General features: G+C 48.6%; 1 protein-coding gene across 1 annotated transcript; it reads left to right on the top strand.

Annotated features, from left to right (window-relative positions):
- Window positions 1-25793: 25793 nt before the first annotated feature.
- LOC144146604 (testis-specific serine/threonine-protein kinase 6-like) lies at window positions 25794-88669 on the top strand. The gene is made up of 10 exons (XM_077678541.1): window positions 25794-25909; window positions 35461-35680; window positions 38568-38742; window positions 42387-42392; window positions 43191-43414; window positions 75183-75313; window positions 75886-76007; window positions 80100-80179; window positions 83059-83169; window positions 88446-88669. The coding sequence occupies exons 1-10, from the start codon at window positions 25794-25796 to the stop codon at window positions 88458-88460; spliced, it is 1200 nt and encodes a 399-aa protein (XP_077534667.1). The 3' UTR covers window positions 88461-88669.
- Window positions 88670-140565: the final 51896 nt, after the last annotated feature.

Genomic DNA, 140565 nt, shown 5'->3' with positions numbered 1-140565 from the left:
TTCGTCGCAAGGTTTGCAAGTTTACTTTGTTATTACTTTTGTGTTTTCTAAGTCGCTTTATTTTGCGTATTTGGTGAATTATGTCGCGGTTTATCCAGGGATTTCTGCGGTGTGCTATCTTGGCGTGGTTTGGAATAAAGTCATCAAGACAGAAATGACAGACTGATTTAAATTTGTCCCAAAGGATATTAACATCGGTATGAGTGAAACCATCCAATGCCAATTCAAGGTAGTCGAGAACAGACTCATCGTTTGCTCTGGAGTAATTTTTAACCAATTTTCGTTTTTCTGAAACACGGGGGTGAGAATTACCCAAATGACATGAAAAATATACTAGCTTGTGGTCAGAGATGCCTTCTTCGACACTAACCTGAACATGAGATAATGACCGGCTGTGAAATACAAGATCGAGTGTAGTGGACCAAGTTCCCTGAACGCGCGTTGGAACGTTTACCGCTTGGCAAAGGTCGGAGGCGAGCATTATATCGAAGATAATTTCGTCAGATGGAGAGGGAGATGATAACTTATACCAGTCAATATGTGGAATGTATGCATGCCTTGTATGTCAAACCTCGGCTTTACTATACCCTTCTTTTTTCCCTTGCGCTGCTTTTATTAGTTATTCTTTACTTTTTGCTTGCAGTGTTAATGTGTATCAGAATATTGTATCTGTACTCCACTCCTGCTTGGGCCTCAAAAAGGCCTGCAGTATTTTGTAAATAAATAAAATCCTAGATTCTAGCGACGGGAGTAAAATTTCTTGAGGTGACCGGTTTTCCAATGCTGACAGCCGCGACGCGATTTGGTTGATGGGACCGAGCATATTTTCAGCAGTTTCAGAGATTAGCTTGTTGAGGACTTGGGTGGACTCTGTTATGAGGCTCACTACTTGTGGCAGCACCTTTTCTTCTATGAATCACCACCGGCAACGATTATGCAATTTTTAGAAAGCCTGACTGTGTGATCCTGAAGCTTCGTCAGAAAGTCCGGGTCAGCGGACGGTGAACGATAAACTGCAATAAGGTTAAACGCACATCCGTAGCAATATACTTTGAGGCACAAGCTTTCGTGGTCAGGTATCTGTTCAAGCAAAGTGACAGACAGGTTTCTGTCTACAATAACGGCTACGCCACCACCACGAGAGGCTCTGTCTCTTCTATAAACCTTGTAGATAGGAGGAACTACATCGTCATCACTAATGCCTTCCCTAAGCCACGTTTCGGTTAGTACAACTACATGGGAGTTATGGCACAACAAAATGCTTTCTAATTCAACACATTCGTTCAAAACGCTTGTGGCGTTTATATTTAAAAGGCGCAATTGCTGTGGTGTAAAGCACGGAACCCGTCATGCGCTTTCCTTGGTGCTTTCAGTTGGAAGGATTTCAAGGGTTTCGACGTCATGCACTTTTCGGGTGGGAGAAACTTTTACCCTCTCGTTATTATCTTCATCCCATACAAACGTGTCGTCGTCAATGTGTAGTTTATCATGGATGAGGTAGACGTTCTTCCCATTGGCTTTATCAGTTTTTGCGCTTTCCCAAAGCAACTTACGCCTTCGAAGTGTGCGCTGAAAGTAGTCATTTGAAATAAAGATGTTAGTTCCTTTAAGTTTTTTGGCATTTTTCAGAATTGTCTGTTTTTCAATAAAGTCCTGCAGGTATAGAATTGTAGGGCGGTTTACACCACCACGGCCAAGCCTATGAATTCTGCCAACCGATTTACACGAGGCTTTTAGTTTCTTTTCAAACACCTCATTCACCACTTTTTCTTTAAGTATGCTTTCGTTTTCATCAGCAGCCTCAGGTATACCATACACAATCAGATTTGAACGACGGCTACGATCCTCGAGATCAACTAGTTTCCCGGACTGCTGATTAATAGACGAGCGAATCAAACCCAAAGATGTGCCAAGGCCGTCAATTTTGCATGTTGCTTGCGTCATTTCATTCATACGCCTGTCAACGTCGGAGACTGTGGCGCTTATTTCAGCTAATGCGGCGTTTGTAGCACCTAGTTCCAATTTCAATTCATCAATTGCCTTAAGAATTACAGCTTGACCATCGAAAATAGTTCTTAGCGTAACCTCGGGGCCAGGGTTTGACTCGATGTCTCCGCATAAGAGAAGTTTGAGAACTAACATACACTCGTACATAATACATAAACACGTGCGTGGGCATGGCAAGATGACAAGACAACTGTTACTAGATTTCACAGAGCAGTATGAATGACTGACCTGGATTACAAAGGGGACACGTGTATTTAGCATTGTTGGTGCGTTATTTTCGCCATGCCCATTGATTCCGAAGCGTTGAAGCGGGTGCTTTATAGGTCCTCTTGAAGATGACGTCGGTGATCGGAGTGCCACGGCGGGCACCAGGGGATACGGCAGGCAAGGGAAAATTGCAGAGCAGCCGGATGAGGGCTGGGATGACGGGGCTTGGTCCGGACAGAAAGGCAGCAACGATTGTCCCGAAGACGAGATCGTGCCAGCAAGCCGCAGAGCCTGGATTACAAAGGGGACACGTGTATTTAGCATTGTTGGTGCGTTCTTTTCGCCAAGCCCACTGATTCCGAAGCGTTGAAGCGGGTGCTTTATAAGTCCTCTTGAAGGATTACCCAGTTGGAGACCTCCATTGGAAAAGCCCACAAAAAGCCACGCCAAGATGGCTACCAGCAGTCTCAGATGATGAAGTACGCTAGCGACTCCCCACCGTCATCATAATCCACTCCTTATTAATGGCGGTGAAATTAAATGAAATAAATATCTATCAATAGAACTGCCGGGCATTCCGAAGTAAAAAAGCCCAATCAGAATACTACATGCAGGCATCGCCTTCAGAAATGCTCGTTTTTCAGGAAACGGATACGCCACAACCTACCTTGCGTGGCTATGAAACATACTCGAGTGATCGCAATCACAGAACGGTGGTGTTAGTTAATAAAACTTGACGGCCCAAGAGCATTTGATCGCCTCATCCATCGCCCATACCTTCATAGAAATCATTCCAGTGAAGCCTGGCCAGCGGAGTCTATTCATCCTTAACATATACAGCCCACCGAACCAGCCCCTTACGGAGATCAACCCACTTCTGCCACAGGCAATCAAGAATCAGGCCCAAACCCCTTAGTGTTCCTTGGGGATTTCAACGCACCTTATCACTCCTGGGGCTACCCAAAGGCAACTAAGAAGGGAACGGCGTTGCTGCAAGCAACACAAAATTTCGAGCTTGTGCTTTGCAACGACCTAACCTATCCTACAAGACTGGGAACAAGCGTGTCAAGGGACACCATTCCAGATCTTACATTTGTACGACATGTAACCCAATTTGATTGGCAACGGCTACCGGACAATCTTGGGAGCGACCACTATATCGTCACCCTGACACTGGCTCACGGCACCCTACGCCGCGGCCTAAGACAAGCCAAGCTCACAGACTGGCCCGCGATTCGGCAAGATTGGACTGATTTACCACCTTTAGAAGAAAATCTTGAACTGTGGACGGCAAAGATAGAGGAACTGGTACAACGCCACACCAAAACTGTAACTTTGACTACTCAAACACTGGTTATTGATACCCACCTCGACCATCTATGGGCAGCACGAAGAGGCCTAATCAAACGCTGGAAAACCAAAAAAGGCAACCAAAAACTAAAACTAAAAATAGCTCGAATTACTAAAGAGGCAGCAGCGTATGCCTTAACACTGCAAATTCAAAATTGGAGAACATTTTGTAGTGAATTAAGTGTCACGTTGAGCACTAAAAGAGCGTGGAAAATACGACGACATCTACTGGGCTCAAAACCATCCAAGACCACGACGCAACAGCAAATCCAATGCCTGGTGCATAACCACCCATACCCACCGGACCAATTATTGCAAACTATACAAAACAAACTATTCGGCACAGAACAGCGGCAACAAAATCACCCTCCGTACCAAGGCGAACCGAGCGCAAGCATGGACACCCCTTTTACAATGCAAGAGCTACAGGGGGAACTTGCGCGTCTGACCCGTAACACCACGCCAGGCAAGGACAGAATTACCAATAAACTACTACGAAACCTGAACGAAGACACGCAGGAGTTCATCTTGGCACTTTTTAACAAACATTGGCTAGCCGGCACCCTGCCAGCACAGTGGAGGCACGCCGACATAACGCTAATTTCTAAACCTCACCAACGAATCAGCATTGAAATCCTTCGACCGATCTCGCTTACATGACGCCTTGGAAAGCTCTTCGAACACCTGGTGAACCGTTGACTGACAGAACGTCTTTACGATAATGACCTCTTCCCTCACACAGTGTTCGGATTCCGCGCCCATCTGTCTACCCAGAACGTATTGATACAGCTGAAAGAACAAATTATAGACAACCTCAGCAAAACCACACCCAGTACCATCCTGGCTTTAGACGTTCAAGGCGCCTTCGACAACTTCACCCACGAAGCGATCCTCCAAAGACTCCGAGACACCAACTGCGGAGAAGCGACGTACAACTTCGTACGAGCGTTCCTGTCAGGCCTACCGATAGAATTCGACTGGGTCCAATACAAACTGGCACATTCTCATGACCGTCGAAAGGCACGCCTCAAGGCTCCGTTATTTCTCCCTTCCTATTTAATATTGCCCTGCTTCAACTGCCTCCCCAGCTTTCAGAGATCCCCGAACTACATCACGCCTTTTACGCCGATGATCTTCCAATCTGGACGAACACGGGATTGATTCATTAGCTTTATTCATTATTTTTGCAGAGCAACATACGCAAAAACAGTGTTGGACCCAATAGCCAGAGGCTAGTTGGAGAATAGCAATAGTTGGGATCAGCTGGAGAATAGCAGGACAGACTTCGACATGCAATAGACTGCGTGACAGAGTACTTGAAAAGACGGGGCCTTGCGTGCGCCCCTACCAAGTCAGGTTTAGCGGTCCTTCGGACACCCACACGAGGTAGACCACCCAACCCAACGCCCGACCCAACCGTCAGCATCGCATCCAGCACGGTACTTCAAGTCACATCACTTCGCATTTTGGAAGTACCATTTCATGCAGATGGCTCAGGTACCGATTTACTACCACAACTAAACACCACGGTCATGCAGTTGATGCACTTGATCCGACGGATCTGCACCCAGCAGAGCGGTTTTAAAAAAAGGACACCTGGTGCATCGTTAAGGCACTGCTCACAAGCCGCATCGCCTATGACACCCCATACATCCAACTACGCCACAAGGAACACTGTAAAATAGATGCCCTAATTCGAAAATCGTATAAGCTGGCCCTGGGACGTCCCACTTTTATGCCTACAGACAACCTTCTCAAGCGTGGACTCCATAACACCTTGAGCGAAATTCTGGAAGCCCAACGAGCAAGCCAACTAAATCGACAGGCTCTACCTCCAACGGGCCGCGTGGTTCTGGAGAAACTGGGCTACCCGATCCCTGCACCATCTAATGCGCCTACCCGTATCCCATCAAACATACGAACCAACATCAAAGTAGCGCCCATTCCAAGACACATGCATCCGGAATACAACAAAAGGAGAAGACAGGCGAGAACAAGATAATTAAGCAATAAATTCACCAACAACCAGAATGTCTATTGTACAGACGTCGCAAGAAATCCCGACCGCCAGGCCCACGTTGCAGTGGTCGTGGGTTCCGAAGGGACATCAATCTCAGCTGCAACAGTCCGAACAACCGACACCGATGTCGCAGAAGAGACAGCCATCGCCCTAGCGGCCACCTCCAGCAAAAATTAAATTATTACAGTTATCACTGACTCACAACTGGAGTGCCGGTATTACCTATTAGGACGAATATCTCCGCATGCGCTCACACTTCTAAAACACGCCAAAGCTGTACCGACCATCCACATTGTTTGGACGCCTGGTAATGTCTCCCCCCCCCCCCGGGAATGAGGCGGCTCACGCCGCTGCCCGCGACATTTTACACCGGGCATTCCCAAGGGAAGCCGACGATGCACCTCCAATCGCCTCGGCCAGCCACTCAGTCCCAAGAACATACACGGACATCTTATATCATTATCGCCGGGAGCGCCTCCTTTACCCTCTTCCTCACCGATCACTCAATACACAAGACTCGAATCTGGCGCCGAATCCAAACACAGACTTACTACAACAAGCATTTCACCAACTGTTTTTCCCTACAACTGCACAACATGCAATACACCAAACACTACCTATCACCTCGTATGGGAGTGCGTCAAACATCCCAACCCAATTCCATCACCTACAATGGAGCAGTGGGAGCACAGGGTGACCAGGTTCCAGCTCGAGGATCAGGAGTACCTGACCGCCCTTGTGCCCCGGCCGAGGGCTGCTCGGGGGGCCTGAAGGCGGCCCGGACTGAGGCCACCACCCACTCTCCTTTCCTCCTGCTCTTTCCTTTAGAAAAATAAATGTAATTCCTCCTCGAATGCCACCAGGACATGCCACCAGGACATGCCACCAGTCCTGGTGGCATGTCCCTACTTCCATTTCCAACCTTCGTCCCATTTCACTTACATCCACTCTTTGCAAACTGATGGAGCGCATGATCCTTACTCGCCTCACCTACCTGCTCGAGACAGCGAACGACGCCATTTACGACCCTGCGCAAACCGGGTTCCGGCCCGGTCTGACCACTCATGACAGCCTGCTCTTATTACGACCTATGATAGAGAAAAAATGGAGAAAGAATGTTAACACAGCTCCAGGAGTCCTTGTTACTATTGACCTCAAGAAAGCATTCGACACAGTTTCCCACGCCTACATCATTTCGATTATGGGAGAACTTAACATCGGTCACAGACTCACCAATTTTGTCAAGAACTTTCTCTGCAACCGAACGTTTGAAATACATACGGATAAAGAGCATCCCCACATCTTCCACAACCACCGAGGTGTACCGCAGGGCGCTATTTTATCTCCGACTCTATTCAACCTCGTCATGTCAAAAATTGCCAGGGAACTCCAACAAATTCCCAATATTCAAAGTACTACATATGCCGACAACATTACGATTTGGATTGACCCCCGTAAGACAGACCTGACCCAACAGCAAGTGCAGGTACATATTCAAACTGCACTGGACACTCTCGCCGACGCCCTCCAACACACTGGGATGCAACCTTCACCTGACAAAAGCACATACGTGGTGTTTGGTGGCACACAGCAACAGAAGGACGCCTATGCTTTTCAGTTTGTACGATCGCTCCTTAAGCCGTCCCCCGAAAAGTGGGTTAAAGTTGTTGGCATCCCTGTCCCTGAGGATAGCGGCTGCAGTGTGTGGCTTGAACAAATCAAGAAAACATGGCACAAACAGCTTTACATAATCGAACGCATAAGCAACCTGTCAGGAGGAGCTACAATGGAGACACTCAAACTGTTGATCCAGGCTGTCCTCACGAGCAAAGTGACATATGGGGCAGTATGCTTCGACTTCACTAAGGCTCAGTTGCAGCAGCTGGAGGTACTACATCGGGAGAGCCTTCGAGTCATCACTGGCTTTCCCAAACATGCCAAACTCGAGGAGCTCTACAAGCACGCTCAACTCCCCCCTCTCACAGAAATCATCCGAACCCGCCAGGAAGGCCAAGACATCCGACGAGCATCCACTCTCGCCGGCCGTGCGCTACTCGCGCTACTGCCACAATGCGCGGCACCACAACATCCCATCCCTCTGCCGCTTCCACCATGGGACGACTTCATCATCGTTAACCCAAAGCCACTCCCAGTCACCGGTTCTACGCTTCGCCACTCCAGCAAACACAGACGCACATCTGAAATGACCGAGCGGTTTCCACATAGCGCTGTTTATGCCGACGCCACTTGGGACCCCACCACGAATACTGCCGGAGTAGCGGCCATTCACTCGAAATTTCAAGCCGCCTGTCAACAAGAATATCCAACAGCGCCATCGTCTACCCACCTCCACCTCGAAGCGATATTACTGGCTGTCCGACAACTTCCAATTTCTCACTGGCCTACCAACCAGCCTCATGCAACTATCTTCACAGCCAGCCAGGAGGCATTCCGCGCATTGCGCCGGGTGTCTTATCAGAATTCTATATGTGCGTCCATCAAGATGCTTGCCCGAAGGCTACATTGTACAACAGGACTACAAATTCGGGTAGACTGGGTACCAGGGCGCTGCGTTAACTCCACCAAGGAGGCCGCGCGCGCCCTGGCGAGCGATGTTCTTTCCACCCGCTCCCACCCAGTTTTGCCTCATCACGACCCCAACTTGGACCCCTTTGAAGCCAGTGCCACCTACCAGCGATGTGCTAGAGCTCGACTCCGTAGCCACATCCCTGCCAATGACTACCCGTTACCTACAGGACTGCCACGTGGCCTTCAGGTTCTGATCCACAAGGCTCGTGCTAGGGTGGCGCTTACAGAGGACATCCTTTTCAAGTGGCGTCCAAAAGGGCGGCCACCCGTTCTGCCAGGCGCTACCGCAAGCAATTCACCTCCGCCGGCCATGACACCACCCACGTGCGTCACGTGCTCTTTAGGAGCCACACCGACCATTAAACATCTCCTTTGGACGTGTCCGGGTCTGCACGCGGAGCGCACGTCTTGCAAACACAGCAGCGTTACGTGTTTGACGGACTGGCTCTACCCACCCGCAGCCACAGCCAAGCAGGTGTTTGCCTCCTTGTGGGACTTCGCTCTCGCTACTGGCGTTCATCTGAGAATGTAGTTTTCCCGAACTGACACTGACACCACCCTTCCCACCCGCCCCCACATAGGCCGAGTCGCCATCCTTGTGTCAATAAAGTTTCATTCAATCATTCATTCATTCCTCCTCCTCCTCCAGTAGCTCTGAACACGTAAAAATGGGAAAAGAAAATATTGTTTAATTGATCTGTACAGGCCTTCTTAGTAATCGTAATCCGTCATCTTAGTAATCGTGAGTAATTCTTAGTAATCTTGGCTCTTCTCGCACGTATGCCCGAGGTCGCCTGATAAAAAAGTTTCTAACATCCACAGGAGCATGCATTTTCACAAAAAAAAACAGCCTACATACCACAACTTAGGACACAAAACATGCTCATATCTTGACTTTGCTATTGGCAGTGAGCGCGACCACGGGCGGCGCTGCGAAGTGCGCCTCCGTGACGTCGGCTTAGGGATTCTCGCATTTGTCGTCTGCTTCACTCGGGCTCGCCCTCCCTGATGTTTCTTTGCACTCGGTTGACGTCTGATGCTTGTCCGCGCCAGCTTTGGCTTGTGCTTAACTTTTGATCACAATGATGGACATAAAATCGCATACACTAGCTCAAGGCGTGAGTTAAAGTGCATTTTTGGATACCGCTGCGGAAGAAATATTGCCGGCGTCGCGCAATTCCTTGCGAAGCCGGTCCTCTGCGGAGCGCGAAGAGTCGGAGCTAGGGGTCAGCTTGTGTATTAAGCGATCTTCCGAACAAAGGGAACAGCCAGCTGCTAATAACCGAAAACAGCGAAATTGCAAGACCAAAACAAATACCAGCCCTTCAGTGCTTTGGCAGAAGGCATTACGATTCCCGGTAATCGTATGTAAGGTAAGAGTTTTTGCAACCTTGCCGAACGCTCAAAAGTATGGTATCACATCACTTTACGTTGTCATGGCATGAAAGTATGCCGACATGCACTATGGGAATGCAAGAACTGTAGGTTGAGTTCCGAATAACCCACTGTGTTTCGGCGCGTGCTGGTTTTATACCAGGCCTCTAACCAGTATGGAGGTTTATTGAGCAAAATGAGTCACGTCTACGGTAACCATACAGTAACACTATGTTTGTTCAGACCTGGAGGGATATTTCAGTACATTCCGCACAGCCATCCTCTAAGAAAAAAGGGTAGAAAAAGGGAGGAAATTGAGGGTTTTCTTCCCCGGAAAGCGAGGTTCTCCCTTTAGCTAATTACACGTAACGCCCTGTGTACGGCCTCTACGAAACACCGAAACGGGGGAGGAAATATTCTCCCCTGTCGTCTGCAATCTGCTGTCGGCGCCGACGCCGAAAACGAAATCGTTCATCGTTGCACTGTGGCTTTCGCCGATCGGGCGCATACGACGACTATGAGCAACACCTCCACTGCGGTGTGCTGCTTGCTTGTTTTCTCGCTGTATTTCTTTTTTATTATTACCATGTGCTCGCCACGCTAGCGCACGGCTCGTCAGCCGTGTGTTTGAAGCACATTCTGTGGGCACCGCTGCATGCTTGCTGTGGGCGACTCGCCTGCGCCCTGTTCAACGTTACCACTGCATTTGTGGACGTTTTATACTGATGCCCAAGGGTAAAAGAGGTCAGCGATGATGGCAAACTGCCCCTTTTTTCGTCAACGAGCACGGACCGCAGCATATTGACGCATCAGTTGCCAACAACAACAAAAGGCTCCAATTCGGTAACATCTTGGCTGAATGGTTGCCAGACCAGCGGTGCGCTCTACGCTAAAAGAGCGAAGGCGAGGCAATGAGTGTCATTACCCAAACATACCTGCCGTACTGTTTCGTGAAACGTTTTTTCTTCTTTGAGCTATTTTACTGCTTCTTACAAAACCTCAAATTAATAAAAGTTTACAATTGCACGGGTTACATTTGACGAAATAACAAATCCCACCTAAGGCATACGCACTGCCGCGGGTTATTGAAACAAGCAACGATCTCACTGTTCCAACATGCATTCTCGGCGATCAGTGTTATAAATACTTTGTCGGCGTTTCAATGTTTAGTTAGTTTAGTTGTGGCTTTAATGCCGGTCTTCGACACAACACAGAAACACAAAATAAACTTATTCACATGAGCAACTCGAGCGACAAGCCTCCAACCTATATGAAGGTTGATGTCTCTCTAAAATTCCCTAAGCGTAGTCAAGGGTTCTATCCTTGACAGCCACTCAGGAGTGCATGCCTTGCGCTTCTGGACTTCTATGTACTGGGATATAGACTCACAAAAGAGCTCCAGGCCATCAATAGAGAAAGCGAGTGTGGAATAATTGTTTTGTGTAATCATATGCACAGTCGAACAAAGAGGCAGGCGCGCACGGCCCCGCAACTCCCGCTACTTTACCGAGACCGCTCGTAATATCTGTTATGGTGTACTTGTCTAGCAGTTGATAAACACAGATTAGCGTAGGAGTTTGCCAGAAAGTCAATGGGGAGGGAGGGGGGGGATGGAATGCAAGGAGCACTTTAAAAAAAATGAAAGACATCCCCCTCGCGAGGGGCATGATCAAATGCACAGCATTTCCGAGGGGGTGCGCCGGCAAGTCGTATCTCTCGATCGCGGGACCCGTGTCGCCATCTTTCGGAGGCGCGGGACAACTTGTGGCGCTTTCGAAACAAACCAGAAATGAGTGAAGGATATAAGGCGCGTTCGGTGCATCGAAATCTGTGTCGGTTTCGTGGCTCAGTCGGCAGTGCGCCGGGCACCTTGCGTTCCGCCCGCGGCGTCATAGGTTCGAAACCGGGCGCCGGAAACTGTTATTTCTTTTATAGTGTAGTGGCCTGGCTGCGGGCTACGACGAGGCGCGCCTGCGGACTACGACAAGGCACGCCAACGCCTCGTGACATTGTGAGTTACTAAAATGCTATGCGTTTAAAAACATTGCCGCGTAGTGCGGGCGTCCACATCACCGTGGAGCCAGGCCATGCGCGAGCGCCATATGCTATGCAAAGCCACCAACATAGTGAGGTCCAAGGGCGCCCCCTCCTCATTTTCCACCGCTAGATAGCGTATGCCATGGGGGCTCAGCGGGAAATCTTTATGAAGGGTCCTCTGGAGACATCCCACAAAAATACCGCAGCCCAACAATGCAGAAAAACGTGCTCTATCGTTTCTGGTTGTTTACAAATTGAACACTGAGTTCCCCATGGCACAGATATCCCTCTATCCTGCATCTTGTGATCATGCGGACATGTGAAAAGTGTACTATATGTTGTGGTGTATGTGTGTATGTTGTGGGTTGCGTGTATTGTGCGTTGGCAGTGCCTTTATTGAAGTGTATGTCGCTGTGTTGTGCTATGTTTCTTCCCAGTATGTGCCCGCCCACATGCGGCCTCCGTGATGTTGGCTATAATAACATACGTTATTCATAAAGGAAACCAAGGAAACACCTTGATGTAAGTGCCCACTGATGGTGATGCTTAGTAGCTGCCCCTCCCCCACCCCTACGGTTTCTTTGCGTCATCTATCGGTCATTTTAAAACGTTTACGATTGTTTTACTTCGAGCACGCTAGAGGGCGAGCATTGTCGAGGATGCGACAGCGACGGATAGAGAGAGAGAGAGTACGTTTTTCCTGTTGCCTGCATTGCCTTTGCGCTGAGATTTACGACTGCAGATGATCCGCGTTTTGATGCATCGGTTGTAGCAAGGTAAGGCGACTAACAACAACTGGTTGTTCTCAAACGGCTGCATTGGATGCTTGTGATCTCGTGTGCGGTGAACGACGGGGTTACGAGCCTTTCGGAAATAAAGGCGGCATTTTGAAAGTAATCGGTATGACTTCTACTGTGTTTACGGCGGCGTTCGCTCTGAACGCGTAGGCGTGGCGCGCAGCGAGACGAATGCAAGAAGTCGCGCATATACGATTGGCGACATCGCTTGCTAACCGCAGTTGTGGTGCTCGGTAGGTAATTTCTTGGTTATTTTAGCGCATTTTAAGCGCGCACAACCACAGTAACCTACGTATTTGTACCTCCTCGATCCTCAAACCGATCAGCTCGCTAGGCCTTTCTCGCATGACAAGCCTTGCTTGGGTGACGCTGCCAGGGGAGGAACGCTCCTCCATTAGCTCACGAAAGGGGGAAATCTTCCTCCACTCCTAGGGGTAGAAACGTGCTCCTCCCTCTTAAAGGGAGAATCTTTCTAGCTCTTAGGGAACAATATATGATACATTCGTGTTTCACCCTTAAGGGAGAAACTACCACACCCGTTTTTCTTAGAGTGCATATCTTCCCAGTATTCAGATTTGCGTTATAGGAAAACTGCACTCAAGAGGAGGATAAGCAGGAGGAGAGGAAGGAGGAGAAAACTTTATTTAACAGTAAAATCGAGCTGATTAGTGGTCGGGACTTCTTTCTCCGTGGGTACGGGTCCTCATTCCAGGACAAATAAGTAACTAATTTTTTTCCAATTCATACATCGCCATCCCGGGTTTGTTCTTTACGCCTGAAAGAGTTGAAGAGAGCTCCTTGGAAATATTGATCGGCTTCGATTCTTGGAATATATGCACGTATACTATTTATTGCGTTTGTTAGCGAGTATGTCAAGCCTTATACACCGTAACCATGTCATAATTGTTTGGATTCAGAGTCAGTTCGTTATCATAACAATGTTTACGATAGAAATTCGGAGCATAAAAGCCGACTTCGAGTACCTGGAAAACGCTGCCTGGGGCGCGATCGCGGTGGCGTAGCAAAAACCTTCTCATTGTATTTGTATGTGAATAAACAACGCGTCTGCGGGTATAAACGTTCTTGCAAGTAGCCATAACGGAAGCCAATTTGTGAAGGGAATGTATGCCATGCATACAGCCTGAAGAAAGTCCCTTCACGATCTTTGTGAGCCTCCCAAGCATCCCCAAGCCTACTAATAAGAAGTTTGTGACGGTTACTTTATATTAGAAAAAATGCGTTGGGCACAGAAAAAAAACATTTATCTGATAGAAGTCAACAACAACGAAAAAATAGAAGACAGCTACTTTCTTTCCTGCTGTGCGATGCGCGTGTACGTGGCACTAGACTGTTGATTCGTCATAAGAGCATCTCAAAAATACTGTAGGGAAGCCAACACATTCTGAATACGTATCTGTGCGGTGAACCTCGCGAATAAGCTAGAAAGGACGGGTTGACTAGGAGGTTCTGACCGATGCTCTGAAGAAAGTTGTTTTTTCTCTCCTCGTGTGTTGCAAACTTGTGGGGGGATACAGCTTGAAACTATTCAGATGTGTCAGAAGGTTGCGAAAATGACTGAATTACTAAAAATACGCTTTTTAATGCACTAAAGCATCAAAGCAGGCGATTCTAAGCACAGGCACTGCTGCCCCTCACAAGCGCAGTGTAGCAGACGACAGAAGCGCGAGTCCCTAGCCGACGTCAGAGCCAGGGGCGCCACTCAAACATCTCACCGCCAATTGGTTCCGCAGTTTTCTTTTCTTGCCTTGAGTAAAGCGCGTATGGTAGTGAACATTTCCCCACCTCCCTTACATGTATAGGTAAAGGCCCAAGCAGTCCATCTTCCCATAAGAGGACCAATGAAGCAAGAGCAAACTGGAATACAATTACAGAGACATCGAACTACACTGCACATCCATAAGACATCTCAACGTTGAAAAGGCAACCTAACTCCTCACGGCGCACATCCTCTATGCCGCCGAAAAGTCCATTCCCCACGCCTCTGGTGCCCCGCGCAACCAGCGGAGGCCGTGGTGGAATGAGGATTGTAGGCGGGCGCGAGAGGCCCAGAACAAGGCGTGGGGTATCCTTCGTCGGTACCCCACGTCGGGTAACCTCCTCTTGTTCAAGCGGGCCAAGGCGTTAGGAAAACGTGTGCGCCGTGAGGCAAAACGAGAGAGTTGGCGTACATTCATAACATCAATAAACTCCTACACAGACACACGGAAAGTATGGACACATATACGCAAACTCAAAGGACAACAAACACACAGCCTGCCTCTGGTCAGCACAACAGGGGACACACTCCAAGACCAGGCTGACACCCTCGCACAACACTTCCAACACGTGTCCAGTTCAGCACACTACACAAACACTTTCATGAAACGCAAACAAATGTCCGAAAAGAAGCCTATACTAGATCACAATAGGTCAACATCTTATAACTCTGAGTTTTCACTGCATGAGCTGAGGGCTGCTTTGAGCACGTGTAAACCCTCAGCTCCAGGCCCAGACAACATCATATACACAATGATACAACACCTGCGCACAGACACTCTTCAAACACTCTTACAACTATATAACAAGATATGGCTTTCGGGGCACATTCCAAACTCTTGGAAGGAGGCTATAGTTGTAGCCTTCCTGAAGGAGGGAAAGGACCCGTCATCCCCCTCAAGTTACCGTCCTATTGCCCTGACGAGCTGCCTGTGCAAGCTCTTCGAGAAGATGATAAATCGCAGGCTCGTGTACTTCCTTGAGTACAACGGTCTTCTCGAGAGCTGCTAGGCAGGCTTCAGGGTCGGGCGATCGACGAACGATCAACTGTTAGCTCTTGACTCGTACATCAAGATCAACCGCAAGACAGATCAACCACTTCGTATAACTGAGTTTTCGCTTTATGAGCTGATAGTTGCTTTGAGGAGATGTAATCCCTCAGCTCCAGGCCCAGACATCACATATACAATGATACAGCACTTACACGCAGACACTCTTGTAACACTCCTTCACCTTTACAACACGATATGGCTTTCTCAGCACATTCCAGGTCTTGGAGGGCGGCTATAGTTGTACATTCTTGAAAAAGGTGAAAACCCCTTCCTCTCCCGCCAGCTGCCTGTGTAACATTCTCGAGGAGGTGATTAACAGGAGACTGGTGTACGTTTTGGAGTACAGCGGTCTTCTTGAGGGCTGCCAGGTAGGCTTCAGGGCGGGGATATCCACAAATGATCAACTTGTGGCATTAGAGTCATAGATCAAGGACGCCTTCTTTCACAAACAGTTTTGTGTAATGGCGTTTTTCGAACTCAGAAAGGCATATGACACCGCTTGGCGTTATGGGATAATCACATGGCCGTCACGCCACTTCGTCCCGAGTAGCTGCCGTAAAATAAGCACGATGGCATGATCGGGTGTTGTAAAAACCATCACGTCTACGTGTAACTGGGTTCATTCAGGCTCGGCGCCGTAACTTAAAGCTAGGCCGGGTAATATTTATGTCACCGAGTTTACCCTCGATGATCGATGTTTGGATTTTTACGGCGCAAGGCCGACTGGTGGCAAAGAGCGCCAAAGGATAGTTAGTTCATTCGAGTGATAAGGCTATAAAAACATTAACGCGCTTGGCGCCTCCTCCGTGTCCTTATTAAGCCCTCCTGCCATTCTCAACCCATCTCTCGTATCGTGCTCAACACTGGGGCTTCATCTACAGAACTCGTTAATTATGTCCGACTCCTCCACTTCCCTGCCAGTTTAGATAACCCACCGCCCGCTCTTCCAATTCACACATTTTCACCACCTCCTCTGGCTACTCCCTTTACGTTGACCGAACTACTCAATGCTCTGGACAGCCTACGACGAGATACCGCACCGGGTGAGGATGATATGCAATATAACCTCCTCCGAAACTTCCCAGATGACGGTATTCAAGACATTTTCCGCGTTTTCAATAGCATATAGGAAACTGGCCGAATTGCAGAAACTTGGAAACATTCAAAAATTGTCCTCCTTCCTAAACTTCGTAGGCCCCATACGCCCACCAACTTACGGCCTATTTCGCTTACCTCGTGTGTCGGGAAGCTACTCGAGCGTACGGCTCTCACTCGTCTTGAGTGGCATCTCACACATCACGCTCCCTCGCCTGCCACCCAGACTGGCTTCCGAGCCCACCTCTCCACCCAAGACACCCAACTCCGCCTCAAAGAGGATGTGTACGAAATTTCGAGCTCACCCCAACTGCGGGCTATTGTAGCCCTAGACTTAGAAAAGGCCTTCGATCGCGTTGCTTATGCCCCCATCCTCGACACATGGGAATCAACGGGGTGCGGCCGCTGCATGTACAATAACATTCGAGATTTCCTTCCGAACCGCACTGCCGCTTATTCGATTCCCGGTGCACAGGCTACCCCTTTTTATCTCACATCAGGGACCCCTCAGGGCTCTATACTCTCCACCACTCTTTTTAACCTTGCCCTGTCATCACTGCCCCCGCGAGTAGCCAGGATCCCCGGCCTCAACCATTCCATCTACGCGGATGAGATTACCATTTGGGTGAACTCCTGTAGTCCGGCACACATCGAGGAAACCTTACAATTGGCCTGCGACACCATTCTCGGCCATGCATCTTCCATCGGGCTTAACATACCGGCATCTAAATCTGGCCTTTTAGTGGTGTCTAACCGACGAGGCCCTGACCCGGATCGCTCTTTAATACAGCTGTCGATTGGAGCAGCCTCCATACCACAAGTGGATTCACTAGAAATTTTGGGCCTCGCCCTCACACGCAATGGATCTGCTGTTACTCAACTACAAATACTCCACTCCCAGATTCCTCAGGTGTCTCATCTCCGGAAGCGCGTTTCTAACCGCACACAAGATCTCAAAGAGCCTCACCTTCGCCGCATTGTGGACTCTTTCGCGACATCTCGCGTCCTGTACACTGTGCCCTACCTCAGCCTCTCACTTGCCCAGACAAACCGCCTTGAAGGAGGCCTCCATGCCCTGAACCGTTTAGCACTGGGGATACCTCATTAGGCCGCCGCACAAGGCGTCTTAGCCGTAGGCATCCACAATACCCTCGAGGAACGGATTGCATCTCACCTCCAGCCCCAGCTCGAGCGCTTAAAGCTCTCGGCTTAAGTCCGGACGATTCTCACCCTTTTAAACTACCCAACAGACAGCCTTCCCCCAATCCCTCCAGAACCTCCTCCCTGGTCTTTCTTCCCAAACCTAGTAATTGAGCGTATTCCTTGCCACATGCACCCTGATCACAACTTGGCCCCCAGGCAACAACGCACAAAAGCGTTGAATAGGGGCATTAATTGGATTAAACAGAATGGTGCGGCAATCTACTTCACGGACGCCAGTTTTGACTCCACTTCTACAGATGGTGCTATCGCCCTCCATAGCCCTACCCGATCCATAGACACCATTGCCCACTTCAAAAACGCCCCAAATTCTGCAACCCTCGAAGAATTTTCGATAACCGCCGTCGTCGAATACGCTGCGAAAATCGACCCCCCCTGCCACCCCAATTTTCGTTTTTAGTGACTCGCAGGAGGCGCTACGAAATATTTCTCGATACACCACACACCCTCATACCTCTGTCACCCTCAACTGCGCCCTTTGCGTCCATCCTCCCCACAAGATAACGCTTGTTTGGTCCCCGGCAACGCCAACTTGGACGGCAATGCTCAAGCACACGAGCTTACACGAGTACTCTCCCCGGGTCCGTCCATGTGGCCAAATATGTACCACCCTGGCACTCAAAAGATTTCACTACATCAGGCACGCCGACAGCATCTCTGCGCGCTACGCACAAGCAGGCAGTGTTTCCCGGTCCCCCACCTCACCCTCTCCCGTGAAGCCGCATCTGTGGTCCGGAAAGCACAAACCTCATCTTTTATCACCCCCTCCCGTATCCTCCCGTATCCACAGACATGGCATCCTCTAGCGTCCCACTTGACCTACAGCCAACTGCCCTTCCTACCCATCAGTACGACCCTTTACTGGGGGTGCCATCCACCAGACATATTACCACACCTGCGTTCCCGCATCGCTTCCTGTGTAGACTGGTTGAACCCGAGTCCTGGCGTAGATGTCAAATCGACGCAAGATTTTTTGGCGGCCCTTTGCCTTTGTGTTAGTGCGGACTTCTGGGAGTTCTACGGAACAGCCGTCTCCTAATGAAGAGACTGCTGTGGCATGACGCCCGGACTGGGGCTGTTTAAATAAAGTTTTCTCTCTTTCTCTCTCTCTCAGTAAAAGTAAACAATAAAATCAAAACAAAAGTCAATGATGATGTATGGTGTAAAGGGCCAGGTTTTCATGACGCATGATAAGAAATGAGATGTAAAATTTGACACCAGTAAGAAACTCAAAAACGCGCTTGATGGAAAAAAATGGGCTCGTCTTTTAAAAGTACGATGGGTGTCGCGTGAAGTATTGTCTGTATTGTGGTGGGAAGTGTTTCCGTCGTATTTAGTGAAGTTCCTGGTATTGAATCCACTACAAGGGTCTTGCTAAACGGCCCAGTGCAACGGCGGATGTAGTACAAGTACCGCTAAACGGGTGCAGTATAAAGGCGGTCCAGATCCACTACCCCTGTGGGTCTAGTACACCGGGTCCAATACAATGGCGGGTACAGTACAAGGGTTCTGCTAAACGGGTCCAGCACAACGGTGGGTCTAGTACAACGGGCCCTCCTACACGGCGGGTGCAGTTCAACGGGTCCCGTATAACGGGCCGTAGAAACGGGTCGTGAAAAATGGGCCCAGACAAACTGCGTCCTCTTGTAACCCTAGCAACAGCACCCGTTCTAGAAATATTTTTTTCGATATCGTAGGTTTTCTACAAGCAGCAGATAGTGTAAACGTCCTAGTGATGCGGGGCTGGGGGAAGACCTGACTGCCTTTTCGACAGTGTTGTACACGTTCCTCTAAAATAGGAACGAAAGCTCGTTCCTCGTTCCTTCCCAATTTTGAAACGAGTTCCCGTTACAAGTTCCTTTATTGCGAAAGGAACGCGTTCCAGTTCCACTTCGAAAATTGGAACGTGTCGTAACATTAACGTTACAATTAGGTTTTTTAAATTAAAATATAGTATGGGATAATCCTGGGGCGAAATTAAGTTAGAGATTTAAAACTCACATCGAACTACGTATATTATACGAATATTAACACCGCCGGCAGCAGATTATCTGGAGATAAAAATATTCAAGAGAAAATCTCTTGGGTGAATTTTTTCAGGGAGCACCGGACAAACTCCAAACGGCTCTAGGACTTTTTGGTGCAGGATGTTTCGCTGCGGAAATTTTGGTGTACGGACATTTCGGTGCGCAAGCGTTTCGGGAACCAAATTATCCAGTGCTTGCCTGTTTGCGACAGGCGTTATATTTTTATCACCGCTTAATGTGGGTTACGGAGAACAATATGGAGCAGTGAATTATTTTTGATTGATGCCCTGTTTGATCTTTGCCAGTTATTTTTAGAAATTCTACATTTATATATTTTTGTTTAATACCTATACCTGCGGACACCTGTTATGCAGCCGATTGAATTCTTTAGCACACGTTTATTTTTGCATTTACGACAGGTCGTTATATTCGCTCTTTTTTAGCTAAGACATTTAACCGGTGTTTACGATAGCCCGATCCCTTTTTTGTATTTTGTTTAATTATACACCTTGAAATTACATAAATTACATGCACACTCTCAATAGCCAATAGGTAACAAACATTAGCTAGCCCCCCCAGAATGCAGAAAACCTTAGGAAGGGTATTACATAGGCTGGGCTGCCTTGCTAAAATGAATTTGCGAACACTGCTCTGGGATATTGTAGTGGAGGAAGAACGGGCCTTTTTGAAAAGAGCCGCAGCTTCTGATGTCCTAAATGTTGATTAAGCGCGTACGGGTTGTGCATACAAATTCCACCCATCCTGTTCGGGAAAACCAACCTTCGTTTTATGTTGACATGCCTACATTCACCACATTTAATTCTTTGTCCTAGCGCCCCCCCCCCTCCTGCCCGCCTTCACGCTCGAATCTCGACCAGATTTCTTTGTCACACATATTATTTTCGGTTTCCCCTGAAAATCCTACAGGCGTGGCGGAGTTCGCGGTCTCCGAAGACTCACCGCAGTGATACAGGAAAATGCTTTACATTCACCAGGAGCTCACGAAATCTCTATAATGTGAAACAAAAAGCCACCCAAAAAGCCGCTGCGAACACAATGGCCACTATCGTTTGCTGGCTACGCCCTTCCGCGCGTTGTGGTCATACCGACGGCGCCCCCTCTCTAGGAATCGCTCGTTCTTCGACTTCAGTCGCCCCATTGTGAATTAACTCTTCAAGTCACGCATATCATGGACAACCCAGACATGCATCGCTTTCTCCCATTATAAGGTGCAAAAAAATTGAATAGGCTGGTGTGGCGAGAGCGGCAACAGTCGTCTTCAAGTTTTCGAAGTCCAGTTGACGCAATGGTGAACCACAAGTGACACTCCTCTTTCTCTACCAAGGGGGCTGGTAGCCGGCGGGGCTCAGCCTTCCCCTCCCTAAGTAACGCCACCGTAAGTGCGATCGTTGGTTGGTTAGTTTTCAGTATAACAACACCGAATGCAACGAATACGAGGTTCATTGAGAAAATAATAAAAACGGAATGCACACGCGCTTAATCTCCCTCGCTTTTCTTTTCTTTTTTTTTTCGCGGATGTTTTGTTGTGGGGGGGGGGAGGAATGACTAAAAGCAGTAGCGTCTTGCACCGTTGGGTGAAGTGAACGCAGAGCGCTTTGGCAACACTTAAAGTAGCATGGTTAAAATAAAATAAAATAAAATGTTAAAATAAAAAAAAACGGCTAAATGGATGCAAATCAACAACGTTAATTTTTACCATCTACTACAGAAGATGGGTTTCGCGTAGCAATGCTCCGCCAGGGTTTAGCGTTCGTTTCCACGCACGGCGGCGCAAGCACAAGTCTCGAACGTAAAATGATATCAGTTCACGGAATTACAATATTAAAGCTAAATTGCTCAAAGAATGCCTGGGACATCCCGTGACTCAAAATGTCTGGGCCAAGACGTCATGCACAAAAATGTCCGTGCACAGAAATGTCCGCCCCGAAATGTTCTGCACCTAAATGTCAGACACCGAAATCTCCGGATCCCGTATTAGACAATCTTTCCCCGCCAGGGACCAATTCTATCTGCCAGACGCGCGTCCTGGCCTCTTTATGCAAACAATGAAAGGTGAAAGGCACTCTCCCGGCTACGCTATTCACCCGTTGAACGCCGCGTAAGTTAAACCAGCATGAAAGCAAGCACAAGCTGCGGCCTGATGCGTGGTTATTATTCTCCCTTTGACCTTCGAGGAAGCACTTACAGCTGAAGGGCGGGAAAATTGACCAGCTTATAGGAAGAGAAACGCAGGAGGGACTTGTGGATTTTTGTACGCGAGCCTTGGCATCAAAAACAGCCAAATCCTAGCGATGTAACGGCAGGAACGCCGTTTCTGCCGTTCTTTCAAAAACCTAACGAGTTACCGTTACAGTTCCACCGACCCTTAATGGATCGGTGGCGTTCCTCCGTTCCTCCAAAAAGGAACTAGTTCCAGGAACGCCGTTCCTTGTGACGCCGTTACGTACAACACTGCTTTTCGATTAGCTAAAATTGCATTGATACCTGCCTGCCACAGCAGAAAAGGTAATTTTAGGATGGCTTTAAAACACTCATTTGAAATAATATCGAAATAACTCGCCGTGTCTTTACAGCCAAGTTTTAATGCACATTTGAATTGTATATAAGTCTCTACCTCCGCGCCCCTTCTTTCTTATTAAGCCAGGTTTGCTCCGAACTATTTCTATATGGGATGTCTCGAACCAGAAGGGGCTAAAACAAGGAGCACGTGCTTAGGATCACGGACGCGGCTAGTTAAAAATGGGTCATTGCAGTTGTTCAATCAGTTGAAGGTGAATTCTAGCGCATAAAGAAACGAAGAACGACAAGAACCGTAACAATCGGGTTGCAGTGTTAGTGGTAGCTGTGGTTTTAGATTAGCACTCATTTTGATGTATACACATTAAAAAAATCCCCGTTCTTCTTTCCTAAATTATTTAGGATGCACTGTCCTATAACAGTATTAGTAATGGGAAGGATTGAGATATCTATAGTAAATTGAGGGAAAAAAAGCTTGCTAAGGAAAGCGAGAGTGGGAATAAACATTTATAGGTGAGCGTAAGTGAAACCATAAACACGGCTCGGGTAACTGACACATTGGACAAACCTGCGAAATTTAAACGTCTACCCCTGTAATTAAAAAAAAGCTATTTCAGGTGTCAAGAAGGAATTCTTTCCAACAAAAAAAACACACATGGCATATTTTTAAAAATTGCCGACATGCCGGGTCCCTTTTTTCGGCATCTAAACGAGCCAGGGAGTTCAATTTTTTAGTGTTATTTGTCTATCACTTTGAATTTTTTGTTCCAATTTTAATTCATGCGGCAAAAATTATTCAATTTGGAAAAAGCACTGCACTGCAGATAACTAGGGCATTTTTCTCTAATTAAAAAAACCATATTAGATTTCTTTTTTTTTAAACTTTCACAAACCCAAGCAAAGGTCGTCCTTAAAACATGCTGCAGGGTTTGTCTGGTTTTGTAGCTGCAAAGCACGTGCATATGGCCTGGTTAGCTGTATTGCGTTGACACGCTGGAGTGTTTTGCAACAAGCTTCGGACATCTACGTAAGACGAGAAATGGCCGATACAGACTTGTCCGCTCAAGAGAAACAACGATTATACCAGGCATTATACGCAGTCATGACACGTTTGGTTCCGTGAAATGTTCGGCAAAAGAAGGGACGTCTGTAGAAAAAATGTACCTCTTCGTTTTGTGCTTGTTCTATGGTTCAAGGCAGCGAAAAGAGCACAAATTATTCGTGCAATAATTCTGCTCGGAATAGTAATAAAAATTAAGGACTTTTTCTTTTTTGCCGCGGGAATACACTTGCCTGGATATATTGGCGTGTTTGATGCTCCGTATCTATGCTTGTGCTATGAGGCTTACCGTATGTTGAAGAATGGCAGAAAAGTTTTATTCATCTGGGAATAATTAATGAACGTCGAAATGTTGACCCAGAGACGTTTTCGTCGTCCATCTTACTTCAGAATAGCGGCTAGCGGGGGCAGCGGTCGAACATGCATTCTTTCCAGCGGCTTATTCACTGAATCACTCATGCGGATAACACATGTCAAGTGTTTACACTTTTCATGTGCGTGACCTTTTTAATCAAATTAAAAAAAAAATACAACAAGAACTCTCGTGTGGGGCCTTTGCCGTTAGACATTTCAGCAGTTCTGCAGCGCCAGTACCTCGAAAGAAAAGAATAATCGACGTTTCATATCGTCTCCAGAGAGCCGCCAGTGTGCCATTTCTTTCGCTCAGACTTGCACCCTGCACGTATGAACACAGCAACATACCATTGCAACATTTGTGCGCATACGCCGCACCTTTCACCATCTTGAAACCACGTATGGAGCATTTATAGTCTTATGATTGCTATGAAAGGGAAACGTGCTAGAGAGCTTCCGAAATTGATCTTGAAGTCCAAATAAGGCTGACTGCCCATTATCACCAAAAGGTGGTCGAAGTGCTTCCTCTTGATCCGGTAACCGTTATTTATCTTTATCGGTCTAGTTCCAATTTACCCTCAGCGGGATCAAAAAATGACGGTTTGGGTTCGGGTTCAGTTCCGGCAAGAACACCGATTCGGTTACACTTGGGAAAGATGAGTCTAGGTCAGTTGGGGTACGTGGGAGTAGAACGAAGCGGTGTTGTGGCTTGGGAAAGCATTTGATGTATGCGGAATTTTGTACACCAGAATATTTTAGGGTTAACACTCACTGGTGTATTTGCCGTGCACCGCCTTCACTGCAGTGGTGATCGACGCCGTAACCGGAGAGACAGTCTCTGCAACGAGCGTTAAAACATGTGAGGCGCAGATCGCTGAAGAGATGGCCATAGCCTTGGCCATCGCGGACCCCAATACCAAGACAGTCCTCTGTGACTTAAAGGAAGCTGTGAGGAACTTTGCCAAGGGCAGGCTGTGTCGTGGAGAGTGCGGGTGCTCACCGCGTTGGATTTTACGGACAGAAAAGTAACAGTGAAGTGGTTCCCCGCCCACGTGGGGACAGATGTGTCTGAACTTGCGGACAACCACAGAGACACGGCGAACTCTGTTGCACGAGAATTATCTGGCCGCGCAGCAGAAACGAGCCTGTCTGAAGAGCTGTGGGCGGAAAGTATTATCGGATGAACAGGCGAGTAATGGCACCGCCGCACCCTGATCTTACCTGGGAGCAGGCAGCACTATTTACACAGCTGCAGACGGGCTCGTTACTGACTCCGGTCATAATGAAGCTCATATGCCCAGAACAGTATCCGGACGACACGTGTAAGGTGTGCCGAAGGGCTCGGGCCACTATCATCCACATCCTGTGGGATTGTGCAGCAAGACCAGCAGAAGCGGAAACAGAGACTGTGATCCCGCCGTGGTTTCAAGACGCGGCGCGGAGCTATAAGAAGGGAGACTAACTCCCGGCCGTCCAGCAGATCCTGGAGGCCCTCGAAAGACAGCGACCGAGCGAAAGCTGCGAGGCGTCAGCCACCCCTCATGGTAACGGCAACTAGCCTGGGGGGCGAGTAGCGAGGACGCTGACGAGTAAAGGGTCCAGACAGGACCGACGTTAGGCTGCGTCTAGGTATCCCGGCAACGGGGTGCCTACTGCAGGTGATTTATCAAAGTCTTTGTCATGTTATGTCATTTCGTAAAATGAAATCGAACCAGCATGGCAGTATATCGAGTTGAATCTCATTTTGTTCCCTTGTTTTATCTGTGAAGGTTTCTTTCTAGTACACTCGGCATGCTAGACAAGACATTCTCGTGGTGGATTTGCCGCTTCGCTAGTGTTGGTAAATCCTTTTCATTGATTGGTGTGCAATTAAAAGTGCAGTAGAAATACAGGTGCACTAGTGCAACGTGACTTGCGTTGATTTTTAACTGCGTAAATTTATTGTACCGCGTACTGGTACATAACTGCTGCCGCCAGAGAGAGCCGCAATTCTTAGGTTGAGGCCCCCGTATTGAGCTAGGACCACTCCAAGGGGAGATGGACAGTTCACAGCTGTGTTCCTTGCAGCCATCGACTGCCTAATAAGGGGGTCCGGTAACAGCTACAACTTATTTTTTGTTCTTTTCTGTTTGCTTCACCTTTTTCTTGGCTTAACGCCTTCAAAGCGTGGTAGAAGTTACATGTTAACGCTAATAACCTTGGAGGTGAGTGTTCTCCGTAGGTAGTGGGTGTGTATCAGCTAAAAAAGGCCGAAGAAGAAAAAGCTTCGTTGTAGTGGCCGCCGGTGCTATGGGTTCGACCGACGATGAGGATCCTGATGAGGCTGAAAAGTCCAAGCAGTCGTTGGAAGCTCACGGCTACGAAGTGGGCAAGACACTCGGCGCAGGCTCCTACTCGACCGTCAAGTGAGTAGGATATTCCGATGTTCATCAACGTGTAAGCGCCCGCATCCGGATGTGTGAGAGTTGACATTTCCTTCACAAAGAGGAGGCAGTCGCATTTAAGTGTAGGTGAACGCAGTGTTTCGGAGTTCTTACTTCAATGACGCGAGTGATACCCCTTACCTGAGAGGCACTTATTATCAATCGAACGGTATCTAGAATTTATTTTTCGTCATTCCCGGTTGTAGTCTTTCCTGTGGTCACGCGTTTGAGCTTATGTTAAGCCAGACACTTTGTTACGCGGGTAAAAAAATTGTGCTCGCATCGCTGTAAACGTCGTCCAAAGACGATAGACTTCTGCCGCGCCTTCCACGTAACTGCCTCTCCTGTCTTATCCCCCCTCCCACGATGTTCCCTTCCTCTTTCAGTCCACCCATTGGAGGTTTTAAAAGTTCAAATTTGCCGGGTTCGCACTTCTGGCGCGCAATCTGCCGGGACTTGGCACATAGTGCTCGAACCACGACCGTGAGGCTCAACCGCCAGCCTTTCATATTGTGGTTAAAACATCGTTTTAAAGCAAAGATTTTTATCTCTACCTACTAATGGTTCTTGCGTGGCTGGCGGGACAAGGAACTCCCAAAGCGGCTAAGGATGGGAAGGGCGCTTTTCAATCACGAAGCAGAGTGTAGATGGTGCCGCAATAGCGCGCTTTTACCCAGCGTTCCCCGCACGCAGGTAACTGCTCTCACAAGTGGGAGGGTCGGCGGGGTGGCTTTGTCGGCTGCTTTAGCGACAGTTATTTTGGGACTGTTTTGGCGCTGCTTCGCGTCCATTGAGCGCTTTCTTCGTGCGGCTTGATTAACTTTTTTGACAGCTCCTGCTGGGGAACCCGGACCCGACGGAATTAAGTGAGCGTACGGCAAATATACGTTAAGGATTGGTTTGCGGGGGGGGGGGGACAAAATGTAGAGACCACATACAGGCATCTTGCTGCTAGAGAAACGCTACATTTTGCGCACTGCTTGCCCCGAATGAGAATCCGTTTTCTAAATTCGCGAATACCAATTCGGCTGCGTTTTAAGAGGTATTACAAAATGCGAAAGGACCAACTGGATCTGATAAATATCGGCTGTAAAAGTTCCCTCAGCTTTCTCGCAATTCTCAAACTTACTAAGCTAACTAGTTTATATCGGTATAAATGGCAATCACTAAGCTCACTTGCCAAATTGTTTCGGTGTCTGTGCTTGTGCCGCGTGGTGGTGTAGCCCCGAGTTAGCACATCACGATGGTTAGGTTCCGCGGTCTCATCCTTGGAAAGACTCTCTCCCTTTTTTTTCCGCCGAGGCACGGCCGGGCTACAGCGCGCGGCGTCCGCCGCTCTAGCCCGGCCGTGCCCGACGCTGCGGCGTTCGGGACGTCGCTCCTGCGATTTCCAGGTAACGGCTGGCAGAATCTCTCGTTTCAGTCTTTGTAGAGCCACGTGTGTGAATTCAAGTAACGCCACTTGGGCAATTGTGGGTGTCGTTTAGAGGGTTGTTTTTCAACCACCTCCTCAGCGTTAATTGAAGCCAATTTTTAACGGGTTTTTTATTTGCCCTTGAGAAAATTGAGCACGCTTCTCCTTGTAAAGGAGCCATGCTGACAAACAAGTTTGTGCTATTCGAAAGATTAGGTGTTTCATAGTACCCCAAGCACTTTCCCGGAAGTAAACGATGCTTTATTTACTGAAAAATAAGGCAATTTAAGCCAAAATTTCAATTCTCCTGCTCAATTTTACACTTCGTAACGTGAACAATGGCGTCATATGAGCCGGTACATGAAACTGATACTTAGAATGCAGACTCCATATAGCACTCATATGTGGAAATCAAACAGGAACCGGAACTCCTGCCGAAACCGAGACGGCGGCAGTTTTAAAAATACTAGTGAAACATGGCTTTCCTTCATGTAGTAAAACCTAGTACAGCCGCAGCCCTAGTCATGGAATCGCCTGATCGGGACACCAAAGCTCTCGCCGAGGAGCTCGGGCTTGCATTTAACAACCTCACACCACTTGAACGCTCAATGCTTCTCAGTGCACGAGCGGCAGGAGTTGTGGGATACACGGATGGACCGGAAAGCGACCATTACGCGATACTCACATGCAACAGACGAACGCCGAGCCGTCGGCAGCGCTGCCTCGTCAGCCCCGTCGCGACGGACGAATAGAGACTGGTACACACTAAACTTTTTTACACCCTTTTAGCCAAAAAGGGTGTAGCATAGGTGGAAAAAGGGTGTTGGGAGGCCTTTACACCCTTTTTCTTGAGTCTCAACACCCTTTTCCTAGCTCTACGCCCTTTTTGTTTGAAAAAAAGGGTGTTGATCAACTTCAACACCCTTGGTTTTTCTTAGGGTGTTGAAAGGGTGTGGAAAAGGTGTTCAGCTGTTCATTGAATAAGGCCATGTTCGGATGCTAATAGCACTGTAAAGAAGAAGACATCCCCTCATATGCTCCTCTACTCGCAAGAAATTTCCCAACGCAAAAAAAAAATTGCTCTTATGCAATGATCACTTGTTTTCTTATTCGGTGCACCACATGCCCCAAATTTAGCTTTGGCACGTGAAACACCAATTTGAACCTTCAAAATTAAGACGACCGTAGTCGTGTGGCGAAAAGGATGTTTACCAACTGCAACACGCTTGGCTTTCTGTAGGTTGTTGAAACGGTGTGAAATAGGTGTTCAGTTGCAATAAAAGAACAACGGAGCTGGGGGTCGACCTAGTTTCTTCCGGTGTTGCTAAGTTTTGTTATGTTTGCTAAGCTTTACAATGTTCTTGCTCAGCCAGGATGACCACTCAGGGATGAGGCCAAATTTAACCGGATTTCACAAGGCTGTTCCAGTGTGCCCCTCTTCCTCCCCCCTCCACATTTCCAGGAGATCCAAGAGGGAAACAAGGTAGGTCGGCCCCCAGCGTTGGACCACTATTGCAAGCTGCGCGAATTTTTTTACCTTTTAGAATCCAAGAAAGACTTGTACCTTTGAAATGGTACAGTAAGAGGTGCGCATACGCATACGCCCCTTTAGCTCACACTCTAACAAGCTCGAAAGCCGACTTCACTGTTATAATACCCTATCTGCGGTGGTGACCCTTTACAGGTGCCCCAGTTCTTTTTCTTTGTATTTTTTGCTAATGCCTCCGAAACTACCTCCTGAAGCTTAAAGAGCTTCACTGGTAATAAATTATGCCAATTCATATAGCTGTAAACATCGTGAGGTACAACCCCTCCCCCCGCCCGCTTGTAGAGAATGTTCAGTCCACCCGTGTAAACAGGTACAAACTGCCTCCAAAATTGGAGGTCTCTCCACCTTTTTTCTTCGTTGGCGGTCTTTTCTTACACCCTTTTTTTCTTTACGCCCTTTTTCTTAGTTTCGAACACCCTCATTTGTAGCTTTACACCCTTCTGGGAAAAAGGGTGTTGAAATAATGAACACCCTTTTTGAAGGGTGCTGAGGTGGTAGGGAAGATTTGTATGGTATTTAATAAAATTCTATAAGTTACGGATCAGAAAAACTACCGAGTAATTAAAAAGTTTTTGCAACTCCACGGGTTGATTTGTATATTCTCGTAGTAAAATCCATACTTCCAAAATTAGCGCTAAAATATCAGTTTTTTGCGACAAGCCCACCGACTACATCTGGGGGCTTTCTTCTGCTGGGTATAAAAGCAAGAACAACACATGTATTGCTAAGTAAGTATGCACTCCCCGTACCGCTTGCATCCCGTGTTCCAACTGTAACTTGTACGTATTGGCTGTTTGTGTTGAATGCTGCGCGCTCCACCGTTTGACATTGCCTCTGCGCATGCCATCACCTCAAAAAAAAAGACTCAACACCCTTTTTTTAGGGTCTTGAGCATCCTCAACACCCTTTTTTAAAGGTGTTGAGCTCAACACCCTTTTTTCATCCATACACCCTTTTCTTGCCAAAACACCTTTTAAGGGTGTTAGCCATGGGACAAGATTTTTACACCCTTTTCGGCCAAAAAGGGTGTAAAAAAGTTTAGTGTGTACGTATGTGCCGTTTTTTATTACTGTTAATAATAGTTCAATTTGAGTAGCAGTATCGCTTATGCCAGTTTGCCGGTGTCGTCTATGAAAAGCCGTTCGCGCGAGCTCTCTGCTCCGACCAGAAAGGTACGAGCGTCAATGCGCGGTGTGTACGGTATTTTTTCATCCGAGCTCAGAGCGCTTTGACGAAGTCGGCGATGAGCGACGGCGTGTCCCAGGAGTGAGCTAACGTAAAGGTCTCTGCTGTAATCACTTCGTCAGAAATGAAGCGAGCACACTCGTTCTTCGTTTAGCTCCCTTTTACCTCCGTTTGCAAAGCTCACAAAATGTAGGCACTTGCTTCGCCGAGGTTCGTCGTTGGGCAGCGCATGAAAGGCGATATCTTCATTGGCAGGTATGTCGCACTCCCTCGACGATTTTCCCGTACTGCATGGGCATTTCAGGACAGAGCAACGAGACTTCATTCTAAAGTACTCGAACAAACTGAAGTTTTCAGTGGTTGTAAACTGAAAACGAGCTCGTAACGACAGCAGCAAGCCAACACGAACACAAGTCCGAAACTTCTGCGACGATTGTCCCTATCTCGTCGCTGCGTGCTGTTTCGTATACTCCCCTCATTTCTATGTTTACTGTTGCTGATTGGCAATATGACGCCAACTTCCTGTCAAGAGATTAAGATACCAAGCAAGGTCGCGGCTGTGCGTGCTATAACGGTTCCTTGGCCCGAACCCGAGCCTCGAACCCAAAATTTTGTCTGCGCGACGGCGAGATGTTGAGCTCGGCCGGCGGTGGTTCCGTACGCATTGGCGTACATGTTCGCATATTCGTTCTGAACTTCAACCATTTACTCCACCGTTCTTAGTGTTATAAAAGGAATGTGCAGTATGCTTCACAGGAATATAGATCACTATGAAAACTGGTAAGCCCTGCCTAACTTGCATTTGCTTTTGCCGGCCTCCGCCAATCGCACAACATTCTAGTATGACATCATAGGTTCTGTTGGGGGAAATGAGCTAGGGGGTCGCATGGGCATTCCGTTTTTTCTAATTATGTAGCTTATTTGTGCGAAGTGTGCGTTAAAAGTGGTGCCTGTATGGTTCTAACAAGGTAATCTTTCGAATAAACCAAACTTGTGTTTTCTCTTAATGGCTCATTTAAATAAAAGTACTCTGCAAACATAAGTTATGTGTGGATGGTCTTCCTCAACTATCCATAATATGTTTTTGCGGAACGATGTTGAAAAAGTCTGTACATATTTCTAGGTTTAAGGATTTAATATGGTTTGCCTGAAAAAAAAAATTGGCTCCAATCTACGCTGTGAAGGTGGTTGGAAAGCAAAGCTTTAAACGACACCCACAACAATTCCCCAAGCGACGTCACTTGAATTCACACACGTGGCTCTACAAAGAGTGAAACCAGAGATTCTGCCAGCCGTTACCTGGAATTTGCGGGGGCGGCACCCCGAACGCAGCAGCGTCGGCCACGGCCGAGGTAAAGCGGCGGACGCCGCCGTTGCATCCTGGCCGTGCGTCGGCGGAAAGAAAGCGGAGAGGAGCGCCTTTCGAAGGGTGAAAGAGCGGAAGCTAGCCATCCTGATGTGGTTGCTCGGGGCTACACCACCACGCGGCACAAGCACAGACACCGAAACAATTTGGCATGCCAGCTTAGTGATTGCCATTTATACCGGTTTAAACTATATTAGTAAGTTTGATAATTGCGAGAAAGCTGAGGGAACTTTTATAATCGCTATTTATCACACCCAGTTGCTCCGTTCAGATTTTGTAATACCTGTTAAAACACAACCGAACTGGTATTCAACAATTTAAAAAACGGAGTCCCATTCGTGTCAAGCAGTGCGCAATAGGTAGCGTTTTTCTAGCGGCCAGATGCCTGTATGTGGTCTCTACATTTTGTTTCCCCGCCCTGCAAACCAACCATTAACGTTTCTTTGCTGCACGCTCACTTAATTCCGTCGGGTCGGGGTTACCCAGCAGGTGCTGTCGAAAACGTTAATCAAGCCGTGCGAAGAAAACACGCAATGGGCGGGAAGCAGTGCCAAAACAGGCTTAAAAACAACGGTGGGTAAATTAGCCGACAAAGCCGTCCCGCCGACCCGCCCGCCGGCGCAAGCAGTCACCTGCGTGCGGGGAACGCTGGGTAATAGCTCCCTGTCACCGCGCCACCTGCACTGTGCTCCGTTAACGAAAATCGCCCTTCCCATCTCCAGCCGCGTTGGGAGGTTGTCCCGCACACCACGAAAGAACCGTTGGCAGGTAAAGGTAGAAAGCTTTGCTTTAAAAAGTCTTGCTCAAAAATGCTCCCTACTAAGGCCAGGAATGCTAAATCGAGGAACAGACAGATGGACGGACGGACGGACAGACGGGATACAGGGTTAAAAGCGTCGGTGAACAATAGGATGTTCAAACTATTGGGAAGACCAAAAAACGCTTTCCGCAGGGTTCCGGAATCCAATCTGGGCCCCTCGTCTTGTGAAACCGGCGTCTATCCGATTGACCAATCATCGCATTCCGGGCGCACAGCATTTCCTTTGGGTTTTTAGCGCGGGCGCTGGCTTCGGCACTGACAGGGGGTTCTACAGCGCGTGCTACGCGCTCAACTTTGGGGGAGATGTGAAAGCCTGCGGACAAAACGATCCTGGCCTGCCCTTCATGGAGAACTATCAGCGGGGAGTTGGGAAATAAATGTAAGGTGCAACAGCCGGGTCTCTGATGAGGAGAGAGGGGCCGACAGCCCCGGTGTTTCTGCAGCTGTGCATTACTAGTGCAAACTGCGTCATTTTTTTTCTGCTCTGGACCCTTCCACATAATTACCAGTGTTCGGCTTTCCCGTTTCTCGGCAGCCATTCTATTACCCTGGTGTTGCATGGGTGGCCAGCTCTCTGCAGTACTTGCCCAACCCAACATTAATTGACCCTTTCTATTCAGCTATGACGTGTACCCCTAGGGTTTGCCCTCTGATCTAAGACGTTCCCGATTTATAATTTGAGTCGCCCATTACCTTGATAAGGTTCGTCGAACCAACCTAGGCTGCATTTAATGTACTTCTAATATGCCTGCGTTTGTAACTCGTACGTTGCCCGGGAATACGCACTGTTTGAGCGCCTTTCTTTACACCGAGAGGGGTAGCCCACTGTCGAACTCTGCCGAGTACTGGCTGAATTTTGTGTTCTATATGTGCTTTTTCTATATGTTGTGTCCTATATGTGCTTTTTCTAAAGCTGAATTCTATATGTGCTTTTTTCGTCCTGATTTGGTCGCCGCGACTTGTCTGAGATTTGCTCACTCTTATCCTGTCAATAATTATCGTTGTTTAAGGGGCGCATTACGCGTGTCTGTTTAAAATTACCTTTGACTCATTCGTATTTATTTTTAACTAAACGATTAAGCTTACTCTTTGCAGGTCCGCAAGCATTCTTTGCCGGTCTTCTCCCTAATTAGTGACATCGCCCTGTCCTGGGGGATATCATGCATCTAAAATCCAACGAAATTCACCATTTACTCAAACCATGGCCGCCGCAGATTTAGAAATCAAGCTTTCTGAATGGTCTCTTCAAACATCCTGTCAAAACTTCCGCTGAGATTGCGCTTCCCATGCTGTGCACATGTAAATACATAGAGACGTACATATACATGTGTATGTGCGTGCTCGCGCGTGCATACGCCTGTTTCCAACGAATGTATCCCAGCGCGTTGAATGGATTCCGCGTTGTCTCAAGTGATTAAAGGGACACTGAAGTGATTTGTAAACAGTGCGGGATTACTAGCGCAAATTGTAGTCCGGAGTTCACTGCAGGCCATGTTTCGACCGCTCTGAGCGCAGTTACGCGAATTTATTTAGTAGAAAAATCAATTCCAAAATGCTGTTGTTCTCTCTGCATCCTCGCCCATTTTCTATGGTGTTTTCGTGTGACGTAAGGAGGCGATGACTTGGTTTTACTGCGCTATTGCACGGCTCGCCAACCTTCCGGCAGATTCAGTCGGCCCAGCGTTTAGTCCGCCGGCCGCCGACTGGTCATCGCAATTCGTTCGCTCAGTTGAAACTAAATCACAACACGCTTGTGAATGAAAGAATGTGCCTTTCTTTACTTTATTATTTTGTACACTGTATCTAGCTTCATGTCCAGGTCGCTTCCACACAAGCGCTGCACAAGCGCACATGCGACGCTTCGCTGACTGGTACGCTAGTAGGAGAATCTAAGCAACTTGAAGGCGAGAGAAGAGTCAGCGAAGTCAATAAAGGTACTAAGGAATTAATATCAACTAGAAATTTTACCGCACAGCGTAAAACTAGGGAGCAAAAAGCACTTTTTCCCTCTGGGTGAACAAGCACAGCGGCCAGCAGCATGCCCACACATCAGCCAACGCTTTTCCGTCTAAGAAATGCAATTCCTAAGCCTGAGATAGTGTGACAATTTGGGGCACGCTTACTGCACGAGCGCTGTACAACAAATAGTCGCCTAAACTACTTGAAATGCTAAAACTAAATAAAAGTGTAAACTGATATACCTTGTATTCAGTAGAGGCAGCGCGTGCCCATGGCCGAGGAGTCTGGAGCGCTAGGTATGTTATTTTGAAAGTCGCAAGCTCGAATCCCTGTGGGGTATTTTTTTGTGTACATTGATTTTTTTGCTTCCGGTCGATGTTTTCTATGCTGAGGTCACTATTTTTGGGCCATAACGTTCACTGCTCCACGAGCGAGTTCGCAGAACGAGCGCAGACTGACACCGACGCGCTAGCGAGTTCTCATTGGCGTGCTGTTACCATAAGCACCGACGGCTTGCGGGCAGTGGGCGGAGGCCAGAATTAGGAGACCCTTGGCCCGGTGCGAACACACTTTTTACAATACAGGCAGGAGTGAGGCAAGCTCCAAATATGGGAGAAAAGCGCTGGCATTTGAGCGTCTGCGGTGACGCGGAGGAAGTTCATCCACTGCGCAGGCCTCAGCTAGTGATTGCTACGATTCCAAGCCGTCCTGGAAGGCTTATCTTATGCATTTTACAGCCGAAAACATGGCAGCAGATGACGATTATTGAGATATCGGGAATGCCCGTCCAACGATAACGTCGGATGTCAAGCATCTTGTTGTACAGAACCGAAACCGAAATTTGTTTGAAGGCTAATCCTAGACATCGTCCAATCATGGTGCACCTCCTCCCGTCGTCACAGCCTTTAGTTGGTGCGGCCGCCGCAGACCGCGCATGGTAGTTTTTCTTCTTTCGGGCTTTATAAAATAATTACCGACTTATCAACCGGATAAACGGTGAAATATATGTTAATTTGATCCTGTCTCAGCGGAAGCAACAACGGGCACTTGACAAATTCACTTCAGTGTCCCTTTAATGGCTACTGTAGGGGGGGCGGCGGGGTAAGCGTGGCTCAGTGTGGATTTTGAGGATAATTATATGCTCCAGAGAACGCTGACTTCTAATTATGAGCTCATCGCATTGTGGGAGTGTATTAAAATTGAAAGCGCAAAGGCTTACCTGATACCTTTTATTGTGCAGGCTTGTGGTCAAGGACGGCGCTACGTATGCGTGCAAAATAATATCGAAAGAGAAGTCGTGCGAAATTTATCGGGTGAAGTTTCTTCCACGAGAGCTCAAGATTCTCGGTGCCACGAAGCATCCGCACATCACCCGAGTTTTCAAAATAATTGAAGAACCGGTGAAAGTGTTCATCATCATGGAAATGGCTTGCGGTGGGGACCTCTTGGAAAAGATACTGGTACGCGGAATTCATTAGGCTAAGAGCTCTATCAGGGGCAGACGCGCTTCTGCTGATTCAATTATTTCTTAGCACTGCCGCTTCGTGATTGTGCACAGCTGACGAATGTGCGCGGGGGTCCAGAAATTTGTAGTATTTCAGAAAAAAGAACTACTTATAGAAGGCAAAAACCCCAATGAACATTTACTCAAAATTTAAAGCAAATGCTTTCCGTGCCTCGCGCATGGCGACGTTGCCCCGAAACGCCCTGCAAGAACGCAGCTTTTTCTGACGATGATGATGATTGAGTAAAGTGAAAGACGGTTAAAACTGGAAGCTTGATCCGGTCGAAATCCGATGTCTCCGAAGTCTAAAGTGAAAGTACAAAATCCAACCGTTAGCATCAAAACGCGCTGCAGGAAAGCCAACTTCCACAATGTGTTTCCACAAACGCACATCAAGCGCCTCAATAAAGAGACACGTTCCGTGGTCGGGATCTAACCTGGGTCGCTGTCGTTATGAAGACGACGTATATCTAATTACTCCATTGCAACACGGTCGAAGCAGTTTAGATTTGGCACTTTGACTTTGACTCACGTTGCATGCGAAAAATATCCTCGGCTTAACGATCTGTCTCGTAGTAAAGGCGCGTCGAGTATTTTCACTCGACAAATCAGTTTGGTCTAGCAGAGAAAGGAGACGAATTGTGGCGACGGGGTGTGAGAAGCACATTTAAGAAGTGAGTTTGTTCAAAGAATGTGCAAATGTTGCCTCAAAAACCACACAGAATGCTACTAGGGCGACAGTAACCAAGTAGGAGCACTAGGGTTAATTTTTAAACTCAACTACCTATAGTAAAACAATAAATAAGACGTGACATTTAGAGGAGTTGACACAATAATAAAGAAAACAAATATGTATTTAGGCTTGATATGCAAGTTTTGCTACCTTTTGGCATTTTCTTTGTAATGCACTACATCCATTTAAATGGTTTAACGTTTCATTTCCTGGCGTTCGTGCAGGAACCAAGAAACATTACGAAGAAATATTTCTCAAAGCCTGATTGAGGGATACGAAAGTTTTCCGCATATCGGTTGGCGAAACTTTCCTGCCGCAAAATAAAAATAATTTTACGGCGCACCATTACTACGTGTGAAAGTTTAAACCAGATGGAAACTTCGATCACAGTACATGCGAGTTGTTTGGCGGTTTGTGGTATCGAGAAATCCGTACAACTGAACACGTACATGCTGGCGACGGTTCGCGCGTGCGCAGTAGGAACAAATTATGAGAGCCCGTGTCCTACCTCGCTATGGAATTAGTTTTTCGGCATGTGAGCATGTTGATTTGGCCTACCGAGGCATACGGCGCCGGTGTCTGTTATTGTTGTCAAACTTCGTCACAGCAGACGATGAAACAGCGCACGACCAAGTGAGATGACGGTAGCAGAAAAGGGCGGCAACGCGGCACTGACAAAAGATTACTCCCACCTCCCATCGCGGGAACCCCTGTGTAGATGCGACGCATAGGGGGTTCCGTTGTTGTTTCCGTTAGGTTGATTCCCCATCGCGTGAAACGTGCCGTGAACCCCCTGCCGCGGCTATGACGCAACACAATCCAACACAATCCACTTTAATCCAATCCAAATCCAAGCCAAGCCAAGCCAATCCAATCGAACCCAATGTCTCTCGCGAGAGAGTGTTCGCTATCGGAGAGGAGAGGGGTGGGCGGCGAGAGCGCAGCTCGCGCGGCGAGGAGAATGGGGGAGGGGGGTGGACGGACAACAACAACGCCGTATGGAGGAACAAGGCGAGTGAATGAGACGCAGTCGCATCTAATATGCTCACACGTCAAACCACGCCTCGTCCATACCAGTGTAGTACATAAACTCTCGGCACTTGTTCCTACTGCGCCTACTCGAACATTCCGCTAAAAGCGCAGCATATACTAAGAGCCACGCGCGCCGTTGTTTGTACTGCAGGGTATATTTATTGTACATAGTGAAGCGTCTGCCTTTGCCGGCCATCGTATCTAAGCCGCAGGTAGCTTTACCCGCCAGTCTCAAGGATCTCCTCCACTCGAGTCTCCAGCGGAGGAGATCCTTGGAAGCGATTTCCACAGGCATAAGCCTGCGAGATCATTCCCTCAGCTGAGTGGAGGGAGCAAATTGGTTGGAGGAGTGACTAAGAATAGGGCCCTTACAGGCCTGTGAATGTATAATGTACACAAAGCAAAATAATAATATTGCCGTAAGGTGTACGTTTTGATTTGTTTACGCATCTTTGGTACGGGCATCCGGGTGCACCCAGCCATTTTTCTTTTTGGCGAAGCGCGCGCTCCCTTCAGGTTTCTTAAACCGCACGCGTTATTTTTTTTATAGGAAAAAAGCGTTGCCCTGCCGTGACTATTCTGTAGTGTTCCTGGTTATCTGGAAGTGTTCTTGATCCAAATCGATGTTACTGGAAGCGAGAGAACAATTAAATTTGTGGTGTGCAAACTCCACTGTATTCCATGCGTCAACGCTCCTCTGTGCGCGCCACTCGCTGGCTGCTGCTCTGCGTATGGTGTGGCGAACTGGTAGTTAGGTTTTGCGGTTTCCAAGTTCGCTGCAATGAACCTTGTTTACTGCAAGAGCACTGAATCGTTCTTGGCTACGCGACAATACTCTTGTTTCTAAACGCTCGTGTGCCGAAGAGCAGCTTCAGCGCTTTTTTGTTGTTCTATTTTTCCGCGTTTCATAGCTCCCATATTTAACATGTACTGCATTCGTCACAAGGTGGAACGGCTTAGTGAAACTACTGAGTATTTTAGTGGTCGTTTCAACAAACACTGACCCGCAACCTTATTGCTCTGGGTGATTGCTGCGTAATATTCACGTTGCATAATTATTCGACTTTGTAACTTCCAGAGAGTCAAGCGTCTTGACGAAAAAACATCTCACCAATTCTTCATGCAACTCGCCAGCGCCCTCGGTTACCTGCATAAGCATGACATCGCTCACAGAGATCTCAAGTGCGAGAACGTTCTGCTGACTACAGTGGACGTTGTCAAGCTGACAGATTTCAGCTTCGCTCGCTACTGCTGTGAGTACTTATGCCCAGTCAGGTCATGCTTTACTCGAGCACAGCTTCATTACTCCGCACTGCGAGTAGCGGTAGAGTTAAGGAAAGCGATTTGGCCTCTAAGAGACTTATCACTGACTAGAATTACGTTATCTGAATTTGTGGTGGGAATATACTGGTCGCTGACTCTTCAATGTGCTCTGTGGATATGTGCTGTGTATCTTTTAGAAACAAACTGAATGTGCAGCGTTATTGTTCTAATAAAGCAAATGTTCCCAGTACAGGGCAGGGTCAGCTTCTTGACGATGAGCGGCGACGCTGGGAACCCTGAGATTCATCAAAGAAGCTGTGGGTAACGATCGCGATGTGTTACAGTTGAAGGGTGAAATTCACGCGGTGGCTCACTGGCTAAGGCGTTGCGCTGCTGAGCATGAGGTCGCGGGTTCGATTCCCAGTCGCGGCGGCCGCTTTTCTGATGGAGGCGAAAAGCAAAAACGCCCGTGCGTACGAGATTTCGGAGCACGTTCAAGATCCCCAGGTGGTCAAAATTATTTCGTAGCCTTCCACTACGGCGCGCCTCATCGCCTGCGTTGCGTTGGCGTGTTAAACCTTACAATCATTCAAGGGTAAAATCCAAGAATGTATGTCTTTATGATGATTTTCTAAGAGAAATGGAACTCCTGTGTTTGCTGACCATTTTGAAAAAAAATTAGTGGACTAGTGTATAATATACTCAGCTTTTAAAGGGAATTGTCGTACTTGGGCAACATAAAGGCAAACATTTTGGTGTTTGGTTATGTCCCTCGACTGAACTGTGCGGCATGAAGTTGAAAGAATGCTTGAACAAGAAAGACATACAGGCAATGCTACTCCAAACTACCAAGACTGTTGGTACATGTCATACATTTCAATGTAGCTGAGCACAACGAAAACGTTAAGCATATTTTAGGCACAACCTACGTGCGCAACTGAGACTAGCAGCGTTCTTTTGCTAGAAAATTTCACATGAAATAGTGCAAATATAAACTTAAAAGAGAAGCGTCAAAGAGCCATGAGGTAAGAGCAAACGCCAAAATACAACACCATACAATGAGGTGTTTTACTTGAAACAGAAACAAAGGTTCCCAAAAGATACAGGCCGAGCAGTGCGAACGCAAAAAAGCTTAACTGAGCAATCCTTAACAGCCTGCATTATGCAAGGTGCGAGAAGAGGGCAGGGAACGTTAGGTGTGAGGGGTAAGCACACGAGAAGGTGCTAATTAGCAAGGATAGCAGAACACAATCGTATTTCGACAAAACTTGCAGCGAAGAAATCAGAAACGCGGCCATTTTTACGATGTTGTACGGCGTGTCAGCCGCGCGAGAAGAAAACCAATCGGGTACTAATATTAGCGGTCAGAACACGGCCAATTACGAACCTATGGCAAACGTGTGATTTTGTGGCCCTTTTGTCTTTCGTATCAAGCAACACGTGAACAAAAATATACCCAAGCGGCAAATAAGTGCATTTTCGTAATATTCATCGCAATATTCATACAGTAATAATATTGGCAAGAGCTGCAACGCCTAAAAATGGCCGTGCAACATTACTAGACAAAGTCATATAGCATGCAGAGCAGACTAGCATACTCCAGCAAGCTAGCCAATGTATTTCCACATAACAGTGTCGGAAGACCCTTCCATAAAAGCAACTAGACGAAGCTCGTTTGACCTGGAGCCCGAAATGGTAGCCTCAACGACACACATGCACAACATATGACCTCCAAAGCACATCAGGATTACACCGAACACGTAATTCGTCTTAAAGCATCATTTCCGAAGTCCGTATTGTCAGCGAAATAGAAACAGCCGTTTCCGAGGGAGTGTGTGACCCAACTGTGAAAGCACCATGACCCGCACCATGACGCGAAATGGTAAATAAACCGTAAAGGCCGGCTGCGGACGATTGTGTGAGGGGCGTCTCCAGGGGTGCACCAATTGTGATTGGCCATGTTAGAGGGACCAGACATTGAATTAAAGTTGTGCTGGCCATAGTGGAACACGAACTGCATCCTATTGTAGGCCATAGCAGAGTTTCGCAAGCCCACACCCATACTGGATGTTGTGGTGCAGTAGCTATATGCAAAGCTTCTGCTCACTGAATATACACTCCAGCTGATACAGCCACCCACATTACACGAACCGTGAGCTGATGTTCCTCTCTGAGGTGCGCCTATATTCGAGTCCTAAAGCTTGGAACATAGTGTTTTCATTCGGATAGAATGGCAACGGTACCAGGTCAAATTCTGCGAGCTGCTGCTGTTCAGCTTGCACGGTTCAGGAGAGGACCGAGCGGAACAGCGTGCGTGAGTGGGCGTTCCTGCCTCGACTCTAATTTTATGTTGAGTGTGACGATGGAGATACAAAGATATTCGCGTGTTCTTCATACTCAGTATCATGTCACCACAAGACCGTGAGACGGAGAGCAAATGCGTAGCATGCCACCACCTGAGGATAAGCACATTAGTATATAGATACACATACAAATGCACATACGCTTGCAGAAGCCTGTGGACTCGTTTTCGTTTGCCCAAGCAGTGCGTTTATGGTGTTAAATACTCAGCTTAGAACTGCAGTCTTTCGCTGTTTAACTACAGAACACTTGTAAGCGGCTTCTCATCGGAGTATTTCACCATAGACTGTGGAGCCAGACGAACCCTTAGAAACATTAGTACGTGCCTACCTCTAAAAAAACCACGGTATTTACCGTCCTGATATGGCGAGCTTCTGAGGCGAAAATGTCTAAAAGACGGTTGCCGTTTCTTGCATACTTCTTAGTGCTGCTTTTCTTGATGTTGATGTGCTGCCGTTGGTGGCTGCTTACTTCGCATGCTAGCATGCTGTGGCTGCTACTTCGTCTGGGTATTTGGCTTAATTGTTTCAAAGGTATATAAAATAATTTACATAACACCTGCACACATTACTGGTTATTTTAGCTCATGCACCCGCCGCGGTGGCTCAGTGGCTAAGGCGTTGCGCTGCTGAGCACGAGGTCGCGGGTTCGATTCCCGGCCGCGGCGGCCGCTTTTCTGATGGAGGTGAAAAGCAAAAACGCCCGTGTGTACGAGATTTCGGCGCACGGTAAAGATCCCCAGGTGGTCAAAATTAATCCGGAGCCCTCCACTACGGCGCGCCTCATCACCTACGTTGCGTCGGCGCGTTAAACCCCACAATCAATCAATCAATTTTAGCTCATGCTCTTTGTACGCGTATTCTTTATGGGAGATTTTGGTCTTGCTAATGGTATTATGCGGTCAAAAAAATTAGTTTCCAAACACCAGTTGGTGTGCAGACTTCTATACCAATGGTTCATATTTGATTTCAATTCACAAATGTTTAAAAAAACATGCAATACAAAATTTTATAATTTTCACGTACGTTTCAAAACAAAATGAGCGATAGATAGGGATTTATTTATGAGCAGACCTGCCGAATCTGTAAAAAAATTGATGTTGTTTATGCTTTGGTTAAGCCTAGTTCATACCGAAAGCTTCACTGCGCTGGCTGGGCCCATTACCGATGTGTGGTCGAGTTGCGGTTTCGACATGATATGCAGACGTTTGCAGCGAATACACTGTTTCGCCTCGCGTGTTGTTTAAGCCTCGCCGCTGCACGAACGACCACAGCTGGATGTTCGTCTTCCTGCATCGCACACGTTTCTGCGCAGCACGTGGCCTCCTGGCGTTCCTTAGTTAAGCGCGCTAATTGCTGAGGTAGCAGCCTCCTCTCGGGTACCGTGCACGTCTACTTTCCCTCCTTGCCTTCTCCGTAACCGGTCATCTGTCCCCGCGATCGTATCGCTTCTCCGCGCCGGGCGCTCAGGCAGGTGACGAAAGTGGTCCCGCGCACGTCTCCGTTCCCTCCTCACCTATCTCATGCCACCTATTTCTCGTCGCCATCAGTCTGCTGCTCCCCGCCGGGCGCTTGCGGAAGGGGGTGTGTTTTGATCTCTACCTCTCAAGGTCAAAACTGGTCACCCCGCGAATACTGGCCGAGGTAGCGTGCTGTAGCTTTCGCTACAATAATAAACCAGGGGAATCTTCAGGAACCACACATTTTATTAGGGGTCAAATCTGAGCATTCAAGTCGCGCGGGTAAACAGGAGGCCCCTTGCTGAGCCATGCTCGAAGATATTAGGCAGAACAGAATGGTGGTACACGTGCTACGGTAGATTCTACTGGGCGAAATAAAGATAACCCAAAATTCTACTTTGCGGATATTACGTGATTTCGTAAAGTGAGAATAAGCCTTGTCGAGACATTGATTTTACCGCGATTCATTAGTCATTTGTGTGGAGAAAGATTTTCTTTCCTCCATGGGCGGAGAGTATTCATCCTCGGAACACGTATCTTTGGTGAAGTGGTAGTCCAAAATGGTATAAAGTACTTTTCAAATCCTGAGAATGCAGCAGTACACTTGCTTTTCCGCAGCTGATAGGAACAAGCAGAAGGAGCTCAGCGAGACATACTGTGGGAGCACTGCGTATGCGGCACCCGAAGTGCTTCAAGGCGTTCGCTACAAACCTCTACATGCGGACGTCTGGGGCCTCGGTGTCATCCTGTACGTCATGGTCACCGGACTATTGCCGTACGAAGCCAACACGGTACTCCACCAAGTCCGGTTGCAGATGAACCGACAGGTTCGGTTCCCGAGGGTGCGTATCTAGGATGCACTGGAGCCTGCATGCTTCTTTCCACGCTGTAGTTTTAACTTATAGATGCAAACGGGAACACAAAGGGGTGTCGCAGTAATACCCGAAGACCGCCATCGGGAAGACAATTTATATATTTATGGTGGACATTAAAATGGCCTTGCTGCGCTAGCTTCTGTACGCTGGAATACTTCTTTGTCTAACGTACTGTGTGCATGTGCATCCAACTTACCGCAAAAATATCCGTGTGTTCGAGGTTTCGGAGCACGTTAAAGATCCCCAGGTGATAAAAATTGATCTCGAGCCCTAAATTACAGCGCGCCTCCACCTGTGCAGCGTCGGCACGTTAAACCTCATAATCGTGCAACTTATTGGCACGTAGCTACGGAACCGTGGCCTTGGTGACCATCATCCCGTGGTCACCAAGCCATGATCATTATGCCGGCAAAAAACTGCGACGCAAGCAAGTTTTTGTTGCGCAGCAGAAATAGACACTATAGCCAGTGGCACACACAAGTCAAAACTCTACATAAACAGAAATAAACAAGCTATCAGAAAAACCTCGAATTATGGAGTAGCTGCAGTCCGTACACAATTTTGTAATGACTAACCATGAAATGTTCCCGTCTGTTGTCAAGAGGAGTTGTTAGTTTCACTGAATGAGAAAATGCTTGCCGCTTGAACACGTAAGATAACTCATCACTGAAGGTGCAAAGATTAAACGTAAAGACAGCTAATGCTGCGCCGTAGAATGCACTCAAATGTTTCCCACTGCATAACTGTTGTCTGCTAACGGCGTAAGGCGTGATATACTCATTTCTCCATATCCCCATTGCCATATATCACACTCGACGTTGAAATTTCGACGTCGTTGTACAGTGTGCGGAAACTGAATATTTTCAAGACTTTTCTGCGGTGCAAGCCCGGTTGCACCATTCTTTGTGTTCATCGCTTAATACGTATCACGAGGCATTCGCCTTCAACGCAGGCTAGCATACTAAAGGGCCCTGGAGGGATTCGAGGCGTTATTATTCTATGTTTAACATTTCCCTATCATTACGGGATCGTTGCGAACGTATTGCGCCTCTGAGCACGATGTGGCAGGATAGATTTGTGGCCTACGTGCTATTTACAAAGCAAATAGAAACCACAAAAATTCCTGACCCACTTAAATAATTTATTTCCTTAGGATCGCATTACTAGTATAAAACATGTCAGAAATATCAACTATCAAACGATCACGTAAGATGTAATAAATAATTGTAGATAATGAGGAGGTAGTGAGAAGAGTTTAGTACACATTGTAATTTATAAATGATTATCAAGCTAATAGAACCAGCCGGTATATCCGCAACCAAACCAGTTGAGCTCTGTTATAGCGTTGTTTTCAAGAAACAAGCTCTGCGGAAGCTCTCGGCGAGTTTTTATTAGAATACGTATAGTTTGTGAGAAAACATTCCCGCAACGGTAGCGCGATCTACACACGTAAATATGGAAAAAAAGCTAGGGCAGCCATTTATGCATAGGGTGCTACGAAACCCCCGCAGGGACACCTTGACTATTCAAAGTGTATGGTGACTGGCTGCACCAAGGTGAATGGTGAGTAGCTCCACAATGGTGAGTAGCTTCACCATGCCTACAGGTGTAGGCACCCTGAGCTCCGCAGCATGGGCTAGACCTGTAAGCATTTGGTATTTGCAATACTACTGGCCCGAGTACAAGAAGGTTGCACCCACCCACGCCCAGGCTTTGCGTGGTTTAATTAGCTGTGTCCGAGGGAAAGGGAAACAATGGACAGAAGCTGGGCGAGTTGGTGCTGGTTCATGATTAAAGTAACAGCGCGCAGAGACGCAAGACAAAGACGAAATAAGGCAAGACGATCTCTGACTCACAACTGAATTTTTTATTGAGAAGCACATTATGTACACAAAAGCCAGCCGACCTACACGTGGCATACGACCTTTTGCAAGCAGGTGTGGCGTTGCCTTGTTTATAAGCACTGCACATGCCATGACAACTTATCAAGCGGTAAAAAAACTGATTATTGAGTATTTGAAACTGGATCTCAGGTATTTTCTAGGAAATCAATTTGTTTTCTTCATTGTGTTCGAAGGTTGGGATACCCACCTATCTCCCAGCTTTGCAAATATTGAATGCTTTGATCACTTATCGCGTCGTCCTGTCTGTGTGCGAAAAAAGAACTTTTGTTTCATTAAACTTAGGCTTACAGGCATATCCCCGGAAATGCATGGAAAGGCGCCCCTGCGGGTCATTCTCGGGGCTGCCGCTGTGTTCCATGCGACACACATTCAAACAACGGCCCGTCTGGCGCATGTACTGACGGCCGCATCTCAGAGGCCGCTTTACACCACACCCGTTTTGCACTGCACAAACGGCGCTTTGTGCTTTACCCTGCAGCCTTTGCGCTTGCTTCCTCGTAGTACATCTCTTTTCTTTCCACAGCCGGACAGACAGCACTTAGCTTGATACCCCACACGGGGCACCATGAGTAATCATGGTGACGATACCGGTGACACCGCGGACCCGAGCACCCAAACATAGGTTCTAACCTACCGTGGTGGTGTGTTTTAAGGTGAAGGGTAGAAACCACTAACGGTGGCCGTCGGAGAAGAGTTCAAGCTCCGGAGGATGAACTCCATGTCCATCTACCAGGCAGAAGGCTCCAGGACCTGTAAAGCTATCAGGGTAAGGCTGTCGAAGAAAGAACCCCCGTTCGCTGCTCTATATTATCCGATATGGCATTTTCTCCCCCCCCCCCCAAACGTGATCAGTCCCTGAAAAGGCCCGTACCGAAGTATCTTTTCCGTCTTTTGCAAACCTTAAGCGTTCCTGAGCCGCATAGTCATTCTTGATTTCTTGTCATGTAATTGCCCAGTCTCGCAATGAAATCAGTGTTCTTGATCGCCAAATATCTTGAAGGCATAATTGGGAAATCATATAAGGCCAAAAAATAAAAGCCTCGTGGAGTCCTTGGCTAAGTAAACGACAAGCAGCAGTCCACAAAGCTTGTAGCTGAAACTCGAATGGCTTATCTGGACATCAGGGTCACACCCCACCGAAGCCTCAACAGGTGTGATCTCTGAACCAGATCTGCTGAACGAAACGGATGCAGGTCTCCTTGAGGGCTTGAAGGATCAGAGCGTCCCCTCCGCGAGGCGCATCATCATCCGCAGAGACAAGGTTCCCACAAAGCACATTATCTTGAACTTTAACTGCCCAGCACTCCCACAACATATAAATGCAGGCTTTATGCGGTGCTCCATCCGTCCTTACATGGCGAACCCACGGCGTTGTTTTAAGTGCCAGCGGTTCGGGCACGCTACAAACTCTGGCCGTGGCTGAACAACCTCTGTAAAATGCGCGGCACAATATCATGCCAGTGACAATTGCCCATCCAACACCCTTACTTGTGCGAACTCCCGGGGGCCGCACGCTGCATATTCCCGCACTTGTGAAAATTTTCAACTATAAAAAAGATTAACATCAACGTCACTGAGCCCCGACGCAACCCCAGACGCAGGCCGCCGGGGCGCGTTGCGGCGTCTGGTTTCCACAGGGACCCAGTTGAGCGAGTCTGACCTGGTCCCCCCTTCCCTCCTGGGCTGCCTCAGGCAGCCAACCCGCCATTACAGCGCTTGATGAGCCAGCAGTGGCTGTGGTGGCAACGGTCACCATCGGGACCGATGCGCCTTCCGCTCCTCCTGCCTCACCGTCCCTGATTCCACTGGAGGCTGCGAAGGCGATTGAAACGGAAGTCCCCATCGGCTTCCCCCTCCGCCTCGCCGCCCGTGCAAGTTTTGGAGCTCCCGACAATTTCGGCGGTAGCGGCTCAAACAACAAAGGGTACCCGAATGTGGGCCAAGTCCAGGGGGCCCGGTCCATCGGGCACCCCGAGGACATCCGACGACGAGATAGACGTCGGGCCGTTCCGGTCTGCGTCGCAGCAGAAGGAACGGGTCCCTTCGTCGAAACCCAGAGAGAAGCCAAAAAAACCCTTCCGAGAATAGCAGCCCCAAAAGACTTTACATGCTCGCACTCCAGTAGTTCTGAACATTAATAATGGGAAGAAAAAATATTATTTGGTGGAATTGCAGAGGTCTTCTTCATAATATTGACGATGTATACAAGACACTGCATGCTAATGAGCCAAGTGCCATGTGTCTGCAGGAAACTCGTCTTACCAGTAAACAGACAAACTTTCTAATACCTATTGTAGCGACGCACCCCCTACGTGCGACGCGGAGGGTGAACACCTATAGTGGCGTCAGTGCGTCATGTGCCCGTGTGCGCGTGTGCTATGAACAGTAAGCCACAACAAACACGTGTAGGCCGCATAAAACCCAAAACATGCGCACAACCAACCGAGTGGCTTAATAGCGGCGCTCACAAGAGAAGCGGGAGGAGTGAGCACCTGGGAGGAGGAGAAGGAGGAATAAACGTTTATTGATTCCTATAAAAGGAAGATTAAGGGCTGGATGATCTTCAGTGTAGTAGCGTTGACCATCCATGTTGGGTGGCGTCCCTAGTCCAGGATGCCATGGCCCTGAGCTTCTTGTCTGGACCGGATCACCAGGCCGCGCTGGTCATCCAGGACCTCGCTGGACAGCAGGGCCTCCCACTGTTCCGTCAATGGCGCCAGGACCTCTGGGAGTTCCTTCACACCCTCGCACTCCCACACCATATGGTAGAGAGTGTTGGGGGTGCCGCAGAATAGGTGGGGTGAATTCGTCACGGTTGAGCGGTACGTCGTCTGCAACGCACTTCCGGTTCGACTGGTTCGACGCTGCCCGGGCGGTCGCATGGCGACAGCGTACTGCTAACGACTGCTAACGAGTGATACGCGATTAAAAAGTTCCGCGGAAGCGATAATGGTTGGGTGCTCCGCAGTAGGATGCACCAACGCGAGTGTATAGGGAAAAGAGATGTATAGATTTCCCTGGAACGAGGCGCGGAAGCTGCAGTGGGCTGTCGCTATGAAGCGGGGCATCACTAAAGGCGGAATTTGGATGCCCGGAGTTGGAGCGCGGCTATGTCAGGACCACTTCGTAACAGGCAAGTGTTTGCGGCATCCTCAAGTGCAGACTAGATTTTCAACAATGACAGGCAACTCGACTTAGCATGCGAATCGTATTTGTGTGTTCACAGGTGCTCCAAACAAAGACCCTTTGCACATCGACTACACACCGTCGCTGTTTTGGCACGACGAGAGAGCGACCGAGACTTCAAGAAGGAGAATAGAATGGTAAGAGACAGCATTTTAGAATAAGTGTTGTTCTAAATTTGCTTGTACTCGTCTTGCAGCCACGAAAGGCATACGACCATCGGGAAAAAACAGGTCGACGCACCCAGCTTGTAGCTGACGGCCCCCAACCCGAGTAGTGGAGAGGAAACGCTGCCTCGCCTCGACGCGAGCTCTCTCGATGCGAGCGGAAGCGCCGCCGAACACCAGAATGGGAGCTCAGAGGAGGAATCGTTGGACGACGAGGATAAGAGGTTAGCTGTGCTTTGGGTATACATGTTCATAACATAAGTTGCACCAACTTTTTTTTCCATTTTCTGGCCAGAACGGTGGAAGTCCAAACTGATAGGTGCGAGGCTCCGCCCTCTAGGTCCTGTGACACGGAGCGCATCAGGCTTCTGGAAGCCCAGGTTAAGCACCTCCAGGGAAAGGTTCAAAGCCTTAAAAAGGCCAGAAGCGTCCGCGTTATGGATGATGACAAAGTGCACTTATACACAGGTACAAAATATGTACAAACTCCATATTGTTTGTCTTGCATGTTGAAAGGGTAATCTGACCTGTATACCGACGACGTTTATTTACAGGATTGTCAAAGCCACTTTTCTTTGCCATCCTGGACAGCATTGCCCCGGTGCTCCCAAAGGCGAAAAGGGTATTTCCGCACGAGACGCAACTTCTCTCATTTTTGATGAAGTTGCGCCTAAATTTGCCTTTTAAGGACCTGGCGTATCGCTTTGGAGTGACACGCAAGACCATCAGCCGGAGCTTCAGGATGGTGCTGCAAGCTGTGCACCACCTTTGCAAGGGCCTAATAGTTTTCTCCAGTCCAGAAATTTGCCGCAGCTGGCTGACTGAGAAAGAAAAGAAGAACTTTCCGCACCTGCGCACCATCATCGACTGCACTGAAGTGCGGCTTGCCAGGCACGTTTTCTCCCACCTCGACGTATTATACACGTGGCATCAGGCGTACTAATCTGTACGAGGCAATGTTGTGCTTCCTTTTTAGACCCTTGAACTTGGATGGCCAACAGGTCGTCTGGAGCCACTACAAGCAGGCCACAACGCTGAAGTACCTGGTGGCAGGGAATCCGCATGGAGCCGTCATGTTAATTTCTAAGGCGTACGCAGGCAGAGCCTCTGACAAACAGCTCACACTGGCATGTGGTAAGCATTGCTCAGCAACATTTTGCTGACTGCTCTGGTTACATTTTTCTTTGCTTTGCTATCAAAATAGCTTTGAACTTGGAGAATGTACACCGTAACCTATAGGACAGTATAGAATCCATTGTATTGCCTCAGCACTCAGTCTCATTGCCTGTTGTTGCATAAGAACTGGCAGTGATCACTCTGTTCGTAAAGGTCAACACACTAGGGTATCATGGCCTCAAATGGAAATTATTCTCACTGAGCCACTTGCCGTGGTTATTCTGCTGCCAATTAATTACGGTCATGGGTTCGATTCCTAGCTCAGCTGCTGTTTTTCTGATGGAGGGAAAAACATAATTCTTTTGCTTATAGAATATCCACGGGGCCCAAACTGATCTGAACAAACGGGGCCCAAACAAACGCGTTGCAAACTGATCTGAAGCCTTTCGCTACGACATGCCTGAATGACTGACAGGGTGCTGCCTTGGTGTGTGGAACTACAATTTCGCGTTTCATTTCTGCTACGACCCAAATTTCACTCGTGAATACATCTTTATGCTGCATTAGTTCTGGGGAAGATTCCTACCAAGCTGGAAGCACTGAGACTTGTCACCCCATCGCACTCGTGGATGAACTTTTAAGATAAGCTGTCTCCAGGTACCACCCTGGCAATTCAGTGGCTGAGGTGCTCCTCAGAGGTTTTACATGCTGTTCTTGTGCCTCGGCTGAAAGGTGAGCCATTGCGGGGCGCTGCGGATTTCGACCACCTGGACACCTTTACTGTGGGCAGAAATTTTAAAACACGAGGAAAACAGCTGCCACAGCTGGGAATCAAGCCTCCGGCCTTGTGCTCAGTAGTGCAACACCGGAGCCATGGAGTTGCTTTGGCACGTTCATGCTGAAGGTGGAGAGGGAACTTTTATAGGAAAAGAGAGAGAAAAAATGCCTGCGTGTTACAAAACTTCAGTACATTTTTGACCTCTTAATACCGAGTTTTTTTAAGGCTGATCCTCATTTCCTGTTTTTTTTTATTTATGTTCAGTGCAAATTTTGTTTTAGTAATGCACTATGATACTCTACAGGACATGTAAAATCTTAAGGGTTGTCCAATAAAAAAATGTGGCACAAAAAAAACAGATAACTGCCCGCTAATTAGGATGTCTAGGTGTTTTTACAGCTATCTAGGCAATATTCTTCAAAACAATGCACCCCAAAAAGTGGCAGCTGGCAGAACAAGCTCTGCTCTCTACTTTTGTCCTGTCCGACTTGCCATCCGACTTTTAGGACAGCCACGCTGTTGTAAAACAAAGCAATGCTGATAATGAAACGTGCGCGCCGTCTGATGTTTAAAATTCACCCGACACAATCTATGTGTTTATGTGGCCCCTCAGTGCATGGTGCGACGTGTCCACCATAATTTGTTTTACTCGTTGCGTCAAGAGTTGCAGGAAGTTGGTTACTGAGGCAGCATGGCTATACTTGCCGAGTGATTTTGGGAGTAGCAGTGGAAGGGCTAGTTCCTTTCAAATCAAACAAAGTTGTTTTTTGTCGTCATGGCCCATTTAAGGGGCCATGACGACAAAAACAACTGTTTGATTTGAAAGAAGTAGCCCTTGGTTACTCAGTCCGCTCTATTCCAGCCACATTGGATTGAATGTGATAAGGGACTCAAGGGACGTAAATATGGGCCAGCACTGCAAAACTGTTAACTTCACTTTGGCAATCAAGTGATGTGATTAAATCACCCAGTCAAGTTTCCTGGAGTGGCTTGGCTTGGTGACCGCCAGTCATAAAAGCAAGATTCTGCGACATCATAGAGAAGTTGCTAGAAAATAGCTGCGGAGTTGCCACTGGTTGATACGTTTTGTTAAATGTCAATTATTTGTTTGAAGCGTGCAATAAAATCGGCGTCGTTATGGGTATAGAAAAGTCTTTTTACATTGCCAAACTGGATTGTACACCTCTTCAGTTTCCTCATAAAAGTCAGGAGCATGATGGAAATAAGGCTGTTTTGACAGGGCATTCACTTCATGTCAGTGTGTCATCCACATTTTACATCCCCGAGTTGCAATGAAGTCAAGTAGGGTTCCTGCTTAGGTGGTCACTTTTAAAAAAAATGGTTTGGCATTGCTAAGCTTAGCAACCTAGTGATTTCACATATTTATTGCCCTCCCTCTTCTACCTTTTTTTTGAACAGGATTTATGGACCTCCTTGAAGCGGGTGACCAAGTCCTGGCCGACAGGGGTTTTCTGCTCTTTGAAGAATTCCTCGAGCGGAACTGCCAGCTTATTACGCCTAGCTTCACCAAGAACCGACTACAACTGCCTGGACAGGAAGTGACGGCATCAAGGAGGATATCCTCATCTCGTATTATCGTGGAAAGGGCCATTGGGCACTTGAAGAAGTGGCGCATTATGACGGACACCGTGCAGACTACAGTGGTCGATGTGTACGACGAGGTCATTGCTGTTGTGGCTGGGTTGGCCAACCTTTCTGCACCTCTGTCTAGACGAGGTGAGCAAATCAATAATGAAGATCTGCATGCAAGAGTTAATGTGAACACCTTCAACGGGTAAGCCTGCTTAGTTGGTTGGGTATCAACGTTGATAAAGGCAAATAGATTTCCCACTACTTCCAAATTACCCCAATGTGGTTGTGATGAGGCTTGCTCAAGAACAACAACTCACGTGGATGGGCTCTTCTGTTTGTGTTCTGCCATGCAACTTGTGCTGAGCAATCAGTTCATCTTTCTTTTGGCTACTTCGAGGCGCCGCAGCAATGATGCGGTACATAATGTCCAGTGCAGCGCGCAGACCATGGGGAAACTGCCAGCAACTGCATTAACAAAAGGCATGTCCCGACCTGACGTGTAGTAATCTTTCTCATGCAGGTGATAAAAGTTAAAACAACAGCTGGGAATATGACGATTGCTTTTCTTATTAGAAGGTAGAAAGGAAAACCAGAGAATAAATCTTAGTTTATGGGCATTGGTGCTGATGGCAGGAAATAATGAACAGGGATGCTATCTTTCTATAACAACCTTTATTCAGTGCCTTGAACATGAGTTCTTCAGGTATTCACATTTGTTGCTGCTACGCACTTTAACAGGCTAGCAACAAAGTTTAAAATAGAGAAAATGATTTACTGCAGATGTGTAGCGTTTGGTGACCCATTTAGCTCCATTCCAGTCACAAGATACGTTGCTTTAACCGAAAAAAAACAAGGTATTTGAAAATTGAAAAACTCAAATTGTGCGCCGCATGACGGCAGCAGTGAAACTATCTTTCAATGTGGTGCACTATACGGAGGTAGAGGCCCAACTGTAATCACACAGTTTCTTTTGTTAACGGTGGCCATTCATACCAACTCCCCACTGCCAAGCAGTCATAAAACTTTCCGCTCTGCGCAATAAGTCTTCACCATCATCACCTGTGACGATAAAGAAACCGCTGGAAAGTGGCTGGAGAGTTGCCAGTGCTTCATCTGCTTTTCTTAATATCTAGACTTTGTTTAAAGTTTGCAGTAAAGTTCGCATCATTGTTATGAGGACAGAGCAAAAAAAAGAGCTTAGCTTGTTATAAATAGTAAAAAAAAAGAAAACGCTGGTCAATAAACGTTTTTTCTCAGGCCGGCCGTGCTGGCTTAATGGCTAAGGTGCTGTGCTACAGAGCCTGAGGTACAGGTGCAATACCAGCCTCAGCCATCAGGTAGAGGTAAAGTAAGAAAATGCCAGTGTTTCAAGATTTTAGTGCACGTTAACGATTCCCAGGTGGTCAAAAATTAACCTGGAGTCCAAAACTATGGCAGGCTCCATGGCTCAGACAACTTCAACACGCCAAACCCAAAATAAAAAAAGTTTCTTAGTCTGGTCTGCGGCACAGGCACTCCTGCTCTACAAGTGGTGCTAGATATATTTATACACAGGTAATGTTCACATGCAGGAAAGAATATTTGCACAGTATGAAAAAAAACTATATACATACATAAACAGTACACTCAAACGAAAGCATATTTGCGCAGAATGGAAATGTAAAAAAAACTATATACACACATAAGTATTACACTCAACATGCAAAAGGAATATTTGTACAGAATCAAAAACTATACACATACATGAATGGGTCATTCAACAAGCAGAAATGGCTCAAACTGTGTTTCCAAGAATGATCCTGGGCATCACAATGTCCCTCAAGAACATCTGTACATTTGAGCTGTTGTCTTGCATGAAGTCATCGTCTTTTTCAATAACGAGCATGCGACCACCCTGATCGACGTGGACATAAAAATAGCACCTTGTTATGTTAAAGATGTTGAGGTGCAGTTGTGCCTGGACCTGATAGTAGTACGCGTGGCTTTCTTTTAGGCCACCCGTGGCTGCTAGGCAAAACCCCTTCAGCCATGAGCTCCTGGGGATTACAGTCCCGCAGTCTGTAGGGGCACTTAATTTCCACAAGTGCGGGCTCGTGGCAGTCACACTGGCGTCGGGACTACAGCCGAGTAAGGGGGTACAGTCTTTGTCAAAATTTTGTGGGCCACGGTGACCGTGGCCGGAGCAGGTGTGCGGACGTGCAGAGGCGCTGCGCTTGCCACTGTCGGCTGGTTGCGCGGCTAAAGAGAGCGAGGGGAACTTTTGCTCTTGCTTTTGTAGTGTGTCCGGCGCGACAAGTGCTGCGCAAAGTACGTGCGCGGAAGCGAAGTGCGCCTGCTCTGAGAAGCCGGCCCCGCTGCACTTATCGCGCCAGCCATACTACGAAGGGAAGTGCGAAAGTTCCCCTCCCTCTCTTTAGCCGCGCAACCAGCCAACAGCGGCAAGCGCAGCGCCCCTGCTCGGCTGCCCGCCTGCTCCTGCCACGGTTTCCGTGGCCCACAAAATTTTGACAAAGACTGTACTTAGGATTGATCATGAGCCCACATGGTTCAATCCGCGCGTTGTTATGATGGCCCTGAAGGAATGCCAACAGCCTCTCCTTCGCCACACCTTCATTGTCGATGCCATACTTAATGGCTGGCACGTTCAGTTGGCGGTGGGTGAAAATTTTGTTGATGAGGGTACTGCAGCGTACCCTCTTCGAGCGGCACACATCCTTAAACAGGGACGCAGTCACCCTACCCTTCCTGTGTAGAAACCAGAGGGGGCTTCCCGCCTGATCTCTTGTAGCCACCTCTATGGCCCTCGACTCCTGGTCAGTAATGCGCACCTTTTCTATTACTAACTCGGCGAGCTCACAAATGTTTTCATTCTGAAAACCTTTCTTAGCTAGGTAAGTAGCGGTGAACGAGGCCAGGGGTGCACCGAGCGAAACATCTAGCCAGTCTGGTGTATCTTGTGTGGGGGTGGCGTCCACTGGAGCTGGGCTGGCTGGTTTGTTTGCCTGTGGGCCGCACGTGCTCAGGGTAAAAACCCTCGCATTAGGATCAACCTGGAAAATGCACAGAAAAAGTTAACAGGGATTTTGCTCTGACGTTAACGTAAAAAGACTGAATGAATCAGCACCAAATTCTGAAATCTCATGCACCTCATTTACCTTTAGGCGCGAGACACACAGACACATGGGCAACTGCTGCACGCGATTCAGATGCATCGTTACGATTGATCGTTCGGACCGGTTTTGGCGTCGATCGCTGGTCGGAGGAAGCTCACGACATGTAACTGGCAAGCCAGATGCAATCGTGCCATCGTTGCGGTCATCCTGAGGCCACAGCTAATGAGAGCCCGCTGAGCCCACAACCGGCTTGCGTGGCTCGCGTCGGCTCGGGTGGTGGGAATTTCAGGCTGGCAGGCGTGGCCGGCGTGTGCGGGGACTGTTTTCGAAGGCAGAAAACGCCTCACGATTGCCTGTTTTATCCATTTCTTCGAATGACGCGGGGAATCTACAAATTGAGCTCAGCGATCGTCGTAGTTGACCATGGAGCAAAAAACTGTGGGCGGAGCAACGCCGACAATGCATCGCATGCACACATCGGGCCATTTGTCTCAAATTCAAGCGTACGACTAGTCGTGGCGACAGTCGTAACGATCAGTCGCATGCGATTTGCATGCACCAATAGTCCATGTGTCTCGCGCTTTATAACAGAAATAACCCTTACAAACTGTTTCCATACTATCGAGGCAAGTGCAGTAAAGAAATATTGCTAATAAATATTCCTCACAAAAAGTACAAGGGAAAGTGCTTTCTCCTGTGCAGGGTGTCTACAAATCAAGTTTTACTTCCCACTGAGTCTTTCTCGGGAACGATTATAGCAAAAAGATAAAGCATTCACCTCCTGCACTCTCTTCAAAAAGCCAGCCGTATCAGGCAGAGCTCTTATTTCTTCGAACTCCGCTTTCTTGGCACTGTTGGTTTTGGGTCACATTTGTGCCGGGTGTAGGAGAAGTCCTTGGATTCCACAAGGTCAACCTGGAAAGATTCCAACACTCGTTCTATGAAGCTGCACGGACTTCCAAACAGACTGAGGCAGCCATTCTAGCAGCACAATTAGTGGTACTGCCATGCTACTAGCTGTTAGAGCTGGTTCATAATGCTCGATGCAATGTTCCTTTACCTTTTTCAGACGAGCTTGATCCACTCGCATGGCACCTCCGTTGGAGCCGGCCTCGGATCAGTCGTGGAAACTTGCATCCAAAAGTCTACTACGAAGCAGACAGCTGCGGCATGACTGCACGCACGTCCCAGCCTGGAAAGCAAGAAAACCTTTCTGAGCAAAGTTGTTCCCATGGTTTAGTGCTACTGTCAGAAACATGCCCCATCTGAGCATAGGAATGTGAACATTAGTCGTAATGTTACACCATTTTCTTACTCAGGTCCGGTAATATCAATTGGGCTGTTTTGTGAAGTGCACAACTGCACATCAGTGAGAATTTCATTCCTAAACCACTTAAGTTTGATTTTTTGTTATAGGTTTCTGATGTCCTTAAACCGATCCTTCATGTACATTATTTTTTATTCCAGAATGTTATCCCCCCTTTTTTTGCTGGCTGAGGTCAAAGCGCATTGAAGCCTCTTGCAGTAATGTTTTGTATTCATATTGTTATGCCACTACATATGTATGTTCATTAGGTACAAGATTTTTTCAGCTTTTTTATTGCACTTTGATTGTACTCCCAATGTTTTATCAAAAGGCTAAAAATTACTATCTACTATAACAGTCTCTTCACAAGTGAGCAAGGACCTTCTGAGGTGGCTTTGGTTGGGATAACTCAGACCATTTGGGTACAGGCCGCGTGCCTACAATGGCAGACTTCGTTGGTAGTCATTGATCTTTTCGTATACAAAAGGAAATTAGTTTTGTCCGTGAGCCACTGAAAAAGACATCTGCTGGGGCAGCTACTTTCTTTTCTGGCTGAACATGGAACAGAAAAACAGAAAGGCACGCTTCTGTTGTCGTAATAATGGGGAAGGAGGGAGACAAGTAAAGAATCTGCCGATAGGTGTGCCCCAAAGTTTCTACCATGAACGGATACGTCTACCCTGATTCCAGACCATCTACCCAGATTGAATTATGTCCAGGAATGGCTAGCCGCAGCCCAACTTTTGTTGAGAACTCGTACCTTTGCTCAAAATTTCCTGTCGCCTCAGCTCCGGCAGGTCACTCGTCAATGGCTCATGATTTCTTTTGTGGTTGTTCAGAGTTAGCAATCTACCACATGCAGGGGAGGACAGTTTGATCCTGTGTTTTCGAAGGAGTCCGAATTGAGCCTTTGAGATTTTCTGTGTTGATTTTGTCTGTGGCATCTGAGTGCCTTTTTAAACGACTCAAAAACTTGATTGAACTGCGGATTATTTGCAACCATCTGCAGTCGTCCAGCATTGAAACAGTGTCTCGTGGACCACAAAGATATATGCCCAGGCCTCTCTTAGTTATTATATTATGATGGTGAAGCCTTCTCTGGAACACTTGTAAACATACATTGGTATGCGGATGATGTTGTGTTCTACAACTGTTTCTACTTCCCAGACCAGTCAGCAGTTACATATGTATTCTTGCTATTTTGCAATGGGAGTGACACATGGCAAATATCCATACCTTACAATGACACCGTAGCTATGACTTTCTTGAATAAGAAGTTTCTCAGTTTCGGTTATAACCCTAACTCATGTAAACTTGGACAGCATATAGTAAATTTGCCAAAAGACTGCAAGCAATCTGCATACAAGACTTCAGTGAGACCGATGCTTGAGTACGTCTCAGTAATTTGGTCACATCATCTTGAGCAAGATTGAAATAGATTAGCATCTGTACAAAAAAAGGGTACACAGTGCATACTTATTCGTTATGATAGAGACTTTTCCTTATGGCCGCATGCTCATTGTTGTCTCTTGATTCACTAGAACACCACCGTACGTGAGAGCGCTATCTTGTTGCACAAGCTTGTACACAAACGACCTGCTTTCAAGCCCTTTTATCTTCTACTGACACACCAGTGCACACACTGCATAGCTCAGATGCTGTAAACATTGTACCCCTCAGTTATCGCTTAGATTTTCAGTTTTTTTCCCATGAACGGTGGAACTGGAACAAACTTGACTGTGCTTTGAATAGAATAAGCACTGATGAATTTAGGATGTGTTAGTTACACAATTGTGTGCACTGTTCGCTTTTGAATTTCTGTACCCACTCCTGCAATGTTTTGGCCATGAGACAGCAGTATTTGTAGATAGTGTTTTTACTCATACACTCACTCGCATTTATTTGTTTCTTTTCTTTGTTACACATATGCTGGTTGTCTGAATTTCCATGTCAGCTTAATGTGTACTGTTATCTCCGCTTGCGTTATCCATGACCATTCTGGAGATAATAAATAAATGCACTGTTTTAGCCCACCCTGGCCCCACCTAAACTTTTGTGTTTCCATAACCTCATCGCATGAGTACTCTGCACAGGCTGACGACCGACCTAGCAAGAAAACCATAGCCACATTTCCTCAGCACAGCTCCAGCAGGCACACTGGAAGGGGAAGCCGCCCCTCCAGTCAGTGCAAGTGGGCAGAGTGACACATCTTCATGGTTGAGCTGCACTATACAGTCGCGTGCGGTTTGAAGTTTATTGCACGACCTTCGGCCGATAAAGACAATGCCTCCGCCTTACAGTTCTCGGCGCACCTTGGACCTGTTTATGCACTCCTCGGTTGCTGTTCCTTCAAGCAGTCATCACTCCCGCGGCTAGTGAACCACCTTTTCCGCTTTGTGGCAATTTTGTGTGGTTGGAATCGCGTGTGGGCTTTCTTCTTGGTTAGCGTGAGCAGCGATAGCACCCACTGTTATAAAGGCCCACTATTTCCTGACAATGTGCTTGGGTCCACCTTTTCGAAAAGTGCTGTAAGGTACAACAGGGATGTCGTTGCTGCGTGCGCGATAAAGGTGGAAGGGGTTACTTATTTTGCCGCAGCGGCCACGGTGACTCAGTGGCTGAGGCGTTGCCCGAGCACGAGGTCGGGGGTTCGATTCCTGGGGCCGCTTTTCTGATGGAGGCAAAAAGCAAAAACGTCCGTGTGTACGAGATTTCAGCGCACGTTAAAGATCCCCAGGTGGTCAAAATTACTCCAGAGCCCTCCAGTACAATGCGCCTCATCGCCTGCGTTGCATCGGCGCGTTAAACCCCACAATCAATCAAATCAATTACTTACTTTGCCGTGGAAGTGATGGCCGCTTGAATAAACAGTGCCCGAGGGAGAGAAGAATGCGTCAACAAGGAACCAGGCGTAGCAAAACAAGTTGCGCGGGGGCGTTATCGTCGTGGTCGACCAACGCTCGCGCGATTACCTTCAAATTGCACACGACTGTACACTGCGAATGATGCTTACCCTGCCATGCATGTGCATCTTGCATCCTGAATTTCCCCTTCCTCGGTTGCCAGTACCCAGCATTCATACACAGGGCCGGACTTCTGTGAAGGGCCAACGTAGCCATTCAGGATGCACATGCCAGGCCGTGGTTTGGCCGTCCGCAGGTTGTGCACCTTGCCTGCACAAACATTTTGTTTGCATAAGAGAAAGAGAAACCGTGTACAGATTTTGGGTGCGTGCAGATGTTTGCATTTCCTTCAGAATGTTGTCACGAGTCAAAAAGCCAATTTATGTGGAATAAAATGCCAGCATCAAGATTTGCACTCTTGCACAGTAAGAAAACCTCATTACTGCACACTGTTCAGCGGCGGGTAGGCACATACCTGACTTCACGTACTGATATGCATCAGCAGACTTGTAGGCTTTTGTAGCCTCCCCATCGTGGCACGGTTTGTGCAAGAAGTAGTTGGTCACCGAGGCATACGTAATCGCAGGCCACAAGTGTTCTCCTTGCTCGTAGTCGAGCAGCTCCAGTTTGTCCAGGTTGTAAGACATCGCGCTGCACCTGGAACCATCAAATGTGGGCAGTTGTTACTTCGAATAAGGATAGGCCTGTGCGGCATGCACACTTCACGTCCTTATAGTTGAGAATTTCCGGTCTATCATAGCCATAGCAGAGTGGTCAATGTATGTGGTGATGAAGAGTACAGCAATCAGCTTTCATATTTTAGGTTCAACCACTACCTTGGTGTTGAAGTTGTGTCATGCAGTGCTGCCTCCCCCGCTATTGAAAATTCCCACCAACACTATGCTTAAAGGTAGCTTTGCTTAGAGGTAGCAAGGTGAAACATGGTCGTTAATAAGCTTATTACACGGGGCTGTTTAACTTGTGCAAGCACACGTTAAGTCAAGCGTCAAGCTCGCACACAGCAGCAGGAAAAAAAAATTGGGCCGATTGCCTCTGGAAACAGCAAGTAAAATAACACGAGAGGTGTATAAAGGCTTGTTTCCCTGTGTGTTACAACTGTTCATTGGGCTTCGTTTTAACCGTGGTTGTAAAATGACGGGCTTGCGATCGATCGCCAAACATGGCGTCGGGTTGACAAACACTGATACCGCAAATTATTTTTCTTGGCGGTCGCTTTTCGGGTGGAGGCGAAAAGCAAGAACGCCCGTGTGTTAGAGATTTCGGCGCACGTTAAAGAACCCAGGCGGTCAAAATTCATCCGGAGCAATCCACTACGGCACGCCTCATCGCCTGTGTAGCGTCGGCGCATTCAACCTTATAATCAGATTGTTATGATTGTTTTTTTTCTCATTATGATAGTGTGCATTATGCATAATTTGCTTATCTCTACAGTGTCTGTGTAACAGCTGGATGGAACTGATCATGCACGTTGTCAGCAGCTGCATCACCAAAGCATTGAAAGCAGAGATTGCTTAAAGCAGTTGCCGCTACCCTCGCTGTCTGCCACGTAAAACACGCACGAATCACGGCGTCCGAGATAAACTAGATGCATAACGCCAAATAAAAAGAGCAACCAGAGGCGCAGCGTGCAAGCTGGGCACCAGCTTTGCCCAAAGTGTGCACGTCGAGTAGTTACTGTAATCTGCTGATAAAACAGCAGGTGCTTACCGTCTCCGGTCATGCGCCGATGAATATACTTATCCCTCGCTCACTGTTCGAAGCGTTGATTGCAAGAGATTGAAACGACGCACGCAGTTTATGACGGCGACGGCCCGATACAAGCCGCAACTGCTCGGTATGGTGCTCGGGGCCTCGGGTGCTCCGAACCGGAAATGCCAGAAGCAGACGACTTACCCATGAGCCTTTGCGATAATCGCTGAGTACCCCTCACCTATTGGCAGTCGTAACTGTACAGGCTGGGATGAATCATGTGCAACTGTGAGGCGTGCGGGAAAGAGTTAGTTTGGAGTCTTCTTAACTGCGTTGCTTCTTCTTTGGTGAGTTGTGGATGAGGAGGTGGATATTTCCGTCTGCTCAATCTGTAATGTTCTAATATGTCCCTGGTGCGTCGTGGAATAGGTGGGAACATCGGTGGGGGAGTGGCTTGAGCTTCAGTGATGGGGGTGAGGGTAGCGGTTGTTGCCCGGCGGGAATGATCTCGGGCAGCGGCATCAGCCGCCATATTACCCTCTAGAAACTCGTGCCCCGGTGTCCACACGATGTATATGTCCGGTACATCTTCTTCTTTTTGGTCCTTTAGCTTCAGGAGTATATTAAGCGCTACTGTGGCGATGAGACCCTTCTGAAAATGTCTGCAGGCTGTTTGGGAATCTGTGATTATGATCATCCGAGCTTGGCTTTGCTTGATCGTCGTAGTAGCCAGAGCAATCGCTGCTTCTTCCGCGGAGTCAATGTTTTCAGTCGGGATAGTTGCCGAGCTTAGTTCCTTTCCTTTGCTGTCGGTCACGGTTATCGCGTGTGCTGCATGGTTTCCGCTTGAATATCTTGCGGCGTCGACGTACCTCGTTCCGCTATCCTTACCATAAGCTTTTTTCAGTGCCTTTACCCTGGCATTTCTCCTTCCTTTGTGGTAGAGAGGGTGCATGTTGCCAGACACGCGAAAACAGCTGCGGCCGCGGGTGGCGGCGAGGCACAACCATGACGCCAGGACAGCGAGCAGCAACCAGCGTCCGCCGCGGACGTTCTTCCCCCGACGTCGGCACAAGTCACTGAATACGTCGTCGTGAGTGTACAGCACCATGCTGTAACTTTATAGACAATCAGGGATTCAACTGCCGCAATGTTGTCTTTACGCGCTTGCTTGCTGTGCTCTCTTTGTAGTGCCTTTCAACTTGACTGTCTTTGTCGTTTCCATCTTGGTTTTCCCGGAATAACCCGGTAATTTGTTCTCATGCGGATCGGAGTTACTTCGTCGGGCGGGTTCCGGCTCGCGTACCCCTGCTCGGAGGGGGTTCCTTCAGTATATGGTATTCAGAAAGGGCAGGGATGGCTGCACACACTCTTCCGGAATGTGGATATTGTCTCCCGAAAATCATTAGCATGTAACTGTATAACTGAAACACTGTTCTTGACACTAAAGCGATTCGCACAATAATATATATTAGGTCGATAACGGTATGCTCGATTTACACTTCTCCTCATTTTGCACTTTCGAGTTCCGACTTCGAGCCGCTGGTTGACCTGCTGCCCGAACTATATACCCTCACAGGTGACCTGATGCGCACAGTTCTCTTTGGGGCTCTTCTAGCACGGATGGGGGAGGTCGCCTGATAGAGAAGTTTCTAATATCCGCTGGAGCATGCCTTTTCGACAAGAAACAGCCGACATGCAATAACAAAGTACACAACACATACTCATATGTTGACTTTGCTATTTGTTGCGCAGTTCTCTTTCCTTGTCTTGAGTAGGGAGTGGGCACAGGCCGATGTGGTGGTAACTACTTCCCCTTCTCACTAACATAAATAGGTAAATGCTCAAGCAGTCGATCTTCGTTGAAGAGGTTCAATGATGCAAGAGAGTAAAAATCCTTTCCCCGAAGTCCGGTGTCGATCAGGAACCCAATCGCCCGGGCTCCGGTTGATTTGGCAGGAGTCTGGCATGGCGATGGTGTTGAAGTTCTTGGAGATGGCGGTCGAATTGACGAACTGGAGGCGTTGGGGTAGATTAGGTGAAACGGAGAGTTTATATGCAGCTATTTACAGTAGGATAACTGGGTACATGAGTAATAAAAAGAAAAACTTCAAACTGCAGCTAGACGCTAGCTCCAAGTGCGCACAAATTACTTGAGCTTCTCAACTTCGTCTAACTCTCCTATTCTTGGAGCGTACACAAACCGCTCGAGAAACGACGGCCGAGACTCTGTCTCGCCGCAAGATCCGTCTAGTTGCCCGGTATGGCGCTGCACTCTAAACCTCCGACGCGATCTTAACCTCGACTAGGGGGCTCACAAATCGCAACCTAGCTGTAACGGTCGAGACTCCTTGTCCCGCCGGGAGCTGCCCAGCTCAGCGCACAGACAAGAACGATTTCCAACGGCCAAGTTCGGCCTTATAAAACCTCTAGATCACCCTCCCTCGGGAACGCCCCTGTAGCGTCCGTACACGCGTATGGGAGTGCCCAAATTCACGTAGACAGCTGTCACTTAGCACGCCATGGAATATTCAATGAGGCGCCGCCATCTTCGGGTCAATGGCACGCTCGCAGACGAGCAGGTGCGCGCGACCCCGCGGGGTGAAAGAGAAAGACGGCGACAGTGCGTCATGCTGACCAGGGCGCGTTAAAAATGGAGGCTCGCGCGGCGCTCGTCCCGACGGCGGTAATCCCACCACCTCCGCACGTCGCGCAGACGGTTCCCGAAATCCGGCGGCGACGTCTGCTTTCTCAATGGGGGATTATCCCTGTGGTCTGCGGTGGGCCAGACAATCCGTCTCCCGTGCGCGCCGTGACGAATTGGTGACGGCTGCGGCGTAGAATCTGCAGTGCTGGGCCACCAGACAGAATGGCGGGTTCTCACTCGCAGCCCAGGCGCCTGGGCTGCGCGTAAGTGGATATAAGTGGACCTTACACAAGTGGACCTTACATAAGTGGACCTTACACAAGAGCAAACTGAAATACATATACAGAGACATCTAAACTACACTACACTTCTAAGAGAAACCTACGCGTTGAAGAGGCAACCCAACTCTTATCGCCGCACATACTCTATGCCGCCATAAAGTCCATTTTCCAAGCGTCTGGTACCCTGTGCAATCAGAGAATGGCGTGAAGGAATGAGGACTGCCGGCAGGCGCGAGAGGCCCAGAACAAGGCGTGGGGTATCCTTCGCCGGCACCCCACGTCGGATAACCTGCTTTTGTTCCAAAGGGCAAAGGCGATGGGAAGACGTGTGCGCCGTGAGGCAAAACGAGAGTTGGCGCGCCTTCTTCACATCCATAAACTCATACACCGACACACACAAAGTCTGGACACGTATACGAAAACTAAAAGCATGTGAGATAGACAGCCTGCCCTGTTTAGTACAAACAGGTAGGCTAACGTACTAGCACAACACTTCCAACACGTGTCCAGTTCAGCACACTACACAAACACTTGCGTGCAACACAAAACAACTGCAAAAAAAGCTCTTACATGATATAGGCAAATCAAAAACAGCTTCGAACCCTTACTTCACACTCTGAGTTCAGGACTGCCCTGACCACATGTAAACCTTCAGTTCCAGGCGAAGATAAGATGAAATACACCATAATACAGCAACTACAGCCAGACACTCTTTAGACACTCCTACACCTATACAACATAATGAGGCATTCCGGGCAGCTTCCAAGGTTTTGGAGGGATGTGATTGTAGTGGCTTTCCTGAAGGAGTGAAAGGACCCATACTCCAGCGCCAGCTATAAACCTATCGCCCTCACGATCTGCCCGTGCAAGCTTCTCGAGAAGATGATAAATAAGAGACTCGTGTATTTAGAATACAACGGTATTATTGAGAGCTGCCAGGTAGGCTTCAAGACGGGGCGATCCACCAATGATCAATTGGTTGCAGGGGAGTCCTACATTAAAGCTGCCTACGTACTTGGGAAACATTGCATGACGGTATTTTTTGATATTGAAAAGGAATACGATATCGCATGGCGCGACGGCATCCTTAGAGACCTCAAATTCATTCGTATATCAGGAAACATGCTGAACACTGTCCATTTCGTGTAAGAGTTGGTTCAGGACTTTGAAACGTACACGTGCTGGAGAATAGCGTGCCTCAAGGTGGAGTTTTCAGGTGCACCGCGAATATACTTAAGATGAACCGTCTTCGAAAGGCGTTGCCGCACAGCACGTCCTGCCTGATGTATGTAGATTAGGTTGAAATATCTTTTAAATCATTTAACATTAGTAATTTACACCAATTAGAAAATTGTTATTAGTAATTTTTACGCATTACTCCTGTATATTCGAGACAAGCGTGCAATTTTTCTTCTTGTGCCCCCCCCCCCTTACTCAATGCCCTACACATTGGGCCTGTAAGGGACTCTGAAATAAATAAATAAATGTCTATATGTGAACGTCAGGTCCAGCTTGGGGTTAAACTTGCTCACTGCAGACGAAAATGGGTTTAAACTTAATCCTGTTAAATGACTTGCGTTGTATTTAGAAAGATACGCGGGATGAAAGTGGAGCCTGAGCTTAAGCTCCATGGCTACTCAATTTCCGTAAAAAAGAAACACGTTTTTAGGTGTAGTCGTACATGAATAACTCACATTCATTCCGCAAATTAAACAACTCAAGCGTAAATGGCTCAAAACGATGAAAAGTCTTGAGGTCATCTCACACCAATCCTATGGGGCGGATAAGCAACTCCTTCTGCGTGTTTTTACCAGTTTAGTGGCATCTCGTTTGGACTATGGAAGTGTGGTCTATGGGCCAGCAACAAATAGAGCACTCAAAATGCTCGACCCAGTGCTGCGCGTGGGGCGTCGCCTTTCTTGTGGCGCATTCCGTACTACCCCTGTCCAGAGTCTTAACGCAGAGTGTGATGGTTATCACAGCAGCGAACCTATGTAGACTTCTTATAGGCCTTTGAAATTTCATCAATGTATAGCTATCCTTTTAAACCTGTTTTCAATGATACATCCACATCACAGACCTTTTTAAATCAGCCAACCATTTCTGCACCTTTCTCCATCAGAGTCAAAGAGCAGGTGTATGGACGTTTTAGGTACCTATAAAACATCCTGTAGCACGCTTTTACCCCCATGGCAATTTCGCCCTTTGCTATGCGACTTGTCATTCGTAAAAAGTGAGAAAAATCGAGTTCCAAGAACCGCAGTTCTGCAAAACATGTTTTTACAGGATAAATAAAACTGCAGAATTTTACAGCGATGTTTTTGTAACATCCTCCACCGTGTCCTGTGCTGCACACGGTCTCAATTTTGCCGCAAGTAGAACTATGAATCTTTACGACAGAGGGGTATGCCATTTTTATTGTTGCAAGTCATCTGATTGAACATAATGTCCCTAAGTCTGTAATTTATACCGACTCGTTGAGTGTGGTACAAGCATTGGCATCCACAAAGTCATCCAAAAACCATTTTATCAATCTCGTCCTGAAGGCCATCATCCCTGCACCTTCAATCTTGAAATAGCTGTGTGTTTTGTCCCTGGCCACTCGGGATAGCCGGATGAGACCGCGGGTCATATGGCTGCTGCTGCTGTAACACATACACTGCTCATACCAACAGTATCCTACACTGACCTCAAGCCACACATCAGAAAGCACCGTCGCAATACATGGCAAGCAGAGTGAAATATAGGGATAGGCAACAAATTACACTTAATAAAACCACACTTGGGATAATAAACTATGGACACACGCAACAGACACACGGAAGTCAACTTGGCCAAGTTACGGAAAGGCCACACGCATGCGACACACTCGATCCTTCTCACTGTGTCTCCAAGACCCGTGTGTAGCAAGTGCGGGAAGGGCCTATCGGTAGTACACATTCTAATCGCGTGCAGGGCACTTGACACAACACGACACAAACACTTCAGACAACTCTACAGACAAGACATTCCACTACACCCATCGTTGCTTTTGGGTGGCGATTCTATGGTTTCTGTGAAACGCGTTTTCATGTGTTTTTTAGGTGTTAAGTTTTAAACCTAATTTCCTAATATGCATGATTAAAATTGTTCCTATATACCTGCCATCAGCATCGCGTTTATTTGATTTTACTATTCATTTGTCTTACAAGTTCTAATACCTATCTTTTTGTGGTAATCACTTTTGTTCGTCGCCCTTTGCCCTAGCCGGCCTTGCACCGAAAAAACCAACAATCACCATCATCACTTAGCTTGATAGGGTTGGAAAGAACAACGTCCACCCCGTATCGCTTTCCAACATTCTTGAGTCTGTGTGACGTTCGGTGCACGTAGGGAAGCACTGCAAGCTTTTTTCTTTCTCTCGTGGAACCCGTAAGGGCCGGCGAGGTAGGTTACTCGGTCATGCCACAAGACTTTCACAGCTGCGTGCTAACGTGCTCCGGATACCTGGATTTCCTAATCTCTCCTCCTGTCCCATTTACCATGCCTAAATTGATAAGCGCACTATAAATATGTGATAAGACATCCCGTGGTGCTGGCAGAATCAGCTATCAGCTAGCAGAATCAGAAACGTACACAGTGACACCCTACATGCAATACTCTCTCTGTTTAACAAAATATGGCAAACAGGGCATTTTCCAAGAAGTTGGATAGAGGCTATCGTTGTAATAGTTCTAAAAGAAGGAAGATATTTCTGTATCACTTCTATAGTTACAGACCAATCGCCTTGATGAGCTGTTTATGTAAGCTGCTCGAAAGAATTATAAATCAGCGATGTTTTTACTTTCTAGAGTTTATTGGTCTTTTAGACAAAAATCAGACAGGTTATAGGTCTGGAAGATAAAGTAGGGATAGTCTGGTTGTTTTGGAATTCTATGTGAACGACGCCTTTGTCTACAAACAACACTGCTTTTCTGTGTTCTTTGACATGGACAAGGCGTATGATAGAATATGGCGATACGGTATATTGCTACATTTACAGTTATTTGGTTTTACTAGCAGTATGTTCAATGCTTTTAAAGGAGCCATGAAGACAAAAAACAAGTTTGGTTCATTCAAAAAATTGCCTCGTTAGAATCACACTTACCCCACTTTTAACGTAAACTTCGCTCAAATAAGCTGTATAATTGGGAAAAAAAGGAACGGCCATGGGAACCACTCGCTGATTTTCCGCAACAGAACCTATGAATATATGATGTCATACCAGCCAGCTCTGCGATTGCAAACGCAAATTAGGCAGAGCTCATAAGCTTGCCGAGCGGGCTATTTGCGTTTAAATTATGGCCACATTCTTCTTAAAGTAGTAAGAATGGTGGGACCTACAGTGGAAGTTACGAAAGCAGACTTAAACATAGAAGTACCGATGCGTACTACTGTTGGTACTGCGCGAACTATGCTTCGTTTAGCTGCACAGGATTGCGGGGCGTTGGAGTAGTTTTAGACGACACTTTCCGATTGACGCGAGTAACGGTGTACAGTGAAACCTCGATATATCGAACAGTGCGGTGCCCGAGAAATAGTTCGATATAACCAGAATTCGATATATAAAATCACTTAAAAAACGCGTCATAAACTGGTACAAATCAATAAATGAACGAATTGTGCAGTAAATACTCAATTGGTGCTTGAAAGTATTTATTCTTTTGGCTTAAAGTAGTGCATCAGGGTAGCCTGGCGTGCTATACACGACTTCCTCAACGTAGTCCAAACGTTCCACAAGTGACAGGCGGGTGGCTTCTGTAGCGCTGCAGTAGCGGTGCAGTAGGGCCAAAACCGCTGAAGCCTCGGTCGAAGTCGGGAGCGGGGCACTATCAGCGCTTGCGGGTACAACCTCGACAGCGTCTTCGTTTGTGCGCTCAGTAGTAACCTCCGCTAGGATCGCCACATCCGTCAACTCCGCCGTCGTTCCGTTGCTGTCGTCGCCGCCAACAAAGTCGTCAATGCACATGCTTCGTGGCTCAGTACCAACAAAGCGCTCCAGCTGGGCTCAGGTTTCTTCAAGCCCGCATTCTTCTTTTGCACCGATCAATTCTGCTTCGGTGAAACCGATGCGCATGAGTCCGGAACGCCCATCGCGCCACCGCTATCCTCGAGGGTACTGCGGGATAGCTCGCCGCCTGTCAACACAGTGCGAGCGGTCTGGGCAGTCTGGGGTGGCGGAGTTCGATATACGCATTTCATCTCCGTCCCAGTTTGAAATAAAAAATTAAAAATGCATGTGGTTTTCCGCGTCATATAGAAAGTGTTCGATATAGGCAATAATTCGATATACCTGTGTTCGATATATCGAGGTTTGACTGTATGACGTGAACATATTTCTCGAGCGAGCACTCTGTTTCAAGAAACGATTATTTCCTCCCTGAACAAAAACAAGCCAGATTCAAATACGGTCAAACACAAACAAGAGGAAGATAACGGCTTGCCGCGGTATGGTGCGCCATCTAGGTTCACTAACGGTAAACAAGGCTTTCCAATCGGCTGCAGAGCGGTCGTTCCCGGTAATGTCATTGCAGACCACAAAAACGCACGATTTACCCAGAAAATCGGAATTTTTACGTAAATTGATTAATTTCTCGCTGAATAAAACCTCGTTTGCACCTGAACAAGCGCTGCAGACACTATAAAACACGAAATAGTTCGAATAAAACAAACTTGTATTTTGTCCTCGTGGCCCCTTTAAGGACTATCTGTCGTATCGCACATTTTGTGTTCTTATAGATAATGTGCTGTCTGGAACCTTTGCTCAAGAAATGGTCCTACCCCAGGGGGGAATGCTGAGCTGTGCACTTTTTCTTGTTAAAATAAGTTCGCTAATAAATGTTCTACCCCTAACTGTCTCATACTCCGCTTACGTTGACGACATTCAAGGTAGTTTTAAGTCCTGTAATTTATCTATATATGAAGCTCAAATGCAATAGGTGTCAACAGGCTGGTTACGCATGGGGTGAGCAGAACGGGTTTACCATAGTGCTGATAAAATTGCTGTTGTGGGATTTTCTCGGTGGCGTCGTCTCCATCCCCTTCCCTGTATTATGCACAAGGTTAGCCCCCATGCCAGTAAAAATGAACAGAAGTTTCTGGGTATTTTGATTATGATGATGATGCTTGGATTTGTAGGGCGCAAGGCCGACTTAGGGCAAACAGCGCCAAGGGATAGTCCATCTGAGTGACAAGAATAATAAAACCATTACAGTACATGTAAACATAAAGTTACAGTATAAGTAAACATAAAATAAAACACAAATCGATGAAGATGAGTGGTGTAAAGGGCCACGTTGTCATGATGCATTATAAGAAATGAGATGTAAAAATTTGACATAAGTGAAACTCAAATACGAGTTTGATTGCAAACATGGGCTCGTTTACTAAAAAGTATGACGAGTGTAGCGGGATGTGCTGTCTGTATAGTTGCGGGAAGTGTTTGCGTCCTGTTGTGTCAAGTGCTTTGCATTAGATGAGCATGTGGATTACGGATAGGCCCTCTGCACACCCGCCGCACATGTGTCTTGGCGATCCAGTGAGCAGGTTCGAGTGTGTTACATGTGTGTGACCTATCCGTAACCTTGGTAAGATCACTAAGGTCACCTCGTTTGTGTGTGGTGTGAGTCAGTTGTGCATAGTCCCAAGTGTGGCTTTATTACATGTAGTTTGTCGTCTCTCTGGTCACTCCAATGGTTTTGCCATGTTTTACGTAGTTGTTGTTTAGTGCGTGGCTTGAGGTCGGTGTAGGGTACTGTTGTTACCTGCACTGTGTTGGTGAGTGCAGCAGCTGCAGCCATTTCATCTGCTATTTTGTTTCCCGAGATCCCTGAGTAGCCTGGCACCCAACAGTCACCTCAATGCTTGAGCCATATGCTAACATAATAGTCCTAAGAACAAGACTGCTGATGTAATCTTTGGACTTTCTTTAGGGATGACGACGCCTGAACAACGCTTAGTGGATCAGTGTAAATGATAGATTTTGGAATATGAGATGCGACAATGTGATTCAGAGCAATAATTCCATATGCCTCTACTGTGAAAATGCTGCACTTTCAATTCATGGTCTCAGCAACACTAAAGTTTTGTCCGTGCACGGCACATCACACGGCCTAGGCAGTTTTGAAGGCGTCCTTGTAAAATTTTGTGCACTCGTATTTCTCCTGAAGTGAGAACAAGTGCTGCAGCATCGCATTTCTTGGTACACTATTTTTGTCGAGGTGGTCGAAAGACGAGTCACACGGCACGGTACGAAGGTGCCATGGTTGTAGAAAATCATTGCAAGATGATTTGAGCGTGTTTAAAAAGGAGACATCAAGTAGAGCCGCCTCCTTTCCCACTCTTTGTGAGAATGGGTGGGCGATTTAAAAACAGCTGTGATGTAGATGTATCCACAAAACACGGTTAAAATGATGGTTATCGATTGATGAGATTTTACAAGCGTATAAAAGATCAACAGAAGCTCGCTGGTACTCCAGGCACCATTTATCGCAGTCCACATACAAGCTTTGGACAGGGCTTCTACGGAAAGCACCACACGAAAGGCGGAGCCCAAACTTCAGCACTGGGGCTAGCATTTTTACCTGTTTTCGTGGCCGTCCCGTAGACAACACTTCCGTAATACAAACAAGACCCTACGAAGTGGTATAAAGGCGGAGCAGGAGTTTATCTGCACCGTATGATTGGTGAGATAGGACTTTCAGAATATTCGTTGTTTTTAGGCATTTTTGTTTGAGTTGTTTTATGTGATATATGAATATGAGTTTTTCGTCCATCACAATAGCCAAAAACTTGTGTTCCTTTTTAACGAAAATTGGATCACCATTGACATTTATTCCAGGGTCTGGCCTTATTTCGTGTCTCTTTGAGAATACGACACAGGTACTTTTCTCAGGACTAAGTTTGAAACCATTTTCTCCTGCCCAGCGAGAAAGTTTCTTTGCCCCAAACTGGACTTGGCGTTCACATATGGATATGTTACAAAATTTAAGAGATATTGTACATCATTCACATAAAACAGGAGATCGGTTGGGGCTATACTTTCCGAAGCGAATTCATCTTCATGATAAACAGCTTGCAGCTCAAAACTAAGGCTTGAGGCACGCCATTTTCTTGAATGTGAGCTCTTGACAGTGTCGACCCGACTCTGACACGAAATGTTCGTTTGGACAAGTAGCTATCAAGAGTGTTCAACATGTTATCTGTTACACCATAGAATTTTAGGTTTGCAAGAATTCCGTAACGCCATGCCGTAACGCCATGCTTTTTTGATGTCAAAAAATACGGACATGCTGTATTGTTTGTGTATGAAGGCATCTTTAATGTAAAATTACATTGGAATAAGTTGAATATTTGTAGATCGCCCTACCCGGAAGCCTGCCTGGCAGCTCGAGAAGACCATTGTATTCAAGAAAGTACTTGAGCCTCCAGTCAATCATCTTCTCGAAAAGCTTGCACAGGCAGCTTATCAGGGCAATGGGTTGTAGCTTGCGAGAGAAGTGTCCTTTCCTTCTTTCAGAAAAACCACAACTATGGCCTCCCTCCAAGGACTTTGTAGGTGCCCAGATACCTATATTTGGTTGTATAGGTGTTGGAGTGTCTCAAGGGTGTGTGCATGTAGGTGTGAAATCATAATGTATGTAATGTTGTATGCACGCTGGAGGGGAAGGCTTACAAGTGGCAAGAACAATTTTCAGCTCATTAAGTGTAAATTCAGAGTTGTATGCAGACTTTGACTTGTTCTTGTCACGTACAAGCTTCTTTTCTGCAAATGTTTTGTGTTGCATGAAAGTGTTTTTGTAGTGTGTAAAACTACACTCGTCTTGGAAGTGTTGTGCGAGTGTGTTAGACTTGTCTTCCAGTGTGTCCCCTGTCGTGCTATCTAGGGGCGCGCTTTGTGTGCGCTGTCCTTTGAGTTTACACGTGCGTGTCTGTACCTTGTGGGTGTCGGTATGAGTTTCTGGGTATTTTACTTGACCACAAACTCACAAATATACCGCACAATAAATTACTAACAATGAAATGCTCTGAAACGATGAACATTTTAAAGGTATACTATCATGTCACAGGGAAGGACACAAAGTGTCTCCTTGCACTTCTAAAGAGCCTAGTAGGGTCAAGGATTGGCGAAAGATGTGTCGTATACCAGTCTGCAACCAAAACTGCACTACAAATGTAGCACCCACTATAGAACCTGGGGCTTTGCTCGGCCACAGGTGCATTTCAAACGAGCCCCATTCCATCCTTTCACGTCGAACGCAATCAGTGTTGTTTAGAATACCATCGCAGTTACACAGCTCTGATGTATGCTGAAAAGAGTACATCTATGAAAGTACACCCTTTGACCGCCATTATTAGAAATACCACTAACAATCAACTTTTTGAAAGTCGACCAATCATAGCGCCTTTTTCTATGGCAGTCTAACTTCCTCTTCCTGATGTTTACTGCTCATCTATTCATGAGTTCGTTGCTCCGTGGGACATGTACTTCGGAGGCATACAAAACAAAAAGTGCCTAACTTTGTTATTACGCAGCACTTTCTGTCAATCAGAAACAACTCAGTTCTATACACAGGCTTGCTGAGTGTTGTTACAAAGCGTTTATCTCTAAAGGCTAGTATAATCCCAACATTTAATGGTGTTGTAAGAGCTCTGTGCTCGGCTTATAATCTCAAGCTTGCTGTCACAGTGTACTGGGTTCTGTACCACTGTGGCATTGTTAGAAATGAGGCCACTGACCGAAGTGCTGCAGCTGCTGCCCTTCGTGACAGCTTAGACACTAAGGTGGTTCCATATCAAGACCTAAAACCTTGTGTAAGCAGGAAGCTGCGAGGCCACTGGCAACAACAGTGGGAGAAAGAAAGAAGTATTAACCTAAAATTGAAAATCCTCGTAGTGAGAAACACGCGAGATCCACAGAAGTGGCCTCACGCAGACTTAGAATTGCCTGCAGACACATAACGCATTTATACCTGTTGATTGACACAAGCCACATTGTCATCGATGTGTGTGTGGGGGGGGAACTATCTGTACTTCATGTCTATTAAAGACAGGATGTGCAACATCGAAAGGAAACTTTTAATGTCAAGTTTTTAGCTGCCTTGCAGATGTCGACTTTTTTAAACATATCGCACTGTCAATAACCTCACCTGTGTTCATGATCACTTGCAAAACAATGGCGGAACCTGAGGCTCTACACTTTAGGTGCCTGTACTCACTATGTTGTAAAATGGCCCTATACACTGACTCTTTTAGCATAGTCACTATGTTTTACTTACTATGGCCATATACACCGATTTTTTTGGTAAATTTTTAAACTAGTGCCTTTATTACAACCCTTTGTAATTTAATTCATCATTTCCATTGCCCTGTATGCCTTTCTCATTCTTGCGCCACTAAACCTAAAGTCACCACTGTGGTACGAAACAAAATTTTCTTAGTAAAGCTTCCCATAGTAACAGCACAAACAACTATTCAGGTTCTCTATACAAGGACACAGAAGTAAAATACAAATAATGCTGCTCAGTGCAAGCATTATTCTTTTTTCTTCAACTTTTCAAGTTCTCATTTTTTATTTCGCGACCGCTATATTTCTAGTTGCATTGAGCAATAAATGGCGCATTAAAAATTACCTGAAGGTGTGAGCTTGTGACGCTGGACTATACAACTGTTAAGCGCAGCAAAAAACACCCAGAGCACTGATTTGCGGAGGTTAAGAGTGATTAATCATAAAGCGCCAAGGTGTCCATACTAATTTTACAGTACCATGCATCATTATGCTTGTGATTTGCACCACAACAGACTCAGGTGAAGTTAACAGTTGATTGCTTGAATTTATTGGGTAGTGAATGACAGGGTGAAATATAGAAGTTGTGCAGTGTACACCCTCATTGAAAGGTCTGGAGCACCATCATAGCGAATGTTCTCATGGGTTGCGAATTTATTTAATGTACAGGTGGTTAACGGGTGATAAGATTGATTGAAGGAAAAAGTAAGACTCATACGCCTCTTACGCAGGCACTGAAGCTGAGCTCCCAGCTTAAGAACCTGATTCGTGGCATGTTGGAGCCCGTGGTCTCACTACGGGGATCCATGGCGCGCGTCGTACGGCACCCTTGGATCACGAGATATCCCAGCCCATTCAAGGAGTAAGAAACACTGCTCTCCTGCTGTTAGATCGCGCTCACTCGAAAAACACGGAACTCGTAATCGTCTCTTCGCGCGACGCGAATATTTAGCAACGCAGGAACAATACTAAGTGGTTATGGCGCATAATCGCCCTCTCCAAAACATGAATATAAAGCATGGCTTAAAAAAAACGGAAGTTTTTATTAGCTGCGGTTTATTACTGTGACACGACAAAAATTCCGCTCTCCGACCGAATTCTTATATGATTTCTTTTTTCTGAAAAACGAACTCTCGCAGAAAGCGACTGTACGAACCTAAGCACGCCCAAAAGTGTTGAATTAAGGAGACCCCAGCGCAGCTCTCAAGACTAATAAAAAGTACCTTTGTAGGAAAAAGTTTTGCATTATTACGAAACAGGGAGCCTGTTTTGAATCCACCAAAATTAAATGCCTGGTATCTGTCGCAATGTATTCACTGTGGTTGTTTGTAGAAACATGCAGGCTCTTCTTTTCTAATGCAGTTTAGTTCAAAGGTTCGCAGGTTTCAGATGACACGGCTACAGACTTTCACACGTTGACGCCACCGCTCGCAGGATAAATCGCAAGGTGTACGCATACGAGGCCTCGCTGCGGAGGCAGCGCTTAGAGTCGCAGTCCATGACGCCAGCAAGGTACTTGGACACCTTGCCACAGTCAGCAAGCGGCGCAGCGTCGGGTGAGTTTTACGGACGATGGCTGCACGAAGTCTATATTGAAGCTCTAGACACGCGAAATTGACTGTGAGAAGATAGATTTAATCGCCCCATCTCACTGTGCAGTAGCACGAATTCTGCCAATACGTCAAGCCTCCCAATCCAGGTCAAAATATGCGTGAATAGTCAATTTACTTGCTACAACAGGCGCATAATTATTCGCGGGAATTAAGCATGTACTTTATATCCGCACAATTTGATGTCTACGAGGCGCAGCGAGGCCCGCCCTGTGCCATGACGCGATGCGGCTAGCGCCACACGGAATGCCCTTTGAAGTTGACTGAGAGGGGCCGTTTACCGAAGGCTCTTGGCAAAGAGCGAAGAATTACTGCATCATGCTGGTATCGAGGAATCCAGAGGAATAAATTACCTACTGCGGTGTCATGGTGGCTTGGGCAACGAGCTGCTGAGGCCGAGGCCGCCGGTTAAATCCCCACTGCGCTGATCTTTTTGTGATGCAGGCGAAAAAAAAGCAGCCATAATCCGAGATCTTGGACCACACTAAAGAATTCGAACGTGTTTATGCAATTCCCGGGCCGTCAATCACAGCGCGACTAGAGCCAAGGTGTAGCTATGGCGCGTAAAAACCGCATTTTTGTTCCAAAGTTTAGGAACGGCATTCAATGCCGCACTGTGGTGATTGGCAATAATTACGGCGGGGTTACTCGTGTAACGTGAAGCTTCACTGCCGGTCACGCGCCGTATACATGAAGTAAAACCCAACAGCCCTTGTGTGTGGTCAGATCCAATAACGCAAAGGGGAATTCAGATCATACTTTTTAGGGCGCAGCTCTTTGGCGCCCATCCCTGGGCTGAGCCGCGTTGTCGGCGTAACCGAGTGAACGATGGCAAGACCGACGAGTGAAAGAAAAAGCGAACAATAAAAGAAAGCAAAGGAGGAGAGTGCCGCCAAATTTGGAAAGGAGGGCGGTTCGCCGTGGCGTCGCGAGCCAGCGCTCTCCGAAAATGTGCGATGGGGAAAGTGGGGGGTGCGCGGGGGCAGTTTGCTGTTTCCGCACAAAGCGCTCGAAAACGCGACGTTAGGCGAAAACGTGATGGGGGCGTGCGCGTGACTATGGTGTGCGCTCGGTTAAGACGCAGTTCGCGGTCCCTTTCTGAGACGCATTTCGCGCTGCCGATGCTAAGGGTCACCATCGCTGCCGTCGACGGAACCCACGAGGGAGTGCTGCCTCAGCGCACTGCTGCTGCGGCCAAATATCGCATCATTAGGGGGTATCGGAATCTCCAGTCAATGTTTTGTTGCCACCTTTATGATCAACCTATCGTTCCCAAAACCACTGTCCTAACACTGTAGCGTTCCGTCTGTATTGCCGCTGCTTAGAGCACAGATGTTCCCATCAAAAACGAGTTGCCTACGCCGAAACGTGAAGCTACTTGATACTCTTCCCAAATGGCAGCTTTTCAGAGCCACTCATTACTACTATGTGAACACTGGTTCAATTTGGGTTTTAAAATGCTAACTTGAGTCGTAGCTACACACTCCTAAAAGTGTTAATATGCCCTGTTGTTTCAGTAGTGCTGATGGCTGAAGTGAAACAGCAGCCGCTTGATATTGTCATACTAGGCTTCGCGTTTGGTGTCCCAGTAGACGCTGCACCTTGCGAATATACGTTGTTGCCAGAACCAAGCATGCATTTTTGTTTGTCCTGAGCCCAATGACTCGGGTTCAATCCCGGCCGCGGTGGTTGCTTTTCTGATTTAGGCGAAAAACGAAAACGCCTGTTTGTCGAGATTTCGGAACACGTTAAATGTACTGAGGTGGCCAAAAGTATCCGTACTCCTCCAATATGGAGCGACACATAGCCCAGGGGTAGCTTCGGCACGTCAAACCCGACAACCAATCAATCGATGTTTGTTTATTTGATGCACTCCAATCGTTTGTCTCACTCGTCTCTGAGACATAAGACGAGGTCTAGCTACGCGCATGATACACTTATGTGCTGCAAGCTTATGCGACTGTACTCTTACGAGAGGATTATAAAAAACATTTAATGAACAGCAACGGCGTTGTGTGAATAAAGGTTTGACATGTTATAAAATTATTCGTATTTCAAAATTCTTTTCTCGATTCAGAACGGTATTTCATTGTGCAGCCCTTTGTCACGTAATGTCTGAGCTCTCACTTGCTGCTACCTATATTCAAAAAAGCTCCTGGCAAGATGTCGCGCTGGACCAAGACGTTCAAAGAGCAGGTCTTGCTGATTGACAATCCTGAATGTAATAATGATAATAATCAATCAATCAATCAATCAATCAATCAATCAATCAATCAATCAATGTTTATTATAGTGCCCAGGAGCAGCGGAGGCCTTCGTGCTGGAGCACTCAGAGGGGAAAATGCAGCACTGTAGTACATCAACAATTTGTTAATAAACACTCAGTGAGCAAAAAAAAAAAGAAAGAAAGACCTACAAAAACGGCAAAGAAGATTAGAAATAAAATAGTGCAATCCAACCGACTTTACACAATCAAGTCGTGCTGGCGCACAGACAAGGTATAAGACAGCAATGAAATGCATCAACAGCTGGCAAAAGAACAGTGAGTGAGCAAAAAATAAGAAGAAACTACAACTTCAAAGAAGAATAAAAATACCATAGTGTAATTTTAGGCAACATTACACAATCAATAGAAACTGTAATGTCTGGTCAATTGCAAAGAGACATCTAACAATAAGCGTAACTATACGGAAGGGTGAGTGAAAAGAAGAAAGTTTTTACAAGATTCGGGAAGCGTACATTTTCAGTTTCAAATGGACGCATGAAGTGAATATGGCAACTTTTAATGATCAAAACGGCAGAAAAAGAAAAATTCTACGATAATTACAGTCGCAGTATCAGCACAATACACGAATAACCACGAACAAGAACAAGCTCGGTGAAGTAATAATAGTAATAATAATAATAATAACAAGTCCTGATTTCGACCTGGTGAATACAATACGAAAAAAGGTCCCCAGGTAAACACTGTAGCAGAACCTTTTGCAGTAATTGCGAAAAACTGATAAAATAGAGTCTTGTGCGTACCATGACAAAGTTAGAAAATATGAAAAACGTCTAACAAATACTATATGCTTGTCTGACAACTATTTTTAAACAAGGAATAGGAAAATATACAACGGAACAGAGTTCTAGGTTATCACAGTGAAAAGAGCACCCTGGAATTCGCCAGGTAAAAACGTGAGCGTGTTTCCCGTGTGGAAGCAAAATTTCCGTTGTTCTACGCAGGTATTTGATAGGTGTTTTAAGTGCGAATGCACTTTATAAGCGACCCCAAACCATCCACCGCCGGCGGCGGCGGCGTTTGCAGTGCTCCTCTATATTTAAAAAAGAAACAGCATCCGGCGCCAGGTTTCGATCCGAGGACTTTGCGGCCGCAGCGCGACGCTCTACCGACCAAGCCACGGACGCGACGCTGATATCAGTATTAGTGACGCGCCTTATATCTTTAACGCATTCAAACTACGTCGTCAGCGGCGTGCGTTGGCGACTCAGCGGCGTTATAGCGGCTTGATAACTGCGTGGTGTACACGTGATACTACAAACCCGATGGAAGAGATGGAAGAGAAGGCGGCGAGGCGGTGGGCTGCGGGGGCCGAGCGCAAGCGCCGCTAGCGGGCCGACAACCGTGCATTCGCACTTTCACATTCTCCCCCTCGGGGAAATGCGGGGGAATTTTTTAGTCTCATTTATGAATGCATACATCGCTTCTTTAACTTGCGCAAAAATGTCAATTTACCCCCACTGCACAAACTTCCGCCAAAATTTGCGTGCAAGATAAGCGCGGGGAATTTGTTTTATGGCTGGTGGAGCACAAAAAGGAACGAGCACATGCCCCTTTTGCTTGGTGAAACAAGGCAGGATGGTTACACTAACTTTTTCTCGCGAGCACAACCCATATATACGATCGCGCTGTTTCTCAGCGCAGGTTCGCGCAAAGCCCCCATACTATTTTCACGTGACGCTGCGTTGTACGGAAGGCATTTCCGCGCGCCCTTTACGTTGCGGTATGAACGTATGTTTGCTGGTGATTCGCAGCACCTGCACTGCAAGACGATTCTGCGATGCCATCCCCTGCTGGCGGAAGGTCCAACCAAGAGTACCATGCCACAAGACCGGTAGGTGCACCAAGAAGTGGTGGCGTTCGGAGTAGCAAGTGAATATTGTCACGAAGCCAAAGACGACCCCTGTCCTGCGTGTTCCTTGCTTATTTACGCGCGGTCCCGTTTACTAATTTTGGGGAAAGTCCAAGGAACACAAATTTTAATCTGCGTTTTTGTTTTGTTGACTGATCTTTTTATGGCAACAAATTTTGACTAAAAAAAGTGGATGCGGCATCCCGGCCCTGCGAACGAGCAAATCTGGTTCAACACCCCTACGCCTGCTGATGGGTTATGACACACTTAGTGACATTCGCTCTGCGTTCGCTGAAATGACCATGTCGGTACCGCTACAACATACTGCCAAACTTGTATATTCATCTTAACCTTTTGAGCAAGGATGTAGATGTCCTGCGTTGCTTGGCGCTTGCGCCGAGCTATGTGTAAGTGCGTTTCATCAATTGTGGCAGCACGCGGCCGCTGGTCGTATCGCTGTTTCCTCTGCCTTTGCCGGTCGTCGCATTCAGCTTGATCTTCTGGAGGCCTAACTTAAGGCGGGGAGCCCATAGCAGTGCACGCACCTCTGTGGCAGCGCACAAAAAACGTCGATGGAAGAGCTAAACCTCCTCGCGTCCTTTGTTTCCACTGTTTGCGATGCGTACCGTAGGTCGCAAAGAAGAAAACATTGGCCGTGTATCTGCTCACTCCACTTCAATTGTCGTGTAAAGACGTTAGTATTCTGCCGTCCGAAACACCTAAATACCCCTCTTTCATTTACTACCCACCTCACGCTCTTCATCTCCCTTTTTGCTTCTCCCATGGTAAACAAGTGGAGGTTTGCTCAAGTCAATTCTATTCTACCGCTGCTAATGATGATGATGCTTAGTGGCTTCCCCTTTGTAGTGGGGTGACGTTGCACAGCGGCCTTAGTCACAACGCCACTGTACAATCACCTCGCCAAAAAAATACAAACAAAATAAATAAAAATAATGTCAAAATTGTCAGATAATGTCAGATAATGTCAAAATGTGAAATAATGTCAGAATGTCAGATAATGTCAAAATAACGTCAGATGGCGCGCGGGCCACTGTTCGCGCGCCACCTACCGGAAACTTTTGTTACTGCTAGACTTCTTGGAATGCCGCCCCGAGCGCTTTTGGTATTTGTGGGTCAAAATATTTATTTTAACTCGGATTTTTTATATGCCGCAAAAATCAACCCCCATTGATTTTTAACTAACGAACACTGCAAATTTCACTAATGTATTCACGCTTTGCCTCGTATCCGCCCAAGGTTTTCCTTCTGCTTAATAATCTTGGCAGTTATGATTATTCCAGCAAGAGTTGGTAGTTTGAGAATGCTTTGCCAGTATAACGTCTCGATCAATCCTTTTTTTCAGTTTAGGCGGGCGGCTGAATCGAGGAACAGAGAGAGAGACAGACAGAAATTTTTGCTTTGAGGTAGCCCACAGAAAATACCCTCTTTCAAAATAAACAAACAAACACCTGCACCATAACTGTGCCTTTACGAGAGAGCACCCACTACACGAGTATTGTCGACCGCCTGGGCGTCTATAATCTACGCTGTAAACCATAAATGTCCAAAAAGGTGTAACTTTCTATGGAAGCTTCTGGCTATAGGAAGCCATCGCGTGTTATCCATGTCTACTACTACTTCGCAGGAGATATCAATAAAATAACATAATATGTATGTTTTAATTATTGCTAAAGTAATACATTAATACTTATTCCGCTCACGCTTGGAAATAGTTCGTGGAATCCTCCTCCAGCTTCACGTACTAATCTGACCAATTCTGAGACGCTACTAACTGGACATTAGCCGCACGCGGCTTGGCAGAAATGTTCTAAATGCCGCAGCAATGCTCATGCAACAGATCACTTACAATATTGCGAGTGGAACACTGAAAACTTAGGCTGGACGTTATTCGTGCAGCTGCTTTAAAAACCGCGCTCTGGAGGAATAGGTGCTTTGGGTGCGGAACGCTTCACGACATAATTAGCCCGCTAAAATTTGAAACTTTGACATAAAATCTCAATCCCGAAATAGCAAACGCTTCAGGCATGTGGGTTCTTTGTATGCACAGAAAGCCAGTTCCCACATAAGTGACAACCGCCAAGGCAGCGACGTTGAAGCGCACAGATAGCTATTGATGTTTTAGGTGGCAAAGCTTCTGCATGGTCAGAGTGGTGAACATTGCTTGCGGCCATATCAGTGGCTGGTTTCAAGATTCAGCCTAGTTTGGAGCGAAAATCCCAGGTGTCCAGACCTATAAAATGACCTCACACGTTCCCTATGGTGTGAAGCCTATCAATAGAGGTTCTGCTAAAAATTGGAGCCTCTGTGCAAGAGAGAATTTTTCTGAACTTCTGTGGAAGCACATGCACAATGCAGCTTAAAATAAATTATAGGAAAATCTAAAGCCTCAAATTATTTGGGAGTGGTGCCATGCACATTTGTTGGAGGCGTTGGAGCGAGCCTGGTTTGGCATTTAGCGGGTGCAAATGGACCTTGCGTGTTCTTTTCAACGCAACAGGTCGGACTCCACAATTATTCCTGCTCGACGAGCCTTCCGCTAAACACATCTGCTAGCAGGCGCTATTGTGCGGGTATACAACACTGTTCCCCGCTCAGATCACGCACACAGGCTTCAGAGTACACGCGCTGATTTCTCGTGGTAGGAACGTACAGTGATTTGACAATATAATTCATTGATCGATTTGTTGCCCGACTGATTGGTTGCCCGACTAACGCAACTAACTGAACTTGTTGAGTTGATTATCCGTTTTACAAGGCATCATCAGCAGGGTTACACGCTGACAAGTAACTTTGTTTTGCTTGACAGCGCACTATTGCATATGTTTATGTGCTGTTGGCAGGCTTCCGGCTTTCAAGATGCAGAGATGAGTGAGAGCGACTTGCGCGAACCAGTCCGCCAAGGTGCAAATGAAGATATTGCTATCAAAGAGGATGAAGCGCCCCGTTCGCAGGTAACAAACTGCGTATGAACTTGATTCCATATCCTTTTCATAGAATTTTTGTCTCCCGTTTAACCTTCAATAACCTTGTTTACGGAATTAATAAGAAACCAGGCGCTGACGTTGCGAGTTGTTTATTTCATACTTTGACTATAGTGAGCGCCGATCGTGCTGAACCAATGTTTTGTGCTGCGATATTCACCGCGGGAAGATTAAACAGTAAAAATGAATTGCTATTTGCATTGATCGCATAAATGAAGCTGGTATTGGTCTTTGTCTACCTGCATTACTGCGTTAATTTGCTTTTTAAACTACGCCGGGTGTAGAGATTGTGGGGGTAGTGGGAAGTAGTAAAAAGATGTAGAGTGGATATCTCGAGTTAGAACAGTGGAGCAGTACGTCAACCAAATACATAACATTATGGCAAGAATAAATTTTATGGTCTTTACGTTATCTGTTACAGAAATAAGGTGAAAATAAGCCACGACTTTTCCATCCCTAATTTTCCCGTTTTGGGTTGTGGAAGAAAGATAATACAGTGTGCTAGGAAATATTATAAGATAATTCATTTATAACATTTTTGAGCCTCATTCTGTACGAGGAGACCCATATCTGACCACAGTAATATTGATAACAGAAGATGCATTCAATTTTACAACCTCCTTCAAGACCAGTTCAGGTAATTGCAGAAGAAAAATATTTCTTTATTGGGAGTTTGTTACACATGTACCGTAGTTAAACTGGAGGACTTTTCTACCACTTTGAGGTGCTGAGCAGTGCTGGGAAGTGATAATTGCTTGATATTGCGCGAGTTGGTCAATATTCAGTGGAAAATTTATATTTACCTCAAAGACCTGCCTTCTTAATGTTTGTTGTTACGTTCGAGATGAAACTTCCTAATGCACGTACAATTACAGCTTGTTTATCGTACACTACAAATAAAAGTACCACGAAATGGCTATAGGATGGAAAAAACACGCAAACAGTGATTAAAACCGGCTTCATCAGCTTCTAGGCAACAACAAAGTACACTATGGAGAACAAAATTATGAAGACATAATAAAGAAGACGCGGACAAGAAAGACAAAATAAAACAATGACGCTTCGGTCCCACTACCGGAGCCTTCTTCACGGTGCAAGCTAAGAAAGAAATCAAAGATTTTAAGTAGCCTTAAAGGGGCTATGCAGCAAAACACAAGTTTGATTCATTGGAAAGACTGCCTCGTAAGAACATAATGAAACCATTTTTAACGCAAACTTTGCTGAAATAGGCTGTATAATTATGAAAAAAGGGAATGGCCATACGACACAATAGCTCATTTTCCACACTAAAACATATGACGTCATAGGCCCAGCCATGCGATTGCCGGCGGCCGGCACAAGCAAACGCAACCTAGGGCTTATGAGCTTGCAGAACGAGATATGTCACCTTAAATGTAATGCATATTCATTTTATGGCAGCTATAACGGTGGGGTAAACAAAAGTTACGAACGTACAAGTAAACATACATGTACCGATGGATACTGCTGTTGGCACTGAACGCACAGTGCTTATTTTAGCTGTACAGCAGTTCGCCACCTTGGAGTTGTCTCACCACACTGTCCGATTGGCGTAAGCGACGTTGTCTTACGTGACACTGTTTGTCGCACATACCCCATGTTTCACGAAACGGTTACTTTCTACCGTAGCAAAAACAAGCCAGGTGCAAATACGGTCAAAAACAAAGCAAGGGCGGAGAACGACCCGCGGCACAGTATGGTGGCGCTATCTAGGAGGACTGACGGTAAGCAACGCTCTGAAATCCGCTGCAGAGCCTAATGGAGCACTTGAATTTCGTTTCAAAACCCGTATTTGTGAGTTCATGGCAGACGTCACGAAAACATGATTTGACGGGAGAATCAAAATTTTACTTTATATTGATTATTCTCTCAGTGAATAAGACATCGTTTGCTGCCGGACAAGCGCTTGGGCACTATAAAACACGCAATCATTCGAACCAACCAGCTTGTATTTTGTCTGCATGGCCCCTTGAAGCACGTGACCTAAACACTTTGCGTAGGCGAGGGGAAGATTGCCGTCTGTGTTGTTCAGAGTGCTTTTCGTCATCTGTATCATTATGGATTCCAAATACCGTAGAAAGGTGAATTCCTCGGTGGCCACACGTGCCTTGCCCTTGTACTAGAGTGCGAAGACAAGCTAGTTGGTTCATACACATGGCAAAAACAAAACAGCGCAAACAAACTGAACGGAAGGCAAGAAAAAGACGAACACGGGCGCTGACTAACAACTAAATAAATTTTATTGCGCGGGCAATATAAGAAAAGGCAGAAAAAACACAAAAAGAAGATACAATTAACATCGTAGAAATGATGACTCTTTGGGCAGCAAGTCGACTGACGGTTTGCTGACGCAAAGCGCCGGCTCGCTCGTGCATCGAAGAAGCTTCAAAATCTCGCATGACATTGCTCAAACAAGGGTTCGGACGAGGGCTCGTTCACGCATGAAGCAACATGTGTGACGGGGTTGTTGCCTGTAGCCGATTTGATTGCATTAGCGTGCTCGCGAAAGCGATCATTCACACATAGTCCCGTTTGTGCTATATACGAGCCCCCGCAGGACAAAGGCACCTCGTACACTGCCCTGGTCTTGCACTCCATGAAACTCCAGTCTTTTTGTGTTCTTTCTGGATTTTGTTATATTGCCTGCGCGCAATAAAATTTATTCAGCTAGTGAGCGCCCCTGTTTGTGTCTTTCTTGTATTCCGTTCAGTTCCGTTGCGCTGTTTTTTTTTTGTCATGACTTGCCCACGTCTATCTCATGATTAGACGATTGTGCATTTTCCGCGAAGGAATGAGCGGTCACTTTTTCCCTTCTTTACGTCATTACAATGTTATTTTAACTGTCTTTGAAAATTTCCGCATTCCACTATGTATACTCTATCGCGGTTTCGGCATGACACTTGATACACAACACCGGGAAATCGTTCTTTTTGTAAACTGCTTAGACTGTCACAAGAGCGTTCTCTAGCTTCTCGGTAGGAACGTGGGCAACGCACACGTGATACGTGCGCAGAAGACGGGTCTAAGTCTCACTTACTTCAGGCACGTACGCTATGCTGCTTCGTTTTGAACATCTTTGCGAGGCTGCCGAAGAGCAACCCAACTTCTGTTCCATCGAAGTCGCAAAGGAATCCGGGTAACCGCTCGGAGACAGGTTCCAACGTATACGTTGGTCATCAGCTGAATGGTCAGCAGCCGTGGAGCAGTTATTGCGGGCATGTTACATCAGAGAAGACACCACAGAGCTCTTGTGTGCTGCAGGGTGCATCGAAGATTAAGTACCTCCCCGTGTGCGTGCGTTTTCTAAATATAAGAAGAGATAGTGTTGTACCATCACACTTCAGCAAGGCTCCCTTTCGGTGGGCTGAAACGCCATTGTTTTATATTCTCTTGTGGTCGGCGTCGTCTTTGGTATGTCTTCTACAATAATTCCCGACCAGACGGGCGTCCGTCGAAGCCTACATTTCAGAGAAAAATGAAGCGTATACAGGTGAGTGTGGAGGAACAGACGCGAAAAAGTGGCAACAGAATACTAATAACCGCCCACAAAATAATGGTTCAAACATTACCACAGACTTGTAAATATTAATCAGATTTTTTGGATTATCTTGCTGTGTCAGTTTTCAACATTTTGTGAATTTTGTTAATCAGATTGTTCCCTACGACAAAAGCTCGTGTACTGCGCTTGCGAAATTATTTAAAGCGATTTATCTAGATATGTAACGTCTTTCGTGTCAGCCTATTGTTACACTTACAACTGCTCATCAGTTACTTACAAGGTGAGCGTACTGCCGCGCTCTATATAGGCGGCAATGCTAGCTTACATTTCTTCTGAAAAATTGTTTATATACTGCCACAACGTACGCCTTACCAGTAATCTCTCCCACATGTCCCATGGCCAATGCAGCCATATCTTGTAGATAACTTATTGTAAGCGGTTAGTGTTACGTTAGCTGAAATTCTATGTTTCTTTTTACGCTTCCGACTGAACAATATCAAGGTTTCAAGGTTTTCAGCTTACTCCACTTGTTAAAAGTTAGAATTTTATATTTTTTCTCATCTTGCATTAGCAACACTGCGGCTTCAGTTGCAGTCATGGTGCGCTCACATACTTGCAGATTAACAAGGAAGATTAGTCTGCAAGCTCCAGGAATAACCATCGCGTTAGAAAGCTGCCCTCCGACAAGCACGCACCAGGTTTCATGTTTTTCTCCCACGTGACCGACATTGCTCTACACATGCACATTAGAAGCAGCCTGATTTCAAGCAACCTGCAACACCCTACGCTCCAACAAGGCAGCTGAGGTAGTAACAATGGATTTCGGGCACTATGTACTGTAAATTATCATTTCTCCCAAAGAATTTTCACAGTCAGGAAGCCATTCACACATACTAAACCTCACATTAGGTGCATACCCTAAACAGGTCTGTGAGGTCATCGACCGACCTACGTTAAACAAACCAATTGAGATCACCTGCATACAAGAACTTATGGTTTCTGCTGCTTTAGGAATGTTGAACTTTCTGTTTTGCTCCATACATTTCCAGTACAATTACCCGGGAACGATTACCCTTGCAGCCGACCATTCAAAAATAGTTCCGTGGACATCATTTGGTGTCTGCCACGTATGCAAACCCTTTTTTTGACGAGATACTTGCTTTATGCACATAAAGTTCCACTCGGTAGTGCAATGATCGCCTGGAGAAATAGATGACAGATTTTCACAGTATAAGCAAAGCTTCAAGTTAAACGAATTATCAGGAGGCATTACACCCATACTAAATGTACGCATACCAAAAATGCCTAATATGCCATAAAGTAAAAACAGCAACATTTGCGAGAGTGGGATGGTATTTTCTCTGCAGAAGGGACGTGAGGGATGGTACAACTTTAATCTCAAAATCTAGTATAGTGTGGTACCCTACCAATATATTTGGCTGCACAAATGATAATCCTTACGGGAATTGCAGATGATTGCCATCGTCTAACACTATCGAGAAACGACTTGAAGTTATTTTCAGCTAAATAATAAAAGCCTCATCTTAACGTTTGTTCTTTTTTCTGATTGAAGGTAGACGCTTAATGCTCTCTTGCAGTGCATTCCAGTGCATTACCAACATATATTTTTAGGTTTTACTCAAAACGTTTTGTTAGAGTTCTTTGCTGTAGCAATAAGCCTTGCGGTTCTCACCCCTTAAGCCAAATGTCCGCCATTTTGTTCACACAGAAAGCTAAGGCCTAACGCAAGGTTGCCGATGACGTCGCCAGCTGACACTCAAGATCGAGGTGAAGCAGCGCCAACTCAGAACGGGGTTATCCGAAGACGTCATATCAAAACCAAGACGGCGTCCGACTGCTGAGGCTACATTTTGACTGCAAAGACCGCTGCTTTGAGGCCCTCCAACTAAAGAAGATTTTTAACCCTAGGGACACGCTCTTACTGGAATCCGATTCCCGTGCTTTAGAGTATTGAGCTGCTTTTTTAATACTGATATGGCAAAGAACTGAATGCGCAAATGAAATAAATGTGTATACCGCAGTTCAGTCTCTGTTATACGATACTGCAGGGATCACAACTTCGGTAAGCAGTACACGTCAGACAGATTTGTTGAACCCACATTATTCCCACCACTAAAACGTCATCAGCAATTGCTTTTGTTAGCGCACGTGTACGAAAATATAACATGATAAAGGTGCACTTACAAAGAAGCAGGCAGTACACGTGACCTAAACCACGTGAAGTGGCATTGATACTGTTCAGAGTGATTGTGATGGCGGCTCACAATCCTTCGTAGATTGTGTGAGAAGGGTCGGAATTGCCAGAGTAGGGATATTGATTTTGATCTCATTGTTGCCAGCATTTGATCTAAGTATGTACCCTTGCCAATTACTAAATAAGCGTCGTTATAGCACTTCTCTTCTTCCGACTTTGAGTTATTCGCTCCTACTATTTCAACACGCTCATTTAGGGTTTTCTTGTAAAAATTACACACATATTGTGTGTACCTGTTGCTACGTGGCAGCAGGACAGAGATGAGACGAACCATGGTAGATGAGGAAGGCGAACAATCTATTTACACTATTTACAAGCGGCGAAGACAAAGCGCCGCAGGCTGCACACCAGTCACCCTTTCGTCGTCTTCGCCCCCGTTGTGGATGGTGTGCTATGACCCCATGGTGCATTGTCCGCTGTGTCCCATGACAATATATATATATTGTAAGGGATATAGTTGACCCTCCGGTAGTAGACCGAACGTTGTTTATTGGCCGGAGCAGAAGCAAGGCGAGCGCAGGTACAAGCGTACCGACGATGGCCGAACACACGCGCGAAGCACCTTCAGCCGTACTTCTTCTTCCACCGCTACCAGCGTGCGCGCATACCGTCGTGCATAGATTGGCCACGATCGCATGGCACTCTTTCTTGATGTGGCGCATACCCGGATACGCTGATGGCGTTAAGAGCTGCTCGTTATCCTTGCTACAATCGCCCCCGGTGAAAAGGAGCCATCCTGGCGACTTAGGGTGAGGACGACACCAGGGGGTCGTAGTAGGGCTTCAGTCGTTGAACGTGGACTGTTTCACGCCCCCGGCGGCGAAGATCAGAGGAGAGGGTGACTGGTTCCACAATGTAGTTCACGGGCGAAGTGCGGGCGATGACTTTGTAAGGGCCATGATATTTGGCGACAAGTTTAGAGGAGAGACCCGGTGTCGGGCAGGGCACCCAAAGCCAGACATGTGAGCCGGGTTCAAATGTCGGAGGGGTGGTGAAATCGTCACGGCGATGCTTCTGGCGCTGTTGGTCTGCAGTTGTAAAGGAACGGGCGAGTTGGCGACACTCTTCGGCTTGCTGCGCTAGTTGCGAAACCGGTTTAAATTCTGTGGCGTCAGGGTTGTAAGGCAGAATGGTATCCAGTGTACAGGTCGGCTCGCGTCCATAAAGTAGGAAAAACGGAGAGAATCCTGTCGTTGTCTGCGTAGCCGTGTTGTATGCATACGTAATGAACGGAAGTACGAGGTCCCAATTGGAGTGATCTGACGACACGTACATTGATAGCATATCTCCCAGGGTGCGGTTGAAGCGCTCTGTGAGCCCATTGGTTTGCGGGTGGTACGAGGAGCTCGTGCGGTGAACAACGTAACATTCGGCGAGTAGAGCTTTCACAACGTCCGATAGGAAAACGCGGCCACGATCACTCAGAAGTTCCCGAGGCGCTCCGTGACGAAGTACAAAGTGACGCAAAAGAAAACTGGCGACGTCACGAGCCGTGGATGCCGGCAAGGCAGCTGTTTCGGCGTACCTTGTGAGGTGGTCGACCGCTACAATTATCCACCGGTTACCGGCAGCCGTTAAAGGCAGGGGCCCGTACAGATCGATTCCAACGCGATCAAAGGGTTTCGAGGGGCACGGTAGTGGTTGCAACGGGGCTGTAGAGCGAATAGGCGGTGATTTGCGACGCTGACACTCCGGACATGAGCGCACGTACTTCCGCACGTAGGTATACATGCCCCTCCAATAGTAACGTAGGCGTAGTCGCTCGTACGTTTTGAGGACGCCAGCGTGCGCGCAACTCGGGTCGGCATGAAAGGCGGAGCAGATGTCGGCACGCAGATGGCGTGGGATAACCAAAAGCCACTTCCGACCGTCCGAGTTGTAATTCCGACGATAAAGGAGCTCTTCACGCAGTTGGTAGTGAGAGGCTTGTCGCCGCAGTGCTCTGGGTGCGCCGGTAGCTGAAGGACCAGACAGGACGCCGATGATGGAAGCTATCCATGGGTCCTTACGCTGCTCGGCAGTCATGTTGGTGACACTGAGCGTCGACAAGCTACAGTCCGCTGTGGCAAGGTGAGACACGTCAGCCGGGATTGGAGAGCGGGAGAGTGCGTCAGCATCCGAATGCTTACGGCCGGAACGGTAAACCACGCGGATATCATATTCTTGCAGGCGAAGAGCCCACCGCCCAAGACGACCTGAAGGATCCTTCAGGGAGGCGAGCCAACAAAGCGCGTGGTGATCGGTCACCACATCAAATGGGCGGCCATACAAGTACGGGCGGAACTTCCCAAGCGCCCATATTATGGCCAAGCATTCCTTCTCTGTGACGGAGTAATTTGTTTCTGCTTTCGTCAGTGCCCGACTTGCGTACGCAACAACATACTCCTCACAGCCGGATTTCCGCTGAGCGAGCACGGCACCGAGGCCAATCCCACTCGCATCAGTGTGCACTTCCGTGGGGGCCGACGGGTCGAAATGCCGTAATATAGGCGGGGATGTCAACAAACGACGCAGTGTCGCAAACGCCTCGTCGCAGGATGGTTACCAAGCAGAAATGCCGCTGTCGTTACCGAGGAGCTTGGTAAGAGGCGAAATGATGGTCGCGAAGTTGCGAACAAACCATCGAAAATACGAACAGAGGCCAATGAAGCTCCGAAGCGCCTTCAGTGTGGTCGGCTTCGGGAACTCTGCAACGGCTCGAAGCTTTGTTGCGTCGGGGCTGATGCCGTCTTTGGAAACGACATGACCCAGGATGGTAAGCTTGCGTGCGGCGAAGCGGCATTTTTTGAGGTTTAGCTGCAGCCCAGCATTCGCAAGGCAAGTCAGGACTTGTTCTAGGCGAATCAGATGTGTCTCGAAATCGGGGGAGAAAACGACTACGTCGTCCAGGTAACAGAGGCACGTCTTCCACTTGAGGCCACGGAGGAGACTGTCCATCATTCTTTCGAACGTGGCGGGGGCGTTGCAAAGCCCAAACGGCATAACGTTAAATTCGTAAAGGCCGTCTGGGGTTACAAATGCCGTCTTTGCGCGATCAGCCTCGGCCATGGGAACTTGCCAGTACCCGGAGCGTAAGTCGAGTGACGAGAAAAATTCCGCTCCCTGCAGACAGTCCAGCGCATCGTCGATACGCGGAAGAGGGTACACGTCTTTTCTTGTGATGGTATTCAAGCGGCGATAATCAACGCAAAACCGAATAGAGCCGTCTTTCTTCTTAACCAGAACCACTGGTGAAGCCCACGGACTCTTCGAGGGGCGAATAACACCTCGTTGAAGCATATCTGTGACGTGGTCTTCAATGGTTCGCCGCTCTGTCGGAGACACACGATATGGGCGCTGTCGAAGTGGAGCATGTGATCCTGTGTCGACTGAGTGCGTAACAGTAGACGTGCGGCCCAGCGAGGTTTGCGTGGAATCAAAGGAAGAACGAAACTTCGAAAGCAATGAAGTAATACGTTCTCGCTGGGTTGCATCCAGATTGGCGTCGATGCTGTAGGCAAACGCATCGGATGGCAATAGCCCGGGCGAACATGGAGAAGCACTTAGCTCACTGATCTCAACATGAGAAAGATCACCTGGTACGTCAACAACTAGACGAGCATCTACAAGCTCCGCGAAGCCAAGTGTTTCTCCCTGTAGAAGAGCGCACGGGGTCGCTGACGGATTGGTCACCAACATAGTGGTGGCGCCATCACGCACAGCCAAAACGGCGGAAGGTAGTGGAAGGCATTTGCGGCGAAAGAAAATGACAGAAGGCATAAACAAAACAGTGGCGTCGGGGACAGAGGTACAGCACAGGGGCACGATGACGGAGGAGCTGGGCGGGACGTCGGTGTCTTCAGCGACGAGTAATTTTGTAGCGGCATTACAGGAACCGTCGAAAAGAACAGAAGAAAGCTCGACTTCAGCACGGGAACAATTAATGGTAGCGTTATTGTGGGCAAGAAAGTCCCACCCGAGGATGATGTCGTGAGAACAAGCTGGCAGCACGATGAATTCAATGGTGTAGGAATTGTTCTGGATGACGACACGAACTGTGCAAGCGGCTAGCGGCTTAATGGGCTGTGAACTGGCGGTGCGTAACGAGAGTCCTGAAAGGGGCGTCATGACTTTTCGAATAGAGCGGCAGAGGTCGGCGTGGATGACCGAAACAGCGGCTCCAGTGTCGATGAGAGCAATGGTAGGGACACCTTCCACAATTACGTCGATAACATTTTTAGGCGAGAAATGAGGACTTCTAGGATTCGATGGCGACGCAGTTCTTGCCTCCGGAACTGCGGCTTTTAGTTTTCCTCTTCGGCATTAGTAGGGCGGCGACGCATGGGAGACACCGAACGGCGACGTGGAGAAGCTGAACGGCGGCCAGCGAAAGTTGGACGGTCAGTCGGCTCAGGGGGCAAATTGTACGGCGCTGGTTGAGCGGCATACGGCGAAAAGTAAGGGGTGGCGTAAAAAGGCGCCTGGGGATAGCTGGCGACGGGCAGCAATATGCGGCGGCGACAGTAGCGAGCGACATGCCCTGGCGTGCCACATGCAAAACAAATCGGACGATTGTCCTGCGTGCGCCACGCACCCGTTAGCTGGGGACTGCTGGTCGTGCTGGTAATGAAGCTGGAGCACGGGGCGCTGATGGAAAGGAAGCGGCAGGTGGGCATACAACAGGTCGGCGAGAGAACGAAGCAGGCTGGTGCGATAGCCGTCCTGCTACCGAGGCGTAAGTCAGGGGCGCAGCTACGGGCAGGTTATGCTGAGCCGATGGGAGTGCCTCAGCGACCTCTTCCTTGATGACATTCTGAAGCGAAGGCGCCAGGGTGGAAGGCGGGTCTGAGATGTAGGGCAGGAGGGAGACTTGGCGGGCCACCTCTTCCCGAATGAAATCTTTGATTCGCGCAAACAGCGCAGGGTCCCCTTCATATACTGCCTCCACACTTGACACGGGCTGCTCCCGAGCACAAGCCTGCCTTGCGAGGGCTCGCTGCTTGCGCAGCTTGTCGAAACTCTGGCAAAGGCGGACGACGTCAACGACAGTTCGGGGGTCCTTGGATAGTAACATCTGGAAGGCGTCGTCATCGACTCCCTTTAAGATGTGTCGGACCTTCTCTGTTTCTGCCATGGAGGGGTCGACGCGTTTGCACAGGTCGATGACATCCTCTATGTAGCTAGTGAACGTCTCCCCAGCCTGCTGTCCTCGCACACGTAAGCGCTGCTCGGCTTGAAGCTTCCTCAACGAAGGGCGCCCGAAGACTTCCATGAAGTTACAGCGGCAGGAGGACCACGTCTTGTTGCGAGATTCGTTATTATTCCACCACGTCTCCGCGAGGCCGGTGAGAGAGAAGGGGACATTGATCAGTTTGTTCTTGTCATCCCATCGGTTGTGGCTACTCACACGTTCGAACATGGAAAGCCAGTCCTCAGCATCATTTCCGTCGGTGCCGTTGAACTTGGGTGGATCCCGCTCGCGCAGTGCGCCCGAGCAGATGACGGTTGGTGCCGCCGACGAAGGCTGCTGGACAGATTCGTGGTTCATCGTGGACAGCGTTCGGTTGCGTAGCTCCAGGATGGGACCGAAACACCTGACCTCCACCACTTGTAAGGGATATAGTTGACCCTCCGGTAGTAGACCGAACGTTGTTTATTGGCCGGAGCAGAAGCAAGGCGAGCGCAGGTACAAGCGTACCGACGATGGCCGAACACATGCGCGAAGCACCTTCAGCCGTACTTCTTCTTCCACCGCTACCAGCGTGCGCGCATACCGTCGTGCATAGATTGGCCACGATCGCATGGCACTCTTTCTTGATGTGGCGCATACCCGGATACGCTGATGTCGTTAAGAGCTGCTCGTTATCCTTGCTACAATATATATATATATATATATATATATATATATATATATATATATATATATATATATATATATTACACATATATATATATTGTTACGAGGCCGATGCGGGTTATTTGCACGCTGGGGTCTATTTTCAAAGAATGAGGCGTATAGTCCGAAGCCAAGGATACCAGCGTAGATCGAGCCGGTCTGTCTTTGCGCGACCTCTTCGTCTTCGCTTCGGCTTGCCTTGCGCGACCCACTGATGCGGCACGTACCCATAGATGAAATGTACGATGAATTGACCAACAGGTGATCCAGTGCATTACCATGTGAAATGTCAAGAGGGGCGTGACATGACCCCCCTCCGGCGGAGAAGCGCCGTCTCGGTGCTTATTGAAATCAAGGGTCAGGGAACAGGTGGGGCCGCTGAGTAATACGCCTTGAGGCGGCCGACGTGGACGAGTTGAGCTGATGGGTCCAGTGATGGTGAGGAAGGAGCGGCGGGAACAATTTCGTACGTCACAGGTGTGACCATACGCTTAATCCGATAGGGGCCTTTGATGCGAGGCAGCAGTTTCTCGGAGAGACCAATGCGGCGGCAAGGGGTGCTGACAAGAACCAAGGAGCCGGGCGTAAAGTGGGCGGTGCGGTGTTGCTCGTGATAGCGGTGTTTCTGAGAGGACTGGGAAGCCGCGAGCTTGGCACGGGCAACCTGGCGGGCGACATCAGCGTGAGCGACAGCATCGCGGGCATATGCGGTAGCCAGAGGTGTCGCATCAGGAAGTAGGGTATCTAAGGGAAGAGTGGGTTCACGGCCGTAGAGAAGAAAGAACGGTGAATAACCGGCGGTGTCATGGCGGGACAAGTTGTATGCGAATGTAACATACGGCAAAGTGACGTCCCAATCCAGATGGTCCGCGGAAACGTACATCGCGAGCATGTCGGTGATGGTCTTGTTAAGCCTTTCCGTCAAGCCATTAGTCTGGGGATGGTAGGCGGTGGTCAGCTTGTGCTTTGTGTGGCAAGAGCGGACGAGGTCGCCAACAACCCGAGACAGGAAGTACCGGCCACGGTCTGTAAGGAGCTGACGGGGAGCACCGTGTTGTAGGATGACGTTGTGAAGCAAGAAATCACCAACGTCGGTGGCACAACTGGTGGGGAGAGCACGCGTAATAGCGTAGCGGGTCGCGTAATCAGTCGCAACAGCAATCCAGCGCTTTCCCGAACGAGAGAGAGAAAAAGGGCCGAGCAGGTCCAAACCGACCCGAAAAAAAGGTTCGGAAGGAATCTCTATCGGTTGGAGCAGTCCGGCTGGGCCCAAGGAAGGGGTTTTCCGGCGCTGGCACAGGTCACATGCCGTTACGTAGCGGCGGACTGATCGGTAAAGTCCGGGCCAGTAAAATCGCTTACGTACATGGTCGTAAGTTCGTGCGACGCCAAGGTGGCCAGCCGTCGGCTCGCCGTGCAGCTGATGGAGGACGTCAGATCGGAGGTGTTCAGGAACAACGAGAAGCTCGTCAGGGCCGTCTGCGTGAAAGTTCCGGCGGAACAGCACGCCGTCGCGGAGCAAAAACGCGTTCAATGCAGGGTCTGACGGCATGGTGGTGAGACGTGCAATGATCGACTGCAATGATTGGTCGCGACGCTGGTGGTCGGCGATATTGAGAAAGTCAGTTAGGGCAAGGACACAAGAATCAAGGTCGTTGTCAGCTGTATCAGGTTGGTCGACCGGTTGACGCGACAGCCAGTCGCGGTCGCTGTGGAGCCTACCAGACTTGTAGGCCACGGAGTAGTCCAACTCCTAAAGGCGTAAAGCCCAGCGTCCAAGACGACCAGTGGGATCTTTCAAGGAAGCAAGCCAGCATAGGGCATGGTGGTCAGTTACCGCAGAAAAAGGCCTTCCGTATAAATATGGGCGGGATTTGTTCACGGCCCATACAAGAGCCAGGCATTCGCGCTCGGTGATCGAGTAGTTCCTCTCGGAAGGTGACAAAAGGCGACTGGCATTCGCTATCACCCGTTCGAGACCGGCGTGTTTCTAAACCAGTACAGCACCTATGCCGTGTCCACTCGCGTTCGTGTGGACTTCGGTCGGAGCGGAACGGTCAAAGTGCGCCAGAATAGGTGGATTAGTGAGATGATTGACGATTGTTGAAAAAGCGGAAGCTTGATCAGGGGCCCAGGAAAATGGGTTATCGTGCCTAAGCAGATACGTGAGGGGCCAGGCAATTTCAGCGAAGTCATTGACGAAGCGCCGAAAGTAGGAGCAGAGCCCCACAAAGCTTCGAACTTCTTTCACCGATCGAGGAGCAGGGAAGTCTTTTACGGCTCGTATTTTGTCTGGATCAGGTTGGACTCCAGTAGCGTCGACGAGGTGCCCAAGGATCTTCATTTGACGACAACCGAAGTGTCAATTTGACGAATTTAGCGCGAAGTCCAGCTCTGCGAAAAACTGCCAGGATGTCGGAAAGGCGATGCAAGTGTGTCTAAAACGTGGGAGAAAAGACCATAACGTCATCCAGGTAGCATAAGCATGTCGTCCATTTAAATCCATGGAGAAGAGAGTCCATCATCCTTTCGAATGTGGCTGGCGCATTGCAGAGCCCGAACGGCATGACCTTAAATTGGTACAGTCCGTCTGGTGTTACAAAAGTGGTGTTTTCGCGGTCCATGGCGTCGACTGCAATTTGCCAGTACCCTGATCTCAGGTCAACGGACGAGAAATACGACGCGCCATGCAAGCAGTCGAGGGCGTCGTCAATTCGAGGAAGTGGATAAACATCCTTCTTCGTTATTTTGTTTAAATGTCTGTAATCAACACAGAATCGCCATGAGACGTCTTTCTTTTTGACCAGCACGACTGGAGACGTCCATGGACTAGAAGAGGGCTCGATAACATCTTTCCGCAACATCTTCTCGACTTCCTGCTGAATGACGGTACGTTCGGCGTGGGAGACACGATATGGACGTCGGCAGATAGGGGTCGCATCACCAGTGTTTATGCGATGTGCCACATGGGAAGTCTGGCCCAACGGACGGTTGTCCAAGTCGAAAATGTCTCGATATCACGCTAGGAGACAACGGAGCTGATGGGCTTCCGGAGGTGGAAGGTCCGACGCTATCATGTCCATAAAATCAGTGGTAGTTTGTGAAATGTCCCGTTGGCTATCCGTAGAGGATTCAGAGTCGTCAGTTGTCACCACGCAAACTTCGCATTCAGCCAAGGGGATCAGTGTAGCAAGCGAAATTTCACGGGGAAGGACTTGGGTGGAGAAACCGAAGTTCAAAAATGGGAGGCCAATTTCGTTCTTCGCGACAGTCAGGACTGTATAAGGAAGGGTCACGTTGCGTTCAAGGAGTATATCGGTGACGAGCGAGACAAGGTAGTCACCATGTGGAACTGGCGGGCACGACGATAAACGCACGTAGGTCATGGCCTTGAGAGCTAATCGAGCATGTTCGCCGCCGCAAAGCCGGTAAGTGGGCGTGATGTCATCAAGGGGTGTTGTGGGCAGCTCAAGACGTAAAACCCCGGCGGCGCAGTCAATGAGGGCGGCGTGTTCTGTCAGAAAGTCCAGTCCGAATATTATGTCGTAAGGACATGTGTCCAAGACGGTGAACAAGACAGGGATGTCGTGTCCGGCAATTACGACGCGGGCGGTACACATTCCGGCTACGGTGGTCGTTCCTCCGTTGGCGACTCATACGGCACGGCATATCGCGGGCGTCATAACTTTCCGAAGAGTGCGGCGAAGGTTCAAACTCATGACTGAAATATTGGCACCTGTGTCGACTAAAGCACTAACACGAACCCCGTCAACGTAAACATCTATCAAATTGGGTCTTGAAACCGAAGTCAACAGAGGATTTGCAGGCCGGGTCGTTAATGCAGCATCACCTCCGGGAGCTGCACTGGCTAGTTTACCGAGAGGGAGGTCGAGAAAGTGGGCGGCGGAGTGTGGCGGCGGGGCTGCGGCGAACGCGACTGGCGACGCTGAGGTGACGGCGAGCGGCTAGATAGGTTGCGTCGTGTGTTGTCGGGTGCGAAGGGCTGCTGAGGACGTGGCGGAAAACGTCGAGGGTAGTCATCGGAGTAGCTGTTCTCGGGAAACCGTTGACGGCTAAATGGCGACCAGCTGCTGCGGCAATAACGGGCGACGTGTCCAACGCGATGGCAGTTGAAACAGATGGGGCGGTCATCGGCTGTTCTCCCTTCACCAGGACTGCGTCGTCGGTAGCGCGGTGGAACATCGTAGCGCGTCGGGACATCAGTACGGGGCGAAGGGGTACGGAAGCCGACGCAGGGATTCTGGCGTCCCAAGGCACAAACTGAGTGAAGGCCCAGGGACGTGATCTCGTCTCTAACGACGGCTTGGATGAGAGAAATCGTGGGGCCGTTCCGGTCGTGCGCGCAGTGCTGAGCGACTGGAGCCATAGCCTCGATATCACGGCGTACTATTTTCGTCAGGCGCTCAGTTTGGACCTTCGTGCTAGGAGTCAGCGTTGTGCGTGGTGGCACCGACACATCTTGACACGACGACGTTGCCGGCGTGTGAGGCAGCCGAATAAACTGGTCGCGAGTAAACTGGTGGGCAATGCGGCGGCATTCGGCCTCCTGAAAGCGTCGGCATTCGTTCAGAATGGCGTCAATTGTAGCGGCATCCTTACACATCAGCAGATGGAAGGCGTCATGTGCAATGCCTTTAAGGACAAGGCCTACCTTGTCGGCTTCCGACATTTCGGGATCAACCTTTGCGCAGAGGGCCAAAACATCGTGTATATACGTGATATACGATTCAGGGGCGGACTGGGCGCGCGAAGCGAGCTGTTGACGTGCGGCGAGCTGGCGACCCACGGGGCTGCCAAATATTTTGCGCGTCTTTTCTTTGCAAACGTCCCAGCTGGTCAACGTGTGCTCGTTGGTCTCATAACAGGATTTGGCTGTGTTTCTTAGATGGTAAGGTAGGTTAGCCAGCATGATTGTATCATCCCACCTGTTATGGGCGCTGGAACGTTCGAACATGCGAATCCATTCTTCCACGTCGGTGTCGTCCTCACCGGTGAAAAAGCCTGGGTCACGGGGCTGAGAAACGATGATGAGGGGTGCAACGGGGGCTGCGGTCTCGTTGGCAGGAGGCATCGTGCGTCGACGAATGTGTCGCCCACTTCGAAGATCCGTGGTGTGGTGTTGCTGCGCTGTTGACAGGCACAAGGACGGGAACCGCAACCTCCACCAAAAAGATGTTACGAGGCAGATGCGAGCTATTTACACGCTGTGCTTAAAAGCGATCTATTTTCAAAGAATGAGGCGTATAGTCCGAAGCCGAGGATACCAGCGTAGCTCGAGACAGTCTGTCTCTGCGCGACCTCTTCGTCTTCGTTTCGGCTTGCCTTGCGCGACCCACTGATGCGGCATGCACCCATAGATAAAATGTACGATGAATTGACCAACAGGTGATCCAGTGCATTGCCATGTGAAATGTCAAGAGGGCCGTGACAATATATATATATATATATATATATATATATATATATATATATATATATATATATATATATATATAGATATAGTAAGGCATCGCCTACGACCGGGGGAAATGTCACGTAGGGAAGTAGTGGTCCGCTTATGTGAATCAATCCCCTTGAAAGGGGATGTGTCAAGTGGTGCTGGATAGCCGACGAACAGTCAGAAGCCGGTGCTCGCTCGTACTGCCGGAACGTCCAGCGGTTGCCTCCTTCAAGGTAATCGTTCCTGTCACTTCCTATGAATAAACCCTTCTGCACCGTAACAGTTTGTGGTGAAGGTGCTTTGTACCTTACGAGCAGACGAATCCACCCGAGCTTCGCTGCAGTCGCCGGTCTTTCACCACCGCGGGTATCAACCCCAGCTGCGAATACCGAAAGCAACCACACAATGCCAACGGTCAGCTGCCAGCCGTACAGGGAGCACCGTATGTTCTCTGGAAACCACGGAGACGACGTTGATGAATGGCTCATCCAATATGACCGGGTGAGCAAGTTCAATCGCTGGGATACTGCTGGAAAACCTCGTGGCGTTCTTGTCGACCGCCACTTGGACGTGGTTCAAAAATTACGAGGTCACGCTAACCACCTGGAGCCGACTAGTCGTGGGAATTGAAAAGCTCTTTCGGAATACTATGGCGAAAAAGAAGCGCGCAGAGCACACTCTGCTTCAGCGGGCACATCTGGCCGGACAGTCTTGTAGGGCGCATATCGAAGATGTACTGAAATTGTGCCGGACTGTGGATACCACAATGTCCGAGGACGACAAGGTTGGCCACCTACTCAAGGGTATCGCAGAAGACGTCTATACTTTTCTCATTAGTAAGGACAGCTTGACCACCTTCGCAGACGTGATTCGACATTGCCAAACACTTGCAGCATTGAAAATAAACCGCATGGTACCGAAATTTGGACACTTGGCAAATGTCACTACTGTGGCCAGCGTGGACGACAGCCAGGTCGTGGACTTCACGTCGACAATACGGCAGATCGTTCAAGAACTGCGCCTGCATGGTGACTCGATGGATCGCAGCTCTACGACCTGCGTCCGCAACCCGTAACAGGATACCCCCTCTCGAAGATCCTGGGTTCCGCCTGAATTCTACCCCTCTGTAAACTGCGACCTTCAACAGCTCCCGACACTCGCTCATGCCAGCTGAACCCACTGACTGGGCATGACCCTCATCTCACGGAGGCTACTTGCGTCCACACGAGGACAGTTATCGCGATCAAGACCGACGCGCTTACCGACCCCAAGCGCCTATCGGCCTGCAACAAAACATGATGCGTCCACCACCTACGTGCTGCAATTGCGGAATCGTGGGCCACATTGCACGGTTTTGCCGCCAACGCTCCCCGATTTCAATGCAAGATCCTCGGCACAACTACTCCGGGCCTACCCGTTGAAGCTGCGGAAGTTTCTGGTCCCAGAACTTCTTTCCCGTCACCAATTTTCGAGCGCAAGACAGCCGGCACCCAGCGCAACGACTCTCCAGCCGCATCTGATCTCAGCTTGACACCCGCCTCTGGACGCCAGCACCGCTCCTCGCCGGCCTGGCGTCGCTCAACATCCCCTCCGCCGGGAAACTAGTGGGTACGGCCGATGGAGGTGAGGTAGCTGGACAGCCATCAAAGGACAACCCTTTGCAGTTTTTATGGCAACAAACAAAGTTTGAACAGTTCATCGATGGAGTCTCTACTGTAGCGTTGGTAGACACTGGCGCAACTGTTTCTGTAATGAGTAGTGCTTTAAAAGACAGCTTAGGCCTTAAAGTCATGTTCAAGTGGGACAAATACATTTCGTTTTGTGGAGTAGGCGGCGAGCCACTGTGCCCTCTCCGTGTTTGTACAGTCGACGTCTCGCTTATAACGAACGTTTAAGGCGGAATTCCTTGTACTCCCAAAGTCAACCACGAGACGTCATTCTGGGCATTGGTTTCTTGCGTGACTGTGGTGCTACCGTCGATTGCTCAAAGGGCGAGCTTTCTGTAAGCAGCCTCCTCCCTTCTGCACTTGCTGAAGAGCCCCAGAGTAGCGAAAACGTTCTCCGTGTTTCTGACGACACGGCCCTCCCTGTTTGGTCCTTGTCGGTTGTTCCTATAAATACTTCGACTGCTGACGCCCGTCCGTTTGATGCTGTGGTGGAACTAATCACATTGACTGTGTCAAGAACGACCTTTTGATGCCTCGCTGAGTTGTGTCCGTCGAACGAGGACGCAGTGTCGTGCTACTGCAAGGTATGCAGCTTGCTAAGTATGAGGAGCAAGCTACAGTTTTAGTTGCTGTCCTGAGTCACAATGAAGCTGCCTGTGCCGAAGTTGGTATACCGCACTCAAAGCTTCTTTGTATGGTGGAGAAGGCCCTCTCATCAGCTCACCATGAGGTATTGATCGATGTCCTCTCAAAACCAGTTTTGAGAGGGCATCCTCTCAAAACTGTCTTTCGATGTCCTCTCAAAACCAGTTTTCCTTTATCTGCCTTACGGAAACGTGGCTTTGCGACGCAGACCATAACATCTATTCTTTTCCACAATATCAGGCAGAGTATTGTGACCGATCTTCTGACGCGCATGGTGGGGCTGCAATCTTTGTTTCCAGTAGGGTTTCGTATACACACAGGGTTGGTCTTTCTTTCACCGTACCACTGGGTGAATCTGTGTGCATCAAATGTGGCAAGTCATTCCTAAACAACCGAAAAAAATTAGTTTTTGGCAGTGTGTATCGCTCTCCTTCATTTCCGGTTCTGGAATTTCTGTCAAATCTCAATAAATTCCATCACAAGTTATCTTGCGAGAATAAGCAAGTTTTCCTAGTATGTGACATCAACATAAACTTATTAGATATGGATTCTAGTGTCTACTCGGCTTACACGAACTGCTTCAGTGACTTCGTCTATGAATCGCTTATTACTACTCCAACAAGATGTGGACACCAGGGTTCACAATCTCTCTTTGATCATGTCTTATGAAAATTTTCCTCCGCCCCCGAGGCTGGCGTAGCTGACACACATTACACATCACTTCCCCGTTTACACAGCATTTAATGCTAGACGAGAGTGCCCGCTTACATGCTCGCAAGGTGCCGTTTGGAGCAGGAGATCGAACACCTACGTCCAGAATTAATCAGCCTAAAAGTGCTCCTTGGTCCCTGGCACGCCCTTTTAGCGCAACGCAAAGCACTAATGGCGTTGTTTGAATACCTGGATGAGATCGGCGTCACTGAACTGATTTAAACTACTACTGAGAACGTGACGTTCGTCGAACTCTTCACACAAACTTCATGATGCCTGCTCTTTTTTTACTTCTTTTCTTCTCTTTCTTCTGCCCGGTTATCTATTGGGCCTTTTCTACTCTCCCGTACCTATCCCCCCCGCCGAGTAGCATGTCGGTGTTACGGGTCCGGCAAACCTCTCGGCTTTATTTTGTAATAAAGAGCTTTCTCTCTCTCTCTCTCTCTCTCTCTCTCTTTCCAGTGTCGACAGCTGTTTTATACATGTATGCTGGAGCCAGACAAATTTATCCATGCTGTAGTTGCAACTGACTGTTGACTTGTTATTTCTGATAATCTTGATAAGTCTGACCTCGATGCAGAAGCTATGCTACAGAAATTTTGCGCTGTATTTTTAAAGGCCCTAACATCTAGTACAACAACTGCAAAAAAACGGTACAAATAACATAAGATAAGATAATCTTTATTTTCTCCAGAAGAAACTGGAAGGTCTCTAATTTCTCTACAATCCATGGATTACAAATGGCTTATTGACAAGTGTTCGCAAAAAGGACAACCTTTACAAAAAACAAAACAAAAAGACAGCCTTTTCGATACTTCGCTCGGCCGCCGATACAGGAAATATTGCAACAGTTTGAAAGTTTTACTCCGAGAAGCAAAAAAGCGCTATTATGAAAATGAGTTGACTAAACATCGGGGGAACCTTAAAAAACAATGCAACTTTTGAACAAAGTTTTAAACGAATCATCTGGAAACTCAGTATATCTGAAATAACGTCTAATGTATTTCTTTGAAACAGCCAACTTCTATTGCGAATGCTTTCAGAGATTTTTATCTAGCATCCCTACTTCACAATCGGTCATTCCAGAACGTTCTTTTTCTCGGGTCGCTTCATTTTTTCTTTTCGCCGTAACTCCTGACGAAGTGTGCTTAGTTCTCTTTAATGTAAAAAAAATTCACAGCATATCCACGGGGTCAATGATGATGAGTGGGCGAAGCTCCTGAGGGAAATCATCGGTAAAACCGTGACTCTTCAGTGAAAGCTCGCCCACTACATCTGTGTCCGAACGTAACGTCTAGAAAGTCTCGCTTAAACCGCGCGTCGGCACCTTGGGGCTGAGCTCGCCTGATGCGTTTTGCAGACGCCTCACGAGCTCGCACTGCATCGGGGTCTGCCTGCCGATACGCGCGCTTTCTCGCCGCTTCCCGTTCTCTGACGTTTTGGAGATCCTCTTCGCGCCGCAGCCGTGCCGCTTCGCGTACGGCAGGGTCCTCGCGCCGTTGCCGTGACGCTTGGGCCTCTCGTTCTCGAACGCTGGGATCTTGGCGGCGTCGTCGGGCAGCCAGACGACACGCTTCGGCCTCCCGCTCTCGTACGGCAGGATTTTGGCGGCGGCGTCGCGCAGCTTCACGGAGCGCTTCTGCCTCGCGGGCTCGCACATCTGCAGCCTTATCCTTCGGGCGACTCCGAGCGCGCGCCAACAGCGAACGGATTTTATTACAATGCTCCCCGCCATCTAGTAAACAATCCAAGAACTAAACTAGAGGTAGCCACGCCATCTAGTAAACAATCCAAGCGCATCTTTTCATCATATACAAGTACCGCCATCTAGTAAACAATCAAAGAACTAAACTACAGGTAGCCACGCCATCTAATAAACAATCCAAGAACTAAACTAGAGGTGGCTACATACATACGTCGAGGATGGACAGACCCACGCCCTAAGGAGCATCGCCCCTAAAATAAATACTCGGGTCTAGACAATATTTCTGCTGATCACTTAAAACTTGTTGCTGGTAATATTCCTGGAATACTTAGTGATATCATTAACCTAATGTTTCAGCAAGGCGTATTTCCTAAACTTAAAAAAATCTAAAACAGTTCTGGTGTTCAAGAAGGGTGACAAAAGAACAATTTCTAATTATCGGCCCATCTCCATTCTTTGGGTATTGAAAATTACAAAATTAAAAGGTATTTAAAATTGTTCGTTGATCGTTTAAGTAATTGCCTAAGCAACTTTAACATACTTCATCCCTGTCAATTTGGCTTTCGTTCAGGCAGTTCGAAAAGCCTACCACTAGTTTTGTCAATAGATTTCTTAAAAAATCAATTGACTCTGGTAAATTTCTTGGATCTGTCTTACTAGACCTCACTAAGGCCTTCGACACCATTAGTCATGCCACCCTGTTTTACAAATTGGAGCTTATGGGATAACTGGAGCTCCATTGACCTTTCTTAAAAATTATATTCACAATAGAGAATGGTCGGTGTACGCAGCAGGCGCTATTTCTGAAACAAAGCTACTTAATAAAGGTGTGCTGAAGGGATCTATTTTGGACCCCTTATGATTTCCATTAATGGTTTTGTCGATGTAATTAAATAAACTCACTGCGTGTTATACGCAGATGACGCGACTTTATCTCCCGCAGATGACTCTCTAACTGCTCTTAATTTACATTTGAATAACACACTTCTAGATATTAGTAAATGGTATTAGGAGAACCAACCTATTATTATCCCAGCGAAAACCCACTTTATGGTTTATAGGTCTGCTCAAAGGCCATTGCCTTTTCATCAACCCTTAAACCTAGGTCCCCACTCTATAGGCTCCGTAGCTCTAACCGCGACAGACACGCGCAACTCTGGGTCGGTCCCGCCGCACCGACAGCCTTCAGCGCCAGTGCACCCAACTTTGAAAAAAAGCGTGTGCTATAACGTTATTTGCGCGCATATGTACTACATAGTGCAATAAAGTCATGCAAAATGCAGTATAGTCGGGGGAAGCCTTCAAATAAAACGGGACGCTGATAAAATGCTGTCGCCTCGCTGCGAGCCGTAGACTAACACAACTGGGAAGCATGTGTTCAAAGCATGGTTACTGAATCTTGAAAGTCCCACATTAAGCGAGCGGATTACATGCTGCCGTGGTGTACGATCAGCTTGTTAGTAGGCTGGTTAGCAGGCGGTCAATACACATAAGTGCGCTGTAAATTGGGTAACAAAGAGGGCCCCCAAGCACAGTTATAGTATTGTTTTATCACCCAGTGGTTCTACTCTGCTTCATCTAATATTCAACGTGCTTATACCGCCGTACTAAATACCTATAACCACATATGGGGCGCGGATCCAGTGTTGCGCATATCTGCCGAAGGGGGCGCTGGGTGTCGCGGGCTCCGTGTCGCCCTCTGGGCGCTGTCCGCCGCCTATACCCGCCTGTAATACTGTAATTTTTTTAGATGCGGTGCATCTCTTGCTCTGAGGCATGTCCCTCCTGCGTCGTCGGCGTCCGTCCGCACGCCACCTGCACATGCGCGACTCTCCTCCGTTGGTCTCTCCCACAGCTGTGCGCAACACTCTCACTCCGGCGCATTAGCATAACGACAGCTGGCGCGCTTGGTTGGCGCGCCCTTCGCTGCGTTAACAGCTGCCCCGGTGCGCATGTGCGCGCATGTGCGACTCTCTCCCGCGGTCTCCTCTCCTTCAAGCGCTGTGAATATAAAGCGGGTATCGCTCCGCGGCGGAGAGCGACTGTCGACCGAAAGGCCGCCGGAGCGCGGCACACCGGTTATATGCGCAGCACCGAAGGAGACGAGACCACGGAGAGACAGGGCGTTGTACATGCGCACAGCGCCCCCTCCGCCGAGTGCAGCGCCGCCAACCGTCGCGCTACGCCGCGCGCTGCAGATGTTTGGGTGAGAGTGTGCGCTATCGCGGCGAGGGGAGTGAGGCGCAGCAGCGCGGACTACAGACACCGCGACGCAGGAGGGACAGAGCCGAGAGCAAGAGATGCTCTCAGAGTCGCATCTAAAAAGCGTTCGTTACTCCGGGCGGTCTTTTTAAATTCCACGTCATGCCTTTTGGCCTCTGTAACGCCCCAGCGACATTCGAACGATTCAAGAACCCGTTTCTGCGAGGCTTAAAGTGGGAAATTTGTCTTTGTTATCTGGACGACGTTTTGGTTTTCGAACAAAAATTTGATGAGCATAACACGCGCCTAGCGACCTTTCTCCAATGCCGACAAAGCGCCGGACTAGTGCTTAATTCAAAGAAATCCCGTTTTCGAGAACGTCAGACGCTGGTTCTCGGACACCTCGTCGACAAGGATTGCGTCAGACCGGAACCTCAAAAGATTGCAGCTGTGAAGAGCTTCAAGCAACCCCAATCAGTGCGAGAACTCTGTAGCTTCTCAGGATTTTGCTCTTAGTTCCGTCGCTTTGTTCCTCGCTTCGCTGACCTGGCGTCTCCTCTGACTGGCCTATTGCACAGCAACGCATCCTGTTCGTGGACACCGTAGTATGAAGCCGCGTTCTGTCAGCTTAAATTTCTTTTGACATCGAGACCGATCCTTCGCCAATACGATCCTCGCGCTCCTACCGAAATAGATGCAGACGGTAGCGGCATTGGTCTTGGGGCAGTAAGGCAGTAGAGGCACGACAACGCAGAGTATGTGATCGCTTACGCGAGCTGCTGCCTAAATGAGTCTGAGCAGAATTACATAGTAACCTAGCAAGAATGCTTGGCTGTTGTACTTGCAATAACCAAATTTTGTTCCTATAAATACGGCCGCCCTTTTCAAATTGCTACCGATCATCACGCGCTCTGCTGGATGGTTGGCCTCCATGACCTTAATGGTCGACTCGCAGCCTTTCCCGACTTCCTGATGCGCAGACTGTGTGCGAAGCAGACAATTTTGACGATTGTTTAGCAGCTGTGGACACGTCCTTTCCAGACCATACGACTTTCCGAACGAAGCATCAAAAGGACCCCAGCCTTCAGCATCTTCTCACTGCTGCTCATCACTCTGGGACGGCTCCTCGCCACTACCCCTTTCGCGACGGCCTGCTTTATAAGAAAAATTAGAATCCTTGGGGCGCACGATACCTTCTTGTCGTTCGAACGTGCCTACGTGCATCAGTTTTACACAGTATGCATGATGAGCCTACTTCGGGTCATATGGGTGTCATACGCACTCTACACCGCAACCAAGAGCGATTCTTCTGTCCAAAAATACGTCGTGAAGTCAAGCACTACGTGTCCATATGCCATCAGTGCCAGCGCTACAAGCGTCCTACAAGCCAACGCCCCCTTTATTAACATTGCCTGCCGCTTCGCGCTCTTTTCAATGGGAAGGGTAGGGACGCTTAGTTCAGGCACTGATCCGCTATGTGGCGCGTGCCGGCGGACATCTAGCCTTACGTCTCTGCTCGCCAGTCGCGAATGCTGCACCCACTTCTACGACGTGTGTCTGTCAGCTTGCCTGTTGGGCTTCAAGCATAGAGTTTCATACTAATATATACTAGAGGGAAATCTGGCGCTGCATTCGCGGGCCGCCGTGGGCGGCGCCATTGCAGCTAGCGACGTTCCTCGCCTCCTTGGCTTGGTTAGCCACATGGCTTATTTTTCGTCTTAAAGCCAAAAGGGGTAACATTGTTTTTTTGTTCATCTTCCATGAAGCTTCTAAATAATCCCTGACAAATCAATCTTTCTGGAGCTTTAATTTTATAATAACAGAACAAATTTGATTAATCTCCTGCAGTAATATTGTTGCATTTTTGCAGCCAAAGCCAACTTTTCAGCCTGTTCGTGAGCCATGCCAAGGACAAGTGGAACGTGCCTGCCCGGTACATGACGGCACGCTCGCTGAAGCGCGGCTCCCCTAGACAGTGGCGCCAGATTTCCCTCTAGTGTATATTAGTATGAAACTCTATGGCTTCAAGGGCCGTTTCGCTTACACCTTAGCCGCGACGGGGCGCTAGTTCTGTGTCGCACTGGGGATCTCATTCAACGTGTCGCTCGCTTCATACTTGCGGCATTTTTCCAAAGATAAAGAAGGAGGCGGACTGAAATAGTGTAAGAACATACTGATTGTCGGGTAGACATATAGCTAACGGAAAAACGATATTTTCGGATGGGGCAGCCATTATTTTACTGATATTTTTCTTTCTGGAGTATTTAGAGAAAAAAACATTGCGTGCACGTTTTTTGTTCAGGCGCTCACTTCTACGATTACTTTCCAATAATATCACGTGCTTGTAAACTTCACAAAATTATAGGAAACAAAAGGATAAGCAGCTGGGATCACGCCACGCTGTCCGGGCGCTTCTACAGTACAGTCCTCAATTTTAGAAGTGCGTACCGATGCGGAGTGCGAACAGCGGGGTCAAAACAATATTCAAATACGGAGGGGATGGAGGTGGGATGCCCCACTCAGAAAATTTCAGGGTCTGTGATCCGAGTAGATAAGCGCGCAAAGCCGGAATCAGCCTGCGGCAGGGCAAGGGATTTTGCTTCGTGAGAAAGGAAGTTTTATCATTGACAGACCAAGACAGACAGGCATGGTGAAAAACAAGAAGGCGTAGGAGCGCCGCCTCGGGAATGCTAAACAAACTTTCCACTATTTTGCATAGTTTCCGAGACGCGGCGCTGGCTGGCGGACACGAAAGCACGCTGGAAAGCTACGGAGCGGGGAAGGGTAGGAGAGAGCAACAGGAGAGTGGCTGTTCGGCCATTTCTCGCTCACGCGTTAGGCAATGTTTATACAGGCGGCGTTGTACAAGCATTCCACGTGGTAAGCTGCTGTGGTGAAGTGTGGGATTTTAGTGCTGCTGCGCAACGTGGAGTGTCGGAATCACTCAATGGCCGACGCCTCATCTGAGAAAGCGCGGTAACGTGTGAATGACGGGTGGGACCGACGACGAGAAGGAAGGAGACGGAGGCACGCAAAGGAAGAACGGAAAAAAAACGGAGCTGCTCGTTCCTGTGTTCTTGGACCTCCGGGCTGGCGAGTGGGCCAGGCGCACCTCTCGTTCCTGAGTTCTCGGACCTCCGGGCCGGTGAGCGGGCCTGGAGTACCGCTCGTTCATGTGGTCGTGTACCTCCGAGCCGGGAAGCGGCCCTGGCGTATTTTCCCGGGCCCGTTCCTAAGGAGCACGGCGACAGCCCCGGTGCCGCATGCTTCGCGCCGTAAATCCTAGCATGGGATCCTGACAGCGTATGTGCTCGAGGCGTGTCATCAACGCAACCCGACGCCGTGTGCGCTTCGCAGCGTAGGCCCGACGAGCGCCACCGCATCGACGGTCTTGCCCGGTCACCGAACCCAGAGGCATCCGCACCTGGACCGGGGTGGGGTGAGGCGCCGGTGGGACATTTTGTGTACGCTTTTGTGTCTGCAACTTTCCGGTTGTCCTGTGAGGTAGTAGAAAGTGTGCTGTTTCGGACGGGTTTTGCGTAATTTGAAATACAGGTGATGGTGATGGGTGTCGAAATCTGTGCTTAGGTCTGGTGCTGTGTGCTGGTTGGACCTCTGACCTTTACAAAAGTGGCGTGCCTGCCAGGTTCCAGCTAGCATACTGACCGATACGACTTCCTTACTGTGCAGAAAGGCCACCATGGACCTCGAAAAGCTTACAGCGCTAGGTGTCCAGTACGGCTTATCTGGGCATGAGCTCCGCGAGTAGGTTGAGAAAGAACGCGCGAACCAGCGCGCTGAACGATTCGCTCAACGGGAAGCAAGTCGCGAGGAAGACGAAAGGCAGAAGGCCGCGGACGAAAGGCAGAAAGACGCAGACGAACGGCAGAAGGCCGCGGACGATCGGCAGAAGGCCGCGGACAAAGGCAGAAGGCCGCGGACGAAAGGCGCAAAGAGCTTGTGCTGCTGGAGCTCCGACTTCGGGAAACGCCGGCCAATGCAGGGTTCCAGCGGAACGCCAGCCACAACAACGGCGTTGGACCGGTCATGGTCAATCCTCAGAAGCGTCTCCCCATCTCTGAGGAGCGCCGCGATGACCTACACTTATATCTACAGTGCTTTCAGCGGGTAGCAACTGCCCGAGAATGGCCACCAAAGAAGTGTGCCACGGCCATCAGCATGCGCCTCTCTGGGGAAGCTTTGACTGTGATAGGCCGTATGACAGCAGAGGAATCTCTGGATTACCCCACGGTCAAAAAGGCCCTATTGCAGCGCTTTCGCTTGACTGCCCAGGGCTACCAAGAGAAATTCAGGGAAGTGCGAGCCATGGACGGCGAGACTGGACGACAGCTGAGTACCCGGCTCTCAGGATAATTGGACCATTGGATTGAGATGGCGGGCGTGCCAAAAACATTCGAAGGACTCAGGGACCTTGTCGTCTCCGAGCAGTTTCTTCGATCTTGCCACGCCAAGCTCATTGTATTCCTGAAGGAGCGAGACTGTAAGACGCTGAGTTCTCTCGCGGACCATGCCGATCGCTTCCTCGAGGCCCAAAATATCACGAACCTTGGGAATGACAGTGAAGAGAGGACCTCTAGAGACGGAAGGGACGGCCAGAAGAAGCTGCTGAAATGCTATGCAACCGCATCGGCCACACTGCACCTGACTGTCGCGGTACTTCACGGGGCCCACCCAAATGCAAGAAATGCGGCAAGTCAGGGCATTGGGCTGAAGGCTGCAGGAGCAAGCAACCAGGGCAAGAACATCTAGCCGCTTCTGCCCTCACACGGCCCCGGAATCAACAACGTGTTTAGATAGGTGTTTAGGCCCGCAATCAAGTTCGTAGTTTCAAGGTCCCTAATAAGAACCTTGAGATCGCAGACCTGCATAGGTCAGCAAACCGGAAGGCGCCTCGATTCTTAGTGGAAGGATTACCCGTCGTCGAAAGATGCTTACTCGAGAAACGAGTTCGCGTCCTCAGGGACACGGGCAGCAACACATTCATTGTTAGACGGGAACTCTTGGCCGATGACAGACTCAATGGAGAAACTAAGGAAGTTCTGCGTCTCGACGGGTCCGCGAAACAACTGCCAGAAGCCGTCATTCACGTTGACACACCCTTCTTTGTTGGAGAAGTCATTGCATCCTGCATGGAAAACCCGCTATATGATTTGATCATTGGAAACCTACCTGGCGTGAGAGAACCCCACGATCCTGACCCATGCTAGGAACCCTCGTCAAGCACCAACAAGGGACGTGTCAGCCTCGGTAACCAAACCGTGTTGCTGGACACTCCCGCGCTGATATCTGGATAGCCAGGGAAAACCAAAACAAGGTTACACCTTTGATGGTTCCATCGATTAGCGGTTTCCTGGTGTCGCGAGCCGAACTAGCGCAGGAACAACAGAAAGATGGGACACTACGTCGCTGCTACCGCAAAATCGGCAAACCGTCCTTTTCCGGGAAAGGACATTCCTATAGGTTCCTGGAGGAAGACGGTATACTGTACCGACGATATGAACTGGTGACAGGTCGAATGTTCCGTCAGGTGGTTGTCCCGAAACCGTTTCGCGAGCCCATACTGCGAATCGCGCACAAGACCATCATGGCCGGCCACCAGGGAATACGGCGCACGACTGAAAGAATTCTTCTGGAGTTTTACTGGCCTAGTGTACACGGTGACGTACGGCGGTTTGTCCGGTCCTGCAACGCCTGCCAGCAGACCAGGCCAAAGGGAAAGTTTGGCATTACCCCTTTGGGCAACATGCCACTGATTCGGACACCATTTCGCCGTGTTGCCGTCGACGTAATAGGGCCATTCACCCCAACACCACAAAAGGGGAACCGATACGCGGTCACTCTTATTGACCTTGCCACCCGGTATCCGGATGGCATTGCTCTGCCAGCTATCGACGCTGTGCATGTCGCCGAGGCACTACGTGAGATATTTTCTCGGGTAGGCATCCCGGACGAAATGCTCAGTGAGCGGGGGGGGGGCAACGTCCGCCTAATGCAAGAGGTCGGCCGCCTTCTCTCTATTAAGCCTTTGCGTACTACCCCTTACCACGCAATGGCGAACGGCCTCGTTGAGAAGCTCGACGGCACACTGAAAACAATGCTGAAGAGGATGTGCAACGAGAAGCCCCGAACATGGGACCGTTATATTGCACCTCTCCTTTTCGCCTACCGAGAGGTCCCACAAGCTAGCCTCGGGTTTTCCCCGTTCGAGATGCTATGGACGAACAAAAAGATTGACGATGAAGTTCGGATGACGTATGGTTACCTCGTAGATCTCCGGACGCGACTGGAACAACCTTTCCAACTTTCTCACGACAAAAATTCCCCGCATTTACCCGAGGGGAAGAATGTGAAAGTGCGAATGCAGGAGTTGAATTTGCGCGGTTCGGTAATGTTCGCGAAAGAGAGATCACACACACACACACAACTACAAAGAAAGAAAGATGCATTTATTCAGACACCTATTTGTGTTGTCGTTTTACTTGATTGCTAGAGCGTATCTCAGCTTTGAAATTTCGTGTCAGTACTCCTTTAAGCGCGTGCATTAGCCCTTCTCACGCCCGATTCCTGGCCAATCCCCCACGTGGGTATGTGCCATGCACACACACCTATTTGTGTTCTCGTTGTACCTCATTGCTAGAGCGGATCTCAGCTTCGAAATTTCGTGTCAGTACTCCTTTAAGCGGGTGCATTAGCCCTTCTCACACCCGATTCCTGGCCAATCCCCCACGTGGGTATGTGCCATGTCAGCGGCCAGGCAGGGCGCGCCCATCTCTCCCCGTTGCCAAGGAAGACGAGGAGCGCGCGCACCCGCAGCTGTTGCTATGCGGACGGCGGTGGAATGCGGACGGCGGCGGACGCTTCAGGCTCGCTTAAGAAGTGCATTCGCACTTAAAACTGGAAAACGCCCACCTGAGACAGAACAAATACTACGACCGGAAATGGCGGCCGCGAATACTTCGTGTTGGCGATAAGGTCCTAATTTTTCTACCTACCTACTCGAAAAGCTGCTTATGTAGTGGAAAGGCACATTCAAAGTGGTTTAAGCAAAAAGCGACATCGACTATATGGTTGACGTAGGTGGGAAGACCAAGGTGTTTCGTGTCAACATGCTCAAACTGCATGAAGAACGGCAACCCCTACCTCCTACGCAAGCGTCAGTAGCAGCTGCTTTCAGCACCAAAAACTTTCAGTTCAGCGCTGAAGAAGGGGCGGACGAGACCAACATTCCGTTCCCCTCGCTCGAGCCATCGCTGACGTCAAAATTTCTCGGGACCTCGACCTGAACCGTGCTAAACAAGTGCGCACCCTGCTCCAGGCCTACCAAAACATTTTTTCTGATCTACCTGGGAAGACCGACCTTGTAGAGTGCACATTGACATCGACGAGCACCAAGGCCATTCACATACCTCAGTACCCCATCCCACTGGCCTTAGTTGAGGCTGTCGAGAAAGAGGTACAAGAAATGTTGAGACTTGGCATTATCGAGAAGTCCAAATCTTCCTACCATGCACCTGTTGTGGTTGTACGCAATCCAGATGGAACTATCAGGCTTTGTATTGACTTCCGCGAGCTCAACCGGCCCCTTGTCTGCGATCGGGAACCCATCCCACGGAGAGACGTTCTTCTGGCCCTGGTGGTGAAGAAGTTATTCTCCAAGTTTGATTTTACAAAAGGGTATGGCAAGTCCCCATGGCCCCTGAAAGCCGCGAAATGACGGCATGTTCCAGCTCATCTGGTTTATACCACTTTAAGTATATGCCCTTCGGTATCAAGACTGGACCAGCCGTGTTCGCACGGCTCATGAGGGCTGTACTGGGGAACTTGAACCATGTATACCACTACTTTGATGATGTAATTATAGCCACTCACACGTGGTACGAGCACTAGGAAGCCCTACAGCAAGTTTTCGAACGAGGCAAAGAGGCCAAACTCACGATCAAGCCATCCAAGTGTGAAGTCGGGGAGCACCGTGTTTCGTTCCTCGGCCATCGAATAGGTGAATCAAAAGTAGAGCCTCTCGAGAAAACCCTAGACAAAATCAAAGACGCCAAGGCACCAGTCACAAAGAAGGCCGTCCAATCGTTTCTTGGGTTAACCGGCTACTACCGGAACTTAATACCCAACTACGCCGAGCTAGCTAAACCCTTAACGGACCTTACGCGGAAAGCCGAGAAGAACACCGTCACTTGGGGACTAGCACAAGAGAAGGCTTTCCACATCCTGAAAAACAAACTAGCCTAAGCTCCCATTCTTCAAGTCCCAGATCACACCAAAGAGTTCGTATTGCGCACAGACGCCTCCAATGCAAGTTTTGGGACTGTACTTCTACAAGCTCGACAGGATAACACAATGCATCCTGTTGCCTACGGAAGCCGCAACCTTCTGATGCGAGAAGCGCGCTATTCCACTATCGAGCGCGAGTGCTTAGCGCTGGTCGGGCCAGTTCGAAAATTTCAATTTACCTTTTTGGCAAACCGTTCATTATTGAATGCGACCATCAACCTCTATAGTACTTGCAGTCTGCGAAACACGTCAACAACAGGGTTTTGGGTTGGAGCTTGTCACTTTAGGAGTATGCTTTTGCCGTACATTATATCAAAGGCACTGAAAACGTTGGTGCCAACTATATGAGCAGGGCGTAGATGAAAGGAATACGCGTATTACGTCGTGAACGTTGAATGTCGTGCGTTCTGTGCGTCTTTTGTATAGTTTCTCCAGTACATTTGTGGTGCAACTGTCTTGTAGGTGGCCCCTTGTAAGGCACTTTTAAATAATTCCTTCAGACCAAACATCTCCGGAACTTGGAATAGTTGTGCCGACAACTTTCTATAAATAGCGGTGATTGTGGTGAAGTGTGGGGTTTTAGTGTTGGTGCGCAACGTTGAGTGTCGGAATGACTCAATTACCAACGCCTCATCTTAGAAAGCGCGGTAACGTGAGAATGACGGGCGGGACCGACGACGAGAAGGAAGAAGACGGGAGGCACGCGAAGGAAGAACAAAAAAAAAACGGAGCTGCTTGTTCCCGTGTTCTTGGACCTGCGGGCCGGCTATTGTACCAGGCGCAACTCTCGTTCCTGCGTTCTCGGACCTCAGGGCCGGCGAGCGGGTCTGGAGTACCGCTCGTTCCTGTGGTCGTGGACCTCCGGGCCGGGGAGCGGCCCTGGCGTATTTTACAGGGCCTGTTCCTAAGGAGCACGGCGACAGCCCCGGTGCACGCATGCCTCGCAGAGTAAATCCGAGCCTGGGAGCCTTATAGCGTGTGCGCTCGAGGCGTGTCATCTACGCAACCCGAAGACGTGTGCGCTTCGCAGCGTAGGCCCGACGAGCACCACCACATCGACGGTCTTGCCCGGTCATCGATCCCAGAGGCATCCGCACCTGGACCGAGGTGGGGTGAGACGCCGGAGGGACATTTTGTGTACGCTTTTGTGTCTGCAACCATGACTGCGGCTCCTGTTTCAGCTTTCCAACATTCCGTATGCATGCGTTACCTGCATTGGAGTGAGTGTCTTGCAGTGTCATTATGCTTCAAAATAGTTAAAAAAACGCACAATGGGCAGTATCACCCCGTTATCAGCTCTCCATATAGATATCGTGTGCACAGGCAGTATGAAAAAGCAGATGTTTATACGTAGTATTCTTTGCCGAGTACACCCCCCCCCCCGCACAGCAGTAGTGTGACACCCTGCACTTGAACAAAAGTGCATAATTTCCAGAGGTACCAGATTTCATCATGACAATAGCGTAAATAGAGATACGTTTTCGAACGTTATTTTAAAACCAAAGCATAGCAAAAAAGAAAACTACAAATGTTTTAAAGGGGGACGTTAAGGATAAAAAATAAGCGACTTGTACATCACCAACAAAAGAAGACCAAACTAAAAGAAGCAAGGGTCGGAACGACGGAAACACGAATAAAAAAATCCTGAAAACGAACCAGCGACGCAACGCTCTGTATTTGCACAAAAGTGCGTACTTGGCATAATTAACGCATTTGACAGGGATAATAACGTAAATGGTATATGTGGTCAATAGGCATTTAATATACCACCGATTATGAAAGATAAGTTTTAAATAGGCGAAACCTCAAATATGTCTCTCGTACACAGCCCTCACAAACTGAAGTCAAAAATAACAAATCCGCAATAAGAACGGCGAAAATACGAATAAAGTATTTTTGGAAAGCTGCAACCATGCACTCTACCTTGCATCGGCGCAAAAATGCATAACTGCAGACGTTAATGCAGTTATTCACATTAATATATTGTCACGGGCCTTGGCAGATTAGCAATCCAAGTGCTAAGCTATGGCAAACCTCTCCTTCAGGGATATGCGCCACTGCCAAGCTGGTACACGGCCTTGGGAGACGACGACGACGCTGCTTGCCTTGCGGACGTGCGCGCTGTTCCGGGGACATTCGATCTGCTTTGCCCACCGGCTTGTATTTGACTGTAATACATTTTATTACGAGCAGTGCCGTCATTGCCACGTCACATCTTGTGGTGGAGGTGCAACTTCCCTACCTCTGTCCCGCCAGTCTTGGCACAACACGGAGCTTCGGTCAGGACGTCACACCCATCTCGGGACGATGCCACCAAACCGTGAGCCTGCATCCCCCAACCCGATAGTCATTGTCTCTCCACCTCGCGACCCCGGTTTTTTCTCTGGCGCTGACGATGAGGACATTGATCAATGGCTCAGCATGTACGAGCGCGTCAGTACCCACAACCGGTGGGATGACACTTTCATGTTGGCAAATTTACCCCTAAATCGGAAAAAACCCGCTCTGGTGTGGTTCCAAACCAACGAGTCCAGGCTGACCAGTTGGGATCAGTGCAAGCAGGAACTGCGCGATTTGTTCGGTAACTCCGTGGCGCGCCAGCTTGCCGCAAAGAAAGACCTCTCCTCTCGAGTTCAGTCATCCACCGAGTCGTACGTGGCTTACATTCTGGATGTTTTGGCGCTCTGCTCAAAAGTAGACCCCAGCATGCCTGAGTCTGACAAGGTTGGGCACATCCTTAAGGGCATTGCGGACGATGCTTTTAATTTGCTGATTTGCAAAGAGTGCTCCTCGGTTGAGGCCGTCTTGAAGGAATGCCGCAGGTTTGAAGAAGCGAAGTGTCGTCGCGTAGCGCACTCGTTCACCCGCCTCCCCCACACCGCGGCAACATCGTCGTGTGCGGATGCGGCAACGCCACCCCGCCCACCGCCGACCGATGACCTGCCGACTCATACCGACCCTCTGACGACGATAGTCCGCCGCGAAATAGAGGCCATGGTTCCGGCTATCCCACCTCAATACGGCCATGCCCGAAATGCCCCGACTGTTGCACTCATCCAGGCAGTCGTGCGTGAAGAAGTTGCCAACCTGGGAATTCACCCTGTGTGTTCTCTGTCGTGCTCGCATGCTCCTGCAAGCTCCTCCACTCCCTTCGCACAGAGCGGAATGCCCAGCCGTTACGACGCCCAACCCCGTTACCGCCGTCGCAGCCCTACCGAATGGCGTACCGCTGACAACCGGCCAATTTGCTTCAATTGTTCGCGCGTCGGGCATGTGTCTCGCTACTGCCGTTACCGCTGGTCGTCGCCGCCGCAGCCAAGGTTTCCTGATAGAAGCTATTCCAGCGATAGGACCCACCAATTCATGCCTGGTTACCAGCAGCGTGACGTTTCCGGCAGTTCCCTGACCACCCGTTTTGGCCGTTCCCCGTCCCCACAACGTCGCCAGTCTCGTTCGCCTCAACCCCGCCGCCCCTCTCCGCCTGCTTCTTACGCCGCTACCTCCCCGGGAAACTAGCTCATGCAGCTCCCGGAGGTGATGCTGCATTTCCGACCTGGCCCGAAAATCCTCTCTTCACTAATACGACGAAACACAATCTCTTGGAAATTGATATTGATGGTATTCGTGTGGACGCCCTGATAGACACCGGTGCGAACATTTCGGTTATGAGCTCGCCCCTTCGCCGCCGCCTGCACAAAGTTATGACGCCTGCTCCCTCCAACATTGTACGAGTCGCCGACGGCCGGACACCCACCGTAGCAGGTCTCTGCACAGCTCGAGTTGGCATCGCAGGACACAAAATACCAGTTCAATTCACCGTCTTGGACGCCTGCCCTCATGACATTATTCTGGGCCTCGACTTTCTTACTGACCACGCCGCCCTCATAGACTGCGCCTCCGGCATCCTCCGTCTTGACCTGCCGATTGGTCCTGTTGCCGACATTGAACCTTATCACCGTCTATGCTCTGCCGAACACCTACGATTAGCTCCAAAAGCCATAACCTACGTTCCTTTGTCCCTGTGCCCACCTGTCCCCGACGGCGAGTACATGGTTTCCCCTCTTACTGACGTTCTCCTACAGCACAACGTGGCGCTTCCTCATACAGTCGTCACGGTCGCACAAAATCAAATAAGTTTGCCGTTTTTGAATATTGGTCGTTCCTACCAAGTTCTTCCACAGGGAATGTCACTGGCCACTGTTTGTCTGCTCGATGGATACCAGCTCTCTTCTGTGTCCACTGATGTCCCAAGTCCTCCCGACGGTCCGAAAGATCATCCACCGACATCCGATGACTTAACGAAGATGATGTCGTCGGACCTTTCCGCCTCACAAGCTCGCCAACTGCACGAGCTACTGGCATCCTACCGGGACATCTTTGATTTGGACGACCGTCCGTTAGGCCAGACTTCGGAGGTAACGCATCGCATCAACACCGGCGATGCGGCCCCTATACACCGGCGACCATATCGGGTGTCTCAAACGGAACGGGCAATCATTCAAACCGAGGTAGAGAAAATGCTGAACAAGGACGTCATTGAACCTTCTTCAAGTCCGTGGGCATCACCAGTCGTCTTGGTGAAAAAGAAAGATGGTTCGTGGCGCTTCTGCGTTGACTACCGGCATTTGAATAAAATCACTAAGAAGGACGTTTACCCGCTCCCTCGAATAGATGATGCCCTCGATTGCCTTCACGGTGCGTCCTATTTCTCGTCGATCGACCTACGATCTGGCTATTGGCAGATTGCTGTTGACGCCATGGATCGCGAAAAGACCGCTTTCGTTACGCCGGACGGCTTGTACCAATTCAAGGTCATGCCGTTCGGTCTTTGTAATGCACCTGCGACCTTCGAAAGGATGATCGACTCACTTTTGCGCGGTTTCAAGTGGTCGACGTGCATCTGCTACTTGGATGACGTCATCGTGTTTGCCCCAACATTCGAGACACATCTTCAACGTCTGTCGGACATCCTTGCGGTCTTCCGCCGTGCCGGGCTCCAGCTCAACGCGTCCAAATGCCATTTCGGCGGCCAACAACTTAAGATCCTCGGACATGTAGTGGACGCTGCTGGTGCGCGACCTGACCCTGACAAGGTGCGCGCCGTCAAAGAGTTTCCTGTCCCTCGATCTGCGAAGGACGTTCGCAGCTTTGTTGGCCTATGCTCTTACTTCCGCCGCTTCATCGAGAACTTCGCTGACATAGCCCGCCCGCTCACGGATCTTCTGAAGACCGATACCTCGTTCTCGTGGGGCTCCGCACAAGCCACGGCTTTTTCCTCGCTCATTAACCGTCTGACCAGTTGTCCGATTTTGGCCCATTTCGATGATACGGCACCGACAGAAGTTCGTACTGATGCAAGTGGGCATGGCATAGGAGCTGTCTTGATCCAGCGACAAGCAGGTGGCACCAGAGTGATAGCGTATGCCAGTCGCCTTTTGAACCACGCCGAACGCAACTATTCTATCACTGAGCGTGAATGCCTCGCACTTGTATGGGCTGTCAGCAAGTTCCGTCCGTACTTGTACGGCAAAACATTCGCTGTAGTTACGGATCACCATGCGTTATGCTGGCTTTCCACTCTGAAGGACCCCACTGGACGACTTGGTCGTTGGGCATTACGGCTACAGGAATACGACTATTCGGTCGTCTACAAGTCTGGTCGCATGCACAGAGACGCGGACTGCCTGTCTCGTCACCCTGTTGACCCCCCTGACCCTCGAGACAATGACGACGACCCCGGCGTATTCGCTCTGTCGGACTTGCTCAACATTGCAGACCATCAGCGCCGTGATCCGTCGCTTTACAAGATCATCCAACGCCTCAGCTCCAAGCCGGCCGACCCTTCTACGCGTGAATTTATGCTTCGTGATGGCATCTTGTTCCGCCGAAACTTTCGCGAGGACGGGCCTGACGAGCTACTTGCACTGCCTCAGCATCTCCGCTCTGACGTCCTCCGCGAGCTTCACGACGCGCCCACAGCTGGTCACCTTGGCGTGGCTCGGACTTACGACCGCGTGCGTCGGCGCTTTTACTGGCCGGGCCTATACCGGTCCGTGAGGCGATACGTCACGGCGTGTGATCTATGCCAACGCCGAAAAACACCTCGTTTGCTTCCAGCCGGCACCCTTCAACCAATTGATGTTCCCACAGAACCATTCTACCGTGTAGGAGTGGACCTTCTCGGCCCTTTCCCCTTGTCCCGGTCGGGCAACAAGTGGATTGCTGTCGCCACGGATTATGCTACGCGTTACGCTATCACGCGTGCCCTCCCCACCAGCTGTGCCACAGACGTAGCCGACTTCCTCCTACATGCTGTAATCTTGCACCACGGGGCCCCTCGTCAACTGCTTACGGATCGTGGGCGGTACTTCTTGTCCCAAGTTATTGATGACCTCCTCCGTTCCTGCCGTACGAAGCACAATCTTACAACCGCCTATCATCCGCAAACAAACGGACTGACTGAACGCTTCAACAAGACGCTCACGGATATGCTGGCCATGTACGTGTCCGCCGACCACCGCGACTGGGACGTGCCACTACCCTACGTTACGTTTGCGTATAATTCTTCTCGCCTCGACGCTGCCGGCTACTCCCCTTTCTTTCTTCTTTTTGGGCGAGAGCCTGCCTTACCATTGGACACCGTGTTGCCTAACTCGGGGATATTCACAACCGAATACGCACGAGACGCGGTCGCGCACGCTGATTTGGCCCGACAGGTTGCCCGCGCCAGGATATCTACTGCACAAACTGCCCAGAAAGACCGCTATGACCAGCACCATCGCGATGTGTACTTCGCCCCTGGCACTTTGGTACTCCTGTGGACCACATCGCGCCACGTCGGCCTGTATGAAAAACTGCTGTGTTGTTTCACGGGCCCTTACCGCATCCTACGCATGGTAACTCCCGTGACCTACGAAATTGGACCCCTCACGCCTTCGCCGTCATCTCATTCAACGTCGCAACTTGTGCACGTCTCCCGTCTGAAGCCGTACCACTCCCGCGATCCAGGCTGCCTCTAACCTTGTTCCGTTGTTTGCACCGGGTCGGTGCTCTCGCCGCCGGAGGTTATGTCACGGGCCTTGGCAGATTAGCAATCCAAGTGCTAAGCTATGGCCAACCTCTCCTTCAGGGATATGCGCCACTGCCAAGCTGGTACACGGCCTTGGGAGACGACGACGACGCTGCTTGCCTTGCGGACGTGCGCGCTGTTCCGGGGACATTCGATCTGCTTTGCCCACCGGCTTGTATTTGACTGTAATACATTTTATTACGAGCAGTGCCGTCATTGCCACGTCACAATATTAAATATACTTAAAGGGGCCCTGAAAGGCATTTTGAGCACACTAAATGAACTAGCGCAACCGTTAGATTGGGTCGTCAACGTCCTCTGTGCCAAGTATTACTCTTTTACGCGCAGCGGAAAGCTCACACTTTTGTTGCAAAGTTTGTCGTTTTTTTTTTCACCCTTCCCTTCGTGTTTTTGGATGCCGCCATCTTCACATGTCTACATCATCGATTCCCATATGTTCGTCATGAGCTAGGCATCCTGCTATTGGGCGGCTTTTTCACGCACTTCCGGCAGAGAGATGAGTCGTCTGCTCAGCGTCGGCTCGCCGGCTGATCTGCCAGTGGAGTGCCGGAGTGCTTGGGCATTTTACGACAAACGAAACAAGTGTAAAACAAACGCTTAACCGTTTGTATTGAATGCAACAGGCCATAACACGACATGGATATTCTGTTACCTGAGTACGTTCCATAAAGAAAGCGTTGAAGCCCCGTGGCGCTTCTTTCGTGCAATCGCAGAGAACGCCCTGAGCCGAATGCCCGGGTTTGACGCATACATTTTATTCAACTTCAAAACAATCCAGAGATGTGTTTCTAACGAACACAACGTCACAACATGCGTTGCAAGTCTGAACCACGATTGACGCAGGATGGGTTGGCTCCTGCCCGTCGTAAATTCGGTACTCACCTCGCGCGCGCTTTGCGGGGACGAACAGCAAGCCACTTAACTCTGGCGCACAAGCCGATGGCTTTTAGCCACGCACACTGCACATACCCCATGCGAGGTTGAGTCGTACGTCGCTCGAGAAAGATAATCCAGACCATGGGAAGCACTATCCACTCGCAGAAGCACAACGTCGCATTTCGTCGCGAAACAACGGCGTCCACAACACACACACACACACCACCGCCTCCTGTAATGCCAAACGCATCTCGCACTTCCCAATGGGAGTGAGTGGTACGCCTGCAGTGCCCACATGTCGCGAAGTGGGGCCCCAAGCTGAACCGGTATCACGCAACCGTAACTGACTTCTAGAGCGGTTTGTGCCTTGTTGCCAAGGCAACCGATGTTTGAGATTGTCAAAGAAATGGCGCTCGCTCCAGCGCAAGAAAGCTCAGAGCCGCGGCGAAGCATGTTTTGCCAACGTTGCCACTCTCCACCACGCGTCGCCCCAAGCTGAACTGGTCACATGATTGAAGCGTTTTGTGCACGGGTTCTGTATCGGTTTAATATGGCTTTTTCACATGCCGCCGGCAGGAATTACCACCGCCGCAAAATAAGACCCGGCACCAGTGGGGGCCACACCTGATACGGCGCTTTTTGGATAAACAGTTTGCGGTGCATCAAGGGAACGAGCGCACGAACGACTCTCCCCGTGCGGCTGCGAGTTCGCCGCCGATAAAAAGTTATGCGCCGCCAGCAACGCACACCGCGAAAGGGCAAGGCCAGGCCGCCGCATACATGCGGCCAGATTTTTCGTTCGCTTTTCCAGCCTGGAGCGGAGTGCGGAATTCATGGTGTCAACAAAGCTTGCCCGTAGCAGACGGCTGTGTGAGCAGCGCAATAACGGAAGTACGTCACCGCCGAGGAGCGCAGCATCATGGGAGGGAAGGCTCGCTCGCCGTATACAGCGGAGAGTAAGTTGAAAGGAGGAGGAAACGCGGCGCGACGATAATGCGCGGTTTTTGATTTGCGATTTCTCAGCTAATATTCATCGCTTTAACAAAATTCTTGCGGGAGGAGATTGCAAATACATTGCTTTATTTGGGTACATGTACATCCATGCATCGGCGGAAGGTATTTCAGGACCCCTTTAATTGGCTGCTTGCCAAAAGACTGGAAAGCTGCGCACATAAAGCCATTGTTCAAATCTGGGGACAAAACGCACCATACGAATTATCGACCTATATCTCTGACTTCTATTTGCAGCAAATTATTTGAGCACATATTGTACAGACATTAATGACCTACCTGAACCAAAACAATCTTCTGCTCCAAAGCCAACACGGATTCCGACAAAACCTTTATGTCAAACACAGCTTTATGAATTATTGACTGACCTTCACAAATCCCTTCACATGTCCCTTGACACCGACGCTGTTTTTAGATTTTACAAAGGCCTTCGACCGTGTGCCTCACAAACGCTTACTTCTAAAAATAAATAGCCTAAACCTTGATCACAATACAACAAGATGGATGGGTGAATTCATAACGAAGCTTACGCAGTCTGTTAAACTAAATACCTACATTTCCCGTCCCATTCCCGTCACATCAGGCGTCCCACATGGCTCTGTCCACGGGCCCCTTTTGTTTTTGATTGATATCAATGACATCGAAACTGGCATAACATCTTCCATTCGTCTTTTCGCAGATGATTGCGTAATATCCCGGGAAATAACTAACCCCACTGACGTATCTGCTCTTCAATCTGACCTAACGCAACTATCGAAATGGTGTGACACATGGCAAATGGGCATAAACTTAGAGAAAACCAAACAAGTAAGGTTTTCTTGTGCGCTTGACCGGCCCTTATCTGGAACCCGCATTATTATTACCCAACAAATTTACTTGAGTCTGTGCAAAGCCGCACGGCAATGTTTATCTCGTCATCTTACTCACGTCACCAGAGCGTATCTGTCCTAAAACATTCCTTAAACCTCATGCCACTCGACTTGCGCAGAAAATATAATCGACTGGTTTTCTTCTACTCCGTACTTCACCACGCTTCTTCATCTTCCCAGTTCCACCTTCGAACTGCCAGTTACGTTTCCTCCAAACTAGACCACTCCCGTAAAATCAAACCAATTTTTGCAAAAACAAATAAATACCAAACTTCGCCTCTTGTCGTGAGCATTACAGAATGGAATACGTTGCCCGAACACATAGTATCTTCAATAAACTTATAACTTATAAAATGACGCTATTGTCATATCTATAAAAAGACTACCTTGCGCAAACAGATGTAGTTTAACTTTATCAATTTCAAGCCCAGTGTTACATGTTCCTTCATTGCTCTGTCTGTGTTATGACTTGGTGTTAAATGCTCAAGTGTGTTAAAGTGTTAAATGCTCAAGTGCTGCCTTGCTCTTTTAAAGCACATTTTCTGTTCATTGTTAGCCTTATGTCACATTTCTCATGCGAAAATTGTATTGCTTGCCTTGTATAGGTCAATGTTCTATGTTTTTGTTTGTATAGCTATGTATATTATCCGTTGAAGTTTTGCTTTTCTGATCCCCCCTTATGTAATGCAGTTCGGGGCTTTTAGGGTATCTAAATAAATAAATAAATAAATAAATAACTGCAGACGTTAATGCACGTATTCACCCTAATATATTAAATATACTTAATTGGCGAAAAGGAACGACGGAAAATTATAAACAATAGAATAAACGAATGCATTTTGCTACTACTCGACATATCCGGTGATAAAAACGTATAACAAAATAACTGGCGTAAGAATGCCGCGAAATTTTGGACAATTCGATGAATTTCTGTGCAGTCTTTGCACTCACGATGTCCGGAACTAAAAACAACGTTGTACAACGGGGTTATGCTAGTGAGAAGAGCAGAGTACTTTTACGACATACAATGATATTACCTGGTTTCCGTGCTTCATTTCTATCATAAAATTTTAAATGTTCCTTTATACAGAACTTTAAATAATAAAGAACATTTAGGTTTCTAGTATGTCACATATGCTGGTTCATTTGTTCCTCGCCATCAGAAACTATACTATATGTTATAATAGAAGGCTATATTGCATGGTTTATTATGATAACGAAGAGTATATGCTGCGACGGACTTTGTTGTCAGGAATTAGGCTCGGATAAAAATATTAATACTTGATGCCAGCGAGCTCTTTTTGTGGCTATCAATTACAAAACGACGAGGAATCTTGATATTGCCCTGTACTACTCTAGGCCCATCGAAACCAAATTTGCTACTTGTTTTACAAATCTTCTTTTTAGAATTCATCTTTTAGAGGAGCAGCTTGGCTTAGAGTGGCCAGGCTTGACAGTTGTGTTTGTTTAGCGCAGGCCGCCCACATGAAACTTCAGTTTTAAGTTTTTATTGCTGCTGTCAAAACGGGTCGGAGCGATATTGACTTCAGCTGGGATAGCTTGTCGACAGGAAGAAGCATGCCCGCACAGTGCGTGGACTTTCCATCTTAACTATTTAACTAAGGACAGAACCTGTGCCCCGGCAGATATTTCAAATCGCTTTAGTTGATTTTGCCGCACAGCAAGAGCAATAAGGTTCGCATGAATGATGTCAAGCCCCAATGCGGATGTTCGGATCAGCATTCACCTGACGCACAAGATGCTGGCTGGTCTTTTGCTCATATGTTTCCTCCGCATTTCTAATGTCGATACGGGTGGTTGTGAATATGACCCGAGAGAAGGTACGTTTCAACGTGCGTGTTTATCTGAAGCGTTACGGCTGTATTTTATTCCCAGGTATTTTAAACATACGACCATATTGAGCTATAATGAATCTTCCCACACAAAACTCTGTCTGCGGAGTGTGAACGGCATTGTCTCTACAGTTCTGCATTCAGTCACGCTATTTATACATAATACAGAAATTATAAGTATACAGGACTGCGAAGAGCGCCAACTCACATGAAGCTATGGGGACGCTGTATACCCGAAACCGAAGAAAATAGTAGTTTACATACACATCTCCACGTTTCATTGATAACAGGACAGAAGTCGCAAACGTTGCAGAATGTTTGTTGCCCGAAGTGCCTTTCTAAGAGCAGTTTTCTTGCAGCTCCAATTCTATTAGTTCAGTTGCATGTTGTCACAACGCCTCTTTTTATAGTTTACTCGCGGACGAATTTTGACATTTATTCAGTGCGCTTGTGCTCACGGAGCTTACCGGTCCGCCCCCTTGTACTGGCTAGCGTACATAAACAACAAGTACTGATTACAATTGTTCCTGCTGAAACAGGTTTTATCAGTATTTAGCCACACGTGCTGTTGCCCCACAACACAGAAAACAGTGTGGCATACTAACGAAAGGCCAAACGAGGGTCCAAATGGTTGAACATACCATAAGAAACCATTTTGCGACAGTTCTCCGTATGTTTGATATCACCATAAAACCCATAGCGAAAAGACAACTGTTTCAGGCTAATACCTAGTACCTTCCGCAACAATAGGTTAAAAAGACCATAGTGCGTGGTTATGTAATGATAGCGTATGAGAATTCCTGCTCGCCTCATACTCGCCGTGTGAACCTTTTGCGGCGTGTTAAACCACGGCCCCTCGATCAATTGATCGAGGGGCCGTGGTGAAACTAGGCATCTGTAACATGCTCTCGAACAGCTCTATTTACCTTGCTCGCTCGCTAAGTACGAAGGTCGGCTTTTGCATCTTATGCACACGAAGACTTCATCAGTGAAAGTTGAACCTTAATAATTATTGCGAAAGATTTATTGCTACTAATTCGTGTTTCAAAGTTCTGCCTGTGGGGCGTGCTGGTCTCCTATCGCAGGTAAGTATAGGCCCATAAACATCCGCAATTCTAGCCTTGTTGCACATTAATTACATATGCGCGTTATTTAGCGCAATGTCACCCTGTCAGTGAGAACGTAAGCACCAACCGAGTATGGCATTCTGCATTATTAAAAATAACATTGTACCGGTTGCGAAGAAAAATCAATATCACCATGTGGAGGTTCAAAACTTGCATAGAAAAGACCATGTAAATCCGGAACACTTAAAGGCATGTTATTTGTCATAGCGAGGAGTCGGCTTCTGACTTTGACAAGACAACCTGAAACAGTAAAGAAAAAACATTACAGGGGATCCTTCGAACCCTCTAAGACTGTAAAAGAGCTAGTTCAGTCGAACTTACCCGTCATACTTAAACGAGCCCCTCAGACAGCACAATCCAAATCTCCTTCCGCTAGCTGGCCATAGAAGTCCCTATCTGCCCACGTGAGCACCTTCACATCTCAAGGCTGCTTTAATTTCACGTGCACCAATGACGTAACCATTTTTTACCCACCCTGCTGATTCACAGTAAACGTTTTTACATCCTTGTCGCCTAAATGGTGTTCTATAGGCCGAACAAGGGTGCTGAGAAGTCAGTACACCATTTGTTAAAGTTCCAACACCATAATTTGTAGCTTCACGCCCTTTTCGTGTGGCGAAAAGTGTGTTGACCAACTGGAACAGCCTCGGTTTTCTGTAGCGTGATGAAATGGTGTGAAATGGGTGTTCAGTTGCAAAAGAAACAGCGGAGCCGGAAACTCTAGCTTATTCCGGTTTTGGTAAGGTTCATTTGATTTTGCGATGCTCTTGCTAGGCTAGGCTGAGTGGTGAGGCCAAGTTTAACCGGATTTTACAAGCATCTTCCGGTCGCTGCCCCACACTGACGGCGAATCCAAGGGGGAGACATGCTTGTTCGGCCCCCAGCTCCGCTGTTTCTCCAGCCTTGCACGACTAGCGCAAGCTAGCCAAATTTTGTTTAGTAACCCGAACAAGACCTTTCAAATGATATATTAAGAGGTGCGCGTACGCATATGCAACGAAAATAACGCGCACGGCTCCACACATCACAGCGCTCCTCACTGCAGTAGCGGAAAACGTTCGGGGTGCAAGCACTATACAAAGTTGACTTCAGCTCACTTTCCACTTGATGTCCGTTGCTGGTTGCAGCTGTAGTAGTGACTAGGGTCCGGTAGTCGATGACCACTTGAGAGGCTTGCCGGACAGGCTGCCAGAGACCAGGGTGCGCATCCCCGGGTGCGGACCTTGTTTCGGGTGCGCAGCACGAGCGTTCAAGCCAGGTAGCCCAGCTGGTGGTCGTCTCTGAAGCCGCCAAGGGTGCGTTGTTGCGCTCAGGATCGTTGCCGCGCTCAGGAGGCCGGCTGGGCGCCTTTCCAGGTTCGGTGCCTAGACCTTCCGAGCAGGCGCCGCCATTCCTCGCTCTCCTCGCTCCACGCGCCTCTCTTCTTCTTTTTCTTCTTCCAGCCCCCTCCTTGAGGGGGTTTCCCATGACATTCTCCATGTCTCCTTTTTCTTCCTCGTCTTCTACTAGTCTTCTTCGGAAAGTTAGTCTCTTGGGGGGATTGCTCATGACATTATTACCTCCCCCCCTTTAAGCGTTTTTTTCCTAAAAAACGGCTCACTCGTTGCATCGGAAATGTAGACTGAGTGGATCCTGACAAAGCACTGTCTCTTCTTAGCACAATTTGAGCACAGTCTTCTCTCACCGATGCTACCTTGCAGCCCCAGAAAGTCCAAGTACACTTTGCTCTAACATACAGAGTTCACCTACACAGTTCACCACACAATTTAAAGACACAGTTCAATGTCCGTTGATAATAAACACAGCCCGAGTTCAATGTCCGTTTATAATAAACACACAACGTCCACGCTACATTTAACCCGTTCGATACCCTAACCGCTAAATAGTGAGTACACCTTTGCTTAGGCAGCTACTCTACTCATAGAGGCCGCGCCTACATTCTCTTTTCCCAGTCAGATGGTCCCAGTAAGTACTACTAAGCAGGGCAAATCTCGCCGTAGTTCTTCTGGAATACGGGATAACTTCGTGCACTGTATTGTCCACTCGTATGAGGCTTGCTATACTCCGACAGCCGCTCAGGGACCACCTCTCCTCGATCCGTTTTCCTTGGGCTAACACCGCCTTTGGAAAAAACTTGCTTGCAAACCTTGCAGGACTTGACATATCTCCTTGCGTCACTTTTCATGCCTGGCGAAAAGAAATCTTCAGCAATTCTCCTGATGGTTTCACACATCCCTCGATGGCCCGCCATTATGTTTTTATGCGCTATTGCCAAGAGCCTCTGCCGTATATCTTGCGGTGCGACAAGTTGCATCACTACTCGTCCTGAGCGGAATAGGCACCTTCGGTAAAGAAGGTCATTCTGAACTGTAAACATGTAAACCGCCTGATGTCCTCTGCATTGCACCCCTACTTGCTGATAACAGCCCTGCAGTGTCCGATCTTGCATCTGGTGCTTCGCCAACTCACGAGAGTTTATCGCAAGGGGTTGATTAAGTGAAGCTTTTGGAGTGGTCTGCTCCTCCCCCACCTTGACGGTTGCTTCAACGGCTGCTGACATTTCCACTTGGGCATACTCTATATGCGGTAAAGCACCATTTGTCTTGTGTAGCTCTTCTGATATGATGCGGCGACTTCCTTTCTCCCTGATTTCCGCCTTGCAAATCCATTGGGGGTCGGGAGTGTCTACATCTCGAACTACTGGAACATTCCCCAATATCAGGTCATACAAACGGTTCTCTAGGAATTTTGCCCTAACGCTCCCAGAATAATAGTGTGTTGAGATCTCTATGATGGCTTCAGGTAACCACTTTATGGTATTGTCAACGAAAATAACTGGTGACTTCTTTCCTGTCAGATCTTCATCACGTACCAAACTCATTCTAATCAGCACCGTGTTCGCACCACTATCCCTCAATACCGTGATCTTCTTCCCTCCGACGACCCCCTCACTGATTGGCATTCTGTCCCTATTGTTCATCGCCGTCGTACATGCTCCTACTGTTCCGATTTCATCTCCTTTTGCTTGAGCATCATCCGGCCGTTGCGCTTGTTTTCAATGTGGAGACACCATGCTCGCAACTATGTCTTGAGTCTTAAAGCGACAGGCCCCAGTCCTGTGCACCCTCCTATCGCAGACTTGGCAAATCAGGCCATATTTGGGGCCTTCAAAGTTAATGCGGCAATCCGCGGCTAAATGGCCGATGCCATCACAGAGGAAACATCTCCTACGACCCTGTTTGGTGATGCGGAGCTTCCTCAATTCTGGCGTGTTTCCTCCACTTGCCAGCTGTTCTTGTTCATCAGTCACCTTACTAAACTTTTTTAAGCCGTGCGCCTCGAGAAACCCATCAGTTGAGTCAGCCAGGTCGTCAATAGCTTGTAATCTCTTCTCCTTTAAAAACACGACTAAATTGCGATTACAGCAATTCAAGAATTGTTCGGAGACAATCCGATTTCTGATACACTCATAGGTATTCTCCGAGCCGGATAGCTCCATCCACCCATCGAAGTAATTGCTGATTCGTGCTGCGAACTGTCGACCGGTTTCAGCGTCTTCTGGTTGGCAGCACCTTAACTTTTTTCTGTAACCTTCAGCAGTCAAGCGAAACCTTCCCAGTAGCACAATCTTCACTTTGTCGTAGTCGTGTGAGTCGGACGCTGGGATTCGGCCGAAAACACTTAATGCTGCGCCTGCCAAATACAAGCTCAAAGCGGTAGCCCATTCGGACTTTTCCCAGCCCTGGCCAGTGGCTATGCTCTCAAAACATTGCAGGTAGGCATCCAAGTCGTCTCGTGTTTCATCGAAAGGTGCCACAACCTTTTTGGGACAGATCTTTGGGGCTCGAGGTGATACGGAACCTGATGCTTCTCCAGTCTGCACTACTACCCCCTGCGAAGCATATTCAGCGAGCTGCAGTTTAAGTTCTAGTATTTTCTGTTTCTTCTCTGCTCTTTCCTGCTCTCGTTCGGCTCTCTTCTGCTCCTCCTGGGCTTCTCTATCGTACATTGCCAACGCCTCCTCCTTCGTCAACCCTAGTGCTTCGGTAAGGGCTTTTTTCTGGGTCCATGATCCACCCGGCTGAATTGACAGTGACAATGTGAAATGATGGATCCTGGCAGGCTCGCCAAAATTGTCGCGTCAATTAGCCGGGCAAACTGGACGCAGAAAAAACGAGACGTTTAATATGCAATGAAAATAACGCGCACGGCTCCACACATCACAGCGCTCCTCACTGCAGTAGCGTAAAACGTCCGGGGCGCAAGCACTATAAAAAGTTAACTTCCGCTCACTTTCCACTTGATGTCCGTTGCTGGTTGCAGCTGTAGTCACTAGGGTCCAGTAGTCAATGACTACTTGAGAGGCTTGCCGGATACGCTGCCAGAGACCAGGGTGCGTAGCCCCGGGTGCCGTGGGGACCTTGTTTCGGGTGCGCAGCCACAGCGTTCAAGCCAGGTAGCCCCGCTGGTGGTCGTCTCTGAAGCCGCCAAGGGTGCGTTGTTGCGCTCAGGATCGTTGCCGCGCTCAGGAGGCCGGCTGGGCGCCTTTCCAAGTTGAATGCCTAGAGCTTCCGTGCAGGCGCCGCCATTCCTCGCTCTCCGCGCTCCACGCGCCTTTCTTCTTTTTCTTCTTCCAGCCCCCTCCTTGAGGGGGTTGCCCATGACATTCTCCATGTCTCCTTTTTCTTCGTCGTCTTCTACTAGTCTTCTTCGGAAAGGTAGTCTCTTGAGGGGATTGCTCATGACACGCTGCAAGGCATATTGCACGGTCGGATTTGAAAGGCGTGTGCGAGAAGTAAAGTTTCTGTTTCTCGAACATCGTGTGCGAGCCCTGGTTGTTTATGCATTGGCGCGGCACTTCAATTCGTCGGCTTTTTTTCGCATATTTACATACATTCATGTTAGAGTCTTACCTAACCTTTCTAGTGGGGGACTTTAACTGTTGGTCTCTTCGATTTGGCTTGCACTGGCTGCACTAGTTCCGAAAAGTGCCGCAGCGGTGCCGGCCGGTGTCGCGCGCGTGCAGCGCCGGTTCAGGAAGTGCAGGAGCAGCCACGACACTAGCGCGCACCGGATATGCCGGATACAACCAAAACGAGGACACAAGTGTAGGCCTGCAGCAGCAGCCGGGAGACGCGAACGTGAGCTTTGTGCATCGCGAGCATGGATCGGCTGTCAGACATGGCACTTTTCGAAGCTGCCGCGCAGCTGGCACAGCTGCGCGACTCCGCCAGCGACGGCAGGGAGTATAGTGATCCGTGCAGTGACTCTGACGACGAGTTCGCCACCGTGTGCATTTCCGTGGCGTGCGCGTTGGTACGCGAAGACGCCAATCGTGCGTCTGGCTACGAGCGTGTTGTCAGCAGATACAACGAACAAGAATTCAAGAGGCTGTTCAGGCTGTCGAGGGAGACGTTTGATTGCCTGAGCTCAAGGTTCAGCGCTTCGGCCTACTATCCGAGCGCAGTGCAAGGCCGGCAACAAATATCAGCTCAGAGTACGTGCCTCATTGCGCTTGTGTACATACATCGGCTCGCAAGTGTCGATGTACGCGATCGGAGACAAGTTCAACGTGACGGAGTCGTCGGTGCATGCCTGTGTCACAGGGGTCATTCACAGCTGAAGTAATGTATGGGTAAAGTAAAGTAACACTTGACTGACACGAGTCGCATGCTAGGGGTGCACAACGTTTTAGGGGTCATTCACAGCTGAAGTAATGTATGGGTAAAGTAAAGTAACACTTGACTGACACGAGTCGCATGCTAGGGGTGCACAACGTTTTATCTATAACTTAGTAAACATGCGCTGCTATTAAGTGCCGTTCTATCAGGATATTTGTATTTCAGCTGTCACATATTTGAAGCACTCGAAGCAGGATACAAAGATGTGTGAACGTTAGCATTCTGTGAACAATTTTAAATTGCTTGGAACTAGAAATTCGAGCGACAATGTCAGCGCCCCTGTACAGTTCGTTAGCAGCTACTGCGTTCAGAGATTAGCGCGGGGAGAAATTATGGCATTCTGAATGTAATTCTGCACACAAAGGATAACATACCAGAGTGTTCTGGTCTTTCCCACCAAGTCCTTGAGCGCGGTGTACTGGGCGATGTAGAACTTCGTTTTCCGGGCGCTCCACAGTTCCCCCTCATTTTCAGCCAGTGCGGCTGCACCATCATCGCCGTCACTGCAGGCGGAAGTCGGCAGTAGCGCCGGAGGGGGCAAATTCTCATCGCCGGCTGCCGTGAACCGCAACGTTACGTGCTGCCCGTCTGCAAAAGTACACACCAGCATGTATAAAGTCGGCACAGCCTTTGAGAAATCACAAACTGCGACCCAAAGCAACGCGACGAGGCCGACATGGCTACGACCAAAAATAAAACCGCTCTTGAACGCTACACATGTTTATCGCCGGCATGCAACAACGCTTACCGGACGCCTCGTACAGGTAGCAGCCGCTGTCGCCCTGCATGGGTGACCCGTCCGGGCTGTGAAGGAGGTACACGTCCTTCTCCACGCCGTGAAACGACGCGCAGCGTCGTCTGCTACGCGTTGGGCGGCCCGTACGCCATGCTGCACTATTCCGGCACCTCCTTTTCGGCGAGTGCACGGCGACCGAGAACTAGTGCCGAGGTGGGCCTGCACTGTACCTGCACCTTGGCAAAACGAGGAAGGAAGTGCAGAGGGCGCGCGCGGCACCGGCAAAACGAGGACGACGGTGCTGCACCCCTTGAACTGGTGCAGCTAGTGCAGCCAAATCGAAGAGACCTTGTGTTACCGATCCCCAGCGAAATGTGCGCGGTTCTGGACAGGTAAACGTTATGCAGGCACGCGGGCACTAAAGGATCTTGTAGGTAAGCTTCACCTCCGCGACGTGTGGGTGCAGTTGCATCGTGAAAGGTTTGTCGCCATGTGTGAAAGTGGACGGTCCCGCTGTCTGCAGGTGTACTTTCCACCGGACCTCGTCACTATCTTCAGCGCTGTGACATTTTCTCTTTTCCTGCGGGCACTTCATGTATCTCTGATGATAAGGCGGTCTTAGCGACTGTACGCTCCGTCACGAGATGCGGCGGATGGGCGAGAGGTCCCTGACAGATCAGGTCAGTGTAGTCGCGTTAGGAGATGTCCTGCTGGCGCGACGTGTTAGTTCAAGGGGATCGAGCACGTCAAGGCCGCATCGTGGCTATGTTGAACGACACACTATGGAGGCTGCGGATCGTCCAAAGGGGGGCGCTTTGACCTTCACCATGTTTTACTACGTAAATGTATTAAGGGCGCGATATGAACACCTGGTATGGTAGTCTTCCCGTTCTGTAAGTATTGCGCAGTTGTCAGGACGGCTGGTGGGAGACCCATCTGTGTTACGGTGCGTCAAAGCAGACTTGTTGACGGAACAGGTTGGGCGCACGTGCCATAGATTATGTTGCCGGACGGCTCAGAAAGTGCCAAGGGCGACGACACTTTAGTGGTGTTCACGGAACATTTCGCTCAACCCCTTGCATCAGAGAATACGTAGAGGAATGAGTTGTTCGCGGAAAGCCTAGCGACGTTTTGTGTGGCAATTAGGCTATGCGCGCCGGTCGCGACAGAGGGGCTGTATGATTAGGTGAAACGCTTGAACTGTGCATTGACGTAATCCATGCTGTGACGTAATCCATGCAACGTTTTACAAGACTTTGTTTTTCGTTGTTGGGGGTGCGATATGGTCAATAGCTTACTTCTTCACGAAGAGCGGCCGGTATCCTTTCCCGAGGGTGGCTTCGTCCTCATAGCGAAGCCGGGAGGGACCCCTTCAGACACAGATGCGTACAGAGCAGTAGCGCTCCTGAACGCCCATTTTAAGATTGTCTCGTTTATTTTAGTTCGCCTAATGAGCCACGTACTCGCACACATTTTAAGCAGTGCGCAAACGTGCAGCGTGCCTGGGCGGTCAATGTTTTCGTCAGTAGCCCATACCCGAGTCCTATTTGACTTCGTGTCGAGAACCGGCACTTCCACTTGCTTCATATCGGTCGATCAGTCGTAAGCGTTACTAGAGTGGAGCACCGGCACCTGCTTGGTGTCTTAGGTTCCCGCGACTTTAACACAATTGAAAGTTGGGCGAGTTGCAGGTACATCCTGGGAGTCAGCGCGAAAGAGGCGACACGTGGAGGAAAGAAAAGTTTAGGAGGCATCGGCACGTGACAATCGTGAAGCCCAGTCATAAAAAATAAAAAGGAAAAACCGCTTGCCTGTCACCCACGTGGCAGGCATGAAGTAGCTCTTTGCGCCTCATGTGACCGCCCGCCCGCCCGCGCTGCGTGCGTGCGCCTGTAAGTTCGGTTGCGGGGCCGTCCGGGTATTCGGGTTTCGGCGACGAGTCACCGTCCGGGCGCTGCGCGCAGAGCTGCCTGCAACCCGAAACGCGCAGCGGGACGATCGTGCGGGCAAAATGGTCGGACGGGAGAAACAGAAAAAATCTTTATTTATTGACCTGTCAGATCCGCCGAAGTTCACGCCGCGGTCGATGTGTTGTGTGCCGCCGCTGTGCAAAAGTGGAGATGACAGAGTACGACCTCCGTGCTTACGTTTTGTTTCACAAAGCACACCAAACGTTCTTCGTTCTGATCGTGTGATCTTTCCAACTTTGCCGCTCAGGCCCCATTCTAGGTAATTCACTGTTTGTTGTCAAGGTTACAGTCAGTCCAGAACTCACCAAGGTCCCTCACCGGTGTAATCTAGCATTTATTTTCCCCATGTACATAAACAGGTTGAGCAGTCCTCTGACAACCAGCACGCGTACTGTCTGACATGAGGCGAAAATGATCCGTCCTTCCCGCCTCCCCCCCCCCCATCAGTGGTTCTACACCTTTTGTTTTCCAGTGCATGCGCACTGAAGGAGACAGCAACGCACCACAGACGTCATCACGACAATTGTTGCACATACAATGCCATACCGCAGCACGGATATGGCGAAGGTATACAAATGCGCACACCGGCAAAACCAGCTTTTCGCAGCACCTCTCAGCGCAGCACGCTCGTTACAGCGCTATGATGTAAAGGAAAGGTGTCCCGATAAATCCCGGCAGAATTCCAAACGCAATCGTCACAGCAAATCAGGCAAACAGCGCGCAGCCGTGGGCCGCTCCGTGCTTATGAAGGTTTACGGCTGCGCGTTCGAGCACAGCCGGTCGTGGTTCGAGCGATAAACGTCATAAGTCAAAGTCGGCTCGCAGATCGTGAGGGTGCTTCCTGAGCATAACACCTACGTCTCGTGTCGCTTTGAATAGCGACAAAGCGACAATACTTCCACGATACGAGGGTGGGAGCGCAACGCTGGCGAAAAATCTCCTACGGAGCCCTCGACGACGCCGCTCGGCTCCCTCCATTTCCCCCGGCAGCCAGCCGCATGCACTAAATGCTACTGCGGGCCTGAAAGTGGGGGATCTTCAATGATGCAATGCAATGGAGGAGCCCGAAGAGAGGAGCAAGCGGCATCAGAGGAGGTTGGCTTGCCAAAGCTGGCCCGCCTGACGACATGCTCCCAACAAAAACTTTTCTTTCTCCATGATGCTCCGCTACTTTTTGAGTACGGTTCGCTCGTTGTGCTATGATGAGCCCATTACCGGGCCGACAGCCGGGAAGCTGCCGGCTTTCATTAACATTTTCAGTCGAGCAACTCCGGGTTTGATATTAGAGCCACATCTGCAACTGAGATAATGCGAGAAATTGGCTATTAGACAACTGGAGGCGCCGCCAAAAGAGGAGTCTTGCGGGGCCCACTAGCGACAGTTAACGTCAGCGTGCTTCATGCAGACGTAAGCACTTTTCTGTGTCTGCTTGGCTGGAGAGCCCTGTCGATGGGTGAAGAAGTGGCTGTGGCTCTGGCGCTCGTTCAACCGGACGTCGAGGCCATGGTCACGGACACCAAGACTGCGTACCACAACTTCCGAAGGGGACGCGTTTCCTCCGCGGCATTTGCGATTTTGAACAAGAAGGTGACACCGGGACGAGCCGTTGAACTCGTGTGGGTCCCAGCTCACTCGGGGGTAGCAGGCAATACCATCGCCGACTACCACGCCCGCGAAATGACGCTCCGGGCAGCCACCGCGCCGAGTCGCGCAATGATGCCGACACCCCGAGCCCAATGACAAGCTACAGAGAGATTACTCGAGCGTACAGGGAAGAACGCCGCACCTTAACCGAACCGCACCGCTCCCTAACCAGGCAACAGCAATCGATCCTGCGCAGAGTGCAGGCGGGGTCGCTCGCGGACCCAACCCTGCTCCATCGAATGTATCCCGAGTTACACGATGCCACCTGTCTTTTCTGCAAGAAAACCGAAGGCACCCTGTCGCACGTCATGGCGGAATGCACGTTCCTCAAGAGTCCAGTTCCCCCCACTCCCTCCCCTACACCCCCTATCCTACCTCTACTTCCCCACCCCCACTCCATGAGCGATGGGAGACCTTGCTGTCCAGCCCCACCCTGCCGACCCAGCTAGCCCTGGTGGCCAGGGGCCAGGAGTTGGCTACATATGGGTCCCGTGAATAGGAAACCACCCCCGTCTGGTGCCTGTGGGCACCACCAATTTTTTTGGGCTCAATAAATGTTGTTTCATCATCATCAATGGGTGACCGCATTCCAGCATTTGGTGTGGTTCGCTCCTCCCGGTGCGCGCAATGCGCACGCACCGAGACTCCACAGCACGCTCTTTTGCAGCGTAAGCTACACTGGCCGATGTTGAGCAGTTTCGCGTGTGCCGTGAAGTGCCGTTCTGCGCAAGCGCGAGGGGAATGGGATTGGATTGGATTGGCTGGGATTGGATTGGATTGGATTAAAGTGGAGTGTGTTGGATTGTGTTGCGTCATAGCCGCGGCAGACGCACTGGCGCCGGCGCGTGCACAGGTGTGCGGCTTAATTGCGCAGCAGCGAAGTATCACGCTGCGCCGGAGCCGCTTGATAGCCGTTTCGCGTGGCTCGTGAATAGCAGTGCTGACCATGCGCGAGGAGCAGTGACTGGACAGGACTGGACTGGACTGCATTAGACTGGACTGGACTGGACTGGATTAAACTGGATTGGACTGGATTGCTGAACCTTATCTCACGCTACGTAGATCCTGGCATAGCAGAGTTAAGCCACTACTAATTTTTCAGTGTGGCGTGGCTGCCATATTCCGGGTGTTACTAAGCAAAATCTTTGAGCCCACACAAGAGGAAGATATGGGTTGGTTAGTTTGTTGTTTGGCGCCAGCGAGGTATGACCGTAGCGCGCGATATACGCTCTGTTCTGGTGCGTTCGCAAAATAGTATTAGAGCACTTGCAGCACATGAACTGGTCACGCTCGGGGAGACGCTCCCTTCCTGCGTTAACCGACTCGCTTAATCAAGGTCACCAATAACACCTTTCAATGGTGCGTAGTCTCTTATTAAGGTATAACACTTGCGTGATTTCTAGGGAAGGGAGTTATATGTTCAGAGGCCAGGGCACAGTTTAGGCAGCATGGCTGAGCATGCCTTTACGTACGGACATAGACATGAGTACACCGCACACAGCCGAACGGATGTGTGAGAAGGGTTGTGATTTTTGTGTTGACTTCCACGCGTGAACTCTGCAGTCTGGACTTTGTGCCGTGGACATTAGTGTAAAAACCCCTTGTTGCAGTGGACCTTGCTTTTTCGGAACTTGTGTGCTGTTCACTTTGTTTCTTTAGTAGCACATGGCGTATATCCTGTGTCATGTCGACCCTTGTAGTTAACTATGATGGGGCCTGGCTGTAACTATAGATTTAATTAGTTATCTTGAGTTCCGTCACGGTGCATACCTGGCGCGTCTCAGGAAGTGGCCGCATGATCAGCGAAGGCACGGCGGCGCGCGCTCATCTGCCGTTATCTCGCAGCACGCTTCCGGCGCCGAAAATAGTGTTGTAAATCCTGTTTGAACTCCCCGCCCAAATGTCACATGGTTCAAATTAGCCACTCAACGAGAAGGACGCAAAGCATACTCCATTTGCCTCTCTCGTTAACAGTTAAGCAGTAACCCCTGAGTGCTGCTCTGCTGTGCGCAGAGGCAGCACTCACTCGTAGGTTCTCTTGACCAAGGAGTTTCATACAATGATAACTGGAGGGGAAACTGGCGCAAGTGTCAAGGTGAACACCGAGGCGCCGCTTACGCTTCGATGGGAATGATAAGTAGTTCTGG

This window comes from Haemaphysalis longicornis, unplaced genomic scaffold (assembly GCF_048455015.1).
Source record: "Haemaphysalis longicornis isolate Haplotype H1 unplaced genomic scaffold, Haemaphysalis longicornis Haplotype H1 scaffold_7, whole genome shotgun sequence".
NCBI classification, from domain to species: Eukaryota; Metazoa; Arthropoda; class Arachnida; order Ixodida; family Ixodidae; genus Haemaphysalis; species Haemaphysalis longicornis.
Note: the sequence above shows the minus strand (reverse complement) of the source record. Positions and strands in the feature narration are given on the sequence as shown.

Excerpts from the sequence above, each read along its gene's own strand:
- LOC144146604 (XM_077678541.1), top strand. The coding sequence starts at position 25,794 with ATGGGTTCGACCGACGATGAGGATCCTGATGAGGCTGAAAAGTCCAAG. Across the intron at positions 75,314-75,885 it reads TATCCCAGCCCATTCAAGGA|GATAAATCGCAAGGTGTACG; the intron begins GTAAGAAACACT and ends CACCGCTCGCAG. Across the intron at positions 80,180-83,058 it reads AGTACCATGCCACAAGACCG|GCTTCCGGCTTTCAAGATGC; the intron begins GTAGGTGCACCA and ends TGCTGTTGGCAG.